The following is a 142256-nucleotide window of genomic DNA, read 5'->3' as shown; positions in this document are numbered from 1 at the left end:
AGCCAAAATCCTGTTTACATCTGCTGTCCTGATGCTGTTGGAAAAGATGTTCTGAGAGATGCCTTCGATGAACTGTATTAGCTACGCGGTCCTAATTTTAATCTTTTCATGAGGTGATCATCTTCTGCTTTCAGTTTAATCAGAGAGACATGAAGCAGGGCTTTCATCCCTACCTGGAGGAAAAGCCTGGCACCAGGATGCAAGACCGGTTAAGGAGCTACTGAGGAGATGCTGCTCTCCAGAGCCTGTTGAGAGGTTCTGTGGAGCTGGGCTGATGCTTCTTGGAGTCTCTTGGCCTCTCCCTGATGGGCACAGATGATTTCTACAGCATCAAGTCCTCATCCAGATAGAGAGGGAGGGAAGGACTGCTTGCTTTGCCTCTTTAACTATGAAAGTAAACAGTTCTTGGGGTGGGGACATAGCTCAGTGGCAGAGTGTTTCCTAGTACACCCTGGGACTTGGGTTCTACCCTTAGCTCAGCATATAGCACTCAGGAAATAAAGGCAGGAGGATCATAAATTCAAGGCTATCCTAGACTACATAGTAAGGTAGAGGCTATCCTGGGCTATATGAGACCCCATCTAAAAGAAAAAAACTGCCTGGTATGTGTGACTGTGCATGCCTGTGTGCATGCCTGTATTTTCTGGAGGGCTTCTTGTCCTTTTAGGTGTCCCCACTTGCTGGGGAAAAGGGTTCACGGTAGGACTCCTTCCCTGTGGAAACTGCAGTGACAGTTGAGACAGACTGCCAAGAGGTCCTGAGAGGCTAAGATGGAGGTAGCAATGCCAGCAGTGAGTCCACTGTGTTTGGGCCAGCCTGGTCTACAGAGTGAGTTCCAGGACAGCCAGGACTACACAGAGAAACCCTGTCCTGAAAAACAAAAAAAAAAACAACCAAACAAAAAAACTTATCCATTACATCTTTTTTTTTTTTTTTTTTTTTTTTTTGAGACAGGAGACTGTCCTGGAACTCTCTGTAGACCAGACTGGTCTTGAACTCACAGAGATAAGTCTGCCCCTGCCTCCCGAGTGCTGGGATTAAAGGTGTGAACCACCACCACCCAGCTTTCCATTATATCTTAATAGCAAGAGAAGTTAAAACAAAGGAGAGCAATGACACAAACTGTTGGCAAAGAAGGCTTGGACGGCCATGACAGCCATGACTGGCATGGATGATCCTCTAGGATAGATACTATTAACATCATGAAAACTGAAACACAGAATGGCTGTTGAGCAGGAGCTAATGCAACCTGTCACAAACTCCCTTAGCTTTTCCAGAGACAAAAATGCAGAATGTTCAAGAGAAAAAAAACTTGCCTTGCTGGACGGTGGTGGCACACGCCTTTAATCCCTTGGGAGGCAGAGGCAGGTGGATCTCTGTGAGTTCGAGGCCAGCCTGGTCTACAGAGTGAGTTCCAGGACAGCCTCCAAAACAAAGAAACAACTTGCCTTAATTTAAACTTGAGGCTGTCACTTCACTCCAGTTACTATATTCCCTGTCCGTAGTTTAAGGCAGTGGTTCTCACTAATGCTTCGACCCTTTACTGCAGTTTCTCATGTTGTGGTGACCCCTACCATAAAATCATTTCATTGCTACCTCATAACTGTCATTTTACTACTACTTTGGATCATATTGTAGATATCTGATGTGCAGGATATCTGTGACCCCTGTGAAAGGGCCTTTTGACCCACAAAGGGGTGGAGACCCAAGGGTGAGAACCAACCACTAATTTAAGGCCAGTTCCACAGCCTGTTCTCTGCCTCGCGGTGCTTATGCTCCAGTCTGCACTTGCAGTACACCTTACTTGGAAGAGCTTGAGTGTGTCCCACATAAAAGCTCCTCATGTTTACAGATACACAAAATAACCTGACCCTTCAGCGAAGACAGTAAGCCACCACGCTGGAGAATTATAAGTAGGCTCTCCTGAATCGATGCCGCCTGGGTTCTGTTTTGTTTCATACTTGTGCTAGAGTTATGTAAAGCTGTGGTAACAGCTTTGAGCCAATGTAACGTAGGCACGCTGAATGGATTTTACGAAGATAATAGGATGTGTGGGCATGAACACTCCACAAGTCTGTGGGTGTCTAGAATGAGTGTGAAGGGCAGCATTTGCAAATAGCAGATGACATCGATTGGGCTAGATATTAACTCTTTACCAGACAAATGAGAACTTAAATTCTCCACCTTCAGTGAGATTTGCCCAGGGACCCACTCTGGTTCATGAACTTTCCATATGTAGGGCCAACCAACAATTTACTCTGTCTTAAGTCCCTGTAGTTAAAGACTTTACTAATTCATCAGCTATAAAATACTTGTTTATGGGCCAGGTGGTGGTGGTGCACGCCTTTAATCCCAGCACTAGGGAAGCAGAGGCAGATGGATCTCTGTGAGTTTGAGACCAGCCTGGTCTACAATAGCTAGGTCCAAGACAGCCTCCAAAACCACAGATAAACTTGAAAAACCAAAAATATTTGTTTATGAAAAAAGTTCAAATATTATTTTCTGTATCTGTGGGAAGGGGCAGATGTCAGCCTTGAGCATTATTCCTTGTTGCTTTGCTGTCTTGTTTTTGGTGGAATTTTTGTTTTTGAGACAGGGTTTCTCTGTGTAGTCCTGGATGTTCTTGAACTCACTTTGTAGACCAGACTGGCCTCAGTCTCTACCTCCTGAGTGCTGGAGCTAACGGCATGTCCATGCCCTGGGTGGTCTGCACTTTCAGCAGGTTCATAGGTGACACCGGTGCTAACAGCTAGAGAACCAAGGAAAGTCGCACATGTGGGGCCCGAGGAGCCTAACTGGTGGGTGTGAGTGGAGATGCAGAAGCCCCTGGAAAGAAAACTGGTTGGCTCTGCCAAGTATTAGGGAAGATTTAAAAAAAAATAATTTGAAAGGTCTCTAAATGTGTTAACTAGCAAGAATTTGGCAACCAGTAAGGATAGTTGCATCAGAATAGTGGAGGTGGGAGCCAGATTTGTAGTGGGCCACCAGGAAATTCAGCCACAAAAGGGACCAGGAATGCACAGCAAAGATTGCTGCTCATCTGCTAGCTTCCCAAGCCTGGAGGCTGAAGTCAGGGAAGCAGCAAGTGGAAAGGGACCAGATGCCAGGACCAGAATAGTCAGCCAGTGACCAGGCGAGGGCAGAGAAGCTGCAGGCACCACTCCATTACTGCCCAACCTACTATACCCTTACTGCATCCTCAATAAATCCCAGAGGTGGACAGCCAGAAACAAGAGCCCTGCCACCAACTGTCCCGTGTCCTCCTGTACATCCCTAGTGCCCTCTGCCTTGCCGCACAAGTGTCTGCCTTCTGCATCTTCCAGGTCATCACTTTCAGTGTGGCACCGTCTTCTTGGCTCTCTTGCCGTGCCAGTAAGTATTCCTGACCCCAACAACAAGCTGCTTTGGTCCTGCCTCAACAAGATGATGGGGCAGACTTAGACGACTTCCTAGGGGAGACCTTACCCTCTCCGAGGAGCAAGTGGGAGATAGGGGGGGAGTGGGGATGAGCAAGAGGAGAGGAGGGAGGGGGAACTGGGATTGGAATGTAAAAAAATAAAATAAAAAAACAAACTGTAAATGATAAGTTGATTAAAAACTCGGACTGCCCAACCAAAAGACATATGACCGGTCATAAGTACTATAAAGAATAAAGGAACAAAAAAATGATACAGGAGCTTGCTATTTTTATGCATCATTAAGAGACAGTCTTGACAAAATCTGGGCAGAGGTTGAGTATGGAAAGGGGACAAACCACAGGCATCTATGTAGGACAAGCTCTCCAGCAGAGGAAACACCAGGCAGGAAAGCTTTGAAGAAGTATGTGCCTGGCATATCAAAGGCACAGCAAGGAGGGGAAATGGAACTAAATCCAAGCACTGGGCTACAAGTCACACAGGGAAAATGTCAGAAAGCCACAGCTTGGGTGGAAGATTTTGTAGGCCAGGGTCACTGTCAGGATATAAATGATATTCAAAGCCATGAAACCAAGTATCAGCTGGAGAATTAAGGTACTTCAACAGTGGTCAGAAAGACCCCTCAAACTGCTAAGATGAAAGGAAACAGAATCCAAACTCAGTAACAAGGAAGTACATTTTCTCCTACCAAATTTGCAGTCTTAAGAAACCATGCTGGTAAAAGCCCTTAGAGAAAGCTTCCTCCCCCTCCACCCCCCAAGTCAGGGTTTCTCTCTGTAGCCCTGACTGTCCTGGAACTTGCTCTGTAGACCAGGCTGGCCTCCAACTCACGAGATCTGGTGCCTCTGCCTCCCTAGTGATGATATTGTGTTAAAGGCATCAGCCACAATAGCCTGGCCTTTAAAAACAAACAAAAACAAAAAAAACTTGTGTTTTGTCTCCGTGTTATGTATGTGTCCACATGTGCAGTACACTCAGTGGCCAGAAGAGGGCTTTGGATCCCTGGAAGTAGACCTAGATGGTCTGAGCCACCATGTGGGTGCTGGGAACTGAACCTGGTCCTCTGCAAGAGTAACCACTTCTCTTAACCATGGAGCCATCTCTCTAGTCCCCTTGTTTTTCACTTGCCAAAGTAATTCAAGCATCAGCAAATCACATTCTTTTACCTAGAATTGTAAAGCTTTAAAGATTATGCATATTCATAACTTGACCATTTGTTTTAGAAAATTGTGCTATACACCAAATGGAACTTTCTAAATAGGTGCCCTTAAAATAATGGCCTTAATCCAGTGGTTCTCAACCTATGGGCTGCACATCAGACATTTACGATTTATAGCATTAGCAGAGAAATAACTTTATGGTAGGGTCACCACAACATGACAAAGGATACTGAAGGGCTACAGCATTAGAAGGTCGGGAACCACTGTCAGCCGGGAGTTGGTGGCGCACGCCTTTAATCCCAGCACTCAGGAAGCAGAGGCAGGTGGATCTCTGAGGTTGAGGCCAGCTTTGTCTACAAAGAAGTGTTCCAGGATACCCTCCAAAACAATACACAACCTCAGGGAACCTAGGTAACAAAGAGGACCCTAAAAGATATACATGGATCTGCCTAGGAAGGGGATAAAGACAAATCTCCTGAGTAAATCAGGAATGTGGTGGGTAGGGAGAGGGGAAATGGAAAGGGAAAACAATATATAGCTCAATAAAAAAAGAACAGTCCCCAGTTTGGCTGGGCGGTGGTGGCATACACCTTTAGTGGAAGTCAGATTCGCTACAGAATATCCCTGTTGCAAAAAGCCAGTCTGTCATCTGTAGACCAGTCACTCATACATGTTAGCTACCGGAGTGTGGCCTGTACACAGTGGTCAGGCTGTGAAGGCAATTTTGGTGCTTCGCAGCATCAGGGACCAGCTGTGCCAGCTTCCTGCAGTTTACTCACATGACACATGGGAGTTCTCACGTCTCAAAGCTGTCATGAGGATGAAATAGCATACCCTAAGAGACCATCAAGAACGTTGGTAGTATTATCAATAAAAGAAAACAAATGACTGCAAGTTACTCAGAGGATGGTGGCCTCTGACAGGAAGGTCAAGACCCTGCCTTGCCCAGAGCCACGTACTTGTGCGGCCTCCATTTGGTGGAGTGGCACCACCTGGGTGTATTGCACTCACCTACCTTAATAGCAAACAAGGCAACCAAAAACTCACCCCAATCATTTCGTGTTCCCACTGCAGTAGCCTGAGAACACGAGTGTTTGTTTTGGAGGAATCTACTGAAAACCGCCTAAGAAAAACAAGGCCCCACGTGTGACATAGACCATAGCGCCCATGAGCCCAAAGAAAAAAGCACAATACCAGAGCAGAACCCAACTATACCAAGATAGTAACCCTAGCAGCAACTATAACCATTTGCTCTTAAACTCTTAAAAAAATTATCACCAAAAAGTGTCAAAGATCTAAATAACTCAGACAGAATCCCAACTAGGGACTGTGGTAGGCATCAGCAAAGACCCCACCCACCTCAGACAGGATTGAAGATGGGGTGGCCCTATGAACTATGTATCTGGCATGCATATCCTCATGTATGTACAAACAGGTAATTTAAACTCACCACTAGCAGTTAGCAAGCTGTCCTAGATCATTGCTTGTGGAGATGGTTAGGAATGGGGACCTCGAGTATTAGAAAAGCGGCCCCACTTCCCAAATAAGATTTTGAGGATAACCGTAACTAAGCTTATCTTTTCCATTGTCCAGTTTCAGTACATGCTACCACACCAAGCACCAGAACAATGCAATTAGCCACCAGTATTTGGCACTGCAGAGTCCATAAGCATCAGAAAGGTGACCCTGGACAGTACAGAGTGAAGAACACAGAACTGACCAGGTGTGTCAAAGGCCTCTAAGATTTTGTTCCAATGATGGAGGCTGGCCAATCACATTTAAAATGGGGCCAAAGACTCACCACTCTGCTACTCATAAAGTGGTGGCTTTAATGTGATCCTTCAGAATCCATGCTGGACTCGGTCCCCATTGTGAAAGGACCAGGGTTCTCTGCACCAACTTTTTAGGGCCATACTTGACCATCTCCTGGCTTAAGTTTTCTTTGCCCCTTTGTAGGATACAAGACAATTCACTCAGGGAACCACACCTGGTACAAGCTCCCTGATATCCCCCCACTTTGGATAGCATCAAGCTATGTGCCCCAATAGGGTCTTGGAAGACCTTCTTGCCTCAGTCTTTAAGTGCCAAGATTACAGTTGCACCGCCATGCCTGGCCACTCACTAGTTTTCTGCCTTTCCCCTGGTGATCCAGGGCAACTACTTTGCTATTTCTTTAATCATGGGTGTATTTTTTCCAGTCTTATCATTTGGCAGGAAAAATTTGGTAACTTTTGAATAGGAAAGACACAATAAGCCAACATAATTAAAATGTGCTTCAACATTTTTAAGGGAGGAGACACACACTTTAACTTAAGAAAAACCCTTTAAAGTCCAGGTCTTTTATTTCTTTTTGTACATTAGGCCATGAATTCATATGGAATGGGCTCCAGCAGCTCAGGCTCCTTCCCGTTAGTCCTCACAAAGTGTGCCTCTCTGGGTGGTGCAGGCTGGTAAAGAAAGAAAGGATTATGGAATCAATTCTTAAAATCAGCCAAGTTTTAAAGATTCCTCAAGACTAACAGCAATAAACACTGCCTGGTTTGGATCTCACCTGGCGCTTCAGCTGAACCCAGGTGCCCTTCTCCTTGGCTTCCTTCTTCTTCTGGTCATTTTCCTTGACCCGCTTCAGGAAGCTGTCTCTGCTCTTAGAGTGCTTGATGTGCTCAATCCGCACGTTAATTCTTTTGGCAAGAATCTTGCCCCTGGAAAGACCAATACATCCTCTAAGTGCTTCATTCACAAACCCAACAGAAACACACACTATTCTGCCAGCTGTTATCTGGTAAGTTAACAAACACCTCATTCACCATCAACAAGCATGTCAATCATTCTTACCCAAAGCAAGAGGCTCCAAGTGCACAAACCAGGCTAATGAAGGCTGTATTGAACTTTTAATGCTGTCACACACCAGCACCAACCATTGCACCAGACTTTCCAGCGCAGTTCAATGTTTCCCCTGACAGGTTACAAGACAAACACTTAAGTTTGCCTGAGTTTTAAAAGGTTATTTCCTTTGCCCCACTTGAATGGCCAATGAAGACATTAAGTCCAATTGGCAAAGTGAAAGGGGGTGTGAGACAGACAAGGTCACAAAGCCATCGCACTTACTTAACTTGCTTGTTCACAATGATGCCCACAGCATGCTGGGTGACATTGTAGACTCTTCCTGTTTTGCCATGGTAACATTTATGGGGCATTCCTTTTTGAACAGTGCCCATTCCCTAGTGAAGAGACAAAGTGTTATTCCAGCAATTCCTCTTTTCAAGTTCCTTTAAGTAACCAAGGCTCCCTTTAAATGGCAACTCAGGAACTCTCAGAGCCGGTGAAATGTGGTTTTCACATTGCAGCAAGCAATCAAATAGACAATCATCATTAAGTTCCCGAGCGCCAGAATACATCCAACTATCTCAAGAGAGTAGCCTTCACTGGGGCACTCATGAAAAGCAATTCCATCTTTAACAAATTATTTCTTGACACAGGATCTAACTGTACAGCTCCAGCTTGAAATCCTGGATTCTGAGATTAAAAGCATGAGCCAGCTTTTTTTTGGGGGGGGGGATGTAGCCCGCTGTTATACAACTCAGCTCTGTAGAACAAACTGACCTCATGACCTCAAACTCAAAGAGATTCACCTGCTATTGCCTTCTGGGATTAAAGGCGTGTACCACCAACCTATTTGATCCCTCCCCCATTTGCTGTATTAACTTCAAATCATTAAACCAATATTCCCAACTTTTCTTTTTTTCCCAGACAGGGTTTCTCTGTGTGACTCCTCTGGATGCCCTGGAACTTGTTGTTTTGTAGACTCAAAGATTCCCTGCCTCTGCCTACTGAGTGCTGGAATTAAAAACCTGCAGCACCTCAGTACAGCAAGTTCCTACCCGAATGTTGATGTTTCCTCCATTCTAACTTTACCTTGATGTCTACAATATCACCCTTCTTGTAGATTCGCATGTACGTAGCCAAAGGAACAACTCCTACAAAAAGTAAAAGAAACGTTAAGATAATGTCTAGAATGAGGTACTTTCATAACCACACTAGTTTTCACCACAAAACAAGTCTTGGTAGTTAAACTAAGTATAATGGATTTCTCCTTATAAGCAAAGCCAGTCTAAGATTAACACTTCAGACTGCATAGACACTGGAAGTTATGAGAATACGAGACCCATGCTTTTGCTCATGTCAGAATACAGGTATGCTATTAACCAGACACACAAAACCACAAGCATCAAGGAGGATCATGCACTTACCATGCTTCCTAAAAGGCCGAGAGAACATGTAGCGAGTGCCCCTCCTCTTGCCCTTTGTGTTCGTCATTTTGGCGAGTTACTGAAACCAGAAAAGTTAGCAGTCAGATAACCATTTAAAGTTAGCAACCATCCCCTAAAACTAACCAGGGAACACAAAAGCTGGCTTACCACACATACATACCCAAACATAGACCATGGTCCCTCAAACTCAACTTCCCTGCCTAAGCCCCCCAAGTGCAGGGACAGTAAATGGCTGCCCATGATTCCTTTTAACGAATAGAAAGCTGTCTTTTTTTAAAGCTAGCAGAAGTGAGCCGGGCAGTGGTGGGGCACACCTTTAATCCCAGCACTCGGGCGGTAAAGGCAGGCGGATCTCTGTGAGTTCAAGACCAGCCTGGTCTACAAGAGTTAGTTCCAAGCCGGGCGTTGGTGGCGCACGCCTTTTAATCCCAGCACTCGGGAGGCAGAGACAGGCAAAGAGTTCGAGGCCAGCCTGGTCTACAAGAGCTAGTTCCAGGACAGCCTCCAAAGCCACAGAGAAACCCTGTCTCGGAAAACCAAAGGGGTGGGGGGAAGCTGGCAGAACTGAACATTAAGTTCAAACCAAAACAGCTTCCTACCAGAATACACTACATTGCATCTAAAAGTAAAACAGTGTAGAATGCCAAGGACACTGCAACCCCCCAATTTCAGGATAACTTTTGGTTGGAGACCACAGAACTCAGCCTCACTTTGACGTTAATGTCCCTTTATTCTTAACGAAATTCTCTCTAAAGTCTCTTCACTCCTTGAGGCCAACTGCAGTGGGCCCAAGACCTAACTCTAATGCACAAACTGACTTAGTGGAGCCTATTCTGTATGAAGAGATACCTTGCTCAGCCTAGACACAGGGGTGCAGAGGTGCCTGGTTCTACCTCTACGAGATGGGTCAGATTTAGCAGACTCCTAGAGGAGCCCTTACCCTCTCCGAGGAGCAGATGGGAAATGGGGTGGTGGCAAGTGAGGTGAATAGAGGGGGAACTGGGATTAGAACGTAAAAACTGATTAGATTTTAAAAAATCCCCTAACTCTACATTTCCATTTGCTAATGTATTAGGAAGTGTGTGTAGACTCACTCAATCCCCGGTAAATACGATACAAGCCTCCATGCTTCCTGCTACAAAAACCTACTTAAGCTGACATTCCTACCTGTAAATGGTCTTTCAGTTTATATAAGCAGCCATGGGACCATCTCTATAGATCCTCCAGCGGCCCAGGGAGGCCATTCAATCAGCAGCTAATTTAGCACCGTCTAAGAACGTCCCTGCAAGCCTGGTCTACAGAGCGAGTTCCAGGACAGCCTCCAAAACAATAGAGAAACCCGGTCTCGAGAAAAAAAAAACGCCCCTACAATTGTTTAGAGCCACGTCTTGTTTTCCAACAAGGTCTGGATCCCTCCAATTACGCAGGGAACTCCTGGCCATCACTCCGGAACCACAAAGAAGCCCCCCAAAGCACGATGTTACAAGTAACCAATTCACTCCTCTAATCTTAAGCACTGGTGTGGCAGCCTTAACGTTACCGTCCCTCCCCACGCTCATCTTCTAAGGCCAAAATCTGCAAAGTACCAACTGTTCCATGCATCCCGAGAAGGGGTCTCCTTTAAATATCATTACCCAGGCAGACTCGGCAGGCACTCTCCTCGCCAGACTGAAGTCCAGGGTTGCACACACCCGAAGTCTCGTTAACACCCAAACCGACTTTCAAGTCTTAACCCGACAGCACATGCTCACGTTCGGGGGTAGGCGGACGCCCGGCGACCGGGGCTGACCCAGGCCCGGCCTCTCCGGATAGAAGCACCCTGGCACCCCCCGCCCAGGCCAGCGGCCTCAAGACAGTCTCCCCCATGACCCTGACACGCAGCCTCCGCGGCCTGAGCCCCTCGTGCAGCCTGTGAGGAGCGCAAGCCACGGGAGCCACGCGCACACCAACCTGGAAGATGGCTGCCGCGGCCAAAAGGAAGAGGGCGGGGCCGCGCGCTCTTACAAGGTCCGCGGGCTGCCCGCGGCGCCGCCTGAAAAGAAACGCCGGGTCTGCGAGGCGCATCCAGAGAACCGTATCGCCATCATAACCGGGAGACGCTGTGACGATGCTCTCCTCGGCGCATAGTAAGGGCAGCCGGCTTACACAAACTCACACAGGCATCATGTTAGACAGCCCAGAAAAGGGCCCTCACGGGAATCCAGCGGGACGCTACTTCCGTAGCGTGCTGACGCAAGCCGGTGCGTCATGTGACGTAGGAAGCAGCGCCTTGCGTCTTGGCTGTGATTCGCCTGCCTTCTGCGTGCAGTGCATTTTAGTGTTTTTACAATCTGTTGAGTCGCGCAGGCAAATAGTTACGTGTGGACAAAATCCTGATTGTTTGTTTTTCAAGTTTTTCCCCTGATGTGGCTAAAACTTTGGAAAGCCTGTCGTGGTGCGCTTTCCGGAAGCAGAGTCAAGAGGATCTCAGCCATATAGTGAGACACTGTCTCACAAAAAAACAAAACATACCTCACTTTGATTTTCTTTCCTCTCACACCTGTATGTATTTTGAGTGCGTGAAGCGTCTTTAGTTTTTTTTTTTTTGTTTTTGTTTTTTGGTTTTTCGAGACAGGGTTTCTCTGTATTGTTTTGGAGGCTGTCCTGGAACTCACTCTGTAGTCCATCCAGGCCTCGAACTCACAGAGATCCGCCTGCCTCTGCCTCCCGAGTGCAGGGTTTAAAGGCGTGTGCCACCTACGCCCGGCTGTTTAAGTGTATTTTTAAAATTAATTTTGATGTGCCAGTGTGTGGTCATGTAAGCTCTGTATCCATTGTCTTTGTTGTGTGTGTGTATGAATATATAGCAGCTACATTTCTGGTCATATATTAGTTCTGTACCTCACTTCATAAAATACTGCCAAGTAGTTCCCAAAGGAAAGCAGTTTAGTTTAGCTTTCACCTCTGAAGGAGTAAGTCATGTATGTGCTTATTATGATGGGGGGGTCTCTTTACATTGCTCAAGCTAGTTTTGAACTCTTGGACTGAAGTGATTGCTCTGCCTCAGCTGGGCCACTAAATGAGCTCCCTCCCCATCAACAAGGCATTCGTTTTTTTTTGTTTGTTTTTGGTTTTTTGGTTTTTTGGTTTTTCGAGACAGGGTTTCCCTGTAGCTTTGGAGGCTGTCCTGGAACTCCCTTGGTAGACCAGGCTGGTCTCGAACTCACAGTGATCCGCCTGCCTCTGCCTTCCTAGTGCTAGGATTAAAGGTGTGCGCCACCAACGCCTGGCTCAAGGCATTCGTTTTTACTACAGGTATCTTACATTATTTGAGGGTCTCACTACATAGCCCTGGCTGGCCTAGACCACACTATATAGACCAGGCTAGCCTTGTTTCAAACTCAGAGATCTGCCTGCCTCTACCTCCCCAGTGCTGGGATTAAAGGCGTGTAACACCACACCGCACTATTTTATTTGTTTGGGGTTTGTTGTTGTTGTTGTTTTGGTTTGGTTTGATTTGGTTTTGGCTTTTTGAGACAGGGCTTCTCTGTGTCTTTGGAGGCTGTCCTAGAACTAGCTCTTGTAGACCAGGCTGGTCTCAAACTCACAGAGATCTGCCTGCCTCTGCCTCCCAAGTGCTAGGATTAAAGGGGTGTGCCGCCACCACAGCCTGGCTTATTTGTTGGTTTTAAAGTGCTAGTGATCATCAAACCCAAACCCCCAAGCATGCTAGGCAAATGCTCTCTCACTGAGCCTTACCTTCTTTGTTTGTTTGGTTTTGGTTTTTCCAGACAGGGTTTCTCTGCGTAGCTTTGGAGCCTGTCATGAAACTTGCTTTGTAGACCAGGCTAGCCAGTTTTTAAAGATTATTTATTCTTATTTTATGTACATTGGTGTTTTGCCTGCATGTACATCTGTGTGAGAGTGTCAGATCTTAGAGTTACAGACAGTTGTGAGCTGCCATGTGGTTGCTGGGAATTGAACCCCAGTCCTCTGGAGGAACAATCAGTGCTCTTAACCACTGAGCCTTCCGGCCCTTTTTTTTTCCTCCCGAGACAGGGTTTCTTTCTTTTTTTTTTTTTAGAAAGATTTATTTATTATGAATACAACAACATCTTGCCTCATGTATGTCTGCACACCAGAAGAGGGCACCAGATCTCATTACGGATGGTTGTAAGCCACCATGTGGTTGCTGGGAATTGAACTCAGGACCTCTGGAAGAGCAATCAGTGCTCTTAACCTCTGAGCCATCTCTCCGCCCCCCCGCCCCCGACAGGGTTTCTCAGTGGCTTTGGAAGCTGTCCTGAAACTTGCTCTTGTAGGCCAGGCTGGTCTTGAATTCACAGAGATCTGCCTGCCTCTGCTTCCTGAGTGCTGGGACCACCACTGTAGGGCCTCAGCCTTGCCAGTGTTAAAAATAGCTTCGTCACCAGCTCCATTACACAGACTTTAAAACCAAAGTTGTTTCCCGAGTTCCTCATGATCAATTTGTCTCTAGTTTGTCTCTAATACAAAAGGAATGAGAAAAGTACTGAAATAACTAAAGAATAGGCAGACAGGGCTGGAGAGATGGCTCAGAGGTTAAAAGCACTGGCTGTTCTTCCAAAGGGCCTGAGTTCAATTCCCAGCAACCACATGGTGGCTCACAACCATCTGTAATGACATCTGGCACCCCCTTCTGGCCTGCAGACATACATGCAGATAGAAAAGTATATACATAATAAATAAATCTTTAAAAAAAATAGGTAGACAGTGGTGGCATCCTCCCTTTAATACCAGTACTCCTGAGGCAGAAGTAGACAGATCTCTAAGTTCGAGGCCAGCCTGGTCTACAAAGTAAGTTCCAGGACATCCAGAACTACACAGATGAACACTGTCTCAAGAAACAAAAACAAAAGAAATGTGAAATAAATTAAGTGTAGTTAGTGGGAGAATTCACATTTCATCCACTCTTTATGAGCATCTAGGTTGAGTCAGGTATTGTGCCAAGTGATGAGGCTCGAAACATGAAACACTGTCCTTGCCCTCAAGGACCCACAGGGAGATTGAGGGAAGAGAGAGGTGAGCCCATGCATTGTGCCCAATAGGACACACTGAACTTGAGCACTGTGGGAGTCACACAAAGGAAGTGGATGTTCCTGGATTGGAGGAAGTGGGCCAAACAGGAAGCTTCTCACAGTGAGTCTAACATAAGTCAAAGATTGACACTGGCCCAAAACAATGCGAGTGGAGCGCTTTAGGCAGGAGGAAAAGCTTGTGAACAGAGGGATGGGTCACAACTTGAACTGAGACATGAAAATCACCCAATATCTATGGGAAGGAAGGTGAGCAGCAAGAAGGTGGCTTACAATGAAGGTCGTGTAAAACACGAAAGAAAACACAACTTTGGGCTGGCAATGTAGCTCTGTGGGAGAAAAATTCCCTAGCATTCAGAACACTGTTAGTCCCAGCATGGAAAAAACATAAAGACACTTTAGGTTATGAAGAGAAATTTGTATCTCTGTACAGCATATTTTTGCATTTGTTTTCCTGTGAAGAACCTTTTAAAGAATTATTGTGTGTGTATGTGTGTGTGTGTGTGTGTGTGTGTGTGTGTGTGTATGCATGCACCGTGTGTATGCAGTACCCACAGAAGCTAGAGAAGGGTGTCAAATCCCATGGAACTGGAATACAGATGGTTGTGAGCCACCATGTGGGTGCTGGGGATTGAACCAGCGTCCTCTGCAAGAGCAGCCAGTGCTCTTAACCACTGAGTCTTTGATCTAACCCCAGAAGGGTTTGGTTTTTTTTGTTTTTTTTTTTTTGGTTTTTTTTTTTTTTGGTTTTTTGAGACAGGGTTTCTATGTGGCTTTGGAGGCTGTCCTGGAATCGGCTCTGTAGACCAGGCTGGCCTCGAACTCACAGAGATCCACCTGCCTCTGCCTCCCGAGTGCTGGGATTAAAGGCGTGCGCCACCAACGCCCGGCTCCAGAAGGGTTTTTTAAAAGTATGTCTGCAGACTTGTGGTGGTGGCCCACACCTTTAATCCCAGCACTTGGAAGGCAGAGGCAGGTGGATCTCTGAGCTCGAGGCCAGCCTGGTCTACCGAGCAAGTTCCAGGACAGCCAGGACTAAAGAGAGAGACCCTGTCTCAAAAAAACAAGACAAAGCAAAAAAAGAACTGTGTTCGCTTCATTTATTTTTTCCGAAGACATTTGCCATTAAGAGAACACAGTCAAAGCCCATGGGAAACTATTGTCCTGGTGTGAGGCTCTCAGAAACCCTGCTGAGGGCCCTGTCTCTTGTTTCTCATTCGTCCTATGTCCGGACAGAAGGAACAACTAAAAGAACAATTGCAGAAAAAGGCTGAGGAGGAGGCTGCCGTGCTGTCACACGCCGGTAAGGGGATGGCAGAAGCAAGGAATCAAGAGGACAAAGCCATGCTCAGCTGTGAGGCCAGCCAAGGCCAGCCTGGGCCACATGAGATCCTGACACACTCGTACACACACAAAGGAGAGAAGAGTTCCTGTTGTCTACATAGAATTGTCATGTCCAGAAAAATGTCACTGAAATGGTAGCAATGAGGGAGTAAGTACTGTGGGTAATTGAAAGGTGTATCTTTAGGAATACTTTTTAAAGAGTAATTAAATAAGGCAGATAGTGGCAGTGCACACCTTTATTCCCAGCACTTGAGAGGCAGAGACAGGTGGATCTCGGAGTTCAAGCCAGCCTGGTCTACAAAGAGAGTTCCAGGATACTCAGGGCTACACAGACAAACTGTTTTTTTGTTTTTGTTTTTGCTTTTTAAGACTCAGCACATCCTAAAGACTAGGGAAATTCTGAGGGATGACTTATTAAGACTCTGAAAGTAAACAACTCAAAAAAATCCCAGGATGTCCCCAAAGCTGATCAGATGGACAAAGCCCCTTCCTCCCCAACACTGTGTAATCAATCAGTAAGGACTCCTGCTTAGGAGACTCGAGGCAACTGACCTGCCTGGAGGATTTACTGACCTGTCTACTGCCTGCAAGTTGTAACATGGAAAAACAACCAGTCTTTTGCATGTGAGAGAAAATGCTGCACCTGCTGTGCAGCCTGTGTCCGAGAATGTGTGAGGGTCTTGGGGTTGATGACACAGAGACCCCTCAGTGGGGTAAAGAAAACTTCAAGAAGGCTTCCAGACGGCTCCTCAAGAAGGCTCTACTTTATTCCCACCCTGGCTGGTTATATATACCCTGACACCAGAGGCGGCTGTGGTTTGGTCAGGAAGAGGCGGTTAGTCTTTGGAAAAGGTCAAGATTAGGGTGTTCCTGTGGGCTAGCCCTTATTAGGAACTTATTGCTCCAGGCACCGTATTGTTTTTAGTAAACATGTTTTTAGTAAACATTGTCTTACAGCTGCCTGCTCCCAGGCTGATGGGGAAGTGGGCCTCCAGCCAAGCAAGGTCTATTGTTCCCACAAGGAAAGGCAGAGGCACACAGTGGTCTCACATCCTTACTTCACACTGCTTAGGATACTGACACAGTTTGCTTCTTTCCTTACTGTGACAAATGGATAATGATGGAGACATGAACTGGGAACTCTTTGAGCCTTAAGTATGGTTCATTGAGAGTCAAAGATTATAAATACCTAACAGGAGTTCACTGGGAAGAAAAGTACCTCCACAAACCATGCATACACCCATGATCTTTTTGTCACTCAGGGAAAAGCCAGAAATATTCATTTATTTATTATTTATTTTATTTTATTTTTGATGGGGAGGGGTTCTGAGACAGGGTTTCTCTGTGTAGCCCTGACTTCCCTGGAACTCACTCTATAGACCAGGCTGGCCTTGAACTCACAGAGATCTGCCTGCGTCTGCCTCTCAAGTCCTGGGATTAAAGGTGTACATCAGCACCACCCAACTATTTCTTTTCTTTTTTATTTTACAGGTTTCTCTGCGTAACAGCCCTGGCTGTCCTGGAACTTTCTTTGCAGACCAAGTTGGCCTTGAACTCACAGAGATCTGCCTGCCTCTGCCTCCCAAGTTCTGAGATTAAAGGCGTGTGCCACCACCTGATTTTTATTTATTTATTTAATTAAGCAACTATCCTTTTTTTATTATTTGGTTTTTGGTTTTTCAAGACAGGGTTTCTCTGTGGCTTTAGAGGCTGTCCTGGAACTAACTCTTGTAGACCAAGCTGGCCTCGAACTCACAGAGATCCGCCTGCCTCTGCCTCCCGAGTGCTGGGACTAAAGGTGTGTGCCACCAATGCCCGGCTGCAACTATCCTTTTCCCGGTGAGTCTCTGATCCAAATATGCATGCTTAGTGATCCTAGACCTGCAAATTTTTCCAAAAATGTGGATTTATAGACTCATCTGTATTTCTCTGTGAATTCTACACAGGTTTCAGTACAGCCTTGTTGAGTTGCCCCAAGATGGAGGTTGGAGATTTTTTTTAACTTAGTTTTGTCCTATAAATGTGCTGATTTTTTTTTAAAAGAGTATCATTCCGTATTCCAGGCAGGCTTGAACTTGAGATGTCCAGCTTCTGCTTTCCCAGGTCTGGGATTAGAGGTGTAAAGGTATCGTGCCTAGCTCAATTTTGCTGATTCTGTCATGGCTTTAGACATTTAGAAAAAGTGCTCATAAATCAGCCGGCTCTCAATGAGGATATAAGTTAGTGGTTAGCTATGCTTCTTCTTTTTGTGTGTGGTTTTTCGAGACAGGGTTTCTCTGTGTAGCTTTGGAGCTTGCCTCTGCCTCTCAAGTGCTGAGATTAAAGGTGTGTGTCACCACCACCCTGGGCAAGGATCTCTCTTGAAAAATGTTCCCCAAGTAAAGTTTAAAGAAGTACAGCTAGGCAAGGTGCTGGTGGTACATGCCTTTAATCCCAACACTTAGGAAGCAGAAGTAAGCAGATCTCTGTGAGTTTGAGGCCAGCCTGGTCTATGAAGTTACACAGAGAAACCTTGTCTCAAAAAAGCCAGAGCGAGGGGCTGGAAAGATGGCTCAGCAGTTAAGAGTACTGATTGCTCTTCCAGAGGACCCGGGTTCAATTCCCAGCACCCACATGGCAGCTCACAACTGTCTGTAACCCCAAGATCTGACACCCTCACATGGACATACACACAGGCAAAACACCAGTGCAAATAAAATATGTCGCGTCTGCTGCGCGGCCTGTGTCCGAGAACGTGTGGAGGGTGTCGGGGATTGACAACACAGAGACTTGTTCAACGATGTAAAGAAAACTTTAAGCAGGCTCCAAAAAGGTTCAAGAAAACTTCCTAAGAAAGGCTCCCACCAGAGAAGCTTCTGCTCTCTCCTCTACCCTGGCTGGTTTTCCTCTGACCCCAGAAACTGATCTGGGCGTGGCAGAAGAGGCAGTTAGTCTCTGGACAAGGTTGAGCTCAGGGTGGTTTCTGCGGGCAGGCCTTTTCCAGGAACTTAATGCCCTCAGGCATTGTATTGTTTTTAGTAAACATGTTTTTAGTAAACATTGTCTTACAGCTGCCTACTCCCAGGCAGAAGGGGAAGTGGGTCTCTGCTCAAGGTCTGGTGTTCCCACAAAAATATAAACAAATAAATTATTTTAAAAAAAAGCCAGAGCGAGAGAGACAGACAGAGAGAGACAGAGAGAGACAGAGAGAGAGACAGACAGAGAGAGAGAGAGACAGAGAGAGAGAGAGACAGAGAGAGACAGAGAGACAGAGAGAGACAGAGAGAGACAGAGAGAGAGAGACAGAGAGACAGAGAGAGAGACAGAGAGACAGAGACAGAGACAGAGAGACAGAGACAGAGAGAGAGAGACACATACACAGAGACTCAAAATTTCCCCGAGGTTGTGTTTCCAGTTGTCAGCTGAAAGGATGCGCAGTTGGGATTGTGTGTAACGACACTAGAAGATTCCTGCAGAGGGGCCAACATCTTGTCTCTGCCTCTGAGCTGTCGTCCAGGTATGGGACTGTATTTTAACAGAATAAAAAGAATGTGGTGGGAATTATTTTGAGTTTCATACTTGCTGAGCAAAAAAAAAACCCCGAAAACTTGCATATCCATTAGAGAAATTACTCTGGCCAAAATTTGCTATAATGCCAGGAAATTTTGAAATCAGTTCTTTTTGGAAACAGACAATAGTCATTATAATGAACCACAATGACATCAAAATATTTCTGTAAGATAATTGATACCAAACCCCTTTCAAGTCTTAGCCCTGGGATTTGTAGCTGAAGCATAAAATGTAGAGTGAAAGCATTTGTCAGACATTATTGTTGCTAATTTGTGCCATGCTTTCAAATTCGAGGATGGAATTACACTGCCGGCAATTTTCTCCAAACTCACTTTAAAAAGCTCACATTCTGCTGTCTGTAGTGTCCTTGTGATGATTGCTCTTTATTATCACATCAACTGGTTTTGGAGTCACCTAGGAGATACATCTTGGTGTCTGTGTGTTTCTGTAAAGCAGTTACTGCGAAGAGAAGACCCATCCTGATTGTAGGAGGTGCCCTTCTATGACCTGGAGATCCCATGTTAAAGAGAAAGGGACAGGGGCAAGCGCGCGCGCGCGCGCACACACACACACACACACACACACACACACACACACACACACACACACACACACACACAGCTACCTGACTGATCCAGCTGAGAGGGAGCAGTCCTCTTTCCTCAAATCCTCCCCACTGTGATGGGCCCTCCCATTCCTGAATCTGCTTCTTGTCTGGTATTTAGTCACTGGAATAAGAAAAGAACTGATTCAAACTATGTGATGCTTAAATATTAGCATTTTGACAGTGCTCTGATTATTCAGGCAAAGTAGACTTAGAAAACCATATCATAAGGCATGGGGCTTATGTCCCCACCAGATTACCATAATGTACCCAGGCTAAACATATAATTCCACACAAAATACATCTGGAAAGAAAGGGAACTATGAAAACAAAAAGGAAATGAGCTCACTCGGCTGCATTATGTTAGCATGGAGTCATTTTTTTTAATGACTTGTTTATTATTTTTATTTTTTGTCCTTGGTATTTTGCCCATATGTATGTCTGTGTGAGGGTGTCAAATCCCCTGCAGCTGGAGTTACAGACAGTTGTGAGCTGTCACGTCAGTGCTGGGAATTGAACCTGGGTCCTCAGGAAGAACAGAAAATGCTCTTCACTACTGAGCCATCTTTCCAGCCCCAGTTTGGGGGGGTCATTAACCGTGACCTTGGGCTTGTCAGGGAATTATCATTCACTAGTTGCAGTCTTGTCAGGATGGTCAGCTTCTTGGTTTCCAGCAGTACTCAGGACATTCACTATTTAATAGAGTACATGTTTACTGGTCACCTAGTAGGTGACAGGGGTGAGATGCTGTTAGAGGTTCAGATGACAGACACATCCTGTGCTCTTGAAGTTTGCCTTCCAGCAAGGAGAGCTGACGGCATACAGTATGATGTTACTTATATGATTACATCACAATATAAATATCATGCAGGGTGGAGGCAGGTGGGAAAGAAAGTAGAACCCAAGCATCGTGGTTTATAATGCAGCCAGGGAAGACTTCACAGGCAAGCGCTTATCTGCAGAGATCTGAGGCAGGGAGGCACAGAGGTATCAGGAGGAGGGCAGGGCTAACACCAAGAACAAGTGTGGCCTGTGTGGTCCCACAGTGTCAGAGGCTAGGATGGAGAGTGTGAAAAGAAAACGTATTAGTTACTATTGCTGCCGTCGACTACATGACGACAAAAAATGGAGGGAGGCAGAGCTGACCTTGGCTCACAGCTTGAGGGTTCAGTCTGGCCTGGCAGGAAGGCAGCTCTCACTTGTGGCGGCAGAACCTGAGACTTCTGGTCACCTCGTGTCCATAGTCAGGAAGCAGAGGGAGATGGGTGCTGGTGCTCAGCATAAAATAAAACAAACCAACAAAGAAATTTTAATTTTAAAGAATTTTGAATTTATTTGTTCTATGTGTGCATTTTGCCTGCCTGCATGTTTGTGTACCACGTGTTTGCCCGGTGCGCACAAAGGTCACAAGAGGACATCAGATCTGCTGGACCTGCAGTTACAGATGGTTGCATGCTGCCATATGTGTGCTGGGAATAGAATCCACTTCCTCTGCAAGAGCTAACAAATGCTCTTAATTGCTGAGCCATTTCTCCAGCTCCTAAAAAGAAACTTTAAAAAATAAGATTAAAGAAAAAAACTAGGAATCCTGGGCACTGGAATTAAAGGCTTGCCCATGATACCTGGCCTACAGTTTGTTTGTTTGTTTATTTGTTTTTGGTTTTTTGAGCCAGGGTTTCTCTTTATTGTTTTGGAGTCTGTCCTGGAACTTGCTCTGTAGACCAGACCGGCCTCGAACTCACAGAGATCGCCTGCCTCTGACTCCCAAGTGCTAGTATTAAAGGTGTGCATCACCAACGCCAGGCTTTTTTTTTTTAACACTTTTCAAATTTATGTATACATGTATGTATAGGCACCTGTGTTATGGGATGGGGGGAGCAGAACAAGGCTTCAGGTCCACTGGAACTAGAGTTACAGATGGTTGTGAGCCACTATGTGGGTGCTGGGAATCAAACTTGGGTCCTTTGCAAGGCAAACTGGGTGCCCCTAATTGTTGAGCCATATCTCCAGCTCACTTTTAAAACCTCAGTTGATAGGATGCTTTTTCATTTGTGGACTTGAATGTTCACCTTACTCACCTACAGGCTATACTTTTTGCAGTACCACACAGTGTTGATTACTGTGGCTAGGCACTGTGTTTTAAACTGGTTGTTGTATGTATGCATACATAACATTGTGATGTTTTAATACGTACATATTTGAAGCAAGTGACTAGTGTCCCCACTTCCTCAGCATACTGCAACCTTAAGAGAACCTCTCACTTTCCTCTTCTCTCTTCTTTTGAGATGAGGTTCAGTGACCTTAACCTTCACTTCACTATGTATTACAGCTGAGGGTGATCTTGAATTTCTTATCCTTCTCCTCCCTCTCTCTTCCTCCTCCTTCCATTTTCCCCTTCTTTTCTCCTCCCTTTCCTCCTCCTCCTCTTTCCCTTCCTCCTCCTCCTCCTCCTCCTCCTCTTCTTCCTCTTTCTTCTCATCCTCCTTCCTCCTCCTCTTTCTCCTCCTTCTCCTCTTCCTTCCCTTCCTTTCCTTTTCAAAGCCTCTGGTCAAATTTGCTGTTGTTCTTATACTTTTAAATTCTAACTTTTCTGTGTATTCATTTCCATCATTTCTGTCTTACTTCCTTTGGGTCTTTTTTAATGATTTAACTTTAATGTTAAGGTGGTTGGTTTAAGGTTTTTGGCTAGTAAGTCTTCCTCAAAGCAAGTGTGAAACATTACTTTTTCCTCATGAATGGGCATTCTTTTTACATTCTTTGCACGTCTTTTTTTTTTTTTTAATTAACTGGGACATTTTTGAGTAGTGTCATGTGCCATCTCTGGATTTCTCCACATCGTTGCTGCTTTGTGGCTAAGTGGATTTTCTGAGCGCCCTGTTAACAAAGGATTCTACTGTGCTTCCCGGACTGTCCTAAACTCCTGAGCTCGAGCAATCCTCCTGCCACCGACTCTAGGGTAGCTGGGACTAAGCATTCAGTATCCAGCAACTGAACTCATTTTAGAAGATTATATCCCATTAGATTTGTGGACCGGATTTGCCAGAAATTTGCTTAATACTTGGAGCAAAACAAAGAAAACACAGCACAAAGTCCCTTTCAGATTGGCCCCGTGGCCTGGAACTGCTTCAGGGCTGAGCCAGGCAGGGCTTGAAGGTCAGGGAGTATGGGCTGGTGGGGATGCTGTGTGGGTAAGGGGGTACGTCCCTCAGGGAGTATGGGGGTGGGGGCGATGCTGCGTGGGTAAGGGGGTACGTCCCTCAGGGAGTATGGGGTGGGGATGCTGCGTGGGTAAGGGGGTACTTCCCTCAGGGAGTATGGGGGTGGGGGATGCTGCGTGGGTAAGGGGGTACTTCCCTCAGGGAGTATGGGGGTGGGGATGCTGCGTGGGTAAGGGGGGTACTTCCCTCAGGGAGTATGGGGGTGGGGATGCTGTGTGGGTAGGGTGTACTTCCCTCAGGGAGTATGGGTGTGGGGATGCTGCGTGGGTAAGGGGGGTACTTCCCTCAGGGAGTATGGGTGTGGGGATGCTGCGTGGGTAAGGGGGGTACTTCCCTCAGGGAGTGTGGGGGTGGGGATGCTGCGTGGGTAAGGGGGTACTTCCCTCAGGGAGTATGGGGGTGGGGATGCTGCGTGGGTAGGGTGTACTTCCCTCAGGGAGTATGGGGGTGAGGGGAAGCTGTGTGGGTAAGGAGGGTACTTCCCAGGCCTTTTCTGAGCATGTGTTCCGCTCTGGGCGTGCACCAGGCTTTCTAAGTTCCCTGGAACAAGGAGACACTTGTTACTTGAGGTGTGTGTTTCCTCTGACCTCTTCATTTCTAGGCTTTTTAGTCGAGTAATTATCCTGTATTATCCCTGTCTGCCACAGGTGATGAAGGTTTTAGTACAGCCCCCTTCAAGTGTTTTCTACCAACGACTTGGAGCAGTGGCCTTGACCCTTGGAAGCTCCAAGGCTGGTGGCACAAAGACAAGCTCTTGAGCACATCTTCTAAACAGCTTCTGGGTCCAGGCACAGGACCGTCATTTCTGGAGAACAAGCTCCACATTTGGTACCAGCAGTCTAATGCAAGCTTCTGCCCTTAAGCCTGCAGCCAAGTCCCCAGACTGGGAGAGCAGAGTAGTAACCAGGTGAATCAAAATGGTCAAGGAACTCCTAAGAGAAGGAAGTCCTACCCCGTTGGCTGCTTGCTTTTGCTTGAGTTATAGTTTTGAAAGCCCATTCATTGCTTTTGTGAAGGCTTAGGAATTTTCATTGTTGTTGTTGTTTTGATTTTCAAGACAGTTTTTCTTTGTGTAGCCTTGACTGTCCTGGAACTCACTCTGTAGACCAGGCTAGCATTGAACCCACAGAGATCCTCCTACCTCTGCCTCCCGAGTGCTGGGATTAAAGGCATGCACCACCACCGCCTGGCAAGATTTACTTTCATGATTCTTTCTTTGGCTAATTCCTCTCATAACTGTTCAAAGGAGAGATGGGGAGAGATATGCGTGCTGTCAATCACCCACAGCAAGGGCATAAGTTTCTGGTTCCTAGTCTGTTCCATTTGCCTGGAAGTCTTGCACGGCTGAGTACTAATGTCCTGTAGACCAGCAGTTCTGCCGGAATGTGGGCTGGAGAGATGGCTCAGAGGTTAAGAGCACTGGCTGCTCTTCCGAAGGACCTGAATTCAAGTCCTAGCACCACGTGGTGACTCATGATCATCTATAATTAGATCTGATACTGTCTTCTGGCAGGCAGGCATACATACAGGCAAAACACTGTATACATAATAAATACACAAATCTTTTTTAAAAATTTAAGAAAACAAAGGCTTTTCATGCATGATGAGGAGACACCCATAAAGATGTTCCTAACAAGATAGAAACTTCATGTCTACCTTCCCCAAAGTACTAGATGCAAAGGCCTGAATCCTTGGCCCTCTGGTACCCACCTAGAATTTAGTTGCAGGTGTAATTCCTTCATGAAGGCTAAAGGACAAAGAAGGAAGGGTTTCTTTTGACTTGTTCTATTTTTTATTCTGGATAATTTTAACATATCATCTGACTAACATGTCACCTCTAATGAACTAGAACTGGAAATAGATTTTATTTTTTTTTCTTGTCTAGACTATTTAACTTTGTTCTCCTTTGCCATTGTCTACTACGCAGAGAAGCAGCTGAGTGTGAAATTTGTGGGAAGGATGCTATTCAAAGTTTCATTTCATTGCATACTAACCTAGGAAAAATCCAGCAGAAAGAAGAGATTTCTACAGGGTATGCTGGACTTTTAGAAAAATGGAGGGCTCACAGATAATTTCTCTAAACTAGAATGTTCAACCACTGAGGTTGAAAACTGAGGCTGGGAGTGGTGGCACATGCCTTTAGCCCCTGAGGCAGGTGGATCTATGAGCTCCAGAGCTAGTTCCAGGATAGTCAGGGCTACACAGAGAAATCCTGTCTCCAAAAAAAAAAAAAAAAAAGAAAGAAAGAAAGAAAGAAAGAAAGAAAACTGATTAAACCAATGAATATGAATGACATGAATGCATCATTGATTCAAATGCAACTTTGATGAATTGGAAACAACTGACCTTGCCTTATGTCCCCATCCCCCCCATCCCCTCCCTGTCCTGTCCGGACTAGTCTTGCTTCAAGCTCTTATGCTTTGGGCTCTCACATTTCTTACTAAAGATTTTTTAAAGTTGCTCTTTTCTCCCCTAGAAAGTTCCAAATAATCTAGACTAGTATAACACAACCAGTACCCACTGTGTAGCTCATCTTTCTTCACCAGTGCCGGCAGCCATTTCCTCCTCCTTTGAACTATTCTGACGCAAACCCAGCCACCAGCTCATTTCATCCATAAACAATTTAATATGCAACTTTAAAATAATCAAAATACCAGTACTGCACTTTCCAAAGTGACCAGTAATTCCTCAAGGACTTCAACTACCCCACTACTGATTGTGTTGCAATTTTCTTAATTAAATTTAAAATCTGTGGCCGGGCATTGGTGGCACACGCCTTTTATCCCAACATTCGTGAGGCAGAGGCAGGCAGATCTCTGTGAGTTTGAGGCCTGCCTGGTCTACAAGAGCGAGTTCCAGGACAGCCTCCAAAATAATACAGAGAAATCCTGTCTCAGAAAAAAAATTTTTTTTAATTTGTAAATTAAAAACCAGGGTTTGAATAAAGGACATGTAGGATTATTCTTTCTGTTTTCTAGACTCCTCTTAATTTCTGTGTTTCTTCAAAATTTTTGCTGCCTTGTAATTTATTTGTGGAGTAAATCAGTTGTCACAGTGGTGGATCCACGGTTTGGATTTGGTTCCCTGTACTCCATGGTGTTATAGTAACGTGCTGTTTTATCCTATTTTCTGCATATTATGCCATCTGATAAGAGAATATAAAAATCAAACATGTCAAGTTATAACACACCCATCGTGGAGGCTTCATGGGTGGGGGTGAGGGTGGTACTGAGTTCATAAAGAGGTCACGGGTGTAACGTTACTCGATTCTAACCAAAACCAGGGCCCTGGTTGGAGGCTGAGGTTGGCAGCATGGGTCAAAATGATACAGAAATGGCATGGGGTCTGCCCGATCTTTGCCTTACCTATCTAACCCTCTGGTGCAGACTTACTGTTCGTGAAACCTCAATACCTTAATTTCCACTTTCAGGCCTTTCCTGTGGGGGTTTGCAGTTCAACAGCTCATTACTGGATGGTTCCATCCTAGCACATAGATCTGTTAATAAATCTGGCCCATTCTCTTCCCATATTAAGTAACTTCTAGGAAGTCCCTGTATGGCCATAGGTGTCTGTTGAGAGATCTAGACAGCCCCAAACTGCCTTAAAGAAAACCAATTATTAATCAATTTTATGTGCATTGGTATTTTGCCTATGTTTATGTCTATGTGAGGGTGTCAAATCCTCTGGGACTGGAGTAACGGACAGTTGAGAGCTGTTATGTGGGTGCTGGGAACTGAACCCAGGACCTCTGCAAGAGCAGCCAATGCTCTTAACCGATGAACCATCTCTCCAGTGCCCCCCCACCCCGTCTACTTTTTTAAGTGGAAGAAAAAGTCATCAGTAGGAAAGGTGAAAGGTTTGATGTATTGGCACCTGTGCTTGCCAGACTCATTTCCTCTGTGGAGTCTGATAGTCAGGCTCCAAGTACTTCGGCCGGGACTTGTGTATACTCCATACTCTGAACCCAGGAATTAGATTAGGGCCAAAGTCAAAACATAGTTTCAAAGTCAGGCAGTGGTGGCACTTGACTTTAATCCCAGCACTAGGGAGGCAGAGGCAGGAGGATCTCTGTGAGTTCCAGGCCATCCTGGGCTACAGAGCAAGTTCCAGGACAGGCTCCAAAGCTACACAGAGAAACCTGTCTCGAGAAACCAAACAAACAAACAAGACATAGTTTAAGCTGCCTCTACAATATAAAGACTGCTAAACAATCATGAGGGCCAGATAGTTACTATCCCTCACTTTTTAAAAATGACCCCCATAAGACCCTTGGAACTTCCCCAGTGTAGGACTTTCAAGGACTTATATTCTGTTCTTTGACATCCATGTGTTACCGATTTTGTAACTCTTTCCTACCCACTGGATCCAGTTAGAGACTGGGGTGGGGTATTAAGACAATACAGATGCATGGAATGGGGAAGTATGTTTGTCCATCAGCACTGAGAAACTGGGGTCAGAGGGGATGCAATTCTAGGCCAGCCTGGGCTGTGTAAGGAGGTGCTGTCAGAAATAAAGAAAACATTGGAACCTATGGATGAGCCTATGGACATCACACTCAAGACAGTAATTGCACAAAGACAAACACTAAAGAATTCCATCTACACTGTTCCTGTTCCTGAACCAGTCCTATTTTGTCTGTTGTGCGGTATGTCAATCAGGGAGCTGAGACTTGCAATAGTGTTCCTTGATGTCAAAAGGTCACCCACTGATCAGACACCCACAGACCTAAGTAACGGTTTGGTGGTTTCCATTGGTTCGAATGACATTTAAGTTCCTGAGAGACAACTTAGACAATAGTTACCATCAGCTCTCATATGTCACAGGTACCCTCTGTAATACAGCTAATAGGCTGTGTGATTCTAAAGTTGGCAGTTCGGGACCGGAGAGGTGGTTAAGAGCATTGTTCTTAAGAGCCTATTCTTCCAGAGGGCCCAGTTTGATTCTCAGTAACTACCTGGCAACCAACAACCATGTATAACTCCAGCTCCCCTTCTGGACTCTGTGTGCACCTATACTTATGGGTACCCCACTAATTAAAAAATAAAATATTTTTAAAAATATTGAACACTCACAAAGTTTATTTCTATATACGCTTTTCTTAAAACACTTAACTTAGGATGTATGCCTTCCAGAATGAACTGGAATCCAAAACAGAGGGGAGACATGCAATTCAAGAAACAGGGAATTGCCGGGCGATGGTGGCACACGCCTTTAATCCCAGCACTCGGGAGGCAGAGGCAGGCGGATCTCTGTGAGTTCGAGGCCAGGCTGGACCGACAGCCTCCAAAACAATACAGAGAAACCCTGTCTCATAAAACCAAAAAAAAAAAAAAAAAAAGAAACAGGGAATTAACTTAGGAAATGAAAAGGAAACTACAGGCATTAACACATCACAGGCTTAGAAAACTGCAAGATCGAATTAAACCAGAAAGGGAAAGGCCTCTAAGAAGGTTATATTTAAAGAAAAAATTATACATGTTGCCTGTCTCAAATCCGTGGAAGTGCTTGGTGAGAAATGAACATTTGAGTAACTACATACAAGGCCACATACAGCCCTACCTACCACATAGAAAAGAAATCTGAAACTGTGTGGAAAACATTTTGTATTCAAAAGTCAAAAAACTAATATAAAACCACACACACACACATATGGAAACTTCTTTTTCTTAGATTTTATTTTTTATTTTTAATTATGTGTATGTATGCGAGTGAATAGATGCACGTGAGTAGCCGAGATGTCTAGAAGAGGGTGCTGACTCCCTGGAGCTGAAGTTAGAGGCAGCTCTGAACCTCCTGATGTGGGTGCTAGGAACTGAACTCATGTCAACTGGAAGAACAGTACTTACTCTTAATTGCTGAGCCAACTCTCCAGCCCTAAAAAACTGTTTTGTTTAGACATACTACAGCTTTAATGACGTAGACTTTTCTACGGATTTATTCAAATCACTTGTTTCTGCAATGAACTTGTAAGGCTGTATAGACTTAAGGTACCACCAGAGCCATTGATTTGTGTATTTACTCCTTGGGGGTGCAACTGCTAACAGTTTTTCTTATTTTGTATTAAAGAACCCATAAGAGATTATGTCCGCAGCTCTTCTGAATCCCATGGTGGCTCATGCTTCCAGCTCTAACCTCTGTGACTTAAGGGAAACAATAGGTACCTGGGGATGAGTTCAAAGAAAGCCACCAAGATGACTAACAACTCAAAACAATCACCTTGGGGGAACAGGAATGAGTCAGCCAGAACAAAAGATGACTAGAGGGTGACTAAACAAAGATTCCTTACACAAAGGCCTGGTAAGGTACACAGACAGGGAAAATAGAAGCCAGCAATCTAGTCCCAAGAGGCCTACCACATATTAGACAACCGGACTGCCACTGAGCTACACGCCCAGCACTTGCTTGAATTTCTGATATGGCCTCATTATGTAGCCTAGGCTGTCCTTGAACTGGCTATGTAGCTCAAGCTGGCCTCTATCTTGTGATCAATCCTCTTGCCTCCCAAATGCCGAGATTTTTAGTTACATCCAGCCTTTTGAAAGCTGAGTCCATCCTCTGTGCACTTAACAAAACGGTAGTGAGTTCTTCCTGCATGTAACTGAGAAAAGGCAAATCAGGAAAGGCTGGGCTGGGCTGGGCTGATCAAAAGAGCCTGGAGAACCTGGGGAGTGGGGAGGGGGTTGGGGGAGAGGGGGAAGGAGCCTTCCTGTGTTCTGTCTGACTCTCAGTGGTGCTGGCCAGTGCAATTTTCTCTCTTTCCATTGATGTGCTTTACAATTGTGATTGATAATTGAATTCTTTTTGAAGTTCCATAATCCAGCACTCTCTACTGTGTTTTTGTCAGAATTATTCTCTCAAATGGCTGCATATGGGCTCTCCTGTTTCATGTTGAACATTTTTGGAGTCATAAAAATGTTATTCTTTGTAGATATGTATGAATTCTGGAAAGTAGTTACACCGAGGAACGCCTTGTCCTACTGACTCACTTCTGGACTCGTGGGATGGAAGAAAATGAGATATAAAATTAAAGTAATTCATCAGCTTTGAAATAATACCTGCGGATGTTAGGTATGAATTAAGCTACAAATGAGGTTGAGTGAATTTTTTTTAAAGTTCCTTTTTATAAACTAAAAGGTGAGCATTAAAAAACATTCCTTGTCAGGCATGGCTGAGCATATGTGCTATTACAGTAATTGGGAGGAAGAAGTAAGAGAAACAGAAGTTCGAGCCCAGCCTGCGTTATCTGAGAACCCCCAGTTTAAAAACCCTAAAAATAAATAAATAAAACATCATTTTAGAAAATTGAACATGTTTTTGTTGTTGCTTGTTTGTTTTTTTCAAGAAAGTGTTTCTTTGTGTAGCCCTGGCTGTCCTGGAACTGAATTTGTAGACCAGGCTGGTCTCAAACCTGAGGATACACCTGCCTCTGTCTCACAAGTGCTGGGTCTAAAGGCATGTGGTACCACCACCTGACCAAAAACCAAACGCATTGATAGTGAAACCTCTTTCTCTCATCTCAGGTCTGGTGGTGTAGCCTACACTGGCCTTGACTTACGATTCTCCTGCCTCACCTCCTGAGTCCTGGAACTCCAGGTATGTGCTGTCACATCTGGCATAAACAGCTCTTTGTCATTCTGTTATTTCTAAACAGGAGACAACAGCTTCTACGCTCAGTTCAAGCAGCTGGTATGGTGGCAATCGGCCCAAATTAGACTAACTTTGTTGTGAAATTCTACAGTAAAGCCTCATGGCTCTGTTAGATATTCAGAGATCAGCCCTGTCTTCTTTTTAACTGACTCTCACAGAGGGTACTATCTCCCACAACCCAGTGAAAATCCTACATATAATGACTTTCAGTCGTTTTTGCAAATTCTCTGAGTCATCTTTTCTTAATGCATTATGATCATGACACCAGTTGCAACACATAAGAACTATTTGTTATGGTTGAATGCCCTTGGCATCCGTATACCCAAAGAGTCTGGTATGTTATGATGGAAATTCCTTCCAAGACCCCTCCCCCATCTGTCTCCAAACCCTGCTGCATCTCAGAAAGCCTACCAAATGAGGACCTCTTCCCCAGAGAACCTCAAGACCACTCCCACAGGGTATTTAAACTGTCCCCCAGAAAACAGACTTGTGGTATTTCTGGTCTATCTTTCCCTTCTCCTTTCTGGGGAACTGGAAGGCCATCCTGGAGTGTTGTATCCATCAAACGTGAGCTTTTCCAATTCGGTTTGATTTGGATTGCTGCATCGACTTATTGGGGTGTAGAAAACTTTTCACTATTTCTGAGCCAGGCAGTGGTGGTGCACACCTTTAATCCCAGCACTCAGGAGGCAGGTGGATCTCTGTGAGTTCAAGACCAGCCTGGTCTACAGAGAGAGTTCCAGGACAGCTTCCAAAACAATACAAAGAAACCCTGCCTCGAAGAAAAAAAAAAAGATAAAAACAGAAAACTCCCAAAAAGAACATTAGGAAACCCAAGGACAATAGAGGTGCCAGCAAAATTACAGACATGTAAATTACAAAACCAGGAAGTGTAGATTGTTAATATGAAAAGTTGCTGTCATGAGCAAGCAAAGGAAAGCAAGGTGAGAAGTGAGATGGTTTTAAGTCTCCTGCTAACAAATACTTGAAAATAACACTGCTAAAGAGAAGTGATATGGCTGGGCGTTGGTGGCGCACGCCTTTAATCCCAGCACTCGGGAGGCAGAGACAGGCAGATCTCTGTGAGTTCGAGGCCAGCCTGGACTACAGAGCGAGTTCCAGGACAGCCTCCAAAACAATACAGAGAAAACCTGTCTCAAAAAACAAAAAACAAAAACAAAAAAAAGAGAAGTGATATGAGAGGAGGCCCTCCCCTCCTGATTGTAGGAGAGTGGCCAGGTTTCTTATGAGCCCTGGCCTTTTCCTTAACAGGCAATGATTGGATGGCTAGACTTGACAATAACGATGTTAGTTTGCTTTGAGCCAGGATCCTGACTATAGCCCTGATTGGTCTGGAACTTAATGTGTAGACTAGGATAGCCTTAAACTCACAGGAATGATGGTGTACATTTTTAATATTTGGGAGGCTGGGCAGGAGGATCTCTGTGAGTTAAAGGCCAGCCTGGTTTTCATAGGGAGGTCCAGGACAGCCAGAGCTATGTGGAGATGTAGAGAGACCCTGTTTCAACACAACAAAACCTCAAAATAGAGTTTAGGGCTAGAGAGATGTCTCAGCAGTTAAGAGCACTGACTGCTCTTCCAGAGAACCTGGGTTCAATTCCTGGCACCCACAAGGCAGCTAACAACTGTCTATAACTCCAAGATCTGACACCCTCACACAGACGTACAAGCAAAGCACCAATGTACATAAAATAAAAGTAAATTATTAAAAAAAAGAGGTCAAAGTAATCCTTGACTATATAGCAAACTTGAGCCCAGCTCAGACACAAAAGACCCTGGGGGGGGGGGGATGGTGCACGCCTTTAATCCCAGCACTCGGGAGGCAGAGGCAGGCGGATCTCTGTGAGTTCGAGGCCAGCCTGGGCTACAGAGTGAGTTCCAGGATAGTCAGAGATGTTACACAGAGAAACCCGTCGGGGGGGTTCTGGGGGAGGCAGAGGAAACACAGAAGGTACAACCCATTTTCCCAGCAGGATGAGTCCTTCTCAGGACTCCTAACACTCCAGCAGATCTTGGGGCGAGAGATGTGCTGGGAGTAAGAGCAGCTATAGCCTGACCTAATCCCTTGCCCAAACCAGGACTCCCGGAAAGATAAGAGGAGCTGCTGTAATGACAGGGAAAACAGTTGTAAACAGACCATTCAATGCAGAACGAGTCACGCGATGCCTCCTGGCAGAAGGAGCTTTGTGGGCAGAGATGGAGACTAAGGAAGCACCCTGGAAGGCAAGGGACCTCAGGATGTTGGAGTGGGGACGGAGGTGGGTGGGAAGAGAGACTGTGCCGTAGTGGGGGCGGGGCTGGCAATGGGAACTGTTTCTTAGCAGGGAACACCATGACCAGATTTGCATGTGGGGACAATAGCTGGGCAAGCCTGCAGAGAAAAGACAGGAAGAGCACAGAGTAGCGGAGAGGTGATGCAGAGGCTGGCACAGTGAGCGGCTGGCGAGTCATGAGGCCCTGATCTCAAGCAGTATGAAGGTGGAGGTTCCAAAGGAAAAGTCTCCACCACGAGGGACTCCAGAGATGGGAATGACGGGGCAGCCAGGGGAGAAGGGGCTGGGAGGTAACAGGAGAAACAGAGGTTTCCAGTCTGGGTGACTGGTGGCTTCCGCCTGCTTCCTCCAAGGTGGTGTAAGTAAAGAATGACTTCAGCTGCTTGGCTGACTCCGGAGAGTTGACATCGAGGAAGAATCTTGCAGGAGGCAAGTGGTCGGGTCAGAAGCTGAACCGCCAGATCCAAGGAGTGAGCGGAGGTGGTGAAGAAGGGGTGAAGGTACCCTCAGGGAGCCGGAAGGTCCAGTATCAATGAAGCACGGAGGCAGATGGGCCGGGCACCGGGCTCCTGGAGCCTGGGTTTATGCTAAGCACAGGCATACCCCACGCCTCGCCTCTTCTGTACCTTTGAGTCATGACCATGGAGGTAACAGGTGATCTCAGGAGAAAACCAGGAGGACACGGAAGATGAGGGCAGATGAGGAGGGTCCGTAAGAAAGCCAGGGCCGTGAAAGTGATGGGTTCTTCGGATGGTTGAGCAAACCGTTTTTATCTATATGCAGGCATGAGGGCCTCTCTGGTGTTTTCTGATTGTTACTTTTTGTTGTGGTAGCACATGCATAAAGTAATAATCACCCTTTTGGCTATTTGCAGATATGTGATTCATTGGTTTTAGCTGGGTGTGGTGGTGTGAGCCTTTAATCCCAGCTCTTGGGAGGCAGAGGCAGGGGAATCTCTGTGGGTTGGAGACCAGCCTGATCAGTAAAGGGAGTTCCAGGACAGCCAGGGCCACACAGAGAAACCCTGTCTGGAAGCAACAACAAACAAACAAAAAGCAAAAGAAGAAAAGGAAAATATCCATGATTCAGTGGTTTTAAATGTGCTGTTTAAGCAACCCCTCTGTACTTACTTAGAATGTTTTCATCTAGAAGGTTGAAGGCTGGGCCCCTACCCTTTGGTGCTCTTGGGGGGTGGTGGAAATGTAAAGAGGTGACAGTGGAAAGGAGTTAGGTTTCTGGGGGTGTGTCCTTCAAGGGAGTATTGGGTACTTCTCTTTGCTTCTCAGCTGCCATGAAGTAACTTGGTCTCCTCTGCCACATGCTGTCATGATGTTGGAAATGCAAAAGGGATTACCTGCTGAAATCTCTCAAACTCTGAAGCAAAGGAAACCTTTTTTTTTTTTTTTTTTTTTTTTCCGAGACAGTGTTTCTCTGCATTGTTTTGGAGGCTGTCCTGGAACTAGCTCTTATAGACCAGGCTAGTCTCGAACTCACAAAGATCCACCTGCCTCTGCCTCCCGAGTGCTGGGATTAAAGGCGTGCATCACCAACGTCCGGCAATGCTCTTTTTTTTATATATATAAAATGTGTTTAATTTTATTCACATGCATGTGCATTGGTGTGAAGGTGTTAGGTCCTTTGGAACTGGAATTACAGACAGCTGTGAGCTGCCATGTGGGTGCTGGGAACTGAACCTGGGTCCCCTGAAAGAGCAGCCAGTGCCCTTAACTGCTGAGCTATCTCTCCAGGCCCATGCTTGACGTTTTTGCAGAGCACCAGGGTTCAGTTCCCAGCACCCACCCTCATCAGGCACCTCACAACTGTCTGTAACTCCCATACTAGGGGCATATGATGCCATCGTCTGGCTTCTTCCAGAACTGCATGCACATGGTGCACATATATACACTAAGGCACACACACACACACACACAAATAAAAATAAGTAAATCCTTTAAAAACAAATGCAGTATAATATACCACCTGTAGTACTCAGGCTTGTACCTTAAAGCAGATACAGTTGCTCCTGTATGTAATTCTGGTTAAGAAAAAGGAAATGTTGGTGCGCAGAGCAGAATTTGAACAGAGATTTCCAAGGAATTTGGGATGACTAAAGTCAATTCCTTGAAAAATACTAAACAAAATCTGGAAAAGTCTAAGTGCTTTGGAGGACACCTGCTCTTCCTCTGGGATGTGGGGTGGGGTGTGCTGCCCTGTGGTCATGGGATTGTGATCTTATGGTAGACTGATCTGTCAAGTCTCTTTTCTGTCTGTGTCTTGAGGCTAGGGCACTAAAAGCATTACTACAGCTAGGCATGGTGGCTTTAATCCCAGCACTTGGGAGGCAGAGGCAGATGGATCTCAGTGAGTTCAAGGCCAGCTTGGTCTACACAGCATCTAGGACATCCAGGACTGTTACACAGAGAAACACTGTCTCAAAAAAAAAATGCATGTGGTAAAAATGATCTTTTTCACATTGTCTTCCAGTTCACTCACTTCCAATTCCTCCATTTCAGAAATCACTACTCAGTCATATAGCTAACAGCTCTCTCTCTCTCTCTTTCTCTCTCCCTCTCTTCCCTCTCTCTCTTTCTCACTCTCCCTCTTCCTCTCCCTCTCCCCCTCCCTCTTTCTCTGTCTCCCAAATATGTTTGTGTGAGTGTGCAATGTGTGTTCAGGTACATGTGGAGGCCCTTCTGGTTCATGGGATATTGAAAGTGTGTGAAAAAAAAAATAAAAGGAGTCAGGCATTGGTGGCCCACACCTTTAATCCCAGCATTTGGGAGGCAGAGGCAGGTGGATCTCTGTGAGTTCGAGGCCAGCCTGGTCTACAGAGCGAGTTCCAGGACAGCCTCCAAAACAATACAGAAAAACCCTGTCTTGAAACCCGCCCCTCCCCAAAAAAATGAAAAAAAAAAGTTCACAGTAGCTTTCCACTTCACAGAAGCTCATGACTTGAAGACTGCTCCCCTATAAGAGACTGCTCTTACCTAGATTAGCTAAACCTGTCCCCTTTACCCATCTGTAAACACCAAAACTGCCCCTTGTTTTCTGTATGTAAAAGCCTCTTCCTTGTTCAGCCGTACCCAATAAACCTGCCTCTGTGTTCAACACTATATAACAAACACACTGAACTTCCTGAAGACCAAGGTTTCTCTATCCAAGAGCCTGGGCCTCCCAATCCCAGTGTCTGTCTGTCTGTCTGTCTGTCTGTCTTTTCTTCATTTCCTTGAAGCTTCAGTTAGGTTCGTCCCTGGAGCTGTGCTGGATACAGCACTCCACCTTAGTTTTTGAGGCAGAGTCTCTCTCTGAACCTGGAGTTCACTGATTTGGATGACCAGTAAGCCCCAGGGACCTTCCTGTTCCTACTTTCTCACCTCCGGGGTTGCAGCTATACATGGTCTGGGCCCTGCTTTAGTGCTTGTGATAGGCTTGAACTCGGGTCTTCATGCTTGCACACAGCAAGCAGTTTTATCAATGTGGTCATCTTTGGAGCTCCAAAAATTTCTTTATTCTAAAAATATTTCTGGATGGTTTTTGACATTGCGGTATCTTGTTATTATAATTGTGGACACCCCCCTCTCCCGCAGAAACAGTGGAAGTGACACTCATCTCTCATTTTTTGAATTCTCCCAGGGGTGCATTGCCACTGAGAAGACATCCTCTGTGGGCAGATGAAGGTCAGGGGGAAGGAGGTCTGGTGGGTGCTGACATACAAAATCTGAATATGGACAGGACAGCAAAGTCACAAGTCAGAGCCCAAAGTTTGCAACGCAGGCTCTTAAGATGCAGTTCAACTGTGCCTCAGCAAACGGGGGGGGGGGGGGGGGGGGAAGGGGGATCACCCTGTGAGGGAGAAGTGAGCTGCTCGGAGCAAATGGGAGAGTTTGGGTTGGAGAAGTTAAACGCCAGCGCTTGAGGCTTCCTCACGCTCAGGGGGTTTTTGCATTTCCCAGAAAGCAAATGGGGGAACAAAAGCTTGAAGAACACAGTTGGGAAGGTCAGTGGGATATCGCCAGGGCTGGAGGCAGCTTCACGTCTATTAAGCTGGCTGGAGAAGGCAAACTGCCTTTATGTATCAGAACTGTCTTATTCCTCCATCAGTAGTGGGGATGGAACCCAGGGAACTTCATGTTAGGCACATGGGATACACTGGGCAACATCTTAAGTGCGGAATTTCATTTTTATCTGTTCTGGAGTTGGACATGCATGTCTATCAGTTTTAGTTACAAATGTTTACTGAACATGTGCTGTTCTCTCCCAGTTGCTGTCAACAAAAGTGTCAACTGACCATTTCCCAGTTGTCATGGGTGTGAGGCCAGGCTCAGGCCTCCTCCACGAGGTGACATGCAGGTTGAGATCTGATGTACAAAGTAAAGGAGGGGACAATTCCAGAGAGTGTGGACACTCAGGGCGCTGCACTCTGAAACTTGTTGGCATCTGAGGGAAAAAATGAAGGGACCAAGTGGGTGAGAGGGGGCTAGGAGGGGAGGGTGGGAAGACAGACATGAAAGAGAAGGGGGGAAGAAAGGAGGAAGGGGGTGTTGTCTATATGTGCTCACTGGATGTCTTACAAAGGAGACAGTCATGTTTTCAGTGAACCCTGTCGTGTTAGAAACCACATGATTGCCAGGCGTTGGTGGCACACACCTTTAATCCCAGCACTTGGGAGGCAGAGGCAGGCGGATCTCTGTGAGTTCGAGGCTGGGCTGGACCGACAGCCTCCAAAACAATACAGAGAAACCCTGTCTCGTAAAATAAAACAAAACAACAACAACCAAAAAAAAAAAAAAAACCCCAAAAAACCCCCACATGATTGGCGCTTGTTTATCTCAAATGAGGATTTTGCCTGAACTTTTCAGAAAACCCCCAGTGTGGTGGTGTACTGCCCCTAAAACTTGTCACTTCAACTGGATGGTACAGTTTTGAAGAAGTCTCTGTCTCTCTCTCCTCTGTCTCTCTGTGTGAGTGTGTGTTTTCTCTCTCTGTCTCTGCCTGTCTCTGTCTCTTTGTCTCTCTCTCATTGTGTAGACCAAGCTCACCTGGAACTCACAGAGATCCAACTGCCTCTGCCCCACTGAGTTCTAGGATTAAAATCATAACAACTCTCGTTTCTTTTCTTTCTTTCTTTTTTTTTAAGATTTATTTATTTATTATGTATTCAGTGTTCTGCCTGCATGTCTACCTGCAGCCCAAAGAGGGCACCAAATCTTATTACAGATGGTTGTGAGCCACCATGTGGTTGCTAGGAATTGAACTCAAGACCTCTGGAAATCAGTTAGTACTCTTAACCTCTGAGCCATCTCTCCAGCCTCTGGTTTCTTTTTTCAAAATAATTTTTATTTTGTTTTGTGGGCATTAGTGTTTTGCTTGCATGTATATATGTCTGCATGAGTGTGCCAGATCCCCTGGAACTGTAGTTGTAGACAGTTGTGAGCTGCCATGTGGGTGCTGGGAATTGAACTTGGGTCCTCTGGAAGAGCAGCCAATGCTCTTAACCGCTGAGCCATCTCTCCAGCTCGACTCTGTTTTTGTTTTCTAAGATTTATTTATTATGTATACAGTGTTCTGTCTGCATGTACTCCTGCAGGCCAGAAGAGGGCACCAGATCTCATTACAGACGGTTGTGAGCTATCCTGTTGTTGCTGGGAATTGAACTCCGGACCTCCGGAAGACCAGCCAGTGTTCTCAACCTCTGAGCCACCTCTCCAACCAAAGTTAAGAAACTTTGGTTTCTTAAATGTCACATCGGTGCTACTATGGTGGTTAGTGTTGGCTGGCTCTAGAGTCACTTGGGAGACAGACTTCTGGGCATGCTTCCTGGGAGTTGGGGATTACAATGATTGAGTTGAGAGGGGAAGATTCATCCTGAAAGTGGAAGGCACCATTCCCTGGGTCCAAGATCCTGGACGCAACAGAAGAAAGCTATCCGGGCACGAGGGGGCATTCGTTGCTGTCTTCTTCTTGTCTTGACTTCGCTGTTGTGATGGACTGTGTCCTTGAAATGTTAGTCAAATGAACCCTGCCTTCCTGAAATCACTTTCGCCAAGTTTTTGTTTGTTTCCTTCTCACAGCAATGGGACAATGAACAGCTCCTCAGCAGACAGTGAGGGAAAGAAATGGAATTCGGGCTCAGGTACACACTGCTGTGTCACTGAACAGCCAGAGGACCCACTGCTGAGGTCTAACTGCATGGTTGATGCACAGAAGGAAGAAGAAATGTGGCTCATGAGGCTTGTCAACTGAGGCAATGCTAGTTTTGAATGTGTTCTAACCCCCTCTTTAAACTGTGGGTTTGGGGACCCTGCAAAGACTTGTTTCTTGGAATGTGGGAATTATGAAAATTTTGACAAGAAAATGTTTCTTTTTTTTTCCTATTTAAATTAGAAACAAGCTTGTTTTACATGTGAATCCCAGTTCCCTCTCCCTTCCCTGCCCCCCACCAACCCCCCATCCTATCCCCTTTCTGCTCCCCAGGGAGAGTGAGGTCTATCATATCCTTTGGAGCAGGGCCTAGACACCCCTCCCCCCCATGTCTAGGCTGAGAGAGTATCCTTCTATGTGGAATGGACTCCCAAAGTCCATTCGTATACTAGAGATAAATACTGATCCACAGCCGGGCGTTGGTGGCGCACGCCTTTAGTCCCAGCACTCGGGACGCAGAGGCAGGCGGATCTCTGTGAGTTCGAGGCCAACCTGGTCTATAAAGTGAGTTCCAGGACAGCCTCCAAAGCTACAGAGAAACCCTGTCTCGAAAAACCAAAAAAAAAAAAAAAAAAAAAATACTGATCCACAGCTAGAGGCCCCATTGATTGCCCAGGCTTCCTAACTGACACACACATTCAGGGGGGTCTGGGTTGGTCCTATGCTGGTTTCACAGTCATCAGTCTGGGGTCCATGAGCTTCCCCTTGTTCAGGTAAGCTGTTTCTGTGGGTTTCTCCAACTTAATCTTGACTCCTTTGCTTATCACTCCTCCCTCTCTACAACTGAATTCCAGGAGTTCAGCTCAGTATTTAGCTGTGGGTGTCTGCTTCTGCTTCCATCAGCTACTGGATGTAGGCTCTAGGATGGCATATAAGGTAGTTATCAATCTCATTGTCGGGGAAGGGCATTTAAGGTAGTCTTTCCCCTATTGTTTAGATTCCTAGCTGGGGGTCATTCTTGTAGATCTCTGGACATTTCCCTAGTGCCAGATTTCTCTTTAAACCTATAATGACTCCCTCTATTATGGTATCTCTTTTCTTGCTCTCCTCTATTCTTCCCCTGATTCAATCTTCCTGCTCCCTCATGTCCTCTTCTCCCCTCCTCTTTTCCCTTCTCATTCTCCTAACTCCCTCTCCTCTCCCCCCTCCATGCTCCCAATTTGTTCAGAGGCTCATGTCCCTTTCCCCTTCTCCGGGGGACCATGTATGTCTCTCTTAGGGTTCTCCTTGTTTCCTAGCTTCTCTGGTTTCTGTATGTACAGAAACTAGAAATTAATTGAAGATCTAGTGCATGCTGCGTGTGAGGTGCTCTTGACAGCAGACAGTGCAGCTGCATTGTGTGGGTCATTGCAGTCTTGGCTCTGAACCTACAAAATCCAACCTTTGGGCTGAGAATGACACCACCCTACAATCCATAACCCCAAAGAAGCTAAAACCCTCTTCCAGAAACAGATGGAAGTGGATGCAGAAATCCACAACTAACCAATGGGCCAAGCTCCTGGAGTACAGGAGTGATAATATGAACAAAGGAGTCAAGACCATGATGGGGAAAACCACAGACTCAGCTGACCGGAGCTAGTGAGAGATCACTGACAACGGGGAACCTGAATAAGACCGAACTAGACTCCCTTAATATAGGTGACAATGGTGTGACTGGGACAATATACGAGGCTACTGGCAGTGGGTCCAAGATCTAACTCTAATGCACAAACTGACTTAGTGGAGCCCATTCTATATGGAGGGATACCTTGCTCAGCCTAGACACAGGGGTGTGGGGGTGGGGACATGCCTTGGTTCTGCCTCAAGGAGATGATGAGACAGACTTAGTAGACTTCCTGGGGAAGGCCTTACCCTCTTTGAGGAGCAGATGGGAGAGAGGGGAGTGGGAGAAGCAGAAGGAGAGGAGGGAGGGGGAACTGGGATTGCAATGTAAAAATAAATTAATAAAAATATATAAAAAAACCAATGAGTGCTGTCTCCAATGCCTCAGTTCTGGCTCTGGACTATTTTGCATCCTGAATTACAGTGTTCCTACTGTAGGTAAGAAGTTTTCTGCTCTTGCAGAAACATGGTTTAATTAGAAACCAATGGCCTTTGAATGTTTCCCTGCCATCATTCCTTGGTTTCTAAGTATCAAAATAGTGTAGCTCTGGATTGTATTGTTAAGACTGGTTTTTAAAATTGCTGTTCAAGGGTGGGTGGTGGTGGCACATGCCTTTAATCCCAGCACTGGTTAGGCAGAGGCAGGTGGATCTCTGAGTTTGAGGCCAGTCTGATCTACAGAGGGAGTTCCAGGATAGCCAGAGGTACACAAAGAAATCCTGTCTTGAAAACCACAAAAAATTGTTTAGTAATATTTGATTTGTGTTTAGAAAGAAAAGTTTTCAGTTTCTGAGATGGCACCAAACATATTTTTGCCACTTTGTACTATATGTTTAGGGGAAGCTTCATTCTCATCATTGACAATTATAAAATCAAAATGTCATTCAGCTGTGGACAATGTTGGGAATGTTCTGTATTCTACCAGGTCAAACCAACATTTAATTCTTTAATTTTAAACAATTATTTATTTCGTATGTTGTATGCACAAACACACAAACACATGCATATGAAGGTTAGAAGACAATTTGTGGGAGTCAGTTCTCTCTTCCCACCATGCGGCTTCTGTAATCAAATTCAGCCATCAGGCTTGGTAGTAAGCACTTTTCTTACTGAACATCTCACTGGCCCAGGGTTTAACTCTCTATGAAAAAAATAAACAGGTAAATAATGTCATTTACTTTTCATATTTAGTGATAGAATTATGTGTGCACCAAATATTTTAAAATAAATTGCTTTATGATTATCAGTAAGTGATTTTGGGGGGTTCGAAACAGGGTTTCTCTGTGGCTTTGGAGACTGTCCTGGAACTAGCTCTTATAGACCAGGCTGGTCTCGAACTCACAGAGATCTGCCTGCCTCTGCCTCCCGAGTGCTGGGACTAAAGGCATGTGCCACCACCGCCCGGCCCAGTAAGTGATTTCTATTTATTTATTTATTTTGAGATAGGACCTCACTATCCTCACTATGTATTTTTGGCTGTAGACCAGGCTGGCTTCAAACTCACAGAGACCCTTCTGCCTTGCCTCCCAAGTGCTTGGACAGTGGTGCAGTTTTTTAACCTTAGCCAATCTAGTTAATTTGTGGCGGCTATTTTATGTACTGATATTCCCAGGGTCACACAGATATTTATCAGGGTGGGTGGGAGCCACTGTGAAGGAAAATGTTCAAGCAGCCCTGCCCCCAGACCACCCACATGACTACATGACCCTCACTGGATCTAGTTGTCTGGATGGCATTTGACACCATTTTCTGTGCTGTGACAGGCCTGTTATTTTGATTTATTTTCTAAATTCTTTGCCATCTTTAATTTTGATGAACTGCAATACTAAGATTCCAACGATATCATGTAAAACAAAGAACACCTTGCTTTTTAGTTTTTTGAGACTTCACCTCACTTGGGAGCAAGGATTTCACTGCAGGTTCTAGGGTAGGCAAGTGCCTCCACTTCCCACTGGTGGATAATGACAGTGGTGGTCCCCGAGACTGTTGTCTAAGTTGGCATCACTGAGGGCCAGATTGTCCCTTTGATATTTGTATTGTCCATAAATACCCTGTTCGACAGCTGGAGACAGTGTAGAGTGTAGTTTTTCCCTCGCCAGCTGCCTGGGCTCTGCCGTGTCGCAGTCCCCAAATAACATACAAGACAGTATATTAATTATGAAGTTGTTGGCCGTTTGCTTGGTTTCTTACTGGCTAGCTCTGATTTAAGTATTTAACCCATAATCTAGGTATTTCTCTTACCGGAGAAAAGGGTCCAGACCTCTTACTCCTATGGCGGGCTACATTGTCTCTGACTCTGCCTCTCTTTCCCAGAATCCTCCTTGACTCCTAGTCCCAGCTATCTTGCTTCCCTATTGGCCAACAGTGCTTTATTCAACAACCAATAAGATACAGATTTACAGAATTACATCTCCCATCAAGACAGTCCATATCTCTTCTCACTAGCATTCCAGCATGCAATTTTCCCTCTGCTGGGAGACCTGGAGCTTCCCCTCACCATCCGATGCTCCAGATGGAGAAGCTGCCTCAGCTGGTGCCTCCTGCGGAAGAGCTTGACCTACAGCATGGAGCTGACAGTACTGTTCTTCGTTCCCTAGTTCATTTTCCATAAAGCAATGTCTCCTGCAATAGAGTCTGACCTTCCTGAGGGATGAAGATTTTTCTTATTCATCATTGATATACGTACATATGTATATGTATATCAACTATGTAATCATACATGCATACATATCCCAAAGTATAACTTGGTATCCACTTTATTGCTAATAGGTACGACCTCTTCCTCCACTCTGTTGTCTCTCTCCTTGCATCAGGTGTCTCCAGTGGCCAAAGCCCCTCCAGTGCTGAGGCTCTGCTGGTCCAGAGGCAAGGGACATGACCTGACTTGAGTTTGCTGCTAGCCAATCTCTCCTGTACATGCTCTACCCTATTGCACATCAAATCAGTAAACATGGCTTCAGGCAGGCCCAGAACAGCAGTGACTGATCTGTAAATAAGGAGTCAGATCCAATCACCTCTCTACCTCCCAAGCTTAGGCCACAGGTAAGTCTGATAAGCACAATGGGCTGACCTTTACCACACATTTTCAAAAATTCCAGACCCTGAGTTCCAGCCACCCTTGGCCTCATATCTAGGCCTAGGTGGCAGTTGGCAGTGTTTAGTTCTCCTTCCAGACTCCTCTGATGGAGGTCACTGTTGCTAGTTCTTCCTAGATGCTGGAGGTGTGTGTGGGGGCAGTAAATAGAGGTGTGTGTGTGTGTTTGTGTGTTTGTGTGTTTGTGTGTGTATGTATGTGTGTGTATGTGTATGTGTTTGTGTGTGTTTACAAACACATGCCCGCAGGCATACAGCTGGAGATAGACTGTAGCAGTCCATCCAGCCCAAAGGCTCGGGCCAGCTCTGTCTTCAGGACTATGGTGAAGGTCTTTACCAGACTGTGTGGTGAGGTCAAGGAAGGCTGCCTTGTAGAGAAACCTGGGGTAGAAATTTTGCCTAGTTAATTGAAACATTGCAAACCACTTGGCAAGGTCAGTGAGATTAAGGTAAAGGCACTTACCACCAAGATTAATAACCTGAGTTCAACCCTCCAGAATCCTTGTTAGAAAAAGAACCAAGTATTGCAAGTGTGTGTGCACACCCCCCCCCCCACCTCCAGGTCATCTAACAGGTCAAAGTGAGCTGAGGCCTCCTGTTCCATTCTAGAGAGGACAGAATTGCTGAGCTCCTCAGACCAGGAACTAGACACACTTGCTAATGATCTGCACCATACCATCTGGCTCCAGAAGAGTGGAGAACGATAGGAGAAGCTGGTGATTGAGGACACTGTCGGTAAAAGATGGATACAGTTTGGATGCTGCTGCCAAAAAAAAAAAGGAAAAAAAAAAAAGCTCAACCAGAAGACACCTGGCCCCAGGAGGCACCTCCAGGCACAAACCGATGAGCAGCTCCTGGCATGGATGGTCACAGAGTGCCAGCAAGCACAGCAGGACTGGAGAGCCGCTCAGGTCCTGTGGCTGGGCCTTCTGCTGGGTCTCCAGCAGGCCCCTCCAGGTCTGCAGAACCGGGCCTATCAGTGAAGCAGCAGTCCCGTGTGCAATGTGTAGCTGGCAGCAGGAGGGATTGCAGATCTCTAGGGTCAGAACTGTCCTTTCAGAGGCAGAGCAGTTCAGCTGTTCTCATAGCCGAGGCTTGACCAGCAGTTTCTCAGTGCTCAAGAGCACGTAGCTGAGACCCAGTGGGGTATACAGCAGGAGCATCAGAACCTCAAGGAAGGAGATGCAGGAGTAGAGATAGAGGAGGAATATCCCCCAGCAGTCACAGGGAGATTCACTGTTGGCCTTGCTGCTCTGCTGCTCTGCACTGTGGCTGATGAAGAGCAATGAGGAGTACCAACATCACCACCATCAGACCTGGCCAAGGACATCCTTTCAGGATCCAGTAAAGCCCTCAGATGCCATGGAGAAATATCCAAAGGGCATGGGGAAGATGAGGGATAGGTTGGAGAAGAGGGTATCAAGGTTCCAGAGGTCACAGGTAAGGCAGCTGCTGGATGTGGTAAGATGCTCTGCAGCAGGGTGGCAACAGCATACTGCTGCGGATGGAGGAGGAGGAAGGGCGGAAGCAGGAGGTCTCTCAGGGTGACCACCAGGACACAGGCACACAGCACCATCTGTTGATTGGGATGTCTTCCCCACTCACTGTGGTGGTGAACTCAGCCACCAGGAACATCTGGGCAGAAGATGTGGTGTCACAAACAGAAGTATCTAGACCATCCTGGACCAGGTTGTGAAATAGCTGCTTTCACACGGATAGCATTTTGTAGCCAGCTGCTTCTGTATTTTGCTCAGCATGACTGGAGTGGATGTGGGGGATAGGGTGGCGTGTGGTGTGTGTTTGTGTGTGTATGTATGTGTGTGTGTGTATGTGTGTGTGTGTGTGTGTGTGTATGTGGTGAGGATACTGAGACATGCAGTGTTTTTGAGCTCAGAGAAGGACCTGCAAGGATGAGGAGGCAATGCTTGCCAAGCACCAGGACTCAACAGAGAAGCCCTTTCTCTAGTGTCTGTGACAGAAACTTGATTATATATATATGCATGTTTCATTAATAGAGGCTGATAACCCTCTTCTTTCACCTAACCCTCCCAACCCCTTTCTTTAAATCTGTGTTTAAATACCAACGTGATTTTAGACCTATGGGGCATAGGACCTATACCCATTTTATGGTTAGCTCAACTTTATTTGTTGGATTAAAGTGAGCCTTGAATCATTGCACTGGGGTGCTAACTCAGTGGTACGGCACTTGCCTAGTCTTAATATGATCCTGGGTTCCATTCCCAACCCTGATTCGATTTAAGACTATCACTATTTTGATTGACACCTACTGGCTGTACAGCTAGACCATATTAATAAATGAAACCAAGGAGGTTGATTCATTCAACTGTCAAGAGGGAGCGATAGAGAGAGACCACACATCCTAGAGGTAGAGGCTGTGTAAAGAACAGTTTCTCTTGCAGAGGACCTGGGTATGGTGCCCAGCGGCCACGTGGTGACTGACAACCACCTGGAACTTCAGTTCCAGGGGCTCTGAAGCCCTCTTGTGGCCTTCATGGGTACTGCATGCATATGAGCAGGCAAAAACAAAACAAAACAACAACAAAAACCACGCTCATACACCTCAAATAAAAATAAATAAATCTTTAAAAGAAAATGCATCCAACAGGCTACCTGGCATATGGCAGGAATTCTGAAGCAGCAAACTGAAGTTGAAGATTTTATTTGCTCACTATTTAATTAACTGTTGATTTTTACTAATTTATTTTTGACAATTTCATACATGTATTACTTATTCATTTTTACTTATTTTGAGGCAGCGTCTCCCTATGTAGTTCTGGCTGGCCTGTAGACCCGCTATGTAAACCAGGCAGGCCTTGAACTCACAGAAACCCATTTTTCTCTGTCTCTTGTGTTGGGGTTACAGGTGTGTGTCACCACACTCAGCAGTCGATCATTTCTTTTTTGAGACAAGGACTCAAGTGGTTCAGGCTGTCCTTGAATTCGCTACATAACTGAGGATGACCTTACCATACCCTACACAGGCAGGTTACCAACTAAGCCCCCATCCTGACCTTTAAAACATAGATGTTTCGAGATGCTGCTCGAAAACCAAGCAAGCAGACAAGCGCTGCATAGACTTGACTGGCGTCAACCAGAGTCCAAGCCCCTGGCATGGTATCTATAGTAAAGAGGGAGACCCCGCCTGCCTCTATGCAGGTAGGCACCTGGGGAGAGAGGCAGCTGCCAGGGGAATTTAGCTGTGGCGTCCCCTCCCCCCACGCTTACAATGGAATTGCTATGGAAACAGCATTCATGTACCAGAAATCTGTTTCTCGACTAAATTTCGTTCGAATTCTTTGTTTCTTTAATGCTTTGTATGAAGTGAGGCTTACCAGATTTTAGAGCTTTGTCTGAATTCAGGCCCTAAGTCCCACAGACGAGTGGAGGTGATGTGGCTTGGCGTGGGAGGAAGAAGACGTTCCTACCCTCACTTCACCAATCAAAACAAACCACAGGCTTTCTAATGGAGCAATTGATCTTATGAATTTTCTGCGGGCAGAAAAGAGGAAGGGTCCGTCCACTAGCTAACACTGCGCATGTGCTCCTCACATGCTGGCTGCAGCTTCTTTCTTCGGACATCACCCCCCCCCCCCCCCACCTTTTAAAAATTCCGAACTGATATCCTACTGTCAAGCTGGATTGGTTCCCCTTCCTCTCTTCCCCCACTACTGTTAATTCAAAAAGTTAAGCAAATTTTGTCTTTTTATCTAATTAGTCTTCTTCTTAGGGAGTTTGGTCCAGATGATTCATCCCAGAAAAACACCAAGTGCTTGGGACGCTTTGGCGGGGTTGCTTTCCAACTCATCCACAGTTTCCCAGGCAGAGCCTCAGTTTTCTGTTTCAACAGTGGCGCTGGCTGTCCTTTAGAGCTGTGGGTCAGTCGCTCCGAAGGCTGCTCGAGGTCACTGACGCCGCAAGGCAAAAAAAGCATTACGCTTCTCTCCAACACACGTTCTCGCAGTTAGGGTGTTGACTGCGTGCCCGCGCTAGGACCCAGCAGCAGGCGGGACGCGGCGTCCTCGCCCCACCCCCGACACGCACTGGGTGGAGCTGTCTCCCTCAAAGCGCGCTCCCTCGAGGGAGGGCGGGGCATCATGGGCGTGGCACAGCCGCGGTGGGCGTGACGGCGCCGGAGTGGGCGGGGCGGCACGACGCTGCCAGGTCGGCCGGGCGGAAGGACCTTCCGCGGAGCTCGCTCCCCAGCGCGCTGGGCGGGGTGTGCGGCGAGCGGCTTCCCGGGCAGGCGCGGGCCTTGAGGCGGCGGCTGCGCGGTGCGCTGGGGCGGAGCCGGGGGGCGGGCGGGCCGGCGGGCGGGGGCTGGGCCGGAGGAAGCCTGAGCGCCCGCGGCGACGACGGCAGCGGCGGCCCAGCAGGCTAGAAGCGTGGGTCCACGGCGGCTCCGGGTGCGGCCGCGGGCTGCGGAGCGAGCGGGCAGCCCGGCTCCCCGCGTCTCCCGCCCGCCGCGACTGTCTGGAAGATGGCGCCGGGCGGATGGAAATCCTAATGACAGTCTCCAAATTCGCCTCCATCTGTACCATGGTAGGTGCAGCGGCAGCGCGGCCCGGGCGGCCGGTCCCCGCCTTCGAGGCGCCGCCCGCGGCCCTGCTCTAGAGCGAGCGGACGGGGCGCGGGGCCGAGTGGACGTGGGGAAGGCGTGCTGGACGCAGCAGGCGAGGCTGGGACTGACCCCGGGGCTCCGAGCTGAGGACCGGAGCTGGGGATGGGGAACTCGGGGTCTGGGGACCGGGGATTCGGGGACTGTGCCTGGGTGCTAGGGCCTGGGGACTCACGGACCGGGGTTGGGGTAAGGGCTGCGTACTGGGTCTGGGGACTTGGGGGACTAGGGGTGGGGACTGGGATTGGGGGCTGGGGGCTGGAGCCGGAGACTCTAAACTGGGGACTGGGGACTAGGACCAAGGGCTGCAGGCTGGGGGTAGGGCTGGGAACCGAGTCCTGGGAACTGGTACTCGGAAGCCAGGGGACTGGGTCAGGGGAAGGGACGCGGCAGCCGCTGCGTTTCCGTGGGGCCGAGCGCGGGGTAGGGCGGGGGTCTGCGGCAGGAAGGAAGGGTCTCGATCCTGCCGGAGGACGGAAGTCCTGGCAGAGTTACTCCTCGGGCTAGGTGGAGCCCCGGGACCCGGGCTCGGGAAGGGGGCGTGTGAGCGGTGGAAACTTTTTAAGAGTGCTGTTGAAATGTTCTCTATTTTCTACTCGCCGACGAGAAACGAACTCTTGCGGTTTCCAACTTGTGTCCGTCCAGATGGCAGCCTTGTCGCTGAGAGTCCGCGTTAATCTTGAAAAGCCGCACTAGCTTTCCTGTCATTTGTTTACTTTAATAGAGCAGACGCTGCTGTGTGGGGTTGAAGTACACAGACCCCGAATAGAGCGAAACGTGGGTGGGTTCCAAACATGTGTTTTGTGTATTGCCAGAAGAAGCACCACGGTTTCCCACATGATGTGACAAATTCATTAGCTCCTTTCTGAACTTGTACATAGAGGTTGCGATTTATGAATCACCGAAAAAGTTATTATTTGCAGTGTGAGTCTGGAGTTACATTACCAAAGATTTGCACCATCCTGTTCCGTTTTTATGTTTTGGATTTCATCTAGGAGATCCCCAGACTTTCCACCTGAAAGTTATCTGTGCTTTTGCTTTAAGGAGTGGTGAATCAGGTAGGAAAAGTGGATTCTCTACTGCATTTTGTGGAGCAGTATTAAAAAAGGGTGGAATCTGTGGGCTTAAAATCCACAGCATCAAAAAAGTCATAGCAAGAAGGAATCATTGGAGAATCGATTTCCCCACTTGGATAATTGTTCTTTTCATGGTCTTCAGAAAGGCGCTATATTAACAGTTTCTGGGGTTGGTTGTCCTCATTACTTTAAACCTGCCACATAGGATAATTGACTCTTTTACAGGGATAATTTTACCAGATTGCTGAGCTCCACACCTTTTGGGGTCATAGTTCATTGTCAAAGTCTAGGGCTTCAGGAGTGGTGTGATTGCCATGGACTGTTCATTCACTCAGTTACATCAAGTTTGCAGCTAGCACCTGCTGACTAACACTGGCAATGCAGAAGTGATCCTGACTGTCTCTAGCAGGACGGTTTAGACCATGTTTCTGCCTCTAGGACTCTGGATGCAGAAGGATCACAAGCTCTGCAGGTTGGAGTTACAAGCAAGGAGACCTTGTCTTGAAAAAAAAAACACCCAAGAAAAGGCAGCCCCTACTTTCATGGTGTTTACTTTCTTCTTGAGGAAGACAATTCTCATTTATATAATAATATAGTATAATCAAATAAGAGCAACAAAGGACAGACCTGCCAGGGTTCTGTAACAAGTAAGGCTCGATGTCTAGGATATCCCAAGCTCACTCTCCTTAGGCATGTGGTGTGTGTGTGTGTGTGTGTGTGTGGTGTGGTGTGGTGTGGTGTGGTGTGGTGTGGTGTGGTGTGGTGGTGGTGGTGGTGGTGGTGTGTGTGTGTGTGTGTGTGTGTGTGGTGGTGGTGGTGGTGGTGGTGTGTGTGTGTGTGTGTGTGTGTGTGTGTGTGTGTGTGTGTATGCGTTTTGGCAAATACATCGACATCCATGCCTGGCCTAAGTGAAATTGTTCCAAAGGTGCTATTAAGATCGGGTGCGTCTTGTTCATACTTGAATAAATTCTACTCCTCTCCCTGAGTAGCTACTGAACAGGTCAGAGTGTAAGGAGAGCTGCTCTCCATCTTCTGGGAATTGTGAAAGTGAGAATCAGGAATGACAGGCCCCGTAGGTTCTGTTTTGCTTGGAATGTAAACTGTTCCATCACCCACCGACTATCTTAAGGAGGTCATCTGAACAACACCACTCTGCCACTTGCCTCATTTTTGTGATCTCAGAAGTGCTGTGCTGTATATGCCATGTGCTGTTCCCCCCATCTTTTATTAGGTTATGAGGCTTTTTTTTTCTCTGCTGGTGTTGTGAAACAGGGTCTTTTGTAGGTCACACAGAGTATGTAGTGGTGGCTTGCCTTGAACTCCTGATTCTCCTGCCTCCACCTCCTGGCCTCTTGGGATTTCAGATGTACACCACCACACCAGATTTAGACTGTGAGGGCTTTGAAGTTAAAGACTTACCTGCCATTTGACCATTTGTATATGTTTACTAGTGTACAGTGGAAACAGTCCTCCATTTCCTCATAGAGGTGAGTTTGGAGTAGAGGCAAGGCTGGGTGTGGAACTGTGGAGAGAAGGAAACCTGGACTTAGAACTGGATGCCTCGAGAGTCAGCAGCTGCGAAAACATTGAGGCACTTAGGATGAATTGATATCTTATTCTGTAAATATGGAAGTTTACATAACTTATTCACTTGTCAAAATAAGGTGCAGAAAAAACCTGCAGTAGCTTAATTGGGTGAAATAAATTAAAAATAAGTCTCTTCAGATAAGCTGCAGTTTAGATGACTGTGTTTCTGCCTTCATGTGAAAATTGGTGAGATGTTTCCCTTGGTGTTGTAGCCTGGTTCAGAGAGTGAGTGTCCTTAGACATACTGAAGGTGCCTCTAGAAATGCCTGCTTACTGTCTACCGTTAGTACACCTTCAGCTTCATGTGGTGGTCTTTAATGCAGTTTCTGTTTTCACTGCCTGGTGCAGCTCATGAAATGGCTTTAATTTTACACTTACTAAATGGCAAACATCAGGGAAAGTGGCGGGATATGCAGAGGGATTCTGGGTGGATGTCAGCAGCCTCCTGTGGCTAATCCAGGTGTTTAGGCATGTCTGCTGGAGCCCAGTGCTGCCCACTGGAAGCTCATCAATAAAGCACTGCCACTGTCTGGTGTCGGTCCCAGCTGGGAAAGACTTTCTGGGGAGGGGGCGTGGATATAGCAGAAACGAGGAGGTGAGTGGTTTCTCATCATGAGATGGCACTGGCTTGGCTGCTTGCCTAGCTTAGCCCAGTCACCAGGCAGGGAGGGTGTGTGTGTGTGTGTGTGTGTGTGTGTGTGTGTGTGTGTGTGTGTGTGTGTGTGTGTGTGTCCATTCATTAGAACATGGTGTGAATGCAGTCAACGCTACAAGGTAGGTGCCAGGTCAGTCTGCTAGGTTGTATTTCTGAAAACACCTGTATCTAGAACTGACTCTGATGTGAAAACTTTAAACCACTTATTGAAGCAATTTCAGGCAAGGCTGACTGGTTTGCCTCTTCTTTCTGCCTCTGACTGCCAGGTAAGTGTGCGCAGATGTGGGCATGCAGCTTGCCACCCTTCCAGAAAAGGAGGAGGCAGAGCTTCAGGGCTTGTGCTTTGTTTAAAGGAATATGGAGAGATGAAGGAAGGGTCTTTGCTTTGCCCTTCCATCCTCTACTTCTCCTTTCCCCTTCCCTCCCTGCTCTCCCTTCTGTGCTTGGAGACAGATTTTCATTCTGCTCAGACTAGCCTCACGTCTGCTAGGTAGCAGAGGATAACTTTGAACTCTTAATTATTACTCCCAATTGCTGAGATTATAGGAGTGCACCACCATTCTTGCTTTAGTTCCTTCTTGAGGTTGGCAGGATTGATATTGACTTTTTAAGTATGGTGAGAACTGCTTCACATAAACATGTAGTGTGAAATGGCAGAAGTATGTTTAGGACCATTTAAGAAACTCTTAGATGATCTATCCTAAACTCAGGTCAAAATTCATTTAGTGGGTTGTGTGCGTGTGTGCGTGCATGTGGGCATGTATGTACGTGTGTGCATGTTGGTATGTGGAAGCAGAGGATAGAACTTGGGTGGCACATGTACTTTCATTTTTTTGAGACAGTGTGTCTTCGTTAGCCTGGAGCTTTCTAAGGAATAGGTGTTTGATTTTGGGATTATTTTGGGTGATTGTTCATTCATAAACTCTTGACACGTGCTCAGTTTGTCACAGCTGTCCCAGATTCAGTTATGAGACCATGAGTTGGAGACCAGGTGAAGAAGCTACCCCTGGCTATCTAGTCAGTAAACTGTTTTCTGCCCTCTCCCAATGGCAGGCTCTAGGTAGCAGTTCAGTTTGTCCCACCCGTGGCCAAAATTTGCTCAATAAGCATGGAGAGTTAATTTCTTTAAGATAACTCCGCAATGTTGACTGGGTCACAGGGGTAACTAGCAGGTTATGTTTATATTACAGCAGTGGTTCTCTGCCTTTGTAATGCTGTGATCATTTAGTACAGTTCCTCATGTTGTGGTGACCCTCAACCCTAAAATTTTGTTGCTACTTCCTAACTGTAATGTTGCTGCTGTTATGAATAGTAATGTAAATATCTGATATGCAGGCTATCTGATATTCCCCCCCCCCATGGTCTCTACCTACAGATTGAGAACAGTTGTGTTAGAGAGTAAAATGATACGGTGATACAGCTATTCGGCATGAAATTGAGTGTAAGATACTGACTTTTGCTTATCTTGCACACTTACTTAAGTAAAGGTACCAGGATGAACCTGAGAGAAACAGGGCAGTGTGGGTATATAAGGTGGCACCGCTTCATACCCTGTGGCCTTTCTGATGTCTCCTTCCACCTCTCTGCTAACCTTTTTATGGGATGTCCCGGGTTGGCTAATTACCACCCCATCCTCATCCACTTGGCTAGTTTCTGCCAGTCAATCACTGCATGCCAACTTCTTTTACTCTTTTATTTATTATTATTATTTTTTAATTCTAGGCTTTGACCAAGCCACTGCAGATGAGGCTGCCTCCTGGTCCCTTCCTTTCTCCCTGCTTGTAAAGTCATGGTAACTAACTCTCCTTATTCTGTACCTTACCACCTCAGGAAAGACTACCTATCTATGTCCTAGAACTCCAGAAACCTTGATTTTTTTTTTCCAGATTTAAATACTTTTGGGGTGGTGGGGTGTTTTCTTTTTCGATAGTTACTTCAGAAACTCCTTTTTAGTTTTTTGAGACAAGGTTTCTTTGTGTAGCCTGGCTGTCCTGGAACTTACTCTGTAGACCAGGCTGGCTTTGGACTCACAGAAATCTGGCTGCCTCTCCAGCCCAACTGCATGAATAAAAGGTGTGCACCACCACCCACCACCAGGCCATGTCCAGAAACTTAATAGATTGTTTTATTATTATTCTTCAGCATGCTGTAATGAAAGAGACCTGTTGAGCCACAAGGTAAATTCTAGCCCAGATTTTGACATTTAGATGTGTGTGGGAAAGTTTTCTTATTATTTCAAGTTGGTTTTACTGTTTGTTTGTTTTGTTTGGTCATCTATGAATGTAAGGATTGAGTCAGACATTTCTTTTCATTAAAAAAATTACTGTTTGTGTGTACATGATGAGTGTGTTAGTTTGTGTGCCCTGGTGAGCATGTGGGCCCAGAGCATTGTTTTCCCCTCATACATAGGTGGGTTCTGGGAATTGAACTTGATTGTCAGGCTGGATGACAAGCACCTCCACTTATCAGGCGGCCATCTTGCTGCCCCAAAATTAGAAAATTTTTGATAAGTGTTGCATTGTTCCTTTTAGATCTGAAATTGAGAGCCCTGGTCCCTTGAGAGTGAGTGTTGATGAGATATGCTCACTTTGGGAGCTTGTAATCATGTTTTATTTTCCTACTAGTGCTATGGAATTTCTGCAGAATCCCAGCCAAGGGTACACACACATCTTTTTTTTTTTTTTTTTCCGAGACAGGGTTTCTCTGTGGCTTTGGACACACATCTTTTCTTTCTCCTGATGTAGATGAGTGGCTGCAGTACTTTAATCACCCACAGACGAAGCCACAGAACTGTTTACTGCCCCCCCCCACATCCTGGCTTTTGAACTCCCGATCTTGTGTGTGGTAGGCATGCACTCCAAGTTACATCCTTGACACTTTTTTGTTTGTTCTGGTCTTTGAGATAGGGTCTTGGTGTGTAGCCTGGGGTGGCTCCTAGCTGGTGAGCGCTGTGCCTCAGCTCCCGAGAGCTGGAATGCAGGCGCTCAGGTGTGCACCCCCCCACACCTGGTTCGCTCAATTTTGACACCCAACTGGTTCCCTTATTTGAGGGTCTGCTTTTATTTCCTAACCGTGAGCATGTCTTTAGACAATAGCTTCTCCGGCTAGGACAAAGGGCCACTCCGAGAGGGCTGTGGTACCTGGCACACAGCTCATACTTGTCCTGCTTCCTTCCTTCCGGTGCCCTGGTGAACCTTGTAACCCAGCAAACACTCACCAGAGTCTGAATTAATCAGTCTGTCATTGGTTTATTGGTGGCAGATGCCTTTGAGGAAGTACTTGCTTATATTTAATTTAAATTATAACATTAAAGCTGAGTGAAACTGATCATCTTCTGTTTTGAATAGTATATAGTAACTATTCTGTTTTATCTGGGAACAGCAGTGGCTGTCTGATCCGTGGCATCCCAGACCGTTTTAGAGGTTCAGACAGCTTAGGAGCAACTGTAAGGAAACAAACTGATGTTTACTTCTCACCATGTGAGGGTTGAACCCAGTATTTTGTACATGCTAAGCTCATGCTAAGTGTATGCTCTGCCACCCAGCAACAGCCAGCCCTTACTTTATTGAACACTACCCTTGTCGTTATCAGTCAGCCTTGGACCTCCTCCGGCATGTCCTCCTGTTAGTAAACTCAGGCTGTGTCTCTGGCACATCCTCCTGTTAGTAAACTCAGGAGCGGATTTGTGTTGCACCTGTTGTAGACAGGTCTTGGGTTGAAGATTATTTAAATACATGTATGTTACCTCAAGGTATTGGAAGAAACATAATTAAATACTTGATGTAAATATGGGCTCCTCATTTGTGTATTCAGAATCAGTGTTGTGGGAATAATTGAAAGATCTGATTGTTTAATATGAATAGAATTAGCATAGTTGATTGTGTAATGTGCATAGGATTTGTGTAGAAGGAGGTAGGAGTGATGTGTCAAGCATTTGTTTTGGAAGAAAACCATCAAGGCTTTGCTTCCCACAGAAGACTGTCAAGAGTGAAGTGGCGTGTGGGGCCTGAGACTGAGGCAGGAGGATCATGAGCTTTTGCAAGAGGACAATTTGGGCCACATATTGAGACCCTGCCTTAGGAAAAAAAACAGACTGCTGATGGTGCAGTATGAGACTGACCGTCTGAGGTGCTAACCACTTTTTAATTTAGAGTATGGTACTGTGGCTTGGTTCTTTGACTGATAGAAAAGAACCATTGACCTCTTATTTTTAAAGTGGGTTCTCAAGTATCCTGAGTTGATCTGGAATTTAGTATAACTAGCTGAGGATGACCATTTTTTTTTTTCTCCCTGAGACAGAGTTTCTCTGTAGCTTTGGAGTTCTGGTCTGCAGTCTGGAACTCACTCTGTAGACCAGGCTGGCCTCAAACTCACAGAGATCCACCTGCCTCTATCTCCCAATTTCTGGGGTTAAGGGCATTATCACCACCACCCACTTTTCCTTTTCTTTTCTTTTTATTAAATGAAGTTTATTTGTGTTCATAGACACATGTCACAGTATACATGTGGGCCTCAGAGGGCACCCTTTCAGATGTAAGTTTATGCATTTGTGTGCATAGACACACACATGTCATAATGCACATGTGGAGGTCAGAGGACAGCTTTTCAGATTTGGTTCTCCTAGGTCCTGGGCATTCAAGTTAGGTTGTTAGGCTTGGTGGCAAGTGTGTTAACTCACTGAGCCATTTTGCTGGAGATGTTCTGAACTTCTGATCCTCTTGTGTCTACCTCTTGGGTGCTAGAACTACAGGCTAGGATACCCTGCTGGGTTTCTGTGGCACTGGGAATCAAACCCAGGACTTTGTCATCAATGTTAAGCAAGCATTTTACTAACTGAACTACATCTCCAGTCCAGGAACAGTTAATGTGTGATGTCAGCAAATTCCCTATACTATTAAACTGTTTTGTTTTGTTTGTTTTTCAAAGCAGGGTTTCTCTGTGTAACAGCCCTGGCTGTCCTGGAACTTGTTCTGTAGTCCAGGCTGGCCTTGAACTCACAGAGGTTCTCCTGCCTCTGCCTCCTGAGTGCTGGTGTTAAAGATCTGTGCCACCACACTTCTGTGGAGTAGAAAATGTGCTGAGAACTGGAGACTGTAAAGTGGACATCCTTCTGCTTTGTGGGATGATTTTAGCCTATCATCATCTGTCTTCTAGGACTTGGAAGGCATTTTCTTTTTTCTAGACTTTTTTTTTTGAGGCAGGGTTTCTCTGTATTGCTTTGGAGCCTGTCCTGGAATTAGCTCTTGTAGACCAGGTTGGCCTCCAACTCACAGAGATCTGCCTGCTTCTTCTGCCTCCCAAGTGCTGGGATTAAAGGCATGTTCTACCACCACCCGGCTTTTCTAGACTTTTAAAATAAGTGTTTGAGCATTTGTGCACTACACGTATGCAGTACCCATAAGGGTCAGAAGAGAGTGTTGAATCCCCCTGAAACTAGAATTACAAAACGTCGTGGACTGTATGGGTGCCAGGAACTGAACACGGTCCTTTAGAAGAGCAGCAAGTGTTTGTAACCATTGAGCCATCTCTCCAGCCCCAGTGTTTTGCTTTTGTTTTTTCCTTTGCTGACATTGCAAGGATTTGTTGTTTTGTTTGCTTTATGAGGATGAACATGGTCCCTGGGTGAAGATACAACACAAGTTTGTGATGTGCTCCATATTTTTATGGGTGAAATAATGTGAAATAGTTTTAAGAAAAGTTGAACACTTTCCACACTAATCTGATATGTGATACGACAGTGAAGGAGCACACAGGCTCCAAAAAGGTTATAGTGAACTCTAAGACCATTAGACTATGCACATTGCCAAGTGTTTCTTTTCTTTTCTTTTCTTTTCTTTATTTTTGTTTTGTAAACAAGGTCTCTACATACTACTCACTGTCCTAGAACTCCTTATGTAGACCAGGCTAAGCCTCATTATAGCAATTCACCTGCCTGTCCCCAAGTGTTGGAATTAAAGGCGTTGGGCCACCACATCCAGCACATTTCTATTTTCAAAACAAACATTTTTGAGGTCATATATTTATTAAACCTATTTGTTTAAAAAAGCCACCAAATTCTCAAAGTGTGATTCAGAAGAAAGGTGAGCTAACTGTGGACTTTAATTTTCATGTTTTAAGAATACCAGAGTGCATTTGTTTCCATATGCTCCTGGTTCTTTGCCTGGGTCTGGGGATTGCATGTTTTCTTTGTCTTCTCTGTCTAGTAGACTGCCCTTGTTCCTTGGCCTCAGCCTCCCTGTGTCTTAAGGTCAGCAGTGTCTGGTCACTTTTACATCCTCCAGATACCGACTTCCTGTCACTCATTTAGACCTTACTACACCGGATGGGCGGTGTCTATCTGGATAATCCAGGATAATCTCCAAACCAAGGCCATTTGATTTTAGCAACCTTAAGCTCTTATGCAACCTTAATTTCCCCCTTGCTCTGTAAAGCATTGTGTTTCCATGCTCTGGGGATTAGAACATGGACATGGAAGGGGGGCTTGGTTTCTTTTCTGTTGCCATAGTCTGTGTACTGAGGACTATAGGATGGGGCTACATCTGTTCTTTACAAACGTAGCAAACGAGAGTGTTTACTTGAGGTCTGATACCACACACAGTTGCAGCAGAACAGTCTTTACTGAGTGGAGCCTTCAGGACCTTCCTAACTTACTAAGTAAATACAGGATCTGTAGCATGAGAGGTCATGAAAATGGATGGAGTGGATATTACCTGCACTACGTGGTCTGGCTACATCTGAGTAGGGCAGCAGGAGACACAGTCCTGTGCTGACACAGAGCTCCATAGGCACTCTGGCCCCATTCCTCTGCTCTGCTGAAGCTGGGATTTTCCCCCCCCCCCTTTCTTCAAGACAGGGTTTCTCTTTGTAGTCCAGGCTGTCCTGGAACTCACTCTGTAGACCAGGTTGGCTCCGAACTCACAGAGATTCCCTGCCTCTGCATCCTAGGTACTGGAGTTAAAGGTTTATATGCTGCCACTGTCCAGCTGAAGCTGGGATTTTTTTTTTTGAGACAGGGTTTCTATGTATTGTTTTGGAGGCTGTCCTGGAACTTGCTCTGTAGACCAGGCTGGCCTCAAACTCACAGAGATCCGCCTGCCTCTGCCCCCCCCCCCCCCCAGTGCTGGGATTAAAGGCGTGTGCCACCAATGCCTGGGATTTTTTTTTTTAGTTAAAGATTTTATTTTTATTTATGTGTATGTGTCTGAATGTGTGCGAGTGCCAGCAGAGGCCTGAAGAGGGTGTTTCATTTGTCCCCTGGGGTTGGAGGTATCCTGTGTAGGTGGTGAGCCACTTAGCCATTTCTCTAGCCCAGAAGCTGGGATTATTGATTTACACTGAATAAAAGGATTATAGGACAAATCATTGTGAACAGAGAGTTGGAATTAAGAATATTTGATACAGACTGAATACATGTGTTAAGGGAAGAGAAAGTCACGTTTAAATGTATTTATGTTTGTGGCTTTGGAGGTTATACTATCCAAAGGATTTGAAAGATCATTTCATAGGGATTGGAGAATGGCTGAGTGTGGGTCAGAACGCTGGCTGCTCCTGCAGAAGGCAGGATTTGGTTCCTAGGACTCCCGTGGCATCTTGTAATTGCCCGTGTAATTCCAGTTCCAGGGGATCCAGAGCCTTTTCCTGGCCTCAGTGGGTACTAGGCATACATACATACATGTAACAAAATACTCATACATAGAAAATAAAAGTAAACCTGAAACATTTTGAACATTTTGATATGCTTATTCTTTATTTTCATTTTTGGAGACAGGGTTTCTCTGTGTAACAGTCCTAGCTTACTGGAACTTGCTCTGTAGACCAGGCTGGCCTCTGCCTCCCAAGTGCTGGGACTAAGGGCATGCACCACCATCACCCAGTCAATATGCTTTTTTTAAAGACAGGATTTCTCTGTATTGCTTTGGAGCCTGTCCTGGAACTTTCTGTAGACCAGGCTGGTCTCGAACTCACTGCCCGACTAATATGCTTGTTCTTAACTTAAGGAATGTGCCTTTGACTGGGGCTATAAGATGGCTGGAGGTTCATCTTAAGAGTTATAAGAGTGTAGACCAGGAGTTAGCAAGAGGGATGAGGGTCAGGAAGGTCAAGGGAGTGCTTACTGTGAGCATGGCTCTCAGTCTTGCAATGGTTCCAGCCAGCAGGAGGTGCTCCCTCTCATGCCCTCTCATTTCCTCCATTTTCTTGGCCAGTTTATAAACTTCCTATCAAACGAATTATGGGTGGTTCTTATTAAAACCTACCCTGAGGCTAGAGAGAAGACTGAACAAACCCTGCATATGTGGACTGCAGGGCAGAAGGCACCTGAGCTGTTATTGCCTTGCTTGAGGTGGTGAGGTGAAAGGCTCAGAGATTGCTGTGGGGAAGGAGATGGGTTTGAATGGTTAAAGGTACCATCAGAAGATTTTCAAGGTATATTGTCAGCTGTTAAGAACTGCCAAGATGGGCTGGAGAGTTGGCTCAGAGGTTGCTCTTCTAGAGGTGCTGAGTTCAATTCCCAGCCGTCACATGGTGACTCACAACCACCTGTAACGAGATCTGGTGCCCTCTTCTGGCCTGCAGGCAAACATGCAGACAGAACACAGTATACATAATAACTAAGTCTTAAAAAAAAAGAAAAAAATGTTGATCAATAAAATAAGTAGTTATTTTATTAAAAAAGAACTGTCCAAGCCAGGCGGTGGTGGCCCACGCCTTTAATCCCAGCACTCGGGAGGCAGAGGCAGGTGGATCTCTGTGAGTTCAAGGCTGGGCTGGACCGACAGCCTCCAAAATAATACAGAGAAACCCCGTCTCGTAAAACCAAAAAAAAAAAAAAAAAAACTGTCAAGTGTGGGCACCTTGTCTGTGGATCTGTAATGGTGGTTTCAGGTGGACAGAAACGGAAAGAGAGGAGCTTGAGGCATGGCTTTCCTTTGTGTACTCATTCTCGTGGGTCAGCGGATCTGGTAGGAAGAGCAGGGAAACGCTTCAGAGGTTCTTTGTATTTTTCTATGTAATTGTTCCCCAATAAACACCCGTTTATCATTTATCTTGGGCCTAGTGATATAATTACGTCTTTGCCTTCAGTCACGATTAGATTTGGAATTTCAGTAAAACTAGTCTGGGTTGAGGCAAAAATATGGACAGTTAGCAACCTCATTTTTCTAATTTTCATTGTAAGTCTAGAAGAAATTCAGCAGAGTGTAGGGGAAGATATTAAGGAGCCGAGAGAAGAAGACAGTAAATATTTGTGTCTGAATTGGATAAGGACAAAAGCAGATGTAGTTGTGCTGGGAGATGAAGTGCAGTGAGTGTGAGTTTCATCCAGCAGAGAACAGTGGTGATGAATGGATGCTTCTTGAGAGTTTGGGAGGGGCAGATTACAGTCTGTAGCTGTACAAACTGGTGTACGGTAGACGCCTTTCACTGTTTCAAAGCAAGGGGTCTTCTCTTGTCACTCCCATTTTTGAAGTCCATCATTAGAATTTATGGAACTTTGTGTCACTTTATATATAATTGTGTGCATCTGTACCTATATCCCTCTTGTGTACACGACTAAATTTATATTGAAGACTAAAACTGGATTTGAGTTTGACACAGTAAGCTTTAAATACATTGGATGTAGTACCGAGGTGAACATTGGACAGTCGGTGCCCATAGTCTTTGTTAAAACAGCTCCTTTCTGCTTATGAGGTATTGAATCCCACAAACCCAGTTCCTTCTTCCTTCCCTGTACAGGCACTCTCCCACAGCGTTACACCTCCTACCTTCTTTGGGGGCAGGGATTTATCCATTGTTAAAGACAGGCTCTTGTAGTCCATGATGGCCAAAAGTGTATGTGCCTCTAGGGATGACCTTCTGTGTCCACCATCCAAGTTAGGATCACAAGCATAAGCGCCAAGGCCCACTCCAGCCTTCTTCCTGTTGTACTTTAGAAGGGTCTGATTGAGTTGGCAAGGCTGCCTCAACCCCTGCCTCAGCCTCCACTAGCTGGGATTACAAGCCTGTGTCACCAGGCTCAAACCTCATAACATTCAGGTACAATTTACACACCCTGCAGTTTGTCTTTTACGGGATACAGTTCGACTGTTGAGCATATTGACAGTCATTTCCGCTGGGTGTTGGTGGCTCACGCCTTTAATCCCAGCATTCAGGAGGCAGAGGCAGGCAGATCTCTGTGAGTTTGAGGCCAGCCTGGTCTACAGAGTGAGTTCCAGGACAGCCTCCAAAACAATGCAGTGAAATCCTGTCTCGAAAAACCAAAAAAGAAAGACATTTCCTTTAGCAGCAGTCCTTCCACGCCTTCCTTTCCCACTCTTCCCTTCTAGCCCAGGCAACTGCCCCTGTGCATATTTCTTTATGTGTGTGCTGTGACTGGCTCTTTGCACCTGCATCATTTTCAGGATTCATCGTGTTATAAAGTGTAACAGTATTTTGTCCCTTTAAAAAATGTATTTTCTTTTATGTACATTGGTGTTTGGCCTACATGTGTGTCTGTTTAAGGGTGTCAGATTCCCTGGAACAAGAGTTAGACAGACAGTTGTAAGCTGCCATGTGGGTGCTGGGAATTGAACCCAGGTCCTCTGGGAGAGCAGGCAGTGCTCTTAACTGCTGAGCCGTCTCTGTAGTCCCAATTTTGTCACTTTTAATGGGTGTGTATTCTATATTTAGGTCCCATATTTTATTTTATGTTTGCTCATTGATGGGTTTGAGTTGTTTATGTCCTTTGGTGGGTGGATGCAGCTATGAAGTCAGGACAGCAGAAGTTTGTATGTGGTAAACATTTTCCATTCTCTTGGGCATCAGCTTAAAAATTGCTGGGTCAGGACCCATGAGAAGGACCAGCAGCGAAAGGTGTTTGCCATTCAAGCCTGGGGGCGGAAATCCATCCCTGAAATCCTTGTAAAGGTGTAAGGAAAGAGCTCCCCAAAGTTGTCCTTGCCTCTACATATGCATGGTGGCATTCACTTTCTCCCACCACACACACGCACGCACGGACGCAGCACACACACACACAGACACACACAGACACACACACAAAGCACAGGGGAGGGGCAGGTTATTTCTCATCAAATAGGTTTAGCAATTAGCACCCTTGCTGAAAACAAAATAAGCAGAGATGTATGAATATGTGGGTTTATTTCTGGGACCTTGGCAGTGCCAAGAGTATCCTCAACCTATTATTAGAGGTGCTGGGTGACAGGTGTGCACCTCCACTCCAGCTGAGGCCTCAGCTCTGGTGCATTGACCTGCCCATGTGACCTTCCCTTAGTGTCACACTGCTTTGATTATGGGTGCTTAGTGTTGAGGTTGTAATAAGGAAATAGGAGTTCTCAAACTTTGTTTCCCTTGCTTGTTTTGACTGTTCTGGGTCTCATATAATTCTGCCTGGGTTTTAGAACCAGCTTGTCGGTGTCTAAACAGCTAGAATTCTGGTAGGGATGATATGGAATCTGTTAATTTGTAGACTCTTGTCATTTTAGCAGGGTTTTGCATCAGTGAGTGGAGTAGTTTTCTTCTGTTCCTTTCGATGTCCTTTCATTTCTTTGAGTAACTTTTAAGAGTTTGGAGAGTACAGATGACTTTTTTGCATGATTCTTGTGTGCTGGGATGGTTTTGGTGGAATTGTGATCTTAATTCGTTTTGAGATTATTGAATGCAAACATATAGAAATGAGTGGTTTTATGTCTTGGGTCCAGCCTATCTGAAATTGTTTATTCCAGCAACTCTTTTTTTTTTTTCGAGACAGGGTTTCTCTGTGGCTTTTGGAGGCTGTCCTGGAACTAGCTCTTGTAGTTCACAGAGATCTGCCTGCCTCTGCCTCCCAAGTGCTGGGATTAAATGCGTGTGCTACCAGCGCCCGGCTCCAGCAACTCTTGTAGTGGTTTCTTTAAGGAACTTGCAGTGAGGTCATGTGTGTAGACAGAGACAGATGTACTTCCTTTCACATCTGGATGCTCATCCTTTCCCTTTGCTCTGGCTAGACCTCTCAAGCTTGCTGTGCAGCAGTGTATGTATGGCCTCCAGGTGTCTATCAAGAGCCAACCTAGCCCAGTTGGCAAGCCCCAGGCCAGTGAGAAACTCAAAAAACAAGGTTGGTGGCTCAGGAATCTGTCTGTTTGCTCTTTGGTACTGGGATTACAGACATGTCACCACCCTTGGCCTTTTTTTTTTTTTTGAAGATTGATTTATTTTTATTTATGTGAGTGTTCTTTCTCCATGTACACCTCTATGCCAGAAGAGGGCATAAGCTCCCACTAGAGATGGTGGTGAGCCACCATGTGGTTGCTGGGAATTGAACTCAGGACCTCTGGAAGAGCAGCCAGTGATCTTCGCTACTGAGCCATCTCTCCAGCCCCCCCCCCCCCCGTCTTTTTTTATTGGGCTCTGGGGATCACAGTCATGTCTTCATGTGTGCATGCAAACACTTCCAGATGAAGGGTCTCATTATCAGGTTGGGAACATGTTCTGTTCTGTAGGGCTTGTTTGATTATTTTCCTTGTTGTGTCTACTGAAATGAACACATGATTTTATTTTAAAAATTCAGTTAGGGCCAGGCATTGGTGGCACACACCTTTAATCCCAGCACCCAGGAGGCAGAGACAGGTGGTGAGTTCGAGGCCAGCCTGATCTACAGAGTGAGTTCCAGGACAGCCTCCAAAGCTACAGAGAAACCCTGTTTCCAGAAACAAAAAACAAAAAAACAAACAAACAAAAAAAGAAATCAGTTAATAAGCGGTGTTAATGAATGAATCTTAGGCAGTTAAGCAACTTTTGCATTCTTGGGATAATTCTTTCAGTATGCTAGTACTTTGTTGGAGATTTGTCCTGGGCATTTTTGTACACTGGTTTCTGTTTGTGTCTGGTTCCCCCTTCTCCCCCAGTTTCTCCTTTGCCTCTGTAACTGAGGCTAACTGAAGCTCTCAGTCCTCTGCCTCAGCCCTAGAGGACAGGCCTAAAGTTGTGCCTGGTGTGGGATTGTGTTTTCTTGCATGTGTGTATACTGCATATGCGTGTGTACAGTGTGTATGCTGTGTGGAGGTCAGAAGAGAATGTCAGGTGTCCTGTTCCATCACTCTCTGTACTCTATTGAGACAGGGTCTCTTGGTGAACTTGCAACTACTATTTTTCTGCTGGACTGCCTGGGAAGCAAAGCTCAGTGATCCTCCTGCCTCAGTTCTCCCTGGTGCTGGGGTTACAGACACACATAGGCCTTGAACGCCTATTATGTGGGTGCTAGAGATCTGTACTCAGGTTCTCATACTTGCACGACAAGCCCTCTTACCTGCTGAGTCATCACCCCAGCCTGGGATTGTTATATGCTATAGTCGGATAACCTCCACCTTTAGTTTATAGAGTGTCACCTATTCTAATGTTAGTGAAATAGCATCTGCCTTTAAGTCTTGCTTTCAGTTACCTAAGTGTTTGTCTTCCTTTTTGGGCATGTCTTTGAGAGGATGTCTTAGTGTTCTATTGCTGTGAAGGGACACCATGACTACAGCAGTTCTTATAAAGGAAAACATATAATTGGGCTGGCTTGCAGTTTCAGAGGGTCAGTCCATTATCATGGCGGGATGTAGAAGTATGCAGGCAGACTTGGTGCTGGAGAAGGAGCTCTGAGTTTTATGTCTTGATCCGAAGGCAGAAGTATATGAGACCTCAAAATCCACCCCCACAGTGACACACTTCCTCCAACAAGGTGACACCTAATAGTGCCGCTCCCTGTGGCCAAGTATTCGTATACATGAGTCTGTGAGGGCTATGCCTGTTCAGACGATTTCCCGAGAGATTTAACTCAGGTGGGGTGATCCAGCCTGAGTGTGGCTAGAGCATTCATCTTTGCATCTTGACTGTGGGTGCAGTGTGACCAGCTGCCTCAGGCTGCTACTGCCTTCCCTTTCTCACTAAAGTCAAGCTGGGAGCCCTAATGAGCACTTCCTTCTTAGTTGAACGCTTTCTTTTTCTTTTCTTTCTTTCCTTTTTTCCTCCGAGACAGGGTTTCTCTGTGTAACTTTGGAGGCTGTCCTGGAACTCCCTCTGTACACCAGGCTGGCCTTGAACTCATAGATTATCCTCCTGCTTCTGCCTCCTGAGGGCTGGAATCTCGAAGGCTTGGGCCACCACTGTCGGGTGTGTTTTCTTACTTAGCTCTAATTCTGTTACTGATGTTTTGTTTTGGGGACAGTCTTGCCCTTCGGGCTGGCTTCAAGCTCACAATTTTCTTTCCTGAGCTTCCACGTGTTGGCATTGCTAATGTGCTCAGCTTGCCACTCTTACTGTCACTTAATGTTTTAGAGTTATTTTCTGTCTCTGAGTCTTTTGTCTACATGTAAGTGAACTGTGTGTACGCAGTATCTAAGGAGGCCATAAGAGGGCGTTGTAGTAAAATGGGAATTACATGCAGTTGTGAACTGACATGAGAGTGCTGTGACCCAAACTGGATTCCTCCGAGAGCATCTCTCCAGCACCCCAGCACTCTTAAGTATTTTTTGCTGTTATATTTTTTCCCCTGTAGTCATCTAACATGTTTTTATTGTTTCCCTATTATAACAAAAAAATTAGTGTTAAAAAATGATTGTTGCGCCGGGCATTGGTGGCACACACCTTTAATCCCAGCACTTGGGAGGCAGAGGCAGGTGGATCTCTGTGAGTTCGAGGCCAGCCTGGTCTACAGAGTGAGTTTCAGGACAACCTCCAAAACAATACAGAGAAACTCTGTCTCAAAAAACAAAAAACAAACAAACAAAAAAACCAAAAGTGATTGTTGCTAGAAAGTACTTTGGGGTAGCTAGCCCTTAGTGACAAATAAGGTATTGCCGTAGAACTAAATCTGAGATCATGTTTCACAGTGATGAGCAGAGTCTAAGTGAACTCAGCCTAGTAATGTAGAGTAAGCTCTAGGGGAGCTGGTTTGTGGTGAGGTTATTAATTTTCCTTACCTTTTGAAAAGCTACCCCATCAGGAACAGCAAACTGTGGAAGAAAATGACCACGCAGGAGGCCATCACCTGACCAGTTGATTCTCAGAGACTCTTTTCTTGGAGCTTAGTTTTTTTTCTGTAGAAAGTATTTAAAGTCAGTTCTTTGGCCCTGTATTCATTGCTGTGGTTTGATGGAAAGAATCCGTTGAGGACTGGGAGATCAGCCATGGGAAGGGAGGCAATTGCAGGGTGTGTTTACTGTAAGTACCGTGAACCTGAGGTTGGTCCTGCAGAGGAGGAGGCTTGAAGCCCACAGATAGATTGTTGGGAAGCAGAAGAGGCACTTCCACAGAGAAGGGGCCAGAGGTTAATGTGCAGGCAGTGGCAATTGTGTGCTTTTAAGTGACTTCTGGAGCTCAAGATGGCGGAGGCGTCCCTGCACCAGTTTTGTCATAAACTCGAGGTCAGCAAGCACAGGGACCTTGACCCGTGGAGTAGCTGCCACTGCCACCAACTTTCCAGATGAGAGGATCTCCAGACTATCCAGGGCCAACTGTCCCCATGTCCTGCTTCATGACCATATAGCTCGTGTGTGCGTGCGTGTGTAGAGGACAACCTCTGCTGTAATTCACCAGGTACCATCCACTTTTTGTTTTGACAGAGCCTTTTACTGATGTGGAGCTCAACAAGAAGTAGACTGTCAGTGCCCCCCTCCCCACTCTCAATCACTCCACCACGCTGCATCTTTATTTTATTTGTCTGTTTTTGAGTCTTTTTCCAGTCCCGGTGTCCTGGGGCTTGCTGTGTAGACAGACTGGCCTCTGCACACACATACCTTCCCCCCTTGCTGGGTTAAGGGTGTACACCACCAGCTAGGCTTTAATTTTAGTTTTACATGTGGATTCTGTGACTTTTAACTCAGCCCTCATGATTGTTTGGTAACCACTAACTAACTGAACCGTCCCTGCAGGTCACATCTCCACAGCCCACATCTCTGCTTCTTACCTCCTGTAACGTAGTTCACCCTCTTCTTTTTCCTCCGCGACTGCTGAGCAGGCAGACTGGTTGTCACACTGAGAACTCTGGGTTTGAGTGTTTCCTGTGGTCTAACTTTCTTCTTTACCCTTTGATTTCTTGTGAAGTGGAAGTAGGAGCAGAGGCCCGACACTCTGGGAAGAATGCTCGGTGACTCATTGTGGGGCAAAATGAGAATGCCACATCCAGATGGAAACATAAGCATCTTCCCTTTGAGTTAGCCAGGGACTTTGCCAGCACCGTGTTCCATGGAGAGAAGAAACACAGTAACTGGTTAGTGAATAACAGCCAGCTATAAACCTGATTTACTCCAGTGTGCAGACTGATAAAGGGAAACTCAGCCACAGCATTTGTGAGCTGAAAGTGCACACCAGTTGCCCACAGTAAGACTGGAAACTGGGGACTTGAGTTTTCGCTCTTAGAGCGCAGGAGCTGTCCTTCAGCTGCATTCACTTTAGACGAGGCTCCTCATGGAAGACGTCTGCCAGTCAGGATGGAAGGAGGAGAGTGGAATTGGGACTGTGCCATCCCACAAGACTGCCCTGGTCATTTTTGAGTCACAGTTTTTCCAGGTTTTGTGAATGGAGGCTCCTTCACTGTGGCAACTGTTAATCTAATCTGAAGTTTTAGAAAAGTTGCAAGTGTAGTATGAGAACTTCCCAGACGTCTTCTATTTATGTTACTGCTTATTTACATTTTGTTAAATCTGTTTTGCAAATATTATGTGTGTGCGTATACTCAACTTCTCTGGACCATTTGATAATGTCTTTTTCATAGCCATTGCCAGCAGCTTTGGTCTCATTTGACCTTGACTTCATGTGCAGAGCAAGTCAGTCATTCTGCCTGCTGTTCCTTAGTTGGTTTTGGCTGATGTTGCTTCATGATTACATTCGGGTTATACATTTTTTTCCCAAGTGGGAATACTGGTTCATCAGGTTTTTCCACTGTGAAGTTACTACTGTGTTTTACTTTGTAATTAATTTCTAGGGAGATACTTTTGAGATGAAGGTAGATATATTGTTCCTCACCAGATTTTACTTATTAGATTTAGGGCTTTCTGTGTTTAGCAGTTCCTTTTAGGAAAGAGGGCTCCCATTGTTCATTTGCTCATGTACCTTGCCTGTATAGACTGTGGTCCGTGATGAAGGATGATGAAGGCTCAAATTGCCCTCATAACCAGCAGGCTTCGAACAGGCCTTTTGTGCATTGTGCTGTTCTGCATTTCTCTTGTAAACCCCTCTCCCCTGGGCCACCCCAGGCCTTGCGCTCTGTAGTACCTTGCAGTGGAGAATGGTACTTAGAACACTTTCTGGGTATGTGCCCCTCCCTCCTCCTGTGAGTTCATCATAACTTCAAATCGTATTAGTATTAGAGATTGTTTTAGAAGACTTCTTGTGGCGTTTCTGAAAGTCAGCAATACTTTATTGTTTTGGCTGGATAGTTACCCACTGCCTTTCTTAGAACAAATGAACATTTTGAAATGTGAGTAGTTGCATTTCAAGTTAAAATGTCTGGATTTGTTATATGAAAAGAATTTTTATTACATAGTGAAAAGGAGTATAATTAATACATTTCTTAGAGCTTAACTAAAAGAATACCAGTTTTGCTATGTATAAGATTAGGATCTTAAAGAGGTGGTTTTGAGGATTACGTTCTAAAAAGAAGGTGATGTATAGAAAGTGTTAGGTGTAGATTCTTTCTTTTTGAAATGTTTGTTTTTAAAATTGTGTGTGTGTCTGCCTGCCTGCCTTCATGTGGGTATGTGCAGTGCTTGTGGAGAACTGGAACTGGAGGGTTTTTTTTTTTTTTTTGGTTGGTTTTTTGAGACAGGGTTTCTCTGTATTGTTTTGGAGGCTGTCCTGGAATTCTCTCTGTAGACCAGGCTGGCCTCGAACTCACAGAGATCTGCCTTCCTCTGCCTCTGCCTTCCGAGTGCTGGTATTAAAGGTGTGTGCCATCAATGCCCGGTTAAACTTTTTTTTTTTTTCGAGACAGGGTTTCTCTGTGGCTTTGGAGGCTGTCCTGGAACTCGCTTGGTAGTCCAGGCTGGTCTCGAACTCACAGAGATCCGCCTGCCTCTGCCTCCTGAGTGCTGGGATTAAAGGCATGCGCCACCAACGCCCGGCTGTACACATACATTTTTAGGGCTGGAAAAATGGCTCAGCGGTTGAGCACTGGCTGCTCTTCCACAGGACCTGGGTTTAATTCCCAGCACCCACATGGCACTCACAGTCTATAACTTCAGTTGCAGAGGATCTGACACTCTCACACAGACAAACTTGTAGGCAAAACACCAATGGACATAAAATAAACTTTAAAAAATAGAGATAAATTTCTAAAGAATCTGAGCAAACTAAAAGAATCAAATGTGTGTTGCATTGTGGGGATACTTTGCTCTGCCCTGCCCAGATAGAAGCAGATTGTTAGAGGCTAGGTAGACAGTTTGGAGCTCCTGCAAAGAAAGGAGTCGGTAGTTTGTACAGAAGCTGGCCTTCTTTATTACATCTTGTTAAATCCAGATCCAGCTTAACAGGCATTTAATAGTATGGTGAGCAGACTTTTAAAGGAGCCCAGAACTCGCTGTAGTTTCTGTAGTAAAGCTGTGTGGTGTTGCTGTGTTGAAAGTCTACCTCTTGCTTCCTTGCTCTTTGACTACCTACGCTTGATTCTGCCATCTTTGAAATGTGTCTTTCTTAGATTTCTATTGCTGTGACAAAACACAGTGGCCAAAAGCAACCTTGAGTCCCATCATCCAGGAAGTAAGGGCCCACCAACAATGACCTTTTATTCTTTTTTTTTTTTTTTTTTTTTTTTTTTGGTTTTTCGAGACAGGGTTTCTCTGTGGCTTTGGAGGCTGTCCTGGAACTCGCTTGGTAGTCCAGGCTGGTCTCGAACTCACAGAGATCCGCCTGCCTCTGCCTCCCGAGTGCTGGGATTAAAGGCGTGCGTCACCAACAACTGGCTCCTAGAACTGGAGTTTTAGACAGTAAGCCACCTAAAGTGGGTGCTGGGACCAGAACCTGGATCCTCTGCAAGAGCAGTAAGCACTCTGAATTGCTCAACCACCTCTGCACTCCCCATAGATTTCTAGTAAATAGTAGTTATTCTATTATAGATGATCATTATGCTTATAGGCATAATAAGCATGAAATACATGTTTAATGTACTTGGTGATTGTGGTAGTTTGAATGTAATTGGCCCCCATAATCTCAGGGAATGGTACTATTAGGAGGTGTGGCTTTCTTGGAGTGGGTATGACCTTGTTGGAGGAAGTGTGTTACTGTAGGGGCAGATTTTGAGATTTTCCTATGCTCAGAAGACTGCTCAGTGTCTGAGTGGATTTCCTGTTGCTCTCTGATCAAGATGTAGCCAGCATCATGTCTGCCTACATGCTCCCTGCCATAATGATAATGGACCGAACCTCTGAAACTGTAAGTGAGCCACCCCAATTAAGTAGAAACCAGTGATGTAGATCCATATTCTAAAACTTTATAACCATACTGACTTAACAATGGAAACGTCACCTAAGCTTATATCTCAGTGAGTTTAGACTAAATAGACCTGTGTGACCAGTCTCACTTTAGACGTAGAACTTGGAGGATGTGATCAGGGTCTGACCTGAGACTCCTCCTCCTTGAAGACAAGCTTTCATAATACTGGAAGATGCTATGCAAACTTCCAAGGGAGGGACGCAGCCTGTTATGCCTTTGAACCACAACAGTGTCCATCATGGCAGGGTGCAGTAATGGAATATATATCTTGGGGGCAACCAGCAGCTGTATAATTGGACTTAAAGGCCTGCTCAATAGGAGGGAACTAAATGTAGCTAACTACCTATTTGTGGCTGGTGAGGTCATGAACCCATCTCTACCTTACTAAATCAACATAATTCCTAACGGCATTCTAAGTACTTACCCCTTATACCACAGATAAATGTAGCTCTAAATCCTCATCAAAGAACCTTCCTTTACAATAGGTAGAGACATTAAAAAAACCCACAACTGGTCAAAATCCAGAGAAAGCTGATCAAGGAGTACATAGCCCCATCTGCAACACAGTTCTTGCAACTAAGGTTTAAGGACCGACACTAAAGAACGTATGGGCGGGGTGGCGGTGGTGGTGGTGGTGGCGGCGGCGGCGGCGGCGGCGGCGGCGGCGCACACCTTTAATCCCAGCACTCGGGAGGCAGAGGCAGGTGGATCTCTGTGAGTTTGAGACCAACCTGGTCTACAAGAGCTAGTTCCAGGACAGCCTCCAAAGCCAGAGAGAAACCCTGTCTCAAAAAACTGGGGGGGGGAAGGTATGGAAAGATTGTAAGAGCCAGAGGATCAGGAATTCTTGCTGTGAGAAATGACGTGGAAGCTTTGACAATATGGCTGCCTAAACAAGATCAAAGCTAGTACACCTAATCAGTAGATATGCTGACATGAACATCTCACGGGGCTTCACCTCTAGACAAAAGGGGATAGAAAACTAATGACTGTTGAGAGGAGGAGACATTGTCTTCTCAGGAATGAGCCCCTAATTGGTTATCCAGTACCATTTGATCAGCCCTGAAATGGTTTACACACAAGTAACATTATATGGACTAAGCAAGTTATCTTTATGTATTTATGCATATATATGGCCATGAGTTTGAGAGAGCAGGAGGGGGAGGGTTAGGTATCATGTGGCCAGCCTTTCATGATTCCATTTTTTTTGCTGCCTTAGAGGATTGAAGGGGAATCTCAGTTACTTAGCCATGAGTTGTATAGGTAAACTTTCCTTTGAGATTCTGAGTCACCAGGTTGAAAGGTTGCACCTTCAGCACACATTTGATGGGAACGTTGAATTTCCGGGAGCTCTTTTGGGTTTAGGGGTTAATATTATATGCTTGTTGTTTTTGTTGTTCATTTTATTAATGAAATACAAAAAGAGCCAAATGTCACTTGTTGCTCCTTTCTTACACTATGTGGTGGTGTGTATTCTACTGTTGGATGAGAATGGAAACATGTATGGAGGCTTAGGAGTAAATTTAAATTTGCAACCATTTAGTCACAGATGAAGGTTTTCTGAGTCAGCTGATGGGATTTGCATGTCCAGCGTTCCATGTACTGCTGTGACAGTGGATAGAAGAGAAAGCAGAGCACTTCCAGTACCCTGACAAGAAATCCACTCTTAAACACTTGGAAGACTTGCAGGAAGTCTTCCCTCTGGGGCTGGAGGTTTTTGGGGGGTGATATGTGTGTACCCCCCCATGGGAAAACAGGCAGCTTTCTCCTGCATGTAACTACCTTTCATAAGTCCTTGGTGACAGTAGCAGGCATAGATTGTCGTTACAGAGCTTGGTGATGGCTTGTACAGTGTTTGATCTCCCGGAGACAATAAGGCTTGCTGACGTGGTAGTCTTTGCTCCAGTTTGTGCTATAAGTTGTACTGTATGTTTTACCTGGAATTTGCTTTGTGCCAGCCATGTCCTCATCTTGAGATTGTGCTTGTATTCTCCATGATGCCTACTGGGACACTGGGCACGGTCTTCCCTCACAGTGTTTTCAAAGAAATTCTTTACTCTGTTTTGTGGCTTTGTAAATGTGGGGCTTAAAGTTCAGACTTGAGCTGTGTCTGCACTGTAATGCCATTTAGGATTCTGTGTGCTTGCAGAGCGTGCTGTAGATCTGATCCCTTCCTTGCTGGGGAGAAAATGGGGATCACATGGTTATCTATTCCAGGTGATGTTGTGGTTCATGTGAGAACTAGGTCAGGAGTACAACCTCAGGATGGGCAGCTGACATTCAGCCAGCCACTGCGGGCCTGCTTGTGGGCTGTATGGCTGGGCCTTCATTTCCCAACCATGAAGCTGTAGGGAAAGCCTGGCCTGGCTCATGTGCACTCGAAATGCACCAGAGCACAGGCTCCTGTCCTCACGACTGGGATAGTCAGTGTCAGAGCACAGGTTTTGTTTGTTTTCTTTTGCTTTTTATTTATTTGTTCCCCCTCCCCCCCAACCCCCACCCCGTAACCGCTCTCACCCCCCCCCCCCCATGGCTGAGACAGGGTCTCACTATACAGCTGTGGCTGACCTGGAACTCACTATGTAGGCCAGAGATCTCCCTGCCTCTGCCTCCAAGTGCTGGGACTAAAGGTGTGTGCCATTATGCCCAGCACTTTTTTTTTTAAACAGGGTCTCCCCTGTGCATTCTTGGCTTGCCTAGGATTCTATGTAGGCCCCAGTGGCTTTGAACTCATAGGGCCTCGCCTCCTGAGTGCTTGTTGAAGGTGTATGTATATGGCTTTTACTTCAAGAATCAAATTCCCCGAGCAAGATGAGATGGTGGAAGTTGTGCAGATTCTGAGTTGCTTACTTGTCAGCCTTTTCGTGTAGTTAGGATAGAAGAATATTCTCTGTTGCTGCCCTTCTGCTGGGCTCTTTCTCTGGTGCTTCTCGGCTCAGGGCATGAATGTGACTGATTTGTTGACCTTGGTGGATCTTTAGGACATCCCGAGACAGGTGTGAGGTTCGAGCGTTGTTCTCCCTCACTCCAGTCTCTCCCAGCTTCATGGCTCTTGACTGCAGAAGCTGTCTTAGCTTGTCACCCCACAGCAGCTTCTACCTGCTTTGACTGTTGTCTCCAGTGCACTGACCGACCAGAGCTGACCCTGTTCAGTGTGTAACTTGCAACAAAAATGCTGGATTTGAATAAGATTGAAACATGAAAGTGAGAAACGTTTACTGAGTTCTCGCATATTAAACAAGAAGACTGAGAATGAAGAGTTTACCAAAGCTGTGTTGTGTCCAGCACAATAGTGTATATTTACACTTTCTCCATAGCAAGTTTGCATTTTGTACATTTGATTTATTCTCACTGAAGTACGTTACCTTCTCGTATAAACTTCACGTTGTTCATAATTAACTTTTCAAACTAACATGTCCTCATAGACACCCCCACTTACACATACATCTGGCCTTGGATGTGGATGTTAGAGACAGGAGATTTCTAATTTCTAAGCATATAATGTTTATTCTAAAGTAAATTAATTATTTGTATGAAAACATTACAGGGTATCAACTTGCTTTCATGTGATTCTGTATTTCTCATAAAGGTTGAGGAAGACTTGTTGGTTGTATTTCCCTGTCAGTGAGGAAACCGTCAAATGGTACCCTTGCTTTGCCAGCAATATTTAGCCTATTATTACTGTCAGAGTGACAGGCCCAGGTGTCTCTGCAGCTTCAGTGTTACTCTTTGATGGTCTTTCTACATGGCAAGTCCTCATCTTACAAGAATTTGTCCTGCTGGGTAGTTGAGAGAGGCAAACTTGGCACTTGTGGCCTGCAAGTTCTTAATATCTATATACTTTAATTATTTATACCTAATGTACTCCAATACCTTAAGATTTGTAAGAGCTATATCAAGTTGTGATGCTGGCTCCTCCCTGTCTTTTGTTCTGGACTTTAGTCTTCAGTGGACTGTCCTGCATGGTACTGTCTATGTGTTAACAAAGTGCCATGAGTTGACATACCTACTATGGATGGAAAACCTCAGGAAACCCAGGTCCATGTGGAGAAACATCCAGTCATCACTTAATGTTGTGGCGCAGGCTTCACAGTTTGGTGGTACTCTGAGGAAGCCTGGTTTCTATAGTCCTTATATAGTGGATTCATCCTTTGGTGGGATCTTTTTTGTAAAACATTTCTGTTTTTAATAAAACTTGAGTTTTAGTTGGGCACATGTTGACAAGAAATGGATTAAAGCTGTGACACAATACCAACCTTCCTTGGTTCTTAGACACATGGGTGTTATTGTAATGCTGGGAATGCCCCCCCCCCCAAGAACCCGGTTGACCTTTGGGGTCTCGGGCTCATGCCCAGGGGCTGCTCTTTGTTGGCAGCTGTTGACCTTTCTCTCTTGTCACTCCGGCCACTTCTGCTCCTTGTAGCTTTGTGACCTCTCATGCTCTGTGTTGTTGCCTCTTACTCTTTATGAGTCCTATCCTGTGTTAGTAACTTTTGACTCTGAAGTCAAATTTCCTAGTTTTTTTTTTGTTAGAACTTCTCTGTGGGTGAATTGACTCCACCTTCCACAAGGACTCCACCTTCCAACAGGTAATCTTGTCATTTGTGGGGTAGGGAGACACTGTTCATTTAGGGGTTTGTTGAACTATGTGTCCTACATAGGTTTGCTGCTGTTGTTAAATTGCACAGACCAACAGATTAGAGCCACAGGTTTTCATGAGGGTTAGCTTGTGGCTATGAATTGTTGGAAGAGATTTGTTTCCTCTTCCTGTTCTCCCAACAACAAGGACAAGTCAGGCACCTTTCCTTGGTGTCTTCCTGTAGAACTGGATTATATCTTGGCCAAAGTAGACTGAAAAGAAAGAGGAAGAACGAGGGGCACCTGACTTCTAAGAGCACCTGCACTCACAACCATAAATACTCACAATCAACACACATACACACAATTAAAAATGGTAAAAATAAATTATTTAAAGATAATGTTATGATCAGATGAATCTCAGCTCTCAGGAGGCTGGGACATTGGGACCCAGCAACCAGGCCAGCTTGTGTTCTCTGGGAGAAGAAAGTTGAAGAGTAGAGATAAAAGCAGAGAGTTAGGGAGGAGGCAGTGGGCAGGACAAGAACAGAGCAGGGCAGCGGCCCACCACGCTGACGTTGGGTGTTGAGCAAAGGAGGAAAGATGTGTATGGGAGGGAGTGAATGCTCATCTGTTGGATTCTGGTTCCATTCTTTTTAGTATTTGTGATCCCGGAAGGGTCTCCTTGTTGGAGTTCCTTTGCCTGATGCTGCTCACTCCTTGGGCATCTGGCTGTCACTTCTGGGTCTTCCTCTAGGACAGTGGGTTATAGATACTGGTCAAGTCCTGGGCCGCATTTCACATATGGTTCTCCCATCCTTTAGGAGTCCCTTTGCATGTGCTGGCTGGCCCTGTACTCTGAGATCCTGCCTTCCATAGAATTTCAGCTCCAGGGCGATTGCTGTGTGTGTGTGTGGTGTTACAAGTCATCGATTTTCTTTGATTGCTTAGGAAGGAAGAAGAGGTGTGCTAGGAGTGGACTTCCTGACTAGTTTCTGTAAACTAGTATTTAGTTACCTGGTTAAAAGCTGCCCGTCTTCAACTGTCACTCTTTGTTTTTTATATTAGTGTTGATTTGCTGTGATAAAGGATGCCTATATGATTGGACGTTATAGAAATACTGTAAATCCTGAGATTTGTGGCTTTCATTTTACAGGGCGCCAATGCCTCGGCATTAGAGAAAGAGATTGGTCCAGAACAGTTTCCGGTCAACGAGCACTATTTTGGATTAGTCAATGTAAGTATCGAAGGTACACTGGATGAGTGATCTTCATCAGTCTTTCATTAAAGAACACCCATTCATTTGTGCTCTTAGACTCCATGCTGGGACCGTGTATTTAGGGTTTAAATTTTCCTGTAGTTGAAAGGAGGTAAAGCTGCCTGAGGTTTTAAGCCTCTCAGGACAGTTTCTAAATTGTCGGCTTAATTTTCCCAATTCTGGCAAAAATTTCCTCATAGCCCAAGTTTGACTTATACCTAGACGAATGATGGCTTGTTCCTGTTTGAGTCTAGCAGACGTGTTCAGGCGTCACTGCAGCCACGCAGATGCCTCCCGCAAGCACAGCCGCTGTGTGTCTGTCCTTAAAGCCCGTGAGAACCCTGGAGTTTAACCAGATGTGTTTATTTACACAACTGAAACTCAACAAATTTAAAACAAAAACAAAAAACAAACCCTTGATATTGTTTTCCTAGTTCTCACTCTCATGGACATTTTGGTCTTGGTGGTAGCTAAGTACATAAAAATACATTTGATAGTGAAAGTATAAAATCTAAAATCCAACATGAAACTCTGCAGTCCCACCTGGAAGGGCGGCTGCTCTATCTATAGAACTTCATGGAATTGTATTGTCTTCAGCTGGTTAATTTGGAGGTGTGACTTCTTTTTCCTCTAAGGGATATCCAAAACCCTTAGCTGGTGTAATTTTGAACAGTGATTATGCTTCTCTTGAAGTTACGTAGCAGTCAGGTCAGGATGAATAGGAGGATCTGATGGGAAGAGACCATTGAATTAATTGGATGGAAGGAAATACAGCTTGTAGCTTTCATGTCCCATTTTTTCTACAAACCTTGCCACTTGCCGGGCGGTGGTGGCGTACTCCTTTAATCCCAGCACTCGGGAGGCAGAGGCAGACGGATCTCTGTGAGTTGGAGGCTGGGCTGGACTGACAGCCTCCAAAACAATACAGAGAAACCCCGTCTTGTAAAACCAAAAAAACAAAAAACCTTGCCACTTCTGAGGGGCTTTGGGATCCGAGGGCTCCGGTGGCTGTGAGTCTTGCTTAGACTCTAGTGGCTCTTCTCTGAGATTTACACTTTTCACCCTCTTCTGTGCTTTAACCTTTTCTGTCCAGCTTTTAGTTTTCAGCTCTCTCTGCTTCTCTTGTTAGCTTGCCACTTGTTTATTTTTAGAATTCTCACACTGCTTACTCATAGGTATCCCTTAAATACCAAGATTGGCTCAACGCTCTTGAGACAAACACCCACACTTGGTGTACAACTGTCCTTCCCTAAAGCATGAGTTTCTGTCTCTCAGTGTATGTGATTAAGTCTGTATAAAACTCCAGCTAAACAGACCAGTGTTGACCTTGGGGGTGGTGACTCAGAGATGAGTATTTGAAGTAATTTTTCTTGTTCCTGTAACTCAGGTGTCAAGCAGGCAGCACTGCAAACAATACTGCATCCTTGGAGCTGTTTTGGAAACGCTGGAGGGGTGGGATGTAGCTGGGTGGTAGAGTCCTTTGCAGCATGCTCAAGGCCCTGCATTCTATGCTTCTGAACTGCAAGGGGGCTGGGGGAGGAGAGAAGACACTTAGGGTTTTGTTTGAAGGAGAGACATGTTTGTTCTTTCCATCAGCCTGTAACTAGCTGCGTTTCCAGACTTAATTGCTTTTACAAAAAGAATATATTGGAAGAATTGCTAGCAGACCTGCCTTATGGGAGTCATTTTTGGGTTATGAATAGTAGGGCCACCAACAAGCAAGCAGTTGTCTGTAGGAATCAAGTACTTTGTTGTTTGTAATACAAGGAGATAACCACATTTCAATTAGCCTACCAGTTTTAAAAAAGATTTATTTATTATGTATACTGCTGCCTGCATGCATCCCTGCAAGCCAGAAGAGGGCACCAGATCTCGTTACAGATGGTTGTGAGCCACCATGTAGGTGCTGGGAATTGAACTCAGGACCTCTGGAAGACCAGCTAGTGTTTAAAAATCTGTTCAAAAAATTTTACTAACTAAATTGTTTCAAAGCATTGTTCTGAGCTGTGATGGTGGTTGTGTATTGTGCATTTGTGGTGCTCACCGGGGTCAACAGGCTTCTCAGAGCGTCTTCATGGTGAAGGGTGTGCTCAGTAGAGCTGCCTGGAAAGGGTTGTTTCTTCCTGCATGTCTGAGACCTCCCATGTTTGTATGCCTGGCCATGTGGTCCTCACATCCTCACTCTTCAGTAGGTTGAGCTCAGAGATTCCATTGTGAGGCTTCTGTGGAGCGGAATTAACACAGAGGGCTATGAGGCTAAGAGCACTGACTGCTCTTGTAGAGGGAGCTGGATTTGCTTCCCAGCACATGGTGGCTCACAACCATCTGTAACTGCAGTCCCAGGAGATCATACGCCCTCTTCTGGCATCCCTGGGCACTGCATGGATGCGGTACATGGATGGGTGCAGGCGAAGCACCCATGCGCATAAAATAAAAATAAATAAAATCCCCAAAAGTATTAAAAGTTATGATTGCCTTCCTAGACTGTTTGAGCTGAGTGTTCAGAGCAAGGCCTGGTGTGGAGAAGAGAGAATAAAGTGGGTTATGGCCTGGATTAGCTGATGGTGTTCTGTCTGTTTTCTTGTAAATTGATTTTATTCTTGTGCCTCACTTCACCTGGCAGCCACAGCCTGCTTGAAGGTTACACCTCAGAGATGCCAGAGATTTTTCTGGTCAAAGAAATACAGCCTGTGGATCCTAGCTAGGCTGTCAGGTGTCCTGTCTACCCACTAATTGAGGAGACAGGTGTGGTCAGCTGCTGGACAGGTGTGGGGAAAGGGAGTTGGCTCCCACAGGGAGAACAGGGCAGTAGAGTACCGGTGGGAGTGAGCAACCAGTGTCTGAAAGATTCATTAACAACCTTTGGAGAGAGGCTGGGTCACTTAAACTAGGGCTGGCTGCTTGAAGAAGGTAATTTTCGTAGTGGTCAGGGAGATGGCTGAATGGATAAAGGTGCTGCTAGCCATACACACACAGGCCTGCATACACAAAAACAATAATATAAATTTTAAAAAGTATTTTAGGGGCTGGAGCATTTGACTCCTGACATCCATGTCAGTTGGCTCTTGGTCACCTGTAACTCCAGTTCCAGGGGATCTGACTCCCTGTTCTAAGTGTTGGTGCACCAGCATACACATAATAAATATCACACAGACACATAAATAAAAATAAAACTTAAAGAGTTTTTAAAGCCAGGAGTGGTGGCACACACTTTCAATCCCAGTGTCTGGAGGCAGAGGCAGGTGGATCTTTATGAATTTGAGGCCATTCTAGTCTGTAGTGAGTTTCAGGACAGCCAGGACTATGCAGTGAGAACTTGTCTCAATCCCCTGCCCCCAAAAGGAAGAAGGTTATTAATTATTATGAAGATTGAATATTAACCTATTGTCAAGAAAGAATTTTGACTGAGTTTTCCTTAATGGAACTGATTAACGTTAAGGAAAAGAACATTGTCCAGTAGCAGGGCTTGGGGCTGGGTACGTGTTAACTGCTGCACTGTATTCAGAAGATGGTGAGGCTGTGTTGACACAGTGGGAGCCTGTGCTGATAGTTTTATGTCACCTTGACACAAGCTAAAGTCCCTGGAGAGGAGGGAGCCTCAGTTAAGGAATTGTTGTAAGATCAGGATGTAGGCAAGCCTGTAGGGCATTTTCTTAATTAGTGATTGATGAGGGAGGACCCAGTCCATTGTGGCCGGGGCACCCCTGGACTGGGGGCCTGGGTTCTATAGAAAGCAAGTTGAACAAGCCATGAGAAGCAAGCCAATAGGCAGCCCCCCTCCATGACCTCGCAGCAACCCCTGTCTCTAGGTTCCTGCCCTGTTTGGGTTCTTGCTCCAAATTCCTTCAGTGATGGACTATGATGTGGAAGTATAAGCCAAATAAACCCTTTCCTCCCCAAGTTGTTTTTGGTCATGGTGTTTTCACAGCAACAAATGTAACCTTGACATAGGGCCTAACATAGTCTTCTCTATGCATGTACATATTACAGATGCCCTTTGGTTTCTCAGCCTGTACCGTTGCTGCTTGTAGTTTTACAGTGAGTCTTCTTTGTCTTAACTTTTCTGATGTAACTATGAGGTGATGTATTTTGCTTTTATCTTATTTCTGTGGAAGTTCTCAAATTCCTCTGTTAAGGGCATCCAAGTGCTTGGTATTATTGTCCATATCATGGATGTTGTATCTTTTCAGTTGCCAGCACCAGAGTGTGCTGATTGTTAGATTCCATGGTTGTGGTAGAGATTCTACTTTAATTAAAAATGATTCTTAGTGGCGTATGTGCTGCAGGTGCACTTTGTTGGGAGATAGGCAGACTATTGAGTAGCCATCCTGGGAAGTCTTTATTTCACAGCATCTTTCTGAAGCCAGTGCTTGGCTCTGTGTGCCGAGCAGGTGTGAAGATGGCCAGTTACATGTTCTCAAAGGCCTTCATATCTTTTTCTCAGATTTCTTTAAAAGACGTGCGAATCTTAGTGGATCTGCGGGTTTCTATTTGCTCAGTCTCTTGGAAGAAGAGAATGTGAACAGGAGGTTTGCTGTGGCCAGGCTTGAGCTTTTTTTCTCTGGAACTGCAGGCCACGCCTGGTTCTGCCTAGCGGCTAACTCCACACAGATTCTGTATTTGCTTTCAGTTTAACACAGGAGGACCCCATTTACCTCCGAGAGGGAGAGGGAGAGGGAGAAGGAGAGAGAGAGGGAGAGGGAGAGGGAGGTCTTTGTGAAACCACCTGTTCACTCTGTAAGACAGTGTCCCCGTGCTGTCTGAAGGGAGAAAGTAGAAGTTGAGTAGCACAGCAGCGCATTCCCACGACCAGCAAGAGGTGACTCCATTGTTGAGGACAGACTGCGGCCTTCTCTAGAGGGTTCTCAGCCTTGGTGGTTGTTAGACTGTCTCTTCCATGGCCAGCATTCCCAGCCAGCTTGGTTTTTAGCTTTTGTTTGTGCTTGGTATGTAGCACCTGAGAGATGTTGGTAGAAAAAATCTTACTTTATTACATTTCTTGGAAGAGTTTTGGTGAAGTGTTTTTTGTTGTTGTTGGTTTTGAGACAGGGTTCTTCTGTGTGGCCCTGGCTGTTCTAGACCTGGCTCTGTAGACCAGGCTGGGCCTCAAATTCACAGATCACAGAGATCTGCCTGCCTCTGCCTCTGGAGTGCTGGTATTAGAGGCATGTGCCACACCTAGCTTGTGAATTATACTTTTAAAAGCATGAAATATAGAATGCTTACATGTAACGATTGTTAGTAATCATGGGAATTTAGAAGAGACGACTGTGCCGTGTCTGCCTCGGCCAGGTTCTTTCTCCACAGCTGCACTCTGTTTAACGGAGCCCTCTTTCCTCTTGTAGTTTGGGAATACCTGCTACTGCAACTCAGTTCTGCAAGCACTTTATTTCTGTCGTCCATTTCGGGAAAAAGTTCTAGCATACAAGAGCCAGCCCAGAAAAAAGGAGAACCTTCTCACGTGCCTGGCAGACCTCTTCCATAGCATCGCCACCCAGAAGAAGAAGGTTGGCGTGATCCCGCCCAAGAAATTCATCACACGGTTGCGAAAAGAAAATGGTAATTCTCCTAGTTCCCGTGTACTATTGCTCATGTGTCCTTGGAAGGTAAGGTAGAGCACACTGTGACTCAGGTATTTATGAATGTGGTCTCTTCATGCCTCACATTGTGGTAGCTGTTTTATTAGTGACTTCCCTGTTACTGTGAAAGAGTACTTTGACAGAAATAAGCTAGGGGAGAAAGAAAGAGTTTGTTAGGATTTACAGTTCCAGAGAGGAGTGTAGTCCATACTGTCAGGAAGGCATGGCAGCAGGAGCAGGAAGGGGCTGCCTGGCAGAGAGGTCATATTTCAACCTTACATAGGAGAGAGAAAGAACAAGATGTAGGGCCAGATTGTAAAAGTTCCCATCTTCCCCAGTATCTGCTGCCTGTAGGAAGGCTCCACTCACTTCCTGATGGTTCTGGAACCTTCCGTACAGCCATCAGTAGTGGGAGCCAAGCCTTTAAACCTTTGGCCTGGGGGAAGTGGGGTAGCAGAGATGTAGGGTTTGGATCTTCAGGGGTGTAGCTCAGTAATGATTGATGGAGGTGTGGTCGTTGTTACTCAGATAAAATCCCATGTGCCAGGGAGTGAGAAACCCATTCTCATTTTTGCATTCTTGACACTTCTGTTTGTGGCCAGCCTGCACAACATGAGATCCTATTCCCAACTTCCACACCCACAAAGCAAAACAAAGCACATTTTCCATAGAATGCGATTCTTTAGTTGCACATAGCTTTCCTATGTTAATTAGTTTTTAAAACCATCTTAGGTAGAGAGTACATTGCTCTTTGGGGAAAGACTGTTTGTATAACCCGTACTTTTTATTTAATAATGATTCTATGATTTCTCTCACTTTGGCCACAAAAAAAAAAATCATAGAAGTTGAGACTATTGGGGTTTAGAATTGGTAAATATTTATCCTCATTTCTAAAAATAACTACTGAGAAGCCCCTTTCTTATTTGAGATATTTTAATTTAATTTTACAAGAAATAGCCCCCCCCCAAAAAAAAGCTGGGTGTTGGTGGCGCAAGCCTTTAATCCCAGCACTCGGGAGGCCTAGAGACAGGTGGGTCTCTGTGACTTAGAGACCAGCCTGATCTAAAAGCTAGTTCCAGAACAGCCTCCAAAGCTACAGAGAAACTCTGTCTCAAGAAACCAAAAAACAAAACAAAAAGATTGGTATTGAATATGCTAATGTTCATTGAGTGAACTGAAATGAGCCTAGTAAGTGCTATTTCCTGACATAAGGAGCCCCACCTGAATGACACAGCTAGAGAGATCATGACCTCACAGAACATTCTGCACACAGACCACATTTTCTCTTCTGAGAGCTGTTTGCTAGCTTAGATTCCAGATGTGCGTGGAGTTTTCTGTTTTTGAGAAACTTAAGCCAGACACTCAGGAGGCAGAGGCAGGTGGATCTCTGTGAGTTCAAGGCCAGCCTGGTCTACAGAGCGAGTTCCAGGACAGTCAGGGCTGCACAGTCAAACTTTGTCTCAAAAGAGAAAAAAGAATCTCAGATCAAACTTCTGAAATGTGGATTAAGCTAATGGGATTTTGTTCTTCTTGTCTGTATGGACGGTCACCGCTGGAAGTGTATCTGGTGGGAAGCTTTTGTGCGTGGTGAAGAGCCATCTTTTCTTGGTAACTGCTTTAGAGATGTGCACTGTGCTCCTGTGGTTTGCACAGAGCCCGTGTCATTTTCCATGTATGGAGTATTATGCTTTTTATTGACTTGTAACATTGATTGCCTGTGCTTTTTAAATGCGTGATTTGTTTTACCTAAATGTTGATTGACTCACGTTGGATACAGGCCCAGCAAGCTGAGTGCACATACACACATGTACGAGCACATGGGTGCGTGTGCGCCACTCGAAAGCACACACTTACTTTCCCTGTGCAGTGCTGAGTCGTGGATCCAAAGCTTATGCCAGCCACTCAGCTGTGGCCCTGAAGTTAGTGTTTTGACTATCCTATGCAATTATATACTTGAAGACTTTTTATGTATATTTGCCAAAACCTGAGACATTTTAATAGTGTTTTTTAAAATAACGTTTTGTAAAGTTTTTCATATTTAGGCAGAGTAAAGTGATAAAGCAACAGACCTATTAAATGCATGTTTCAGTGAAATGGATGCAGAATAACTTTACAACAAATTTGGCTTCTTGTAAGTTTTCTCAGCTTCAGAAATAAATTTTCTAGAAAAGAGTTCTTATTACTTGACATTGGTGGTATCTGTAAATATGTTTTGGAATACATTAATATTTACCTCAGGCAAATCTCTTTGAGATTTGCATGTGAGAGTACACAGATCAAAGCGGGTTGACTGAATTATCCATTGCATGTTTTCCTCTGCTATTCAGATCTTTGGAAACATGTCACTCATGTCAGTATTGGTGGGAGCCCATTGTTGGGCTGTCCTGCCTGACTTAGCCTCTTATGTGTGTTGGAAGCGGCCTGCATTTTCAGCACATACTCATCCAGATTGTGTCACGCCCTCTGCTTTACATTGCTTATTGTTTTGGTATTCGGGGAAAGAACCGACCTTTTCTATTCATAAGCAAGTCTCTTTTTTAAGTGTTAACTCCTGATATCTCCCCAAGCATAAGTGCTTCCTGAAGTAGTGCGACTGCCCCAGCTCCACAGTTTGCTGTCTTTGATGACAGGTTGGACACTAGGTAACTGTTTGCATTGGTTACTACATACTGATTTCCTCTATGGAAATGCTGGGGATCTAGAAGTCTCCAGGGGTCTGACCATCCACGGGGGGAGGACAGGTGCCAACAGCTATGTATCAGTGTGACTTTGCTCTGGAGGGGAGACAGTGATGGCACAGAAGCCTGAGTGGCCTTGTAGGTATAGCTATAGTGTTGGGAAGACCCCTGGCCAAGGCTATTAAAGACTTGTTGAAGCCTAGGGTAAATGTGACAGAAGCTTAAAAAACAAGGTACAGATGCACTGGAGGATAGCCAGAAAGTTCACTTGGCAAGAGTATGGTGCCATGAAGACCATTAGATACAGGACAGGGCTCAGAGCTTGGAGAGCCATCAGAGCCATACATCCCATTTTCATTATGGGAAAGTCCCTATATGGGCTGGCACGGGCAGGCAGCGTATGGAACGAGGGGTGGGGGTTTGAGGAAGTCAGAGGCTGCTGCAGTCGAGGAAGATGAGCCCATCTGGCTGATGCTACATCCTTTAGGCTGACCATTATTACTGTGGAGTAAATAAAGCACAGGTCAGTAGTGATGGGACTGATTGTTAACTCATGCTTACTGTCAACTGAACAATTGGTGGGCATTGAGGTGGGTTTGAGACCCTATTGGTAGCTTCATGCTCTGGCTCTGTGAACCTTAGCAATATATGCTATATATAAAACGTGTGTATGTGTGTATGTAAAATATATTTTGAGTTGCTATGAGCCGTATTTCCTTTTTGCATATCCTCGTGGCATATTGAACACCTGTCTTTTGTTCATTGTTCATTCATTCATTCAAAACATGTTAAACACATCCAGGATGCTGCAGCCAGTGTGCTGGTGTGCAGCTGTGGCTGAGCTAAGGGTCTTGGTTCTTAAGGAACCTGCATGTGAAGAGCACTTTCTCAGGTGCTGTGGAGTGCTGACAGTCATGTGTGCCCATAAAACAGGAATACATGTAGTTAAGCCTGGTGTGCTTTAACAGAGCAGATACCAGTTGTGTGCAAACGACACCTGTTAGAAAGACCTGAGTAAACTTCTCTTACTTCATCCGGTTCTGTTTCACTCTAAGACCAGCACGGCATGCTTTATGAAAGCTGAGCTGTTTCAGTATTAAGAAAACAGCCACTGTAAGCAGTATTATTCTTTTGAGTTAATGTTGCAGCTGTTTGGGGACTTTAGTAGCTTCTTTTCATACATTATTTAATAATGAAAGTGTCTGTCTCTCCCACTAGACTGTCAGTCCCATGATGGAGGGAACCCATTTGTTTTTCCTTGCCATTGTATTCCCAGCACATAATCCAGTTCCTGGCACATAGTAGGTGCTTACTAAATATTTGTTGAATAAGTGGATAAATGAATGAACTTGTTTAATTTACTGAAGCCATTTTCAAGTCCATTTTTCCCATTGTAGTATTAGTAGAGTAGAAGACCACCTGTTAGAAAACCAGTGTTTCAAAGTGAAACACTGTGTAGTCCTGCGACCCTCCCCTCCCGCTCATGTGTTGGTATTCGTGTAATCATACGGGTACCTTTAACACTGTAAGTAGTCTTCTTTCAGGCACTGCAAGACCCTGGCACATTGGCATAACATTTACGGAAAACACACTGCAGTAAAAGTTGAGAGGTTGCTGCTCTTCTGTGTCATTCATAAAGACTCAAGATATTTACTGTATCTCTGTGGATCTGAAGTCACTGTTGTGATCCCCTTCCCTCCCCCAAAAGATTTTAATTAAAACTCATTTGCATTTTTTTCATTTTTGATAGAACACAGCAGTTGTTTTGAAGAGCATGCATATATGTGAAGGTGGTTTTTAAGGGGAAAATTACAATGTTCTAGACGGTGGCATTGATCCAGCATTGTGCTGCCCACTGTAGTGAATTAATCATCCCTAGCTCGTAACTAGGTCCCCAGCTGTTCTTAGAAACCTTCCTGAGTCCCTTCCCTTCCCCTCAGCCCTGCTATGTTACTTCTCCCCCCTCCCTTTTTTTTTTTTTTCATCTCCTCTGAAGCCTAGACTGGCCTTGAACTCTATAACTCAGGATGGCATCAGACTCACTATGCTCCAACCTCTTGGGTGTCAAGATCACAGGTGTCCAGCGCTCTCAGGCCATTTCTGATTTTCTTAAGTCCTTTTATCAGTGTTTTTTTTTCTTTTTGTCTCCAATGGTTTTTCAAGACAGGGTTTCTCTGTAGCTTTGGAGCCTGTCGTGGAACTCACTCTGTAGATCAGACTGGCCTCGAACTCTCAGAGGTTTACCTGCCTCTGCCTCTTGAGTGCTGGGATTAAAGGTGTGCACTGCCACCAGGTTTGTTTGTTTTAAAGAAAACCAGTTTCACCTAAGGAAGTGACCTATAGACACTGAGATATTAAAGTTACTGTGGATGTTGGGGTGGTCTATGAGTCAGGCCACCAGTAGATTGGGAGAAGTTGGTATATAGTGTCAGTAAAAGGGTCACAGCTCTCCACACAGCTGGATCTTGATGCTTTTCCTTTGGTAGAGGATTCTGATACTCAAGCAAGAGCAGTAAGTTAGAGATGATAGCTGCAGGCTGGGAAACAGCCAAGGTAGATGAGATGCAGCTCCTAGAAGCGGCAGGAAGGGTGGACAGTGAAGGGAGCCCAGCATTAGGACATAGTACATCAGTAAAGGGCAGGGGACTCAGAGAGAGCAAAGCCATCAGTGCTTTTGGTGATGGAGGGGTGCCTTTTGCACAGAAAGTTGCATTTTATTGTTCAGTATACAATCAGTGTGCTGGATAGTTCAAGAGAATCTACAGGAAGACTAAAAGCTCCCTAGGAACAACTGGATGTTTTTGTGTGCTCTTTGTGATGTCCAGATAGGAAGCTCAGGTTGGGTTTGATGGTGTCTAATGGAATCCATTACACTTAGCTTCCTTACTTACTGGCGTCCGGAAATGTAGCTACACTTGTTCACACAGACCTGTTTTCCCCATGACCATAGCAAGAACCATGCATGGTTTCAATAAGTCATCCATTCTTTTCATAGACATTTAGAATATTTTAGACTTCTGCTGTTAGAAATGGGTGTCCGTGCCTGGGCTTGCTTCATTGTATGGTATGGATTCACAGCTGCTGTGAGAGCTAGGTTGCATTCTGTTAGAACATGCCGTGCCGTTCCACCGTCACAGTTCCAGTGTTAGAGAGGGCCTCTCTCCGATCAAACCAACCAAGTCCTGTTTTTATTTTGCCAAAGTGATGGGCAAAATTGTTATTTCTGCGACTTTAATTTTTTCCTGCCAATTATTTGTTGAATATTGTTTGGGTTTCTGAGTTTTTAGTCTGCAGTACCTGTTCATCTCCTTTGTGTATTTTCTTTTACCTTTGCAAAGGAGACTTAGGAGTTGGTTTTACCTTTGTTCAAGGACACTCGGGATAATGATGTGCACTCCTCCTTTGCTGTCCCTTTGTTCCTGTTGTCTGTGTAGCTAGTGTTCCCTAACATCACTGACAGTAACCCTGCTCCCAGTCAGTGACCTTTGAGTACTTGCAGTGCCATGTCTCAGCACTCAGAATCTTCATACAGCCTCACGAGGTGGGTGCCCTAGCACCCCTGGTGTTAAGTGGACACCGTGGCTCAGAGGTGAAGGACGGTGCCATCAGTGTTGTATTTGGAGGCAGCGCCATGGTGCTATCAGATAGTCTCACTCCAGCAGCTGCACTTGCCACTGGTGCTTTGTAAAGGCCTTGGCTTTGGGAATGATCCCGAATGCATGACCGAGTTCATCTGTAGCTCTCCAGAGACATCATTTACATTGTTTCTGTCTTAAACATTCCCTACATTTCCCCCCCAAATAGATATTGTTATTTTTCCTTTGTGTGCTTGTGAGTGCGTGCGTGTGTGTGTGTGTGTGTGTGTGTGTGTGTGTGTGCGCGCGCCCGTTGAGGTGCTAGGAATTGACCTAGGGTTTCATGATGCTAGACAAGTGCTCTACCATTGAGCTACATTCCCAGCTCTGCATTTGCTTTAAAAGAAATAATTGTGGTCTTTCTTAATACTCTTCAGTTAGTAGGCCTGCTTTGTATATTGCTGGGGAGTGGAGTCGGGGGTGGAGTGGGTCTGGTTTGATTTGGTGTGGGGGAGGGGGGAGCTCTCTTTTTCCTGACAAGAAGACTTTATTTTCTCCAGTCCTTGTCAAATAAGGTCACTAGGCAAAGCAAGGCCAGAGCCTATTGACCTCAAAGAACTCGTGTGCACTCAGGATCCAAGGAGCAGGTGCCAAAGCCCAGCCCTTGATGTAACACTGCCAGTGTTTGTATCATGTCTACTTGTGGCTGCACAGGACATTCACGGAGCTCCAATATCTCTCAGAGTGATCATGTGGCCTAAGTGGATAATTCTTGGTGCCATATCCAAACTTGATTGCATGCAGTCACTTACCCACAGGAGTTTTGCAAAGCCTCAACCCTCTCCTACTGAATCAGACTCTCGAGGCCTGGTAATTCCCTTTAATAGAGTGGGCTCTTAGTGTAGACTTGGCCTCGCTAGTAAGGGTGCCGGGCTTCTGTTGACAAGTTTACCTTGGTGAAGTGTTTGTGGAAGAGCAGAGAGGGTGACGATCAGGGGCTTCTTGTCTTTCCCTTCTCATGGATCTGTTAGTGCTGCTTTTTAAAAGCCGTCATTCACCGAGTGGTGGCACACACTTTTAATCTCAGCACTCGGGAGGCAAAGGCAGGCGGATCTCTGTGAGTTCGAGGCCAGCCTGGTCTACAGACTGAGTGCCAGAACAGCCAGGACTGTTACATAGAGAAACCTTGTCTCAAAAAAAGTATTTATTCATCTTTATTTTCCTCTAATTCAGTCAGAAGTTTTAGATATAGAACTTGTCTATTTTCTTGTGAAGAAAAAAGAGTATAACATGTACTTCTAGTTCTGATAAAATATCAGATACACTTACTTTCCTGTTTTTATTTTTAGAGCTGTTTGACAACTACATGCAACAAGATGCCCATGAATTCTTAAATTATCTGCTTAATACAATTGCTGATATTCTACAAGAAGAAAGAAAGCAGGAAAAGCAAAATGGTCGCTTACGGAATGGTGATATGGACACTGAGGATAATAACAGCACACCAGACCCGACATGGGTCCATGAGATTTTTCAGGGAACATTAACTAATGAAACCAGGTGTCTTACTTGTGAAACTGTAAGTCCATCAGAACACTTGGTATGGAAAACAATGTACTTTGTGACACTAAAGTTTTCCTTGGAGAACAAGGGTGTGGGAGATGGATTTGAAATTGGAAATCTCTGAGGACACCTGAGTATTGGGTCCTTGTTGGTCTAAAGGCATTCTTTACCTAGCTGTACCAGGTGGGGAGTGTGTGATAATACAGAGTGCTCAATGCAGGTTGAACTTCTTGATTTTGCTTTAAAGTCATGTCATTGGAACTTTCCATAAGGTAAGATTATAGGGAATGTAAGGGTCACGGGCGCATTGTCATGAGTCTTAACCACGGGAACAGGTTCCGAGCCAAGCATGGTTTGATGATTTCATCAGTGTGGGACATTCTGGGTATACTACACAGTTAGGCACTCTGTTGGTCCCTCCATGTTGAGTCTGAATAGTATCGAAAGACATGCTCCACAGTAGTGTGGCGGCTGCCACTTAGCAGCCTTCTCTAGGGAATATGTGCTAGAGAACAGTAAAGGAGTGGAAAAGGAAGTCAACAGCCAGAGCCTACGGTGGGGCGAACACGGAAAGCGGGCGTGCGTTTAACCAAGCTGTGCCATGCTTCTGTGTGACTAGCAGCACAGTAAGCTTACTGAAACGTCATCTCAGTGCCCTATGCATGGCACACAATGATGAGATGGCCACAGTGTCACTGGGTGGTGGGGACTTCTCAGTCCTCTAATACTCTTACAGGGTCACAATGTGGCATGTGACTGAGTATTTATTTATTTCTCCTTTTATAGTTGGACACAGTGTCTGTTGTTGGAATAGAACAGTACTGTGTGCCCTCAAGGAGGGCAGTACCCTTTGATGGACACTTAGTGAAGATGAACCTTTGAATTGGTTGCCAAGAATGAGATAGCTCTGCACTAGGAAATAATTATATTCCTTTTCCTGAGTAACTCTTAGTGGTGGATCTTATCTGGGTCAGGGCAGAGGTGGATTTGGCAGCAGTCTGGAGATGCTCTGTGGCTAGAGAAAGGCCGGCTGTGGTGGGAGCCCTTTTCATTGCCTGAAGCAGCAGTTCCTCGCAGGACAATGTTTGATTGCTGGCTATACAGCGGTATTTCCATTGGAATAGTAGATATGGTCAGGGAATTGGACAGAGTTTTTTATGTTTATTATAGTAAATTTTAATCTGTTAGGAGTCATCAGTATATATGTATGCGGCACATACATATGCTTCTGTCTTCAGTGAAACAAAATAGTTACTTGTTGAGAAATATAGTAACAGGTGAGATTTATACTGTAGATTTGGGACCTCCAGAGGCCTCTGGGAAACTTGTGCAGTGCTCTGCCAGGCCTTTGAAGTCAGGTTTGTACCAGATGAGTAAGGATAGAGAAGAAACAGTCTAAGGAGAAAGTGATATCAGCCATCCTGTTTAAAGTGTTTGAATGTTTGTTCATGTTAACTCTTAAGGGTGGGTTCTGTTTTTCTCCTAGCGAGCTCTTCTGTGGCCTTTGAGAACTTCTTTAAACTAAGCCAGCAGTATGCATATTCACAACAAGTAACCATGTTCCTGCCCTTATCAGAATAAGCTAGCGGGGTGAAATCTGGGTTCTCCCCAGAGTGTGTAAATGTACATCGCTTCCTTTTGTGGTCTCACCCACATTTAAGCAGTAGTCCTGCCAGAAAGACGGTGAGGGGAGGGTGGTAGACGATTGTTAGGCTGGGAGTCTGACCCTCAAGATGCCTGGCAGGAACGAAGACTTCCCAACAACGTCCAGACAGGGATAGAGTAGAGGCAAGGATGACCTGCATAGGTCCTATCAGGAGTAAGTGTGCAGTGGGTCCCAAGGAGAGTGTCAGACGGGAGCCAGCTGCCCGCAGGAGCTAACTGGGGCAGACTGCCGCTTTAACCTTCTCTGAAGGTTACTCTGAATTCCTTGCCTTGCCTTTGTCCATTTTCCTCCTTAAAAGTGGATGTTCCCTGAGTTTCATTTTATGTCGGTTCTGCATCAGGAACATGGTGTTCCATGTTCGTTATCACACGTCCCAGTAAGTCCCATCTGGATGGATCTAGTCCACTGCAACTGGGCATGTTCAGAAGTGAAATGCTGCCTCACCAGTGACAGCCTGGCTTCCCAGCCACAGTGTGATACAGTGTACTTCACAAGCCACACCGCCCTGGGAAGCTGTGAAACTCATCTTCTGGGCCTCAGCCAGTGAGATGCTTAGAGGACTTTGATGTCTTCCCACACAGGAGATGTGACAGGTGGACACTGATTCACTACCTTTTAGGTACTCTAGACCAAATAATTGTCTTTTGAGTGTAAGGAGGAAGAATTTGTTAGTCTGTTGGTAGATACATTTAACCTGGCAGCTGGAAACTGTGGTTCCTGGCAATTGAAATAACTCCTGTATTTACAGATAAGCAGCAAAGATGAAGATTTTTTAGACCTTTCTGTTGACGTGGAACAAAACACATCAATTACTCACTGCTTAAGGTTTGTGTAAACGTATTTCTTTTGCAATTTAATATTTACTTTTGGCATAGAATATTAAGTGAATTTTTCCAAGTATACCTAACTTCAGTTCATTTGCATTTTTCACAGAGGTTTTAGTAACACAGAAACTCTGTGCAGTGAATATAAATACTACTGTGAAGAGTGCCGAAGCAAACAGGAAGCACACAAACGGTAATTTAGTGCCTAAGTTAGACTGTGTTATTGTTGTGTGTGCGCATGTGTGTGCAGTGGCACCATGGTTAGGCTGTAGTATTGTTGTGTGTGTGCATGTATGTGCAGTGGCACCATGATTAGGCTGTATTATTATGGTGAGTATGTGTACATATATGTACAATGGCACCATGGTTAGGCTGAATTATTATGGTGAGTGTGTGTGCAGTGGCACCATGGTTAGGCTGAATTATTATGGTGAGTGTGTGTGCAGTGGCACCATGGTTAGGCTGAATTATTATGGTGAGTGTGTGTGCAATGGCACCATGGTTAGGCTGTATTATTATGGTGAGTGTGTGTGCAATGGCACCATGATTAGGCTGTATTATTATGGTGAGTATGTGTACATATATGTACAATGGCACCATGGTTAGGCTGAATTATTATGGTGAGTGTGTGTGCAGTGGCACCATGGTTAGGCTGAATTATTATGGTGAGTGTGTGTGCAGTGGCACCATGGTTAGGCTGAATTATTATGGTGAGTGTGTGTGCAGTGGCACCATGGTTAGGCTGAATTATTATGGTGAGTGTGTGTGCAATGGCACCATGGTTAGGCTGTATTATTATGGTGTGTGTGCAATGGCACCATGGTTAGGCTGAATTATTATGGTGAGTGTGTGTGCAGTGGCACCATGGTTAGGCTGTATTATTATGGTGAGTGTGTGTGCAGTGGCACCATGGTTAGGCTGTATTATGGTGAGTGTGTGTGCATGTGTGTGCAATGGCACCATGGTTAGGCTGTATTATTATGGTGAGTGTGTGTGCAATGGCACTATGCACAGAGATCAGAAGACTGCATTCAGGAGTCTACTACCATCTAAGGATTGAACTTAGGTTTCAGGCTTGCATGGCAAGCACTTTTACCCACTGAACTATTTTGCCAACCTCTTTTGAAGTTATTTGAATGATTCTTTGGTCATAGATGTTGGGGGTAGTCTTTTCTATCTGAAAGTGATCTGCAGAAGTGTACATTGAATGCTCATTCTGTGTGTGAGTGAGTGAGTGAGTGAGTGTGTGTGTGTGTGTGTGTGTGTGTGTGTGTGTGTGTGTGTTTTGCAGGGTCTCACTATGTAGTCCTGACTGCCTTAGAACTCCCTGTGTAGACCAGGCTGTCTTCAAACTCAGATCTGCCTGCCTCTGCCTCCTGAGTGCTGGGATTACAGGAACTCAGGATACTGGGGATCCAAACTCAGGTTCTCATGCTTGCACAGTAAGCATCTTATCTGCTGATCCATCTCTCCATTCCCATATTCTTAATGTTAGTGTTAGCAATTAAGACTCAGTGAGAATTCCTAGATGAGCAATGCCCAGTCCGGAACCATGTATTATATCTATGATTCATGTCTCTAGTTTTTTGGCTTAGATGTCTTGGAAAGGAGACTTGCAGATATATATCTTGTTAAGTGTCACACAATTGTAGGATGTCTTGGTGTTTGAGTGTCCCTGTGCTTATGATTTTCTAGGACTTAGTACCTGGCATATAGGCATGCTCACAGCTAAGATTATCATGGAAAAAGATACAGAGCAAAGGGCAAAGCCAGGCAGGCTTCTAAGAGGCCCTGTTCCAGTGAAATGACACAGGACAGTGAATTTCCCCTCTCTGATGACATCATGGGAAACTCTTTGTGGCCTCCATGCCCAGGGTTCCTATATGTACTTGTCACATAGGCAAATGCCTCTGCTACCTTGCTCCAAATTCTGCGCTCTTAGAAGGGAAGCAGGCATTTAGAATAAATCATACTGATCAAGCAGTTGGGGCCCAGGGGGTAACTGACATGGGTGGGATTTGAGGTGCTCCTTAGCTCCCACGTTCCCAAGTGTCGCTTACTATACCACTCCTAGAGCCAGGCTTCTTAGGGATGGGCTGGCCATGCTGAGTTTGTTGGGGTGACTCCATGGGGCATGGCTGATGATTTAGGAAAACTTAAGTCCCTGGTCCCCTTGCTCAGCACGCAGGCAGTCCCTATGAAGAGTCTTTTTTTTGTCCCTGTAATTACAGTTCTTAGGGGGAAAGAACTGATAGGATTAATGGTAAGAGATGTGGTTAGGTTGAAGGTCCACTGCTTGCTGGACTCCATATCTGACACTGGCAGTGAGGCCAGGAACCAGAGACCAGGTCATGGGGGAAACCTGCTCCTACCACTCTGCTAAATGGGCATAGATAGCACTTTAGCTCAGTATAACTAGGCTCAAACACGTATTTACCAAACTGAGTAGCAATCAAAACAACACATTTTTGCCAATGAGAATTAGGATTGCGTATTCCTATAGTGTAAAAATTTTAGGGATCCATTGAACTCCTGGGAAGCATTTTCTATACCTTGCTGCTTGTGGAAATGTCTTCCCTGCACAGTGCTGTTAAGATGCCTGGAAAAGTGGTAGGTGAGACAGATCCATAGCTCGATTCATTTACTGTTTGAATCAGTGGCTGTGTTGTATGTTGTCCAGCTTTGTTGTGGGAGAGAATTGAACCCTGTCTGTTGAGAACGCCGTGCAGTGAGTGCACTTTTGCTGAGCATTGTCTCAGACGCAGTGATTTGGCTGGGATCCAGAAGTTGCCGTACCTCACAGCGCAGCGGACCGCCAGTGACGGCCCTCTTGGACAGTTGGCCTTAGGATGTGCTGTGGAGTTACTGGAGCCACTACTCAGTTAGTAGTTGCCAGTGGCCACACTCCACTTGTCCCCCAGGTCACAATCAGATCAAGAAGTGGGTCATTGCTGTTTCATAGAAGAAGAGAGGACAAATCACTGTTCTGCAGTGGTGAGAGGACCGGCTCTGGTGGCCGCTCTCAGCTGGTCACTGTCAGCTTCTGGGGCTGCATGGTGCTCTTCATGTCTGGGGCACTCAGCTCCTCTGTGAAGCTCCTTCACCCAGCACTGCGCTGTGCCCTCCTTAGCGGCTCCTGGGCCAGATGAGCCGCTCCTGTTGCCAGGTGTCTCTGCTGGGCTTTGATCTGTCTTGTACGCCAATAAGAAAACCTCTCACTTTTGCCTTTTGTTTAATAACAGTTCTATAGTATAAAGTAAATAAGTAAATCATTAGCAAAAAAGCATGAAGTGAGAAATGGTCTTTGAAATTTATGTTAATGGGAGCATATTTATTAGAATGTATTTCAGTATCAGAGTCACATTTTAACAGGGCCAAAAACGTCATTTCCTTTTGCAGCAGCTTCATGGGTTTTGTTTTGTTTTTTTAATCTCACAGTGAATGCTTTCTGAAATTCTGTCTTCATCTGTTTTTTAGGATGAAAGTGAAGAAACTACCTATGATTCTGGCTCTGCACCTGAAAAGGTTTAAGTATATGGACCAGCTTCATCGATACACAAAGCTTTCTTACCGGGTGGTTTTTCCTTTAGAACTTCGTCTGTTTAACACTTCAGGAGATGCCACCAATCCTGACAGGATGTACGACCTTGTGGCTGTCGTGGTTCACTGCGGAAGGTAAGCATGACTGGGGCATGGTCCTCATAGAGCAGAGCATGCTCAGAATGCTCATGGTGCCCGGGCAGGGCTCAGGGTAACACTGGAGACTTTTTTCTTTGAGTTTCTGCCTGTGTTTTCTGCATGTATGTTTGTGTGCCATGTGTGTGCCTGGTGCCCTCAGAGGCCCGAAGAGGGCATTCATCAGATCCACTAGAATTACAGATGGTCGAGAGCCAACATGTGCATGCTGAGAACTGAACCTGGGTCCTCTGCAGGAGCAGCCAGTGCTCTAACCACTGAGCAGTCTCTCTAGCCCCTCCCTAACACTTTTAGACAGAGTCTTTGCTGTGCAACTCAGTAACCTGAAATCTCAGTCCTCCCACGACCGTCTCCTGAGTGCTGGAATTACACTCTGTGTACCACACTTGACTGGACACCAACATTCTTCATTATTTTCAAGATCAATTTGTGTTAAAATAGGCTTTTGATATAGGTATCTTATCACTCTTCTTTAAAACCTTTATGTAATTTAAATTTATGCCTTCATTTTTGTTCTTGTTTAATCTATTAGTCTAAGGGTCCTCCCTCACAGCCTCTAGAATTTGGGCAGTCTACTGGTTTCTTTTACCTGTTTTGTTTTGGTATTGAATAGATTTTGCAGCCAAACTGTCCCTGTGTGTGATTAGGCGTGGCTGAAAGGAGCATTTAAAATGGCTTTGGGAACTGGCTTCGGAAGTTCTCAATTTATCTCCATGTACATTTATCATTTCCAGCCAGGCAGATTAGTCCTCAGCCCACTCTAACCCTCCTTTCCAACACAGTGTGTGTGCTTTCTGGATCCCTTTCTTGCAGGGCTGTTGTGATTTGGGGACTGGACCTCGAGTCTTACCCATGCCAAGTAACTGCCGTGCCACTGAGCTACATGCCTGAATCTTTAAGAGTCCTCCAGAGGACAGGAGTTAATTCCCAGCACCCATCTCAGGTCTCAGGAGATTCTCAGCTGCCTCTGATCAGCTCCAGGGCATCTAAAACTCTACTAGCCTATCCAGGGCACCTGCACTCAGGCTCACTAACACACACACACACTTTTTTTTTTTTAATTTGAAATTTGGGACAAGAATGTAATATGAATAACATTTTTAAAATGTTAACTCTTCTTTTTTCTTTTGTTTTAGTGGTCCCAATCGAGGCCATTATATTGCAATAGTTAAAAGTCATGATTTTTGGTTGTTGTTTGATGACGACATTGTAGAAGTAAGTAGCTTCTTTGCTTCTTTGGAGTTGTGCATTTTCCTCTTTACTTTTCCTTTCATAGCTTTTCCCTGTCATGTGGTTGGTGGTAGGTATTAGACAGTTGTTCAGAGCTTTCCATTGCATCTGAGCTCTGTTTCTTCCCCTGTTGTCCAAGCCTGGTGCTTGAGTAACCAGCCAGCCTTACATAGCCCAGAGTAAAGAGGGAAGACTTTCCGTCTGATTGTGTTCTTTTATAAAAATGTTCTTTTTCTTTAAGTGTTAAGCTATATAGCACAGTGCAGAAGTGTTAAACCAGTTATATTAGTTAGGTTTTATTGCTGTGATAAAACACCACGACCAAGGCACCTTATAGAAAAAGGAGTTTAATTGAGCTTATGGTTTCAGATGGTTACAGTCCATGACAGAAACAGAGGTCACATCGTGATCTGCATGCATGCAGGAGGCAGAGAGAGCACACTGTGAACAGGGAGAGTGTTTTAAAATTGCAAAGCCAACCTCCAGTGACACACCTCCTTCCATAAGGACACACCTCCTAATCCTTCCCACTCTGGTCCACCAACTAGAGACCAAGCATTCAAATATATAAGCTCATAGGGACCATGCTCACTCAAGCCACCACACCCATTATGAGCTTTTCTTTGCAAAGGCATACATGCTCAAATGTGTGCTTGCAGCCACCAGCCTGGTGAAACATGGTGAGTTTTCAGCACCTAGCAGGCTCCCCTGTTCCTCTTTGGCCAGCACAGTACTCCCTATCTCTGCCCTCCATCCCTTGGCACCTACTGTTTATATTTTTGCTGTGGTGGTTAATTTCCCCCTGTGCTTCACAGTGACTATGATTGGCACTTGTCCTTACTTTGCTGTGAGATTCATTCCCACAGTGCCCACTACTCCATGTGGCAGTAGTTCCTGCTTACTGCCTTGTGATTCATGGCCTTTTGTCAGTTACCAACTGCTATGAAACTTTCGAATGCTTGGATCCTCCTTGTACTGGTTCTTTATTGACAGACACTCTTGTTCTTGACTCTGCATTAAGCTAGACTGCTGGAGTTTGCCAATTCACATCCAAAATAGTTGACAGTGTGTTTCATATGGTTCCACTGACACTTGGAAGGGGAGGTGCTAGCTAATGGTAGCTGTTGTGTTCAGCTTTACAGTAAACACCTTTTCAGTAAAGGTGTTCCCAGTGAGATGGTAACACTTGTCAGCCTGTGGCTAAAACACTGTTTGTCCCGTCCTTAGAGACATCGGATCCTATTGTTTGTTGTAGTTTAACAGCATGGTTGTCAGAGCTGGATGTGCTAATGTTTGTGTTCTGCCTCAGAAAATAGATGCACAAGCTATTGAAGAATTCTACGGGTTGACGTCTGATATCTCCAAGAACTCGGAGTCTGGGTACATCCTTTTCTATCAGTCTCGGGACTGAAGGGAGCCACGGTGGAGGAGAGAGGCGTCTGCATGCTTCTCTGGTTGTTTCGGAAAGGATCAAGCTGATGTTCAAGAAGAGAGAGATGCAGGACGCTCAGGGCAGTAGCACACTTTGCATACAATAAAGCAAAGACTGTGGATTAACACGCCCTTCCCATCACAGTAGTTGAATTTTTGCTCAGGAATCATGCTGTCTGTGCAGTTCCACACAAGGAAGTGAAATCAGAGATAGCAGCTCCTCTTGTAAAGCAGCTGCCCGCTGCCGACACACTTTTCTGTTAACCGCACCAGTGGTGTTTTGAGTTCCTCGGGAGGGCAGCGGAAGACTTAGAATGTGCTAGGGAGATGGAGCGCACTGCTGCGCGCACTGCTGCTTACATTGCAGATGGGAGCGGCTGAGCAGTCTTTTCAGACATACTAGAAAGTACCTTTGGGCCCAACACTCGCAGTTGCCTTCCTGACGCACAGAGCTAGAGACATGGAGCCAGTGTCAGGAAGTCAAGGATACTCTGCTTCTCTGGAGAAGCGTGTGATAATGTACAGTGTATGTACACAGAGGGAACAGTTGGTCAGCAGTGGCTTCTTGGCTCCCCAAGGGGAAAGCCTGGCTTTGTAATGATCATTTTCCTTATTTATTTCATTAAACTGGTGGCGTCCGAGCATTACTGGAGTGCCGGTGAGTCTGTCAGCAGATCTGAGCATATCTCACTAGTTTGTCAGCAGAAGTAGTCCTGTTGTTTGTTTTTAAGGTGAACTGAAAATTCTAGCTGAAATCACTGAGATAATCATGAGATGATGGCAATGGATGGGTAGAGCCTGTCAGGAGGAACTACCCAAGACTGAACGTTTGCTCTTTGTCATAGTTTGTCCCTTGCTTTTGTAAGCTTTAATTTCAGTAAAGTAGAAATCTGTTGCTAGAATGATAAAGGGAACCCCAGTGTGATGCCAGCACAGTGTCGACCAGAACCCCCAACCTGCCCACAGCTGTGTTGCTTTTGGGTCCCCTTTTAGCCTTGGGAAGGACTGCTAGATCATCAGAACCCCAGCAGCCAGGGAGCAGCTAGAGCCGTTTGAAGGTTACATTTTGGTGAAGTAGACCAGTAATCTAGAAAAGAAGCCCCTCCCCCTCCTGGCCTTCCTTGCCCCTTTAGAATGGTGTTCAGAAGCTTGTGACACAGTGCAGGGAATTTCCGTGTACGTCCGAGCATCAAGTGGTATGGCAGTGGCTGAATGTAACTTGCAGAAAGCAATTGAAGACTCTAGTCAGCGTCACAGCAGCCAGGCTCTGGGTAGTTCGTCACATGGCACTCTTCATGCAGTAGGGTGGCCTGTTGATGAGCCCCTACTTTTCTAAAGTTATTTTACTCAAACTGTTGCCTGACAAGCAAACAGCAAAAAGAAGCGTTTTTGTGCTGCTATTATTAACATTTATTTTCTGTACCTTTGAGCTCAGGAAATGACTTCTATCTGTTTGTCCCATAAGCAGATTTGTAACAGGGTCCCTTAGCTAATCGGGCTTCGTAGACAAATGTGCTGGGAGAACAAGGTGACCTTTTGACAAACTCATTTTCTAGTTTCTGAAGCCTTCCCCTGGCTGGGGTTTGTGATCTGCCATCGCACAGAGAACACAACCAGGAGGGTGGCGGAGTCAGAGCTGCGAGAGCGCATCATACTGAGGGCTTAAACCAAACTGTGTTGGAAGTCAGAACTGTGTTGTTTTGTGGCTTTGTGTTCCAAGAAAAGGCATAAAGTATGGCTGAGCCCTCCAGGCTGCCTAGTGCAGCGCTATGTTGTCTGCTGGTACACAGTTCTCTGACTTTAAAACATACACAGGAAAAAGCCTAGTTAAGTTCCCAATTGCGGCAAGTTCTAGCATGGGTGCTGAGCTCCCAGGCTCCCGGCAGTCAGCCACGCCCTGCTCAGGTCTGCTCTGGACAGTTTACAGGGAAACGACTACTGGCTGTTGGCTCTAACTCTACTTTTTATTCTTAGTGCAGAGGGATCTAAGTAAACATTTTGAATTTTATCAGAAACTCAATAAACTTTAAAAACACACAGGGTTTGGGTTGGGGACTAGGAATGTCAGGTGTAGTAGGTGAAAAAGGAGACCCGCCTAGCACGCATTTTGAGGTGATTGTTCTTTGCCTGTGAGTATGATGAGGGCAGATGCAGGTTGTGAGTAAGGCTAGTTGCTGTGTAATTATGTACATGTTTGCTGGGGCAGCTGTCCCGAGTTTTGTATATTAGAACAGAAGTTTCTATGAATTATCGTAACTAAAAGTAAATATTCTAAGTTAAGCCCCACGTCTGAGGTGTGTGGCTTCCGTCACAGGAATTTTACCTTTAGAAGGTTACTTAAGACAGGAGCCACGTGGCTTAGGAGGGGCAAGGAAATGTGCTATAGTGGCCTTACGGCCTCAGCCATCAGTGTAGGGCTTCTTTCCTCGATGGCCGTAGGAAGACCTCACTTTCACATAGTCCTGATACTTTCTGTAAAGATGCTTTTCATTACAGGTTCTCTTCGTGAGGGATGTGGCTGGGAGCTGGGAGGCAAGGTGCTGGAGTCCTGACTCTCCAGTGAACGTAACTGTGTGACCTCGGGCAAGTCACTTAACCTCTCTGTGCTTCAGTCTCCCTCTTGTAAATGGGAGTAATACCTACCTCACAGGGTTGTTGTGGGGATTAATTAGAGAGAATGTCTGTAAAGCGTTTAAGGTTCTTGAAGAAGGCGCTATATAAATACAAAATAATATCTATTAAAGTTGGCTTATTTGTGCTTGTTGGTTTTTAAGTATATATTTTTTCTTTTTGCCCAAAGTGTATTTGGAATTAGAAGCATACATTTAGAACTTTCATTAGTCCTTTTGTGTGAGTTACAGCTTTTGTTACCCAGAGTCCCTAGAAAGCCACATGTGTATAAAACAGTGGTTTGTGGGCTCTCATTATGGAACACCCTGTCTGCTGTGTGTTCTCCAGCTCTGTGGCAGACTTCCCGAGTTGAGCATCTCATAAGGAAGAAAGACTTAGGGTCATGGTTCCAGGGGTCTCAGTTCATGGTTGTTGGCTCCATGAGTTGGAGCCTGTGGCATGGTGGCTCAGTAGGCTAGGAGCCTGTGGCAGATGGACTGCCTGGCTCACAGAGCCAGGGTGCAAAGAAAAAAATGGGTCTGGGGTCTCACCATCTTGAGAGTCACATCTACCTCTGAAAGGCCACCAAGCCTTACCTGTGGACCTTCAGGAACTCAGGGTCTAGTCCAGACCTGCCTTTATGCAGTGACTTGCCTTTTGAGACAGATCCATAGTTTATGTTTTCACATTTAGAATCAGACTGTAAGAGGTAAATTCCAGAGGTCAGTGTCTGTCTGTCTGTCTGTCTGTCCGTCCGTCCGTCCGTCCGTCCGTCCGTCCGTCCGTCCGTCCGTCCGTCCCTCCCTCCCTCCCTCCCTCCCTCCCTCCCTCCCTCCCTCCCTCCCTCCCTTCCTCCCTCCCTCCTCCTGGCAGCACAGCCTTTGCTCCTGTAGCATCTGTCCATGCGCTCAGCCTCTAGTCCGAGGAACCTTAGGTGTTACTTTTATTGTGGTTCTGACCATGAAAGCCGAGTGATGCTGGCTTCATGGAGTGGGCTAGGAAGTTGTCCCCTTTAGACTTTCTGGGTGAGAGTAAGAATATCAAAAGGGTTTTTCTGTTACACTTGTAAGTCATCCTTGAGGAATTGGAGGATATACACAGTCTTTGTATATATGGGCATGCACATGCCTTTAATCCCAGCCCTCGGGAGGCAGAGGCAGGCGGATCTCTGTGAGTTCAAGGCCAGCCTGATCTACAGAGTTCCTGGAGAGCCAAGACTGTAGAGAAATCCTGTGTCTTAAAACCAAAAAGCTGTCTTAATATAAAGAAAAGAAGCCCTCTTTCTCTGACCAGATGAGCTATTCCTAAATCTGGATAACTGTAGAATGTTCTGGTTCTAAATTCCCAAAGATTTTTCCTTCACTGACCAGAGGTGAAGAGTCCCACCCCCAGAGGTCCCTGGATGTTCCAAGCAGATTCTGGGCTTCCAGACCTCCACATGTTTGGGCTCTGCATCATGTGTGTGTGAGCCCACTGTCAGGGTAGCACTGGCCTGATGGGAGAGTTGTCAGCTTAATCCTCACAGCATTACAGAGGAAGCTTCTGGAGTGTGACATGGACACAACACTTGAAAGTTGCCACATTGGTTGTTATGCGAGAGTTGAACTGGGACCACATTGGAAACGGGAGAGCTTGGGACTGCATACCTGGCACTGCCTATTTAGCCATGGGAGGAGCTGGCAGTAGGAAATGAAGTGCCAAGCCAACACCATTGGAAGCACCTTTTTTGTTTTGTTTTTTGAGACAGGGTTTCTCTGGGTAGTCTTGGAACTCACTCTGTAGATCAGGTTGGACTCCAACTCTCAGAGATCCGCCTGCCTCTGCCTCCTGCAGTTAGAAGCTTTCTAAATGGGATTCCTAGAACCAGCTACAATGTTGCATTAGAATAGAAGTCTCACACTCAGCTGGGCGTTGGTGGTGCACACCTTATCCCAGCACTTGGGAGGCAGAGACAGGCAGATCTCTGAGTTCGAGACCAGCCTGGTCCACAAAAGCTAACTCCAGGACAGCCTCCTAAGCCACAGAGAAACCCTGTTTGGAAAAACAAAAAAGTCTCACACTCCTCCTCTCCCCAGATGTGGCAGCCCACTGGAAGTACCCTGAAGGTTGCAGGTATAAGGCCCCACATTTTCTGTTCTTTGCTCTTCATGCTAGATGAGGGTGGATTGCTGCAGTTTATCTAGAGGAGGGTGAGCTGAATACCCAGGTTCGAGGTCTCAAAAGAGTTGAGCTGATGCGGCCTCCTGTTTGAGCAGACAGGCTGGTATCAAAATAAAATCAGTGGCATTGGGCACATCTACTCTGCATATACAGAACACTTCACTTGGAAGGATGCTTAGGCTTTGAGGGTTGAAGAAGCTTTATAACCTCTGTGATGAAAGACATTTAAAAATACCTGCCTGCAGTCCCAGCACTCTGGAAGTGGATGCAGGAGGATCGGGAGTTCAAAGCCACCCATTCCCCTCCAGGAAATTTGAGACCATTCTGGGCCACATGAGACCCTGTCTCCAAAATGAAGTGTCAGAAGCATGACCTACTGTGTGACAGTGTTATTTGTAATACTTCCCAATAAAGCCCTGAAAGCACACAGTGGGTCACTTGTAAACGGTATTGAAGAAAAATAAAACACTTTATTATGTTTCTAAAAACTCACGCTATTCTTGCTGTGTTTGTTCCTCTTCTGTTACTGTGAAAACACCATGACCAAGTCAACTTAAGAATGAAAATTCTGAATTGAGCTCATGGTTTCTAGAGGGCAGGTGTCCGTGAGGGAGGGATAAATGTATGGTGGCAGAGACACAGTACACTCAACTTGAGTATCCATCAGAAACACACCCTCTAACCCTTCCTAAGCACTTCCACCAACTGGGACCCAGTATTCAAACACAAGAGTCTATGGGGGCCAGTCTCTCAAACTGCCCCACCCACCAAAAGGAAATGCCCTTTTAAATACAGTATGAACATGGTGATGTCGATTTGCATGCATTATAGACATTCTGTTCTCCATGCTAAACTGTTAGAGCTAATTGCAAATTACATTAGTTCAACTTGATGTTACTCGGGGTGAGGTGGTTTATGATCTGTGCCAGTGTGGGCGGGTGGGAAGCTGCTCCTGGACTACAGTCAGGAGCATGGCCTGGAGGGGCAGTGATGAGACTCAGAAGTTGTGACTGGGCACTAAGACGAGGGAGAGGAGCGTCCGGGGAGGAGTTCTGTTTCTCTAGCTTTCCGACGAGGTGATGAAAAAGACAGAATGCAGGGAGAGGAGCATGTCTGTGGGTGGGATGGCTAGAGTTTGGTTACTACAAGTATTAGCTTCTAGTTGACTTTGCCTAACATTTCCAGAGACCTAGAGTGCTGACGACAGGACAGCATGTCATTGAGACTTGCTGAGCACCAATTAGTCTCTGTACTGCATGTTACAAGTGCAAAGCCATCCTGTTGAAATTTAAGGTTAGGTAGAGTTGAAACAGGTTTGCAGAGTGTCACTAAGACTGCTGATTCTAGTTTGTATCAAGTTGACAAAACTTAGCTAGTGCATCATGGCTTGATACATAGTACATTAAAGAAAAGGCTTGCAATTAAACTAGTTTGAAAACTGGCCTATCACCTATGGACTCTGCAGCTCAGCCTGTTTGTGTGGACGTTGTAAGATACTAATTTATGAGGGGCTGGGGAGATGGCTCAATGGTTAAGAGCACTGACTGCTCTTCCATAGGATGAAGGTTCAGTTCACAGCACCTTTTGGGGCAGGTCACAACCAACTTTAACTCCAGTTGTAGGAGATCCAGTATTGTCCTCTTACCTACTTGGGCACCAAGCACTTGAATTAAAGCAAACACTAATACACATAATTGAAAACAAAGATTTCAGTAAATGTGTTAAAAGCTCTACCACCATCCATGTTAAGACGTACATCACACTCCCCACCGCCTGCATTTTCTCACTAGATATTTATGAGCCTCCTATAAAGACTAAACAGCACAGAGCTGACTGTCATGCTCATTGTTAGTGTTAATTCAGAACACCCTGAAAACACTCAAATTTGGAGAGTCAGTGTCAGCATGGGTCAGCCATCTGTGTTTCTATGTGGCCTCTTAATTGACCTGTTCTGTAGATGACCATGTCCCCTGCACTGACAATGAATCAGTCTTGACTCCTGAAGGTTATTTCTTTGGTTTGCAGGAGGAGATTGTGTTGGTCGGGGTTCTCTAGGATACATAACTTACAGAATGAATATACATACTCATTGAACCTGGATCCTCTGCAAGCGCACTGCTGAGCTCTACTTATTTTTTTAGTTATGTGTTTTGCAGATGGGAGTGATTTATTAGAATGGGATTTATTAGAATGACTTACAGGCTGTGGTCCATCTAATTCAACAATGGCTGTTTACTAACAAAAGGTTCAAGAACACAGTAGTTGTTTAGTCTACAAGGCTGGATGTCTCAGCTGGTCTTCAATATAGGCTGGAATCATGAAGAAGTCGATCTAATGCCAATGATCTGTGGCCCAGATTAAAGGTGGATCTTTCCACCTTAAAAGATCTAGATTAGGTCTCTTTCCTTTTGCGGCCATCGCTGGATCGCAGCCGCCAAAATGAAGTTCAATCCCTTCGTGACTTCTGACCGAAGCAAGAATCGCAAACACCTTCTCACATTCGGAGGAAGATCATGTCTTCCCCTCTTTCCAAAGAGCTGAGACAGAAGTACAATGTTCGGTCGATGCCCATTCGAAAGGATGATGAAGTTCAGGTTGTCCGAGGACACTACAAAGGTCAGCAGATTGGCAAAGTGGTCCAGGGGTACAGGAAGAAATACGTCATCTACATGGAACGGGTGCAGCGAGAAAAGGCTAACGGCACAACTGTCCATGTGGGCATCCACCCCAGCAAGGTGGTTATCACCAGGCTAAAGCTGGACAAGGACCGCAAGAAGATCCTGGAAAGGAAAGCCAAGTCTCGACAAGTAGGCAAGGAGAAGGGCAAGTACAAGGAAGAAACGATTGAGAAGATGCAGGAGTAGGGGTGTCTCATACACAGCTTCCATTAAAGACTGTTTGAGTAAAAAAAAAAAAAAAGATCTAGATTAGAAGTGAGTCTTCCCACTTCAAATGATTTAATTAAGAATCCCCCTCCCAATCCCTGCAGGTATGCCCAGCCATTTGGGTTTAATTCCTTAAAGGTGTCATCAAGTTGACAAACAAGGACAGCCATCACAGGTATTTAACCCCATAAACTATGTGTGGCTTTATTGGCATACTGGGTGGCGCCATGACTGGTTAACTCAGCCACTGTCTTTGGTTTCCCAGCAGTAATTACAGAATCCAGAGTTTGGCTGTCAGTAACAAGACTGGCAGTCTGGAAATAAGATGAAGTCTCTCCAGAAGTCTTTAGGATGGTGCTGTGGATTACTTTTACATAGGAAGTCACTTCTGCAATTAAAGGGACTCTGTCCATCTTGATATTTTATGCGCCTAATTTCCATGACTTGGATGCAATTATTGTCAGATTTGGGCATCCCAATGAGTCTTCAAATCAGGGTCAGAAAGAGTTTAATAGGGGAGATACTGTTTTCCTGAGGATTAAAGTAAGCAGAGAATGGAATTATTACATAATCAATTACATTGGCTACTTGATTAAAAACATAAATGCGATTTGGCCTGGAATTATCCTCTGGTTTGCTGTTCTCCAAAATGAGATTACGGTAATAAGGGAGCAAAGCCTCCTGTACACAGGCAGCTACCCTGACACTATGGTTCTCTGGGGGAATGGACTTCTAACAAGGATTTTGTGTTCATGAAATGTTAGGGGAAAGTAGTGATAATTCTAATGCTGAGTCACCCACTGAAGGTTGACTAGAGACAGTATGGCATGAGGACAAAGTTTGCAGTTTTGGAATCAGATATTGACTTCTCTGTCTAAACAGCCATGCAAATTTGACCAAATTACTTAACCTTATCAAATCAGTTTCAAATGAACCTGAATTAGACTAACAGCTGCTTTGCAGGGTTGTTTTTAGGTTGTTGAGACACTGTACATAAAAGGTGTGGTGACTCATGCCTGGAATTCAAGCACTTGAGTGACTGAGGCAGGAGAATTGACTTGAGCTTGAGGCCAGGCTGGGCTACAAAGTGAGGCCCTATCTCACAATGAAACACTGAGACATTCATGCGTGCTAAACCAGCCTCACTCTTGGTATTTGGATAGCCAATAGTGAAAGCACTTGGTGTAACTGTGGTTAATGACACCCTTGGAACTGGTTCCTACAACATATCCCCATTCTCAGTATATGGATAGCCAATAGTGAAAACACTTGGAGTAACACCGGTTAGGACACCATTGGGACTGATTCCAGAGTAGGAGGTTGCTTTCTTCACCCGAGGAAGGGAAGCACAGAAAACTCAGTCCCAATACTTGAGAGAATCTTCTTGGGAGCTTTTGAAATGGCCAGGGTCCCAGCCTTGCTTGCAAAGCTCTGACTCCAGCTCACCTGCTTTGTGAATGGGAATCCTTGTCTTCTTAAGGCACTGATGACATTAAATGCAGGGAGCAGGGGCTGAAGAGGACTGCACTGGCCCCTCAGCAGAGGCTGACTGGCTAATGTCAGTGGGTGGCCCTCAAGGAGATGTTGCCTTGCCAAGGTCTGGCTACATGTGGGTGCTGGGAACTAAATCTGGGTCCTCTGCAAGAGCAGCCAGTGCTCTTAACTACCTAGCTCTATTTGTTTTTTAAATTATATGTATGTGTAGGGTGTATGTGCATTTGAATGCAGTACCTACAATGGCCAGAAGAGAGTGTCAGATCCTCTGGCGCTGGAGTTACAGAGGGTTATGAGCCACTAGGTATGCTAGGGGCAAATCTTTAGCCTTCACCCCAAGAACTGGGATGACCATGATAATGGGATCTTAGTGCCAAAGTAGGAAGTTTTTGAGAGTCACAGATGTGTTGGTAAGCTAGCTGTCTGCTGGAAGATCAGCTGTATGCCAGGCTGTGTTGGATAAGAGAGATACGTAGAGTATCCCAGAATATATCTGAGTGTTTAGAAATACGGAGGGTCTGTCATGAAAAGCGAGGTTCTCCAATACTTCCTGTTACAACCCAGTGCTCATCCCAGCAGAAGCTCCAGGAGCATCCCGCAGAACACCCCAAGAGTTGCTGGTCCAAAGCCACCCTGGTTCTTGAGCGCAGAGAACATTGAACAGTTCACACCATCTTCCTGTGGAAGGCCCAAGACTGGCTTTGAGGGGTCCTCTGAAGATCCACAAGAGAAGGAAGCAGTTCCTTGCTGTGGTGGCCTCTCCGGACTGACATTTCCCTCCAAGGTCAAGAGTGCTTTGGAGGTCGGATCTTCAGTCTCCTCTCATGCTGTGGTGTGGACACTGAGATGAGAAGCTTGAGTCAGGTCATGGTGGCTCCCGCCTTTAATCTCAGCACTGGGAGACGGAGGTAGGTGGATCTCTATGAGTTTGAGGCCAGTCTGAACAGCCAGGGATACACAGAGAAACCCCATCTCATAAAAAAAAAAAGGAAAGAAAACAAGTGAGTTTTGAATTAGAGAGGTAGCTCTGAGGTTAGGACCACATGCTGCTTTTCCAAAGGACCTGGGTTTGGTTCCCAGTGCCTACATGATAGCATACAAACTACCTGTATCTCAACTTCCAGAAGTTTCAATGCCCTCTTCTGGCCTCTGAGGGCACTGCATGCATGTGATGCACATACTTATACACAGTCAACACCCACACTCACAAAAGTAAAATAAAAAAAAAGGTCATTCTGGACCTGGGTTGACTCATCAGCCATGCCTCTGTACTTGGTATCTTAGGGATGGGCACAAGATTACAAAAGACACTACAGAATGTGTGGACATCAGAGGGACGCAGGCTGGACTGTGAAGTGGACAGAGACCGAGAGCCCTTCAGTGAGATGCCTGCTTGTGATCAGAGCAGAGGAAGTGGGAGGCAGTGTGGAGTGAGGATTTCCTGCAAAGCTGGGGTGGGGCTGGCACATCCTTCCGTGTAGAATGCCAGTGAGCTCCAAGCATATGTGGGACCGTGACTCACCCATGTAAACCCCTTCCTCCTGTTGCCTAATGGCATGGGCGAAATGTCACGGGCACTTGGGTTCTTTGCAGTGATGGCTCCCAGCTTGACTCAGCTTCACACCCTGCCAGCAAGTGTGTCACCTCCTCAGCTCTCCAGCTCCGCAAGCCAGCCATCTGCTCCCACTGACAGTTATTCTGTTATTTGGAGTTTAATTCTGTTGTCTTTTGTACAATTTCGGTTTTTAAATTCTTGTTAGGGTTGGTTTTTATGGCCCATGTGCAGTCTATCTGGATGCTTCATGTGCACTTAAAATATACATCGTTTGCTGTATTTCTAGGGCTCTTCTGTGCCCAGTGGACACAGTTCATGTATATCCATATTGATTTTTCTGCTGATTCTCTTTCCCAGAGTGAAGAATGTTAAACACTCTAGCTATGTTTGTGGATTTGTTTATGCCTCCATCTAAGGGTCACTGTGTTTGATCGCATGAGCTACCCAGGCTGTCTTATACCTCCATTTAGTTTTGTCAGTTTTTTCTCCTTGAATTTGAAGCTCTGTCTTTTAGCACATACACATTTCAGATAGTTAATGGCCACGTCCTAAGGCTGATTTAATATTGCTATGGAGACATAGTGTGAGTTCCTGAATCAATGACCTATCATACCCAGAAGTCAGCATTATACAGCACTCCTCAGGCTCTTACATTATTTCCAGGCCTCCTCTGTGATGCTCCCTTAGCGTGGACAGGGTGATACAGATGTCCCATTAGCACTGGGCGCTCAGTGGTCACTTATACTCAGCACTCTGACCAGTTATGAGTCTCTGCTTAACCACTGCCTCCTGTAAAAAGAGGCTTCTCTGAGCAATGCTGAGAGCAACACTAACCTATAATATAAACATCAGTATTTACAGGGCGGGTCAATGGACACAGTATGCCCATTTATCAAAACAATAGTAGTAGCTTCCCCACTAGGGGCTCTGATCTAATCATGGCTTCTGCATGGACTTATATTCATAACAGGCATGAATTCCCTCCTGCGGTTGAGCCTCAGATCCACTCGGTGTGGTGAGTTATCCCAGAACAGCCATAGCCATGCCACTATTGCACCAGTAAGCATACCTTGCCTGGCAGGTTGTAGGGTAGCACGCATGATCCACAGCTGAAGGAGAAGACTGTTGCTGACTTTTCTCTTTAGCTGTCTGAATAACACCTAGCACTTTTTGTCACTATGAAATCTATCTGCAGTGGTTTGAGTAAGAGTAGACCCCACAGGCCATAGGTGTGGCCTAGTTGGAGTAGGTGTGTCCTTGGTGGAGGAAGGGTTTCACTGGGGGTGGGCTTGAGGTTTGAAAGCCCATGCCAGGACCCCCACCCCTTCTCCATCTGCCTGCCTGCAGATCAGGATGTAAGCTCTCAGGTACGTCTCTAGTCCTGTCTGCCACTATGTTCCCCACCATGATGAAAATGGGCTAAGCATGTGAAATTGCAAGCAAGCCCCCCCCCCTTTTTTTTTGGTTTCTCTGTGGCTTTGGAGGCTGTCCTGGGACTACCTCTTGTAGTCTCAAACTCAGAGACAGAGATCCGCCTGCCTCTGCCTCCCGGGTGCTGGGATTAAAGGCGTGTGCCACCACTGCCTGGCTGCAAACCCTTCTTAAATGCTTCCTTTTATAAGAGTTGCCTTGGTCATGGTGTCCCTTTACAGCAATACAACAGTGACTAAGACACTATCCAACACAGAGGAAGTTTCCAGCTTGATTTCTCAACATTCTACAACCAAAGTATATGGGATCTTCAGCAGTAGAGTCTTACTACCTAGTTCTGGAAGGCAGTCTAGGACAGTACAAGTTGTCAGCAGACGGGATCTTGTTCTGCTGCCCAAACTGGTGTTGCAGGAATTTAGCAGAGTCTTGGTATATGGGGTAAACATTAAAATGAGTAGTTTTCACTGTGTCCAGGGTAAACATTAGAGTGAGTAGTTGTTTTCTAGAAGTACTTTGACCTTGAAGAGTCATTGTGGAAAACAGTGATTGTTTTCCATAATTTGTAGAATTGTTTTTCTGAATCTTTTAAATGACTTTGGTCACAAGACGCCCCTGGCACACCTGAGGCTCCAGGTTTATTGTGCCCTACAAGACATACACAGTAAAGGACTAAAGTCATGAGGGCATTCGATGCTCTTCTTTAGAGAGACAGCTAGATTAGGTTAGGGACCTTGGTATGAGGAGGTACTTTACCCTCAAAACAACTTTGTGTAACGATTGATAAGTCTGCCTTTGCACGGCTGTTTGCCGTTTGCTTCATCAGAGGCTGGACCTTCCTGCTGCCACACAGGCCTTAACATTGCTTCTTGGGGTGACCTTTTCCTTCAGTTGACCCACGAAACACTGAACGCCCCGAAAAACTGGCCTTGAACTTCGTGATCCTCCTGCCTCAGCTTCCTGAGTCTTGAAATTACAAGTATGAGAGACCATGCTGTTCCGCTCTAGAGGCGGTGGGCACCTGAGGGAACGGAGCCAATAAATGAGGCAGACTAAAAGTCTCATGCGATAACCAACATTATTCACAGCCTCAGACAGTTTATACGCTAAGGGATAAGAAAAAAAATCACACGGATAAAGTTCTCATGAGTTCAAGCTGCGTGCAATCATAAGAACAAGCCACATGTGGCAAAAACCATGTTTTTCCATACAGGCATATAAAGGATAGTTAAACATTTAATTGAATAATGAGTAATCTGAAGTAAACTCGCTGCTATCACCACACCTGGGAGGAGCACAAAAACACATTCCAAGAACAAGTCCATGCTTTGAAGAAACTCAGGTCACAAGACTTGTTTTCTTGGAGTGGTCTCAGAATCCTTCTCACAGGGCTCCATTCCTGGACTGTGTTCCGACACCATGCTTGGCCACTTTTCTTTTTTTATTTTAATGAGAAACCCACAGGCTATTGAGTTACTGTTCCCTTTTGTGTAATAAGTTTATTTACTGTGGTGGCAGCTGACACTGCCACCGTCACTGGCAGCTTTAAGTCACCATATGAAGATTGAACATGGAGCCCTCTTCCTCTTCTAGCTCTTCTATGTTGTGGTCTCAAGTCTCACGCTGTCAATCAAACTTTCATGTCCAGGAAATTACATTTGGAGAGAGAGCCTGAGCCTGCATCAGGGCCGCACCCCGATTCAAGAAACTCCGTTCTCTTTCAAGTTGTCTCCCGTTATTCTTTCTCCCAGCATCCAGTCCTTGAACTCTCAGGGGACACAGGGAGACTGAGTTCTCTTTTATACCAGAGTTCCCTTGGCAGTTAGCAACCTTGTCTCTTTTTATACCATCATGTGTCTAAACCTATCGACTGGCATAAACCAACGTCCCGTTCTAACCTTTCGCGATGATCTGAGAGCCGTCCGCAGGGGCCTGTACAAATGACAGAGCAATAAGGCATGTCCAGGCCTGAGGGTGACAGTAGGAGACGGCGTTTCCAGACGCTTATAAAACAGAGAAGAGCCGAAAAACAGGTTGTGAGAGTTCACAGGCCAATTAAACAGACGTTTCATCTCATCCCTTGTGTGGTTTTCCCAGGGCTGTAGAAGCAGCAGTGACTTCGTGGGTCATGTGCCTCCCCAGACACGAGGTGAGTGAGAAGGTCTGGAGAGCAGTACCCATGCTTGCCCACAGTACCTGTGCGAGTGTGACCATGAGCATCAGCGATCCCTTCTCTTTAAGACAAATGGAAACAGTGGCCTCGTAAACCACACGATTCTACTTTCTGCTTTTTCTTTGTCTCACTAATATCATGTCCTCCACATTCATCCCTGTTGTTAAAAGGGACCGGATTTCCCTTTCATCAGGGCTGAGTACATTTCACCATGTGTGCGTACACTGTATCTGTCTGTGCCTGGGGGCACTTATACTGACTTGGGACACCCAGCTTCCTTTTTCATTCACTACGTAACTTCCGTCTTCTCTTGTCTTGATCAGTGTAGCAGAAGCTTCTCTAGTTGATTTGATCCAAAAATCAACTTTGATTACGTTGATTTTCTCTTTGTGTTTTTGCTTTCTATTTTATTGATTTGTATTCTATTTCTTTCTGTTAACTTTGATTTTCTTTCATTTCTTTGGGCAGAAGTCTAGATATGTTTGTGTTTGTTTGCTTGCTTTTTGGTTTTTCAAGACAGGGTTTCTCTATGTAGCTTTGGAGCCTGTCCTGGAACTCACTTTGTAAACCAGGCTGGGCTCGAACTCACAGAGATCCACCTGCTTCTGCCTCCCGAGTGCTGGGATCAAAGGCGTGCGCCACCAACGCCATCTGGCCATGACTTCAGTTTTTGTTTTCGCTCTTTTCCTCTTCCATACATACATACATAGCCATGCAAATTGTGCTCATTAGTTTTTGTTTTTCATGTAGACTGGACACAAGCTAAGGTCATCTCGGAAGAGGGGTCGTCAATTAAGAAAACCTCTTCGCCAGGCGTTGGTGGCGCACACCTTTAATCCCAGCACTCGGGAGGCAGAGGCAGGCGGATCTCTGTGAGTTCGAGGCCAGCCTGGTCTACAGAGTGAGTTCCAGGACAGCCTCCAAAGCCACAGAGAAACCCTGTCTCGAAAAACCAAGAAAAAAAAAAAAAAAAAAAAAAAAGAAAACCTCTTCATCAGATTGGCCTGTCGGCAAGTCTGTGGGACATTTTCTTGATTGATGATTGATGTAGAAATGTTCATCCCACTGTGGACAGGGCCACCCCAGGGCAGGTGGCCCTGGATGACAGGAGCAAGCAGGCTGAGTAAGCCATGGGGAACAAACCAGTGAGTGGTGTTCCTGCATGGTGTCTGCCTCCAGGATCCTGCTTGAGCTCTGGCCTAGAGTTGCTTCATGGCGGACTGCAAACTGTAAGATTTTGAAAGAAGCCCTCTCCTCCCTGAGTGTTTTTCGTCATGGTGTTTTATTACAGCAATAGAAACCCTAACTAATACAAAAAGTACAGTAACTTTCCAATTGCTGGTTATTGCCCAATCTTCTTCCCGTTGCTACTGTTTAATATAATTCTCTGTGATGGTGAGGAATGGGGGCAGTGTCCTCTATTCTCCTTTAAGTGTTGACTGGTTTGTTTGTTTTTTTCTGAACTAAAACATGATCTAACCTGGAGAATGTGTGCACTTGACTGTGATTCTATTGTCTTGGGAAGTAGTTGTTTTCAAAGTTCTTTATATCTCTGCTGATACTCTGTCTAATTGTTCTGTCAGTTGTTAGGAAAGGAGAATTGAATTTTCCAGCTTATAGCTGGCTTGGCTTCCCCCTTGAGAACATTTTGTCTGTTTTCACTGTCTATTTGGTGCTCTGTTGGTAGGTGTGTGGATATTTTCAATTGCTCCATCTTCCTGATAGTTGACTGCATTCTTATAAGAGTATTGCTTTTCCATAAGATCAAATTAGACTCCCTTAATATAGGTGACAATGGTGTGACTGGGACAGTAAATGAGTCACTGGCAGCGGATCCAAGACCTAACACTAATGCACAAACTGGCTTTGTGGAGCCCATTCTATACGGAGAGATACCTTGCTCAGCCTAGACACAGGGGTGTGGGGATGGGGAGGTGCCTTGGTCCTACCTCAACGAGATGATGGGATAGACTTAGTAGACTTCCTATGGGAGGTCTTACCCTCTCTAAGGAACAGGTAGAAGGGGGGGTAGAGGAGGGAGGGAGGAGGAACTGGGATTGGAATGTAAAAAATAAATTAATAAAAAATGAGAGAGAAAACTTAAAATGTAAAAAAAAGTGTATTGCTTTTCTTTTGCTTTATATTGTTATTAAAAAGGTTTTTTTTTGGTGTGTGGTATATTTTTTTTTTCTGGTCTTTTCTTTTGCCACATTTGTCCTTATGGGTTCCAGGGATACTTCTTTCTCTGCTGCTTCCTGAGTCAGTTGTGCAAGTTGCCTGTTTGCTTGTTCCTTTAAGACTGGTTTCTCTATGTAGCCCTGGCTATAGACAAGACTGGCCTCGAACTTACAGAGATCCACCTGCCTGTGCCACCTGAATGCCACGATGCCCAGCTGTATCATTTAAATTTTTACATTGATATTTAAAACTAGGTTTTCCATTCCTTACTGGTGTTCTGGGACTGGATGTGCATACTCAAAATTAGTTCATTCTACCTCAGTTGACTTAATTCTGACACTTCCCTGGACTTCCCCCCTGCCCACACCATCATCAGCTGGACCAGGTAGCTTTCTGCCTGGGGCCCCTCCTGCTAGTCTTGTCAAGGGTGGGTGGATGTCTGTTGAGTGTCCCCTCCCTTTGGACACTCTAATACTAGATCATCAGTGAAATTGGGAAATGCTATGCATTCTGTCTTCTGTATATAATTTCTGTTGTCTCCCTACCTCCTGGCCACAATTCAATTCGGAATCTGATCACTTTTCAGGCAAGTTGTTACGTGATTCTTCAGTCACATTCAGCCTCCACATGGGCCTTGGAGGGAACACCAAAAACGGAAGTCATGTATTGCCACAACCTCCCCCAGCCCCAGACTAAACACTATGTGAGCTGCAACCTCGGGGGGGGGGTGGGGGTGGGGGTGGGGGGAGAACCGCTAAGATAACTCCATTCCTCAGCATCTGTCTGGGGTCTGCTATACCATGTGTAGTAAAAGACCCGATCCCCAGTGTCAGGAGGATGCCTGGCCCACAGTATGGTTTCTTATATGTTTGCTGAACACCTGGGGGAGTGAATAATCTTGACACCATTCCAAATTGGTTTCTGTTATGGTGCAAGTTCCACCCAGGCCCCCTCCCCATCTGCCTCCAAACCCTGCTACATCTCTGCAAGGCCGGCAAATGATGGCCCCTCCCCCAGAGATACTCAAGACCACTCCCACAGGGTACTTAAACTGTCCCCCAGAGAACAGACTCGTGGTTTTTCTGGTCTCCCTTTCCCTTCTCCTTTCTCGGGTGCTGGGAGGCCATCCAGGAGCATTGCATCCATTAAACTTTTCAGTTTCCTGATGTTCCTACTTTAACCTGATGTGGTGCACATCTGTACGCCCAGCCCTTAACATGGACAGCTTAGCTAGTGATATTTCAGCCTGGGGTGTGGCCTGGGGTATAGGGAGAAACACTGCCAAAGAAAGAAAATCTTTATTCCAACTTTACCCACAGAGGGTGGGGGGAGGCACCTACATTTTACCTCAAGACAGCTAAGAATGACTCAGAGATGCATGGGGTCTTTCTTCCTGAAATGTCTGTTTAATGACTGCTGACAACGGTGACGGCATAGCGGTCCCTGGAGGAAATGCCAGAGTATGTCCAGACGGGGCTCAGCACACTCTCAGGAGTGCTCAGTGCTGAAGTGGAGGCCGCAGCACGGACCATGGACAGACAAGAACTGGGATGCCAAGGCTTCGAAAGCAGTTGAGAGAATTATCAAAGGTCGTCTGCAGGACATCGTGAAGGCAGGGAGGGTCTGTGCCCTTGGGAGGAAGCTGGAAGCTGGGTGCACCTGCTCTGACCCAGCTCCCATGATGCAGTGTGTATAAGGGGAGAGAAAGGTGTGTGTGTGTGTATGTGTGTGTGTGTGTGTGTGTGTGTGTTGTCAAGTCTCAAACTCTGGGACAAATGGCTGAGGTGCCTATTTAACATAACAAATTGGACCTGACCCAGAAACCCTCAGTTTCTACCTCTTACAGGGTATGACTGGCATAGCCTCCCCATTAGCTCCCAACCCTCCAGCCCAGGAGCTCTTCTCTATATAACCCAGTCATTTTGGTTACCTCTCCCTTTTGTACCTTTCCTTTGTATTTCTTTCTTTCATTCAGGTTTCTCTGTGTAACAGTTCTGGCTGTATTAGAACTCACTCGTAGACCAGGCTGGTGGTCTTGAACTCACAGAGAGCCTCTTGCCTCTGTGGAATTAAAGGCGTGTGACACCACACCCAGCTGGGAAAGATGGCGGTTGACTCCGGAGTTGCTTCTCTACATTCCAGCACTTTCATCCAAGCTTGTTGGCTATGGAAGCTATGCTCATTCTTATTTCTCAGTGTTAAGATGTCAGTCACTGAACTCTGAGGTCCCTTAGTGTGGTCTAAAGCTAGAGCTGAAGGCTGACTGTGGATTCACCTGTCATGGAGGGAAGTGGGTGACACTCTGGACTTTGAACATAGAAAAGACTGCGTTGGGATGACCAGAAAAGGGTAGGAGTGAACAACATAAGAATCACAATTGTGTGGGTCCTAATTCTTCCATGCTTCCTCCCCCTGCTCTTTTTTTTTTTAAAATAAACTTCATTAGGGAACAAAATCTTTGCAAATAAATAAAAACACCACACCAAAGTGAACTCTTCGTTGTTATGAAACAGACTACAATCATTGCTCTGTTTTACTATGTCAACGCTGGTGGCAGCATGTCACAGAAGCTGGGTACAGAGACAGGGGATTAATCATGATCGCTTGAGGCATCTTGACACCATAGTTTCCTTTGTCAGTGTTTCAGGGTAGGCGCATGAACCAGGTGTGGCCAACGAAACTCATTGAGGACCAGTGGGTGTGTGCGTGTGGCAGTTAGCTTTAGCGTGAATTTGCCTGGGTTAAAGAGTACAGGGCTATTTGCCAAGATTACTGTGGGTGCTAAATAAGATGGACCATTAAGTCAGTGTGAGTGAACCTCAAGCTCAACTGAAGGCCTGAGCAGAGCAACAAGGCCAGCCCTGGAGGAAGACGAGATTCCTCTCGCCAGATAGCCTACAGGCTGTGCCACTTGGCTTTCTCTTGGCTTTGGATGGGAACTGAAACCTCAGCTCTTCTGGGGTTTTGAACTTACTAGAACTACATCATCTGCTTTTCTGGGTTTCCTTCAGACCTTGGGACTTTTGAGCCTCCACAGGCATATGAGTGGATTCCTTGGGTCAAGTCTTTTTATAAGTGTGGGCTCTGTTTCTCTAGGGCACATTCTGAGAAATCATTCTCCATTGCAAAGAACGAGCCCGTGAGGAGATAGATGTCTCCAAGGTCCTCTTTATGATTCTGTTATGGGGCCCAGCTCTCTCTAGCGAGGACCACTGTCTTTGGGTTGTAAGAGCACAAGCTGAGGGTGAGAGTTGTGTTGAGAATGGCAAAGGAGAGATGGTGTCTTTGGTGACATTGTTGGGTCATTGAACCTGCTAAGGGTCAACTTGGCCTAGGCTCCACACTCTGTGAGATAAAACTTCTTGCTTAATTCTTCCAACCAAAAGGGTGTTTGAACTAAACAGGTATTGTTTATTCACCAAGAGAGCCAACAGTGCTAATAGGTGGATGCTGTATTTCGAACAAACGTGTGTAGGCTGCCTTTGAGTTTTCCAGAGCCCTCCCTCTATTTTTCTGCTATCAATTTGTTTTGTTGATTGATTTTTGCGGCACTGGGAATTCATGCATGCTAGGCAAGTGTGCTACCGCTAAGCCACACCCATAGTTGTGTCTCTTTCTTTCTGAGACAGGGTATCACTACATGGCCCACCCTAGCCTGACACTAGGGATTCTGCCTCCAGCTCCTGAGTGTAGGGATGCTGGTCATGTGCCATTGTGCCTGGCCAGGGCCCTCACTGTAACAAGATCCTGGTGGTCTGTGTCCACACTGGGGTTTGACACATGTAGACGTCGGTGCCTCTTAGCTGTGTGTTCTGTTTCTTGGGTTGAGGGATGTGACCTTACTGGGATCCTCAGACAGAAGTTTGTGAGTGTGTGCTTGTGTTTTCTAACCAAGTTCTTTGTTCTGCTTGATTCTTGGGCAGTGTGCTCTCTCACACATCCTACCCCCCATTTTCCCACGTGTTTCATGTTTCCTTCAAGACTCAACCAAAGCAACAAAACCACGCCACCTGGAAGCTCCTGGCTGAACAGTGTTCCACATCATGTTTTGGTTTTTGTTACGTGTGTGTGTGCGCGTGCATGTGTGTGTGTGTGCGTGCGGGTGACCTGGGTAGGTGAATGTGAGTGCTGTCTTAGGTTTACTATTGCTGTGATATTGCTGAGAGGGGTCTGCTCGTAACTGCAGAACCATCTCTCCAGCCCCTTAGAGATTTACTTATAAGTCTGAGTTTTTTGCCTGCATGTGTGTACATACACTACATGGGTGTGGTGCCCAGAGATGCCAGAAGAAGGCTTTGGGTCCCCTGGAACTGGAGTTATAGATGGTTGTGAGCCACCATGTGGGTGCTAGGAATTGAACCCCAGTCCTCTAGAAGAACAGCCAGTGCTCTTAACCACTGAGCCATCTCTCCAGCTCAGTGTCCTGTGTTGTTCATACGTTTTCTTATTGGACCCTTCAACCAGAACCTCTGTACTCTAAGGAAAACCTATTTTCCCTTCTTTGTATTTTCTATTCCTGTCTGGTGCATGAAACTTACTAAGTAATTTTCAAAGACGAAGTGGATCCTGTGTGGCTGATTTACTCCTTTCCCATGCCCTCCCCAAGGGGACTCCGGGTCTTTTGTGGAGGTACTGTGGCAGGAAGCCCAGAGAGATTAGGGAATTAGGAGGCCTGCTGGTGGCAGCTGCCCTGTGGCCTCATATCCCCAAAGACCTGGGTGACGAGGCAGCTGAGCACTCTTCCGCCCCCACCCCACTTCCTCGGGAACAAATGTCACAAGCCACCCAACAGCTGAGGAAGAAACGCTTTGGCATAGAGGGGAGCCTGCCAATTTGAGATCCCAGAGCTGCAAGCACTTGTCTGTGCCTCCACCTGTGCAGGAGCTCATCACCCCACTCTGGCCGCTGTGGAAAACAAGCTCAAAAGTAATGAAACGGAACCCAGTGTGAAGGCCATAATGGCATCCACTAGAGGCGGTAAGTGGCCAAGGGATGATTTACGATTGGAGATTTCTCCCTTGCTAGATGTAACACACTGCATCAACATGCTGAGGTTTTTAGTAAAACCAGACTGGCTTTGGTTTGGGATGAGTGAAGATGGCTGGGGAAGCAGTCTTGGGGTGTGAGGGATTGAATAGCCCAGGCCTGAGCCTGCCTGGCTTGGCAGCAGAGGTGAGATGTGCTCATTCCCCAGCAGGCTGAGGCCTGGGCTGCTCTCCTCATTAGCAGGGTTTCTGCCTCATTTGGTGTGCACACATGCTCTTTGCACTTGGGAAATCAATTCCTGGTTTAGGTGCCCCACTCCAGCTGGTGCCTGAATGACCCAAGGGGCAGATGGAGTAATGCCTTGTTGTGATTTCAAGAAAGGATCAGGGAGAGGATTTAGCACAAGAAAGCCAGTGTCTGTCCCTGAGAGGTCACGCAGTTGCACTCCAGTGGGAGCCACTAGAAACGGTGACATCACAATTCATTCATTTATTCTGCAGATGTATACTGAGCTGCTCATGCGTCAGGGGCTGGGATCTGTGGTGGGCCCTTGGAGCTCAGATCTAGAGTCCAGCTCCTGTCCTCAGATGGCTTCCTGTCCAGGCGGACATATCTCTGATCCCATGCGGTCAGTGCTGTGTTCAATAGACCGTGTGCGGAACATAATGGGACAGCTACCACAGACCAAAGGCAGAAATAAGGGGACAGTGAAAGGACACATGCAGGAGAGAAGGCCAACATTCTTTTTTTTTTTTTAATGAGTTGGTTTAATTCAAAGTGACACAGAATTCAGAGTACAACAGAGATGAAACAGCAGGCTCTGGTAGGATTCCAGACTGGGTTTAGGATTCCAGACTGGGTTTACTTTAAATTAACAGCTGAGGTAGGAATTGCTGAACACTACGACAATGAGCCATTGTATTATTCATTTTTTTTACAAAAGTTTATTTATTACAATGTACAACAAGCTCCAAGATAACACTTCATTCTAGCTGTAGGTGGCAAAGATGTTATAGTAGGGAATCCAGATGTTTAATAGGCTCCAGGATGACACTTCATTCTAGCTGTAGGTGGTAAAGACGTTATTCTGGCAGGGAATCCAGATGTTTAAATAGGAATGGAAGAGGGTCACCATCATCTCAGGTATGAGGAACAGCTTACTTTTTGCCAGATTTCTTAATTCCACCTGTGCCCAGGGGCCCCTTCCCCGCGGCCTTGGCTTTCAGCTCCTCCAGTTTCTTCTGCTCCTCCTTTTGTTTCTGCTTGAAAGCCTTATCTTCCTCGTCCATCTCCTTGGCCTGCTTCTTGGGCTGTTTCAGGGGCTTCTTTTTGCCACCTTCGCGGCCCGACATGGCGCCCACAGACAGCCCCTTCCCAGACCGAAGGCCAACATTCTTAGCGTCAGTGGTGTGCCAGGCACCCACGTCTAGATGGGGACCAGAGGCTCATGTAGGGGCTGCCAGAGCAACTCTAGGCCACATTATCCCACTCATGCCAGGAGCAAAGGAGGAACCCTCAAGACCATATTAGCTACATTGTTTGAGACCCTAAATTGGATACTTTGATATTTGGGGTCCTGCTGCTTGCAGGGCCTGACTACAGAGCTAGTATTTGTCTGCAGAAGACAAACCACTTATTAGCTCAGGGCCACAGCCGAGCCCCCACACGCTGCCCTTGTCACTCTAAGGCTGGTACCAGAAAACTATCGGTAGCCGCTACCTGCAGAGCTCACCGACATGAACCAACCCCGCCAACTCAGCACCTGCTTACTCTGCCTTGACCACCTACCCACAGAGACCACACTGAAAGCTTCCTATGCCTTCGCCTTCCTCTGCCTCCCGACCAACCCAGTGCTCCCCTGCCTGGCCCCATGTGGTCTGCTATGGCCCCCTGGGGGGTGGTCTGTGAGTAACAATAGCTTCCCAACATTCTGAGTGCCAATGGCAGCTGTCTCCTAACCCATTATCCCTACCGCAGCTGGTTAATAATACAACCCACCCTTACAGACACTCAGAAGGAATAGCGGGGATCACAAGACCAACAAGAGGGAGTCTTGCACATTCCCTGAGCTAATGGGGCTGAGTATGTAGTGTGGGGTTAGAGGAGGTGGGCAGAGGTTGGAGGGGGCTTGACAAAGGCAACCTTGCATCTTGGGTGGCCTCTTTCAGGCACAATTGTGGGAGGGTCAGAAATGGGCTCTTTGTAGACAGTATGCTGCAACCAGGAGAGAGACAGCCTGGGGTGGGACAGTGGGGTAGTGTGGAGCAGCAGATGGGAGAGGCCCTGAGGGACAATATTCAGTTTGGTGACAGGTTGGTGCCATAGAGTGACAACGAGGAAGAAGCTTGGACAGATGTCTTATCCTTCTAACTTATGCTGCCGTAACGGAAAACCTAAGGCTGGATGATACAGGAAGAATGGAGACATATTTCTCATGGTTTAGGAGGCTGGGAAATCCCTGATGAAGGGGCTGCTCCTAGTGAGGGCCTTCACTCTGCTTCATAGTGTGGAAAGTGAGACCACAAGAGACAGGAAGAGGTCAAGCTTGCAGCTGCAAGCCCTTTTATAACCAGCACCAGTGGAAGAGGCCAGAGAGCGCCTTTCTGGTCTAAATGCCTCCGTTCAGACCCACCACCCGGCAACACTGCACTGGGGTGAAGTTTCAATATATAAGCTTCAGGGAACAAAGTCAAAGTGTGGCAGGGCCAGGGAGATGGCTCAGTGGGTAAATGGCTTGCTGTGCAAGCATGAGGACCTGGGTTCTGACCCCCAGCACCCACATAAGAATCTGGGCACACATCTGTAACCCCTGCACCGATGGCAGGTGAAGACAGGCAGGCGGCTCTTGGGACTCACTTGCCGGCCAGTCTAGACAATGGTGAAGTCCCAAACAACAATAACAGAACAAACAAACAGGGGGGTTGGGGCTGGAGAGATGACCCAGCACTTAGAGCATCCACTGCCTCTGGATTCAATTCCTGTAACACGGCAGCTCACAATTGTTTGTAACTCCTGTCCCAGAGGATCCAGCACCTTCTTCTGGCCTCTGCAGTCACCAGGCACACCCAACACACACATAGGCAAAACACATCAAATTATAAATGAATAAATAGGAAGCGGCAGGGAAAGACATCTGACTTTAACTTCTGACATGTGCACACGCACACATACACAGTAGGAGGTAAATAAGTTAGCAGAGCCTGTTGCGGAGACAGCTTCTTCTGCACTGTGACCTCAGACCATCCAGCTGGCAGAACTATTGTCCCATCTTGTTTTAAAGACAGATCAAAGTAAGGAACCACAGTTACAACATCTGAGACTCAGCTTCCCTGAATAACAGCATTGATCTATTGGCCTTTCCTTACTGGTTATTGCTAAGCACGGCTCACCAAACTGTAAGGAAAAGATCTAACTGTAAACCACCGGGCAATCACAGGCACCTGGTGTATATGGAAATGCTTCTCCTTGGGGACCTTGACGATGCTCTTTGTCCACATCCCTTAAAAGCTTACCTCACCCTGGGGAGACACCAACCATGGGGGCTCAGTAATGGGGGCAGTGTCCCTTCTGTGCCGCTATGCAGCCAGGTGACTACAGGTGACAAAAATTGGCTGCACACCTCAAAACACTGATAAATGTTTGAGGAGGTGAATATACACAATCCCACTTTAACATCATGCAGCAGAACAACACAGTGCCTCACAAAACGCTTGTGTTTAGGTTTTTATTATTAGTTTTAAAAGGGGTCAACACCCGTGTCAGAGAACCCGAGGCAGTGTGGAACTGCTGTAAAGAGGGTTTGAAATGGGTCCTGATTTGACATCGGAGATTGACTGGGCAGGTTTCCAGTGTGCTGGAGCCACAGACAATCAGTTCAGATGGACTGAAGGTGGCTGAGACAGAGAAGATGATGGCCAGGGAGGAGGGACAGACCAAAGCAGCACTTCTGGAAGGGCTGTGACAATTGTCGGCACTGGCTGGTAGCATAGATTTAGGTGGGGTCCTGCGTGTGGATCTGTATGTAGCCTTGTTAGTGGAGGACTGCTCCAAACAGACCTGAAAAGTGTGTGTGTGTGTGGATGTGTGTGTGTGTGTGTGTGAGTGTGTGTGTGTGTGTGTGTGTGTGTTAGAGGGAGAAGATAATGAAACCGGATGTCTGGATTAGGGTTTCTATTGCTGTGAAGAGACACCATGACCATGGCAGCGCTTACAAAGGAAAAACATTTAGTTGGGGCGGGTTACAGTTTCAGAGGTTTAGTCCACTATCATGATGCAGCATGCTGGTGCACAGGCAGGCAGGGTACTGGAGCTGGCAGTCCTACATCTTGGTGGGCGACAGAAAGCGGTCTGAGACACTGGGTGGTATCTTGAGCGTGTGAGACTTCAAAGCCCACCTCCATAGTGACACACTTCCTCCAAGACCACACCCACTCCAACGAGGTCACACTTCCTAATAGTGCCACTCCCTTTGGAGGCCATTTTCTTTCAAACCACCTCATTGGAGAGGTGGTAAACAATCTTCGTGCCGTTTCTTGATGAGTGATTGATGTGGGAGAGGCTAGCCCACTGTGGGCAGTGCCTTTCCTGGGGTACAAAAGAAAGGAGGCTGAACAAGCCTTGGGGAACAGGCCAGTAAGCTAGTTCCTCTAGAGTCTCTGCTTCAGTTCCTGCCTCGACTTCCTTCGGTGATGGGCTGTGACCTGGAACCGTAAACTGAAATGAACCCTCTCCTCCCCAAGTGGATTTTGGTTCTGCTGTTTTACCACGGTGATAGAAACCCTAACTAAGACAGTGTGCGTGTGTGATAATGAGATTGTATTGGAGGCCAAGCTGACTCAGTGGAAGCCCCTGCTCAATACGACGTGCTTTAGAGAGCCCAGACATCCGGTTGAGCCTTGCTGGCAGCTGGTTTCCTGTTCTGAAGACACTAAATGCCCCTGAAGGACCTTCAGATGCTTCTGAGGCCGAATGAAATCTGTGGAGAGTTGGGACCGTAGCTGGGAGGCTGAGCCATTGCTTGGCTGGTGTAGGGAAGGCAGCTGGGGAGCCATGAGGCACAGAAAGAGAGCTGTGTTTTCTGTGACTAGGCAGGTGTTAGCTGCAGGTTTTTGTCATTGTTGTTTTTACTCAGCCTGTTAGACACTTCAGCAAAGCAGGAGGGATTCCTTTCTGTTCAGTTTCAGAGTTGTGACTCGGCCGTGGCAGCCCGTGTGTGGTGGGCAGCAAAGCTTCTCAGAGGACAGGAAGGGATTTGTGAGACGCTGCCTGGCTGGGCTTTCTCCTTTCCCCTCCTTTATGCCAGGCAGGCTCGCAGCTGATGGGGATGGTGTCGCTCACATTCAGCCTGCATCCCTCTCCCTTGCAGACACACCCACCCAGAGGCCAGCATCACTATCCCCTAGGCTCTTCTCCATCCCTACTCATGTATAATCCAGATCAGCCGGAACAGGCGGCCTTTTCAGTCTGTCTCTCCTCCTGGACAGAGTCCCAAGAGCTGAGCCAAGAGCTGAATTCAGGCTGTAAGAAATAAGTCGTTATTGTCCATTTTGAGTCTGAAGATGCGCTTAGAGCCCATTAAAGAGTCGCAGGCGGGCAGGAGGTGCCAGCTGCTGCTCTTCCCCTCGCCTCAGAACAGCAGGAGCTGTTAGCGGGCTGCACCTACACAGAGGGCATCGGAGCCCTTGGAGCTAGAGTTACAAGGGGTTGTCAGTCACCATGTGGTTGCTTGGAACTCCACTCGGGTCATCTGGAAGAGCAATAAGTGCCTTAACCACTAAACCATCTCTCCAGACCCACATGCTTATCATTTAAAACGTGAAAACTCTTTTGTGGGAGCTGGGGAGGCGTTGAGCACAGACACATGAGATGAGCAGAGGAAAATGGGGAGGCCGTATTTCAAAAATCTTTGTAATTGGGGGTCTCTGAGTTCGAATCCCTGACTGCCATGTACTAGTGCATGACTGCATGTGCCTGAAACCTCAGCAATCATGAGTAGGGACATGTGGATCCCAAGCACTCGCTGGCCAGTCAGCCCAGCCGAAACAGCACGTTCAGGGTAGCACAAAGTGAACAGTGACAAAAGATGACACCTGACACTCCGCTCCAGCTGACAGCATATACATACACACTCATGTGCAGCACACGTGTACCATGTATGTGCCCATAAACACATAAAATAGCACAAAGCTTTATACTATTTCATCCCTGAAGTGGAATATCTGGAAAACCTGTGTATTTAATGCAATCAGCGTGTGGGTCTAATAGTCTCCCTTTCTCTTGTCTTCACTGAGAACCGTTGAGGTTCTAACAGCCCAGGCAATCCGTGACCCCACATCTGGCTCTTGGACAAGAGTCACATGCTTGAGACATGTCCGTCTTCGCCACACAGTCTATTCCTGCAGTCCCTGCACTTACCGACCACACTGGGGTCGTCCCCTAAAACACAGGTGAGGTGGTGCTGGCTGAGGGAGTCAGGCCACACACAGATGCCATCATGACCCTACCTGCCTGCCGCACCTTCCTTACTAGATGCGATCCTTGGTTCTGTGGCTGCCATCATGGAGATGTGACAATTAGAGAGTATGCACACTGCTTCCTTTGGGGCCAGCTCACATACTCAGCACACCCAGAGAGTGACAATAACAAAGACATACAGGCAGTCACAGGCCCCCGCTTCATATTGTGGAAGGTGCCGAAATAAAACAGCAGGACAGAAAAACACAATGAAATAGGTATTGGCGTGTGAACTTCAGGCAGTAGCAGTAACATGTGCGTGCCTGGAGTCAGTCAGCTCATGGTTAAAACAGGAGCTCACGGCAGAGGCAGGAATTTGTTGAAATCCTTGTCCTGAATACAATCCTTGGAGCAGGAGACCTAAGAGGGAAGGGGGTGTCTGGCTTTGGTTACCAGGGATATTGCAGACAGTGGGATTCAGAGCTTCCAAGTTAGCAGAGACCCTGCATCGGGGGAACCTTGAACTGTCAGTATGCAGAACTTTAATTTAGATTTCGTAGATACATAATGGCGGTGGGGGTGGGGGTGGGGTGCCCTTCGAGTGTCTCTGGCTGCAAAGAGAGTTACCTTTTGCCCTCTTAGCTGTCTAAGTCTCAAAGCATCATATATCAAACGGTTGTCTGTTTCTAACATAGCAGCTCTTTTCTGTGGGAGGGAAAGGGGGGCTGCAGGGGGAGTGGTGGGAGGGCAAGAACAAAGAGTCTAATTCCTACCAGTGATCTTAGATAAAGGGCTAAAGTAACAGTTGAAACAATTCCTGTAAGACTTTCTGACGGCCAGGTTCTCGTGTGGCATGGAGATAGATCTGTGTCCTTCCTCCCCAGCTTACTTCTTACTCTTCCTGCACTTTGACTCAGGCTGTTTATCCTCAGCCAGGCTGGGTGCTCCGTGGAGAATGACTGGTCTTAGCCTGCCACCTACTGGCCAATTTTGCAGTTGCATGCTGTTGAGAGTTGGCATCAGAATTTATGGATCCAAGGTCTTTAAAAGCAATAAAAACCCTGGCCTCACTCTCACATCTGGCCACCCTTCCTGAACTTTAGGGATTGAGGGGGAGGCATCATGCCCTTTCCTTCCTTGTCACTGGCCTTCCCTGGCACTGACACTGACACTGAATCACCCCTCAGCGCCGTGAGCTGTGGCTGACCTTCCCCGCTCATCTCCCGGCCACTATCCAGCCATGGCACCCCGTCTGTTGGAATGACTTCAGACCTAAACATAGCCATTTCTTTTTGACCCTAGAGCCAATTTGGTTTCTCGCCAAGGATTAAACTCATTCAGGGAAGGCATTTCCAAACAGGCTTCCCAGAAACTACTACAACTGCCAACATTCTTGAGCCTCATATTAAAAAAAAAACGATGTCCCCAGCAGGGACTTTGAAGATGGCGGGAAAGTGGTATCTATGTGTTGGAGCATGGACAAGATCAAGTGTGATTTGAATGGAAGAAAACAGGAGAGAGGGCCATTCAGACACCCCATTCGTGTGGTGTGGGGGAGGGGAGGGCAGCAAATAGAGATGGGCCAGGCTTCTGGCAATCTTAGCTCTTGGCAGTACAAAGCAGACTAATTGAGTTTTGGGTCAGACTGGATTACCAAGAAAGACCTTGTGTCAAAAAAAAATTTATCAATGTAAACACTATACACAGCGAATACACAAAAATTTCAAAGACAGAATTATAAAAATCCAAGACATAAGGGTATGTGGTCTGTGAATACATTTATTCAAAATGTAAAAGCAGATACCACAAATCTATAGTGCTAGAAGTTCAGACCATACTTCTGGTGGGGTGAGAGGCCAAGGGTCCTTAGTTTGGAAGGGGCACGGGCACCAGGGGACAGGAAATGCTTTTGCCAAAGCTGCTGTATATGTGGACATGTACACACATGTGACATTCTGCTAGAACATGTGACCCTCACCATCCAGATCACAAAATCTTTTTAAAGAAATAAAAACAGTCTCTTTAGTCACTGAATGCTAACACCAACTGGCCATCTGCTGGAAGAGCGGGACAAAGCCCCTAGGATGGACCCCAGGGACTCAACGAGCCCTTGGGCCTATGTCAGTGGGAGCAGCTATCCACACATCTCATTTTAGCCCTACAATTTAAAAATTAATTGCAGGGACTGGAGAGATTGCTCAGTGGTTAGAGCACTGACTGCTCTTGCAGAGGACACAGGTTCAATTCCCGGCACCCACATGGCAGCTCACAACTGTAACTGCAGTTCCAGGGCATCCCATACTCTCACACACACAAATGTGCACATAAAAAATGAATCACATTTGTTTTTCTCATAGTTGTCTTTCTTTAAAACAGCAACAATCAGGGCTAGAGGGAGGGCTCAGTAGTTAGAAGTACTGGCTGCTCTTGTAAAAGATCTGGGTTTGGCTCTAGCTCCCATATGGTGGCATGTTACTCTTGAAATTCCAGCACCAGGTGATCTGATGCCCTCTTCTGGATTCCCCTGGTACTGCATGCATGTGGTAAACATACATGCATGTAGGCAAACACTGATACACACATACACACACACAAAAGAAATCATTTAAAAATGACAATGATCTCTACCTCAGCTGGCATGTGTCCCCTTTCCTGGTTGGGAGGGGGGCTGCCTCTGCCTCAATGCCCTTCAGATTCTTTGAAAGGTTCTCACTACCCTTTGACTCTCACTTAGTTAGAAGTGGGGCTAGTCAGACCGTGCGCTAATCCAAATGACCCATGCATTAGCTTCAGATTGACTGCAGATGGAACTGAGCTATGAGAAAGCTGTCTCCAGGAATTTTCAGTTCTCAGACATCCACTTTCCAGGAAGCGGAAGGCCTTGCATCTGCTCTGGAGCTGTGCTGGCTTGAGGGCCACTCAGGCTAAGTTGGGTAAGGAGAATACTGATTACAAAGCCATTTGTAACCCGTGGTTGGGTAATATAACCATCCCTTCACTGGCGTGCTGGCCACAGTACTCTGCCAGGGCAGGAGTTATGGGTTTTTTATTGGTGCTGCAGGGGTGACATTCAAGCAGCCTTAGCGCTTAGTCACGCTGGTTATCAGTGAACTGTAATGTTTCAAACTGCCGGGGGATGGTCAGAGATAAACGTGGGCCAGCTGCAGACTGAGTGGCGCCTGCCCCTGACTTCACGTGTGTTGTGAATTCTTTTTCCTATACATCTCTTTCCTTCTTTCTCTACCACTGACTCCTCCTCGTTCCCTTTAATGAGTTGTAAGACGACACATCCCTTTTTTGACCTGGAAATATGCATGCAAGGTACAGGTTGAAAAACAAATTTCTCAAATCTAAAGGTGAGAGACGTCTATCTATCGACATTTGTTTTTCTCCTTGCTTTTTACCTCTCTGTAGTTGAGGAGATATTGCTACTCAGGCTTTTGACCTGGGCCAACTGTGTTTGGGGACAGAATCGGCAAAAATCTAAAAAGGGCAGGCAGTCCATCCAGGGCTGGAAGGAGGCACACATCCCTCAAGGACAAAATAGGAAAGGTGTTTGCAGTCACATCAATTTCCTAGACACATCGTAAGGGCTGCTGGGACAGAAGTTGGCGTCTGACCTCAGAGTGAAAGGCAAGAATCATGTCCAAACAAAATGAGCCTTGGAATCCTTTAGGTGTCCCACAAGGCACACTGAAGCAGTTCCGGGGTAAGAACTCTGAAGAACATTTCTCTGTACATGTCAGTTTGAACTCTGTGGCAGGGCTTCTGGATTCTTGCGGATGTTTCCAGTATGCTTCTGGATGCATCCACACCCGCTGCATGCCTTTAACTGCAGCACTCGAGAGGCAGAGGCAGGAGGATCTCTTTGAGTTTGAAGGCATCCTGGTCTACACAGTGAGTTCCAGATCAGTTAGGGCTACACAGCAAGACTTCCAAAGTCTTCCGGTTGGCCTGCAGAGGTTCCTTATTTAAGAGTCACCTTCTCTCATTGCATACATAGTGAGTGCATTTGGTTGTGAGAGAAAAAAACTTGATTCTGCACACTTAAAAGCACATATGGGGTGACTGCCAATGGGAAAGACTGACTCCAGGCAGGTCTTTGAACACAGGCTACCGACAAGATCTTTGGAAACTTTAAATTCTTGATGCTTTTAGCAGGGCTTATGGGACTGCTGTAGACAGTCCTTGTCTTTCTCAAAGGGTACCTTTAAAAACCCCTGTTGTATCCCACCAATGCCAGGCAGAATCTGAGTAGCTACCATGGCATGCAGCACTCCAGCCAGCCTGGATGTTGCTAAGGCGCTGGCTGGTGGGGCCCATCCATCCCTGCTTCTCTACCCCAGCAGCATCAGGCCATTTCCTGGTGGTATTTTTCACTCTTTTGGGATCTGCTGCAAGACTAGATTCCACAGCCATATTCCATGCGCTGAGCAAGATCTCAGTACTGGGAAACTTTTGGGTTCTGCCATTTTATTGAATATGGTGGAAAGAAGCAACTTAGACCCCAAGATACTCCAGATGTGACCAGGATGATTTCACTCTTTCAAAAACAGCTGGGGACTGGGATGTGGCTTAGTCAGTAAAGTGTTTGCTGCAGAAGTGGGAGGACCTGGGTTCAAGCCCCAGCAGAGGTAGGGTTGAATTCCTGTAATCCTGGAGCTGGGAGGGCCAGAGACAGGAGGATCTCTAGGGTTTGATCACCAGCCAGTGTAGCTGAGTGGGTAGCTCCATGTTCAACAGGAAATCATAGTCAGAAAACGAGGTGCAGTGAGAGGGAGATACTAAACATTTACCTCTTGCCTCCACACACAAGTATGTGCACACACACACAAACACACACACACCAAACAAAAACAACTGTGGGAGAGGCCAGCACAAGATGCCAGTGGTTAAGTTGAAGACTTGACGAAATGCTTTCTATAAAAACAAGCAGACAAACTGTGGAAAATCCAGTCTGCACATTGCCAGAGCAAGGCTGCCCATTGCCCTGCCTGTGACATGGTACCCACTGGCTCCAAATGTTCCCTTACCACACTCTCAGGCACAGGAAAAGTACACCTTGGGATAAATGGCTGTGTTGGTGTTTATTTTATTATTTATTTACTTTTTTTTTTAAAGACAGAGTCTCTCTACATAATCCTGGCTGTACTAGAACTGGTATGTAGACCAGGCTGGTCTTAAACTCATGGAGATCTGCCTGCTTCTGCCTCTTGAGTGCTGAGATTAAAGGCATGCACCACTATGCTTTTCACCCTGATTTAGCGGCTTTGAGCGACGAGAAGCACACCCAGCCAAGTCACTTTTCTTTCAGACTTTTATCTTGCTCAGTTTCATCCCATCTTTGCGTTCCAGAACCAAAAGCCCTTCCCCCCCTTTGAACACACCCACCTGTCTGTTTGTCTATTTATTTATTGAGATTCCCTTTGGACACATCTATCTGTCTGTCTATTTATTTATTGTGACTGGCTCTCTCAGCGAGAAAGCTCTGCCTGACCTGACACTTCCTATGTGGACCAGACTGGACTCGAACTTACAGAGATCCACCTGCCTCTGCCTCCTGAGTGCTGTACTGAGGGCATGTGCCACGACACTGCTTGGCTGAACAAAATTTAAACAAGTTGAATGAAGACAAGATCTTCTCAGAAAATAAAGTATCTCATAAATTGCACAGCACTGTGGCTGCCAAGTTTGCCATTTTGTCACTGGAATGCCTTCCTGGAAAGGACTCTGCGTGACTTCACATGTTGGATTGAGTAGAGAGAATAGCCAAAACTGTGGTAGACCCCAGCCTGACAGCATCTGCAAATTCATTGAAGTGGGGGAGGAATGGACTGTTAAGTCTATAGTTTTCCTTATGGGCATAGAGCTGAAGCCCAGCCCCATGGAGGCAGCAGATACCTACAGTTTTCATTCAGAAAACCCAAGCGTGTACAATTGTGTTCAAATCTGGTGCTGTGCCTATAGAAGCATTTCTCCTGGTCCTGTACGTATGAGGCTTGGGCTCTTTCCTAGAACACCAAGGATGCCTCTGAACTGAGAAATCGTCCAGCGGTGGGTGGTGGGGTGTAGTGGTGACGGCTGACTGCCCTGGCTGTTTTCTCCACCCACCCAGTAAACCAAAGGCCAAAAGGTGAGGACTCTTTGGGCAGCACTAAAGGATGAAACACTGTGCCAAATGAAATAGACACTAAGGTAAGGAAACACTGTGTCAAAAGAAACAAACACTAAGGTAAGGAAACACTGTGTCAAATGAAACAAACACTAAGGTAAGGAAACACTGTGTCAAATAAAACAGACACTAAGGTAAGGAAACACTGTGTCAAAAGAAACAAACACTAAGGTAAGGAAACACTGTGTCAAATGAAATAGACACTAAGGTAAAGAAACACTGTGTCAAAAGAAACAAACACTAAGGTAAGGAAACACTGTGTCAAATGAAACAGACACTAAGGTAAAAGTAAAAGTTGCCTGTTGTCTCACCCTTGGGCAATAATCGAGCTCACATCTTCAGCACTTATCCTCCTCCCAGTCCCTGTGTACACACTTTTACATTTTGATGGCCAGCAAAGAACCAGGGAGAGATACAGCCCACTCCATTCAGAAAGGCAATTTAACTGACTATAGCTGGGCTACAAATTTTAATGCTTGCAAGCGTCACCCTGTGGAGCTTGTAAAAACACGTTCCCAACCCTGACTCAGGAATTCTGCATTCCACAGATGCTGAGACAGAAGTCTACTGCATTCATATCAGAAGTGCACACATCAAATCTCAGGCTGGCTTCCAGCATCCTTAAGGATGCCAGCTCTGTGGGCAGGCCATGCTATTGCATGAGACCCCATGGGGGCCCTCACTGAGGCGGGAGGAGGGAAAGGGTGTTCTAGGTAATTGTACAAAGCAGGCAAACCCTCTGAGGTCGTGGCTTTCCAGGAAGCTACAGGGAATGGTGGGTGTGGGTGTGGGTGCTGTCACTGCCTCTGCCTGGCTACCTGGCCTTGACCCAGCCACTTCCCCCAATGCCAGCTTCCTCAGGTGTGTCAGGTACAGCATGGCAGGCAGCACTGTTTCCCTAGAGTCACAGCTGGGATGGTGACATAATGGACCTTCCTGGTCATATGTCTTGGCTTGGTTCATGTAAGTCCTTGTGTTGAGTAGTGTTACTGGGGATGCTGGAACTAGACAACAGATGACGGTCCTTTGTGTCAATTCCCCAAGAACACCCAACTATGAAGTGTAGCCAGGGGCAGATCTCAAGAGCCTGTGGTGTTATTAGACAAAATAGGCTGTTTGAAATAAATAATCATGCAGCTTGAGTTTCTTTCATTTGAACCACTAGGCAGCAGAAGTTTGCGGGGTGGTGGTGCACGCCTTCGATTCCAACACTAAGGAGGCAGACACAGAAGAATCTCTGTGACTTCAAGATCATCCTGGTCTATAGTGTTTTCCAGGCCATCCAGAGCTTTATGTGAGACCCTATCTTAAAAAGGGGGACATGGGGTGGGGCTGGAGAGGTGGCTCAGTGGTTAAGAGCACTTGTTGCTTTAACAGAGAACCCAAAGTTCAATTCCCAGCATCCATGTGGTGGCTCACAACTATCTGTAATTCCAGTTCCCAGGATCCGATGCCCTCTTCTAATCTCTGAGGGCAGCAAGCATACACACACACACACACACACACACACACACACACACACACCATTCACACATAAAAGAAAATGAATTAATCTAGCTTTTTTTTTTTAAAGCAACCCTAGCATGGGTAAATGTAGAGAAACTCATATAATTTGCAAGGTTCTGACATCCCTTTGCAGTTTCTGCAGGGTTCAGATCTTGCTTGGGGTCTCCAAAGCAGGGAGCACAGGGGAAGCTTCCCTAATGTGAGGAACTTGGGAGCAGCAGATGGAGTGCCCGTCTGGAGGCAGCAGACCCATGCAAGGGTAGAATGGGCTGCCAGGGAGGCTCTGGGGGAGACAAGACCAGGGCCCTGAGTTCAAAGGCAGTACACCACAGAAGGCCTCTCCATATGTTCTAAGCAACAACAGTGTCACGTTGCTTCATAGTGCAGTTTCCAAATGTGTCCTCTCCTAAACCCTAAATCCCAACAAAACACCAACTGACCATGGCCCTCACTCCATCTGCTCCCCGAATACCTTCAGCTGGTAGTTCCAGGCTCCAAGTAAAGGTAAGACATTTGTCATCTTTGGGTATGAGTTCTGCCGGACAGTGCCCTGTACATTTCTGGGTCTCTTCTGGTTCTCTGGGTTGGGATCAGCAACCCCCTCCCCCGCAGTCACCAGTTCTCAGCCAATCTGAATGCAAATTTTTCATCATTTCCATCTGGGGACCATGCTGGGGCTTAGGCCAACTCACTAAAACCAAGAGGGCGCATGCCATTGTTAGCAATCATATCCCAGCTTTACCTCTGTCCTGATGGATCAGAGCTTGCGGGGCAGCAGTCAGTGATGGCCAGAGTCCAGGCTTTAGGGTCTGGGCTAGGTTGTGACTGTGTGATCCAAATCTTCTTCTATAAAAGGCACCCTGCCTGCTTACATGCGCTGGATTCACAATTTCATCTAAAGAGCCAAGAAGGGGTCTCTGACTAATTGAAGGAGGGACTTCCTCTGTCCTACTCCACATACCACACGCCTGGTGATGGGCTCCTCTCCCTGGTGATGCCACCCCCCCCATGATGGCCTCCTCTCCTCTGGGATCTTTGGCAGGAGGAAGCAGTGGCCACATCTTTAAACAATAGTCATATATTAACTGTAGCATCTTAGGAACCATTGTTACCACAGTGTTACAAACAAGGAAACCAAGGCCTGCCCAGGATACTTATCCAGCTCGTCCCCATGCCTGTGCTTCCATTTAGTTTCTCACTCTCCCCAGGGCAGCGATGAGGTCGATGTTAATGGACTTCTACTGCACACCCCTGCCCTTTTCTGCCTCCTGGGCCTTGCTCCTCTGCCCCCTCCCCCCCACCTCTTGACATCTCTTGACCTTCCTGACACAGGCTGTCCCATATTTTCCTAAAGCTACCGCTAAGGGTTTGGAAATCCAAGCCAAAAAAAAAAAAAAAAAAAGAAGGCAGGGAACCTGGGATTGCAAACGGGGCCAGGAAAGTCAATCTTACTGTGTAAGAACTTGAGAAAGGACTGAGTGAGGAAGACTCACTAGCAGGAGGCTAGCTTTGAACAGCTGTCCCAACCAGCACAAATATTGCTGTGCCCACAGAATTGTGACTCAGGTAGATATAAATGCTCACAGTGGGATGGACTGTGATGTTTCTCCCAAGCTGATCTGCTTAAACAGAACATGTAACCGAAGTCAGTGTCTGCACATGTTCTGACACGTGAGCACAGGCCTCGGCCACAGGGAAGTGTTTGGCTCAGGAGGAGAGATCCTGGATAATTTCTGGATTTGGGCCTTGCTTCTGTGACTCTTATCCAGCACAAGGAGATTCCAAAGGATGTTTCACATGAGCATTGAGGATTCCAGCCCAAGGGTCCCACCAGATGAGGTCTGCCTTAGAAGTTAATGTGTTCACTGATTGTCCGGGTGAATATAATTAGCAAATATATATTGAGCATCTGCCATGGGCAGTGTTGGAAGTGGGTGTGGGATCCAGACAGCTCCTGTGGGTATCTATTTTCCATGGCTTTTGCCTCTATCAGAAATGGTTCATAGACAGGCTATGTGTCTTTCTTTAGGGATTATGTCTTTCCCCAACCCATTTTCTGTTAATCTTAAAGGATAGTCTTAATCTCCAGTGGCTTTCACAGCCTCCAAACAGAGTTCCAAAGTCCTGGGTGGGCATCCATAGTCTCCATACCCACCTGACTTCAGGCTCATTTTTCTCTCTGCGCATGTGCTGTCCTCATCTGAACACCACCCATGTGTCAGTGCCCAGCCCGAAGCCATCCACCCCCAAGTGTTCTCCCTGGGAACTAGAAGAACGGACTGCTCGGCTCAGATCTGAGTGGTCCACAGCTCTCCACAGCCCCACTCAGTGTCATGTGACAGCATCACTCCTCATTCAGTCTCATGTGACAGCATCCCAAGCTACATCTGTTGCTTCTGGGTACAGGAATGGTTGTTTCCTTCTCTTGGGTAGTGCCTGTTGCGTGAATGGCATTCCTTTTTAATAGAGGAAGCATTGGTAGTCAGAAAGGGTTAACAGTTTGCCCAGTCACCCAGCTGAGGAGTGACAGCGTTAGACCTAGAGCCCCAGTCTGGGTACCCAGGCCTTTATCACCCTCCAGCCCCACATATACAATCCCCTTGGGCCACACATGGGCTGAGAGACTGATAGACCAGCTGAAGGGTGATACAAGTCCTCTGCCCTCACACCGGGAACTGCATGAGCTCATGGTCTCAGAGACAGTGCTCCAGTGGCCCTGAAGCAGTCTGAGGCGGTGTTCGGCAGCAACGAGGAGCTAGATGGAGACTCGGCTCCTTGTTCCGCATGTCTACCTCACAGCTCCCATTTCAGCTTGTTTTAATCGGGTGGTGCTTTGGATTCGAGCGAATGTGTACAAACAGAGTACTTTCAAGTATTTTTAATTCTCATGATAACAGATTTTCACAAAATCATAGGAAATAGTAAAGCAGCCCCTTCGAGTATAATCAGACAGGCTTCAGTGTGTGTATGGCTTTCTCCAACCTGGACCTTCCAGTTGCTACATCAGGGGCCTGTAACATCTTCTCTGTCTCTAGTCTTCTACTTCCAACAAACTGGTAATTGGATCTAGGAGCTCGAATGGATTTCATTCTTTTTCTTGTCAAGACATACCAGCTAGCCCCCAGTGACTGTCACACACCATGCTGTCTATATTATATGCATGTATTAAAATGTCACAGTGCACCTCACAGATATGCATAATTCTATGTATAGATTAATATATACACACTATATATAATAAGTGTATGGTAGGTTACTATTGTCCAGCACATCCATGACTTAATCAATAGCCAGTTATTAGAACTAGAAATGCCTCGTTCAGCTGGGCAGTGGTGGAGCATGCCTTTAATCCCAGCACTCGGGAGACAGAGGCAAATGGATCTCTGTGAGTTTGAGACCAGCCTGGTCTACAAGAGCTAGTTTCAGGACAGGCTCCAAAGCCACAGAGAAACCCTGCCTCGGAAAAAGAAAGAAAGAAAGAAAGAAAGAAAGAAAGAAAGAAAGAAAGAAAGAAAGAAAAAGAAATGCCTTACTCTAGGTGGTGTTTTGTTAAGCTTTGAAAATTTCAAGCTTTTATACTATGTATTTTGATTATATCTGTTGACCACCATCCCCCTCCAGCTCCCACTTAGGTCTCCCTACCCTCTTCCCTCCTAACTTCATGGCATCCCTTTCTGTTGATGCTGACTTCCCAAGTCTCCCTCCTTCAGCAACAGTTAAACAATAGCTCCTCCACAAAGGATGAGGTCTCAGAGTCCCTCCCCACCCATGCTGGAATTTTGACTGGCTGGTTTTGTGTGGGTGACCACAGCTGCCATGAGTTGATGTGTGCAGTTACCACATCGTGTCCAGAAGTCATCATGTCACAGATCTCCTCCCGGGGTCCTCCATCCCCTCTTCTGCTATGGTCCCTGAGCCTTGGATGGGGGGAGATTGGTATCAATGATCCAGCCACAGCCGAGTACACACAGACACTTATAGTCTGCACTCTGGCCAGATCTAAGCCTCTCCCTGCATTAGCATTGTAAAAAGAAGTTTCCCTGACTAAAGTTGATAGAAACATATAGCTATGACTATTAACAAAAAGGTTTAGAATGCAGTCTGATAGCATCATTGTTTAGCAAGATGAAAACGAGTTCCCTGCCAGGGCCTATGATGCTCCCAATTGTGGGCTCTGGACCAGCTTTATCATACCAAGCATGAAATCCCTCCAAGGGAGCAGGCCTCGTATCCAGTCAGACAGTGGTTGGTTACCCCCATAGCAATCATACCGCTATCGAACCAGTGGGGGCATCACGTCAGGTAGTTTTTTTGTAGCATGCAGGATCCAGCGTTGGATGAGACCATTAATGTCTTTTGTTTTCCAGTAGCCTGCACAGCACCTCTGGTGCTGTATAAGACAGCCATCAGGCAGAGGGCATCCTAGGCAGTTAAGGCTGATTTCTGTGCGTCCTGTATCCAAAAGGAATGGTGTCTTCAGGAATAGGGTCTTCCTATCTACTTATGGTGGACAAAGAAGAGTAATGACAATAATCTGTGTTGTTGTGGGTGTTTCTGTGCCTCCCTGGTGAATAATTTCTAAGGAGTATCTACCTTATACTGGACACAGAGATGCTCAGTTAGTAACCCTTCTAGGAGCAGCATTGCTCATCCATGAAGGTCACTTCTGTTGCGTGTTCCTCCCAACACGTCTGCCTCGGGAAGACCTACCAGTCCATGCCCAGTTAATGTTCCATCCTGAGTGTTGACATTCACATTGTTGACATTCACATGGACAGACTGCACTTTATGACTTTACTTCTACTTGCAGGTTTAGGGGACCCCACTGGTCACCATCTTTGAGAGAGGCTTCCTTTTATAATTGTTTTATTTTATGTATTTTTATTTTTAATGGTGTGTGTGTATGTGTGTGTGTGTGTGTGTGTGTGTGTGTGTGTGTGTGTGTTTGCACATAAGTGCAGTGCCATAGAGACCAGAAGAGGGCATTGCATCCCCTGGATTTGGAGTTGTGAGCTGCTTGGTTTTGGTTCTGGGAACCAAACTCTTGCCCTCTGAAGAGCCAGAAGTGCTCTTAATTGCTGAGCCATTTCTTCAGCTTTTATTTTGTTTTTGAGGCAAGGTCCTGCTATATAGCCAAGGCAGTCTCAAACTCAGGATCCTCTTGCCTCAGCCTCCTGAGCGCTACAAGAGTTTTAATTTTTTTTTTTTACCCACTACTTCTGCCTTGCCGCCCCAATGGAAGAATCCCTTTCTACTGTGTGCAGACCACCACAAGTCACAAAGCAGAAGCACACGAGGCCGCATGTAAACTGGGGCACAAGTTCTTCCTGATGTTGTTCAGGAATTTCAAAGGAATTCCCAAATTAAGATACCCTAAAGGGGAATGAGCATCCTAGTGGGGGAAAAATCCCAACACTCAGGAGACTAAGGCAGGTGGGTTGACGATTTGAGGCCAGTTGATTAAGTAAGACAAGGGGCGGCAGGAGGGGAGGAAGAATAAGACGGAGAAAGACAGAAGAGGAGAAATATGGAGGAGGGAGAGGAGGAGGAAAAAGATGGAGGATGACGGGGAGGAGGAGGAAGGTGAAGGAGGAGGAAGAAGAAGAAGATGAGGAGGAATCAGCAGCATCCGAGAGCTGAAAAGTCCCTGAAAAAGCCCGTTCCTCTGTTCCTACTTTCACTGGAACAGAGAGGCCCTCTGTGCCTTAGGACCAACCAGGCAATAAAGATAAGCTCTAAGCCCTTCTACTTGGAAAGCCTTATCAGTCTAGAGTTTGGGGAAATGCAGCCTCCCAGGAAGCCTCAAGGGCTCACCTTGGACTTTACAAGGGCCCATTCTCTCAGTCTGTAGTCTCAGAGCTCCTGTTCCCATGAGGGAGGTGAGGGCGGCCCTAATGCTTGGGTGGCTGGAAAGTGTGCCCTCAGCCTGGGTAGGACACTGGTTAGTAGTGGTGGCAGGCCAGCTCCTTCCAGGCCCTCTGTACTTGGGGTAGGTTTTGGGGAACTTTCTTATTATCACTCTGACCTCCAGGGCTCCCTGGCTGCCAGTTAATCATTACTGAAGCTAGCACTGTATCCCTGGCTCCAGGGTCTGTTTTCACAGTGCTGGGTTTATTGCTGGCCCAAGGGGCCTTGGCCATGTTTGGATTAGCACTGACAGCCAGCCAACTGGCTCTGGTTCAGCATCCCCAAGGAGAGTCTAACCTCTCGTGGGAACCTGGAGTATCTGGGTGGGTTGAATCCCCTTTGCTATGCTGCTGACAATTACCAAACACAAGTCTCCACTGTGAGAAAGACCCAGGAGCACCGGGAGGCTCAGATTGTGAGCAGAAACCCAGTTAGAAGGGGCAGAGAGGCCAGCATGAGTCACGGCCACCCTCCTCGGGGACTCTGATCCTGAGCTGACATCTGGGCTGACGGTGCATCCTGTCCTGAAAATTATCTGCTTCGTGATTTTCACCCCCACCCCCACCCCGACTGTCTACAGAGGAGCAACGATAAGCCTGGGCTACTGAACACATACCCTGAAGAAGACAGATATCTTCCACAGCTCCCCTGATAACCATGGGGAAGCCCTTAGTGATTAAATATTGTTGGGGAAGCTTGGCCCCGATGTAGCACTGCATGCAGAATGTGGTTCCCACTTGTCCATCTGTTTCTAGGCTTCTTAAGCTCCAAGGCATCTTGTACCTGGGCCCATGGGGACCCTGTCAGTCTCTGTCCCCAGGTCTGCTTTCTCACTGTTCTGTGATCAGTCATAGCTTAGATTCTTATCCTTCCGGTTGTTTGTCTCTTCCTCAGAGCCGGGCCACCGAGGGGTGTCTTGGGCTAAGGGTACCTGGCTGCCCTGCTCCCCTCTGCATGAACACAGGGCACAGCTCAGGGCTGAGGGCTGTGAGCTGCCTGTGTCTCTGGGCAATGATTCAGGTCTAAGCAGGCATTGCTCTTGAACTTAGTGCCCCCTGCTGGGGCTGGGCCTCCCCTTCCCTTTAGATAACTTCAGGTAGGTAGTCCAGGAGCAAGGTGAACTCAAAGGGGGCTGCATCCCGTGACTGACAGGGATAGAAATTCATAAAAACAAGAAGGGAAAAGTGAGTCTCCTCTCCTCCCTTCCCCTGGCTGTGTTCGATGAGGCCATCTCAGAGTTGCACACTGAGGGGGACCTAGATGCTTGGCTATGCTGGAATTCAGGGCCATCCATGGCCTACAACTGTCTGTGTCCTTTGGTCACCAAGCTGGGTTCTGCTCTGTGAAGACAGGAGAGGAGGTCAGGGTGGGTGAGGCATAACCCGCCTGGATACAATCTCCTTCTCTTTCTTTTCGTCTGAGAGACACTTCATCTCCCGCCCTCTGCCCTCTCTTGACAGCAGCTTCCTGCTTTCTGTGGTCATAGGCTGCCTTGACCAGGCTGGGGGAATCAAATTGCAAAGGAGCCATTGTCAAGACTCAGGGCATTTAAGACTCAGGGCATTTAAGGAGGGACAGGGCAAGACACCCGGCCATTGCTTCTGATGTGGTTTGTTATATGTCAGAGCAGCGGGCATGTTGCTGGCTTATTTAAAGGGGGAGGCAAGGGGGTGACTGGCTCAGAGAGTCACCACGTGCTCACTGTGTGCAGAGAGGCCCAGCATCCAACATTGCTGTGGCCATGACATTTGGCCTTGTGTGTGTCCTCTGTGAATGAAAGGGTGGTGGTGGTGGTGGTGGTGGTGAGGGTGTCACCCCTCTCCA

At 46.1% G+C, this 142256-nt stretch overlaps 3 protein-coding genes, 2 long non-coding RNA genes, 2 other non-coding genes and 1 pseudogene across 10 annotated transcripts; 3 read left to right on the top strand and 5 right to left on the bottom strand.

Moving 5' to 3' along the window:
• Positions 1 to 6886: 6886 nt before the first annotated feature.
• On the bottom strand, positions 6887 to 10860 carry Rpl21 (ribosomal protein L21). Its single transcript, XM_005083187.4, has 6 exons — positions 10798 to 10860; positions 8827 to 8905; positions 8492 to 8553; positions 7685 to 7797; positions 7128 to 7278; positions 6887 to 7023 (listed from the first exon to the last, which is right to left on the bottom strand). Exons 2-6 carry the CDS (start codon positions 8891 to 8893, stop codon positions 6934 to 6936), a joined length of 483 nt encoding a protein of 160 aa, XP_005083244.1. The 5' UTR covers positions 8894 to 8905; positions 10798 to 10860; the 3' UTR covers positions 6887 to 6933.
• Positions 7522 to 7650, bottom strand: LOC121142076. Its single transcript, XR_005879089.1, has one exon. It is a non-coding gene; the product is annotated as a small nucleolar RNA SNORA27 (small nucleolar RNA).
• Positions 7885 to 7955, bottom strand: LOC121142071. The gene has a single exon (XR_005879084.1). It is a non-coding gene; the product is annotated as a small nucleolar RNA SNORD102 (small nucleolar RNA).
• Positions 10861 to 32666: 21806 nt separating the features above from the next.
• Positions 32667 to 33430, top strand: LOC121141822. Its single transcript, XR_005878756.1, has 2 exons — positions 32667 to 32762; positions 32911 to 33430. It is a non-coding gene; the product is annotated as an uncharacterized LOC121141822 (long non-coding RNA).
• A 7875-nt stretch (positions 33431 to 41305) lies between these two features.
• LOC121142041 lies at positions 41306 to 47707 on the bottom strand. Its single transcript, XR_005879066.1, has 2 exons — positions 46807 to 47707; positions 41306 to 41501 (listed from the first exon to the last, which is right to left on the bottom strand). It is a non-coding gene; the product is annotated as an uncharacterized LOC121142041 (long non-coding RNA).
• On the top strand, positions 47566 to 101683 carry Usp12 (ubiquitin specific peptidase 12). Of its 4 annotated transcripts, none has more exons than XM_005083188.4 (9): positions 47566 to 48013; positions 76582 to 76662; positions 82029 to 82242; positions 89865 to 90094; positions 92493 to 92569; positions 92678 to 92761; positions 96046 to 96243; positions 97401 to 97479; positions 98804 to 101683. In XM_005083188.4, exons 1-9 carry the CDS (start codon positions 47966 to 47968, stop codon positions 98903 to 98905), a joined length of 1113 nt encoding a protein of 370 aa, XP_005083245.1. In that variant the 5' UTR covers positions 47566 to 47965; the 3' UTR covers positions 98906 to 101683. The 4 variants fall into 4 exon arrangements, with proteins under 4 accessions (XP_005083245.1, XP_040607308.1, XP_040607307.1 ...); XM_040751373.1 differs by lacking the exon at positions 47566 to 48013 and adding an exon at positions 53181 to 53199; XM_040751374.1 differs by lacking the exon at positions 97401 to 97479.
• A 4436-nt stretch (positions 101684 to 106119) lies between these two features.
• LOC101842991 lies at positions 106120 to 106631 on the top strand (annotated as a pseudogene).
• Positions 106632 to 121322: 14691 nt separating this feature from the next.
• On the bottom strand, positions 121323 to 121780 carry LOC121141821 (translation machinery-associated protein 7). The gene has a single exon (XM_040750348.1). It carries the CDS (start codon positions 121744 to 121746, stop codon positions 121552 to 121554), a length of 195 nt encoding a protein of 64 aa, XP_040606282.1. The 5' UTR covers positions 121747 to 121780; the 3' UTR covers positions 121323 to 121551.
• Between the last annotated feature and the right edge of the window lie 20476 nt (positions 121781 to 142256).

The sequence above is a fragment of the Mesocricetus auratus genome, unplaced genomic scaffold (assembly GCF_017639785.1).
Source record: "Mesocricetus auratus isolate SY011 unplaced genomic scaffold, BCM_Maur_2.0 Super-Scaffold_100008, whole genome shotgun sequence".
NCBI lineage: Eukaryota > Metazoa > Chordata > Mammalia > Rodentia > Cricetidae > Mesocricetus > Mesocricetus auratus.
This window is presented reverse-complemented; position numbering and strand designations above follow the sequence as displayed.

What these genes read in the sequence shown, in the direction of transcription:
- Usp12 (XM_005083188.4), top strand. Translation starts at nt 47,966, where the DNA reads ATGGAAATCCTAATGACAGTCTCCAAATTCGCCTCCATCTGTACCATG. An exon ending in ACGGTTGCGAAAAGAAAATG is followed by an intron (nt 82,243 to 89,864) that starts GTAATTCTCCTA and finishes TTTTATTTTTAG; the next exon opens with AGCTGTTTGACAACTACATG. An exon ending in GTCGTGGTTCACTGCGGAAG is followed by an intron (nt 96,244 to 97,400) that starts GTAAGCATGACT and finishes CTTTTGTTTTAG; the next exon opens with TGGTCCCAATCGAGGCCATT.
- LOC121141821 (XM_040750348.1), bottom strand. Translation starts at nt 121,746, where the DNA reads ATGTCGGGCCGCGAAGGTGGCAAAAAGAAGCCCCTGAAACAGCCCAAG.
- Rpl21 (XM_005083187.4), bottom strand. Translation starts at nt 8,893, where the DNA reads ATGACGAACACAAAGGGCAAGAGGAGGGGCACTCGCTACATGTTCTCT. An exon ending in GTGATATTGTAGACATCAAG is followed by an intron (nt 7,798 to 8,491) that starts GTAAAGTTAGAA and finishes TCTCTTCACTAG; the next exon opens with GGAATGGGCACTGTTCAAAA. An exon ending in ATTGTGAACAAGCAAGTTAA is followed by an intron (nt 7,279 to 7,684) that starts GTAAGTGCGATG and finishes TGGTCTTTCCAG; the next exon opens with GGGCAAGATTCTTGCCAAAA.